General features: G+C 47.5%; 3 protein-coding genes across 3 annotated transcripts; all 3 read left to right on the forward strand.

Moving 5' to 3' along the window:
* Nucleotides 1-7,163: 7,163 nt before the first annotated feature.
* On the forward strand, nt 7,164-35,322 carry LOC144329060 (uncharacterized). The gene is made up of 3 exons (XM_077935572.1): nt 7,164-10,657; nt 29,548-29,554; nt 32,359-35,322. Exons 1-3 carry the CDS (start codon nt 8,788-8,790, stop codon nt 34,106-34,108), a joined length of 3,627 nt encoding a protein of 1,208 aa, XP_077791698.1. The 5' UTR covers nt 7,164-8,787; the 3' UTR covers nt 34,109-35,322.
* Nucleotides 35,323-35,518: 196 nt separating this feature from the next.
* On the forward strand, nt 35,519-61,239 carry LOC114604883 (uncharacterized). Its single transcript, XM_077935588.1, is given in 3 exon segments — nt 35,519-42,058; nt 59,214-60,837; nt 60,840-61,239. Coding segments are annotated over 3 exon segments (3,387 nt in total). The 5' UTR covers nt 35,519-40,555; the 3' UTR covers nt 61,100-61,239.
* Nucleotides 55,872-114,154, forward strand: LOC144324921 (uncharacterized). The gene is made up of 7 exons (XM_077935577.1): nt 55,872-56,102; nt 68,184-68,356; nt 71,463-71,605; nt 72,146-73,504; nt 97,735-98,688; nt 111,972-111,984; nt 112,154-114,154. The coding sequence occupies exons 4-7, from the start codon at nt 72,274-72,276 to the stop codon at nt 113,196-113,198; spliced, it is 3,243 nt and encodes a 1,080-aa protein (XP_077791703.1). The 5' UTR covers nt 55,872-56,102; nt 68,184-68,356; nt 71,463-71,605; nt 72,146-72,273; the 3' UTR covers nt 113,199-114,154.
* Nucleotides 114,155-122,936: the final 8,782 nt, after the last annotated feature.

Here is a 122,936-nt window from a genome sequence, read left to right on the forward strand (position 1 = left end):
GGTTCCCTCATTGCGAGAAGTGAGGCTACAGGGAACCAGACAGAGGGCCTTCTCGGTAGTGGCGCCCGCCCTGTGGAACGCCCTCCCATTAGATGTCAAAGAGATAAATAATTACCTGATATTCAGAAGACATCTTAAGGCAGCCCTGTTCAGGGAAGTTTTTAATATGTAATGCTGTACTGTTTTTAACACTGATTGGGAGCCGCCCAGAGTGGCTGGGGAAACTCAGCCAGATGGGCGGGGTATAAATAATAAATTATTATTATTATTATTATTATTAACCTTTACTAAAAAACCAGAGGCTTTTCTCTTGGGCATGGTGGGCCAAATGGTGCCAAACAAGGACAAAACATTTTTTATGAATGCCACAACAGCAGCAAGAATTCTTCTAGCAAAGTATTGGAAGACACAAGAACTACCCACGTTGGAAGAATGGCAGACAAAGGTGATCGACTATATGGGACTGGCAGAGATGACTGACAGAATTCGAGACCGGGGGAAGGAGGCGGTGGAGGAAGATTGGAGTAAATTTAAAGTTTACCTTAAGAACTGTTGTAATTTGGAGGAAAATTAAGAGATCAGGGAATAAGAGACAAAGAACTACAGCTGTTATAATATCTTAGGGAAGTTAACTTTATGAAACCTAAAATAAGTATTACGATGATAGGGTTGCTGAAAAACTTTGAACCAAGGATGCAGAAAAGGGGTGGTATGGGGAAGTCAATTTTGTGTTTGGTTATGCTTGTTTTGTTGTTTCTTCTTATTTATGGAAAATTAATAAAAAAATTTATAAAAAAAAAACGACACTATGGAACAAAGGACCATGTGCTTACCAGGAAGTATGCTCAGAAAAATACTTTTCATCTTAGAATCTCAATCCTTTTCAATCCTTCAAAAATACGCAATGCTGGGGCCAATAACCCTTTGTGGGAATGTTCAGAGAGGCAGGAGAGGATATATTGTTTAATATACTGTACTTCCTAACTTGCGCTAGCAAGTTCTATAACTTAGCAGAGTTTTGCACTCCCCTTTTAAACACACTGTGGTTAGCTTGTTGCAAGCTTGTTTAAGCTTCTCAATATAAGATTCCTGGTAATTTCCCTATTCTTAAAAAGAATAGACACAACATAATCTTGTGTAAAGTATATAAAAGAAGTTTACTCACACATTCAGTTCACAGATGGATCCCTGAAGGCAGACTTAGTTACAAAGTATATACACGTGGATCTACCTCATATGAGGGGTTGATCCCAGTGACTGCAGACTGTGGACAAACGACGGCTTCCTGGGCCTGAAAGCAAAATGAACATCACAAGCCCATAGTCACCTTTGGCTGGACTTAACTGTCCAGGGTCCTTTACCTTTTTTACCATAATAAAAGATCAGACTTAGCAGCCGCTTTGCTCCAGCATTACTCTGGTTGGTCTCTGTTAGTTTCTCCAACCGATGGGAGACTTACGGTTTCCTAGAAGGGCTCCTTGTGCCTCCCTTAAGGAGGAGCTGTTTTACGATCTTTTTCACCATCATCCCTGACCACTAGTCTTGCTAGCTAGGGGTGATGGGAGCTGTAGTCCAAAAACAGCTGGAGACCCAAGTTTGGGAAACCCTGTTCTCCCTGAAGGACAAAGGAGTGTTCACTTGCATCAGAACGTCAGATGAGCCCTGCAGGATCAGGCCCAAGGGGCCCCTGTGGAGGGACTGCAGCTTCCCCGCACGTGAAGGAGCTGTAGGGTGAAGGTGCTGTAGGAGCCATGGGGAGGCAGGCAGTATGTGGGGGGGGGGGAGTGGAGGAACCAGCGAGAAGGAGTTTCTGGAGCCTCTACAGCCCCCTCCCCGCCTGCTCCCTCAAGGTTTCCTCTCCCCTTCTCATTTCAAGGATTGGGGCATCTCAGCCCCTCGGGGTTGCTTGGCTTGGGGGGCGGGGATCTATTTTGTTTGCTGAGGGCAGGAGTCACAATCCTGTCACATTGTGTTGTGTCTGGCTTTTAGGTAAGGGGGTGAGGCTCAGGTGGGAAAGAGTTGATAAGGAAAATATCCCGGGGTGCGGATTTACTCCGCTGCCCAGCTCCTCAGGTTCCCACTCCCAGCAGGTCTCTCTGGGGTCAGCAAAAGAAGGAGCCTCCAGCCAAGTTAAAGATGCAAAACAGCAGTCAGCTGACCTGATCTTTATTTGTTGCAACAAGGTTCAAACACACCAAGAGTAGGAACCCTGAGCATGGGTTTTCACGTACTTTTAAGACCTCTCCCCATTTCCCATAATACACTACCAACAGCATCATTGATACGTCACAAATATGTCACAAAATAGGAGTCTTTGGCATTTAGAAACATGAGTCTGTCACCCATCCCTTCAATATCCCCAGTTTCCCACACATTTTAACTTCCTTCTTCCCCAAAGAATGTTGTTGTTTAATCCTTTAGTCGGATCCGACTCTTCGTGACCCCCTGGACCAGAGCACGCCAGGCCCTCCTGTCTTCCACTGCCTCCCGCAGTTTGGTCCAACTCATGCTGGTAGCTTCTAGAACACTGTCCCACCATCTCGTCCTCTGTTGTCCCCTTCTCCTTCTGCCCTCCATCTTTCCCAACATCAGGGTCTTTTCCAGGGAGTCTTCTCTTCTCATGAGGTGGCCAAAGTCTTGGAGCCTCAGCTTCAGGATCTGTCCTTCCAGTGAGCACTCAGGGCTGATTTCCTTCAGAATGGAGAGGTTTGATCTTCTTGCAGTCCATGGGTCTCTCAAGAGTCTCCTCCAGCACCATAATTCAAAATCATCAATTCTTCGGCGATCAGCCTTCTTTATGGTCCAGCTCTCACTTCCATACTTCACTATTGGGAAAACCAGAGCTTGATATACAGACCTTTGTCGGCAAGGTGATGTCTCTGCTTTTTACAATGCTGTCTAGGTTTGTCATTGCTTTTCTCTCAAGAAGCAGGCATCGTTTAATTTCATGACCATCTGCAGTGATCATGAAGCCCAAGAAAGTAAAATCTCTCACCGCCTCCATTTCTTCCCTTCCTATTTGTCAGGAGGTGATGGGGCCTGTGGCCATGATCTTCGTTTTTTTGATGTTGAGCTTCAGACCATATTTTGCTCTCTCCTCTTTCACCTTCATGAAAGGGTTCTTTAATTCCTCCTCACTTTCTGCCCTCAAGATTGTGTCATCTGCATATCTGAGGTTGTTGATATATCTTCTGGCAATCTTAATTCTGGTTTGGGATTCCTCCAGTCCAGACTTTTGCATGATGAATTCTGCATATAAGTCAAATAAGCAGGGAGACAATATACAGCCCAAAGAACCATAATAGTATTGTAGCAGGAACCCCCCCACCCCAATCATTCTGTTTGTACAAACTTCACACACACACACACACACACACACACACACACACACACACACTACATACGCCACATTTCTGTTATAAATTCATAGAAAATCAACCATACATTGGATTTGCACTGTTCCATTTTTATTTTACTCCATATGACAAGAACTGGCAAAGGGGGCTGTGGTTGACCCTGGTCAGGCATAATCCCTTCACAGTCTCAGCACATCTGCAGGAGCCCTGCCCAGATGACCCCAGACAGAAGACAATCAAGATCACAAAGAACTTGCATATGGGAGTGGATTCAGCATGGACTGAAACAAAGGACAATGATCAGATCTTCCCTCAGGGGGCAGGAAACTGCAAACTCCCCTTTGTCTCCTGGAAGTGACTCATGGGGAGGGGGGGAAAGGAGGAACCAGCCAGGTGACAAGATACTCAGGTTACCACCAACTCCTCCCTCAACCCCTCCTTTCTGTAATGTATGCATGATGTTTCTGGGGGTGGGCTTGACCTAGAGGAGGGGAATTTCAAAAGTTTTTATAAGACTTGGCACACTATTTTTCTGGGTCTTTCCTCTCACCTGCGAGTGAGGGGAGCACCCTGTCGCGACAGTCTTTCTTCAATAAAGACCAGGCCTACAGGCTGCTTATTTGCTTCAATTTGCTCTGGTTGGTGTTTTATTTTTGTCCAAGGGAGCCCTCAGATTTTTCCTGCAACAGTATTTACCCATCCCCCTAGCTGCAAGGCTTTAATGGGCTTCTCCTTTGATGGGCTTCTCCACCTTCCACCTCCCTCCTTTAATGGGCTTCTCCTTTGAAAGTATCAGGAGTCAACCCACCATCCCGATGGATTTCTGCCTGGGGCATGTGCTGCCCTTGATCGCCTCCTGCCTGCTAAGGGATTATGGAGTCAGGGGGAGCCCTGGATCCCCCAATTCCAGAGGAGTCATTAGGCGTTGGAAGCCAGGAAATCCGTCAAACCGTTGAATGTTGGCGATTATTTGAAGCTTTTTCAGTTTTCTATACAGTATTGGGTAGTCGGAGGAAACAGTTCGATTCATGGTATCCGCTTCTTGCTACAATTTTATAGGTTGCTTTTCTGAGCCTCTTTGCCGTTGTGCATGGATGGCGCCTGTCTCAATGGTCATTGTCCTGGCCTTACTTAGAGGCTGCGTTGGGGACTTGGGGTTTTTGGGGAGTCGTTTAACCGCCCCCCCCATTCCTGGTGTTAATAGCACCAATACCTAAAACGTGGAGGGATCTAAACTCATGGCGTGGGGTGGGGGAGGGAAGAAATTTGCAATGTAAACACTGTTTGTGCGGGACCCCACTTTGCAATTGGATTGCCGGGATCAGCCCCTCTCGCGCTCTCCTAATCCCCAGAAAGAGGAGGGGAGGGGGGAACCTTCCTCTCCCCCCCCTCAAACCTTCCCTCCCCTCCCGGCACATCCTCCTCTCACCCCGCCCCCACCATCCCCAATCCCTCCCCCAATACATTGCTCCTCCTCCTCCTCCAATCCGGCTTCTGCTCCGGGAATGGGGGGGAGGGGTGAGCCCCCCTCCCAACCTGCCTGCTTCTGCCGGACGTGCTGCTCTGACCCATAGCTCTAGGGGCGCGCTTTCGGAAAGGGGAGGAGGGGCGACAGGGAAACACCCCCCCCCCGGATGTTGCAGGAAAGGAAAGAAGAATCGGGAGGGAGGAGAAAGAGGTAAAGGGGTCGCGGGGGGGGGAGAGGGGAGAGAAGGACCCAGAGACCCCCGCCAGCTCCCCAAAGCGCCTTTCGTGGGCCCCGTGGCAGGGCCTGGATCCCGGCACGCGTGCTGCGAAGGGGGCTTTCCTTGGCCCCTTAGGCGCCTTGGCAGGGGCGGGCATGAGGCCCCCACCCAGGGAGTCCTTGCCGTTTCCCATACGCAGGCATCCCCGGGGCGCTGTGGGGTTCCCGGGGAGAGAGTCGGGCCTTGAAAGGGTTAACGGGCGCTACAGACCCCACCCCCGTCCCTCCCTTGCTCGTCTTGGGGGGGCCCCTCCGGGTGGAAAGATGGGGCGCGCATGGCGAGGGTTGGGCCGGGCCAAGGGGGCCTCTGGGTGCAGGGGAGACTCTGGGAGAGAGGGAGGGGGTCGAGGAAGTGGGGGGAAGGGAGGGGAGCATCCCAGCAGCATGGGGGGGGGGAGAGCTAGGAAGACCAGTCTTTGGGGAGACATCTCCATCGTGGTGCCCGCAGGGATTCTCTGGAGGGGCCACCTTGGCTTCGCCCTCCCTCCCAGGAATGGGCCACCCTTCAAGGCGACCAGAGAGGGATCCCAGGAAAGTGAGGGGTCGTGTCCCCCCACCCCTTCCTTCCTGCAAGCTCCATCCTCTTCCCACCCCATAAGTCCCTGCCCTGCCCAGAGGCAGCAGTTCTTCCAATTCCATCCATTGGTCCCCCTGGAGAGGAGAGGAAATCCCCAGAGGAAGAGGGGAGGGGGGAGGCCTTCTCAGAAGCGGCTCTTTCTTTCCACAATCCCACCCAGGAAGCAGCCAGAAACCTTTTCCTCTCTCTCAGGTTTCCATCTTTAATGTCTTTTCCGCTGAGGGTGAGGATAATGTACACCTGTCATCAGAAACAGGGGTGCAGAGTCCATGGAACGGCTCTCAGGGCTGATAGAGAAGCTGCACCTCAAAAGCATTTCTGTTCCTCTTATTCTTTGTAGGCAATGTCAGAGTGACTGACAAGCTGAGATACAATCCATCATCATCCGATGACAGTGACTGCATGAATCTTCCCAGTCAAAGGACCCATTTTCTTGATAGACAGTGCCTGGGGCTGGAGGCTCTACACACCGGGTGTGCCTCTGCAGGCCAAAGACTGCCAGTATTAGTACAGGTGAGGTGTGTGACCTTCCCAAATTTACAGAATGTGTGTGAATGAGCGTTCGTGGGTGGGATCATAGTTAATGGCAACCCTGTGATTTTCTCCACCCATATAATTTTGTAAGCTAATATTGCAGTATGAATTTCAAAATAACTTTAAAAAATCACAAGATGATGATGATAATAATAATAATAAAAAATTATTTATACCCCACCCTCCCCAGCCAAGGCCGTGCTCAGGGGGATGATAAGAATGATTGCAGAATTTATGCCCTGCCCATCTGGTTGGGTTTCCCCAGCCACTCTGGGAAGCTTACAGTACATATACAAGACAGTAAAACATCCAAAAATTAAAAGCCTCCTGATACAGCTGTCTTCTAAATGTCAGATGGTTGCCTGTTTCCTAGCCCTCTGAAGGGAGGGCATTCCATGGGGCAGGAAGCCCTCTGCCTGGTTCCCTGGAACTTCACTTCTAACTGCAAGGGAACCAGCAGAAGACCCTCGGAGGCGGACCTCCCTGTCCGGACTGAGCGATGGGGGTGAAGATGCTCCTTCAGGGCCACAGGGCCGAGGCTGAGGAGGGCTTTAGGCTGCAGATCTTGCTCCTCCATAATGATTGATGTATAGGTAGCAGAGTAGGAGAAAACACTCAGAGGCAGAAAAAAAAATCAGCTGAGAAATTTATTACTGAAGACAGATAAGCATGACAGGACCCAAAAAATAGCAAAAATGTAACTCACAGTAAAACCCTGACTTAGCAAACCAAAACAGCACTCAAGTAAGAAACAGACAAGCAGAGTAGAGTAATATCAGAATATGAAGTGGGAGCAGGCACATTTCAATACTGCAATTTATATATAATTCAAAGTCAGAGTAATCCTGGGACTAGATAACAAGCCTCCAGGTGGACGTGCCCCACCTGCCCTTCTCTTTCCTCTTCCGCACGGGCAGAATCTGCCCTCAGGACTGTGGGATTCACGGTTGTTCTCCTCCACTCCATCCACCAGGGCTTGACTTCAGGTGCAGCAGAATTCCCCACCCAGCCCATCAACGATTTGAGACCCACCAGCTTTCCTCACCTGGTTTAGCCGGCTGGTAGAAGCCTTTGCTTGAACCCCTGTTGCATGCTGACAGCTTCTGGAAGCCACAGGTGAGAGCTGAGTGCAGGGTGGGCACCAAGGGTGGAAAAATGATCCCAGGAGGTGCAGGACATGTTCCCCACCAAAGGAACTACTTATCCCCAACACCCCATGAGATCTAGATTCAGGTAGGTAGCCGTGTTGGTCTGACGCAGTTGAAATAAAACATTTAAAAATAGTCCAGTAGCACCTTAGAGACCAACTAAGATTGTTCTAGGTATAAGCTTTGGTGTGCATGCACAATTCTTCAGATACACTGACACAGATGTCACCAGACCCTTGTATATCGTGGGAGGGTGGGGTGGGGTTTTTCTCAGAAGGGTACTCCTACTACCATCTCCCACTATATGAAGAACTGTGAATGCACACAAAAGCTTATATCTAGAACCTAAGGTGCAACTGGACTATTTTTTTACTTTTTTACTTCAACTGTGTCAGACCAATATGTCTACCTACCATGAAGAACAGTTATCTCCTTGCCTTGAATATCCTGCCTTTCATATTAGGATAGTCCTCTGTCAGAAGACAAGCACAGGATCAGGCAGCACATCATCATTATAAAGAACCTTTGGGGTGGGTGTTTCCGTCTGGGATTCCCATGTGCCATCTGCTTTCCTTCTGCTTCTTCTGCTCTCTCCATGCAATGTGAGGCATGTAGATGGAGGTCCATCTCCAAGAACAGGAGCTTCCCTGAGCACCCATTCAGCTGACCCCAAGCACCAAGCCTTGTCACTAGTTCTCTGACTGACCCAGACCACAGTCCCTGGAAGAGATGTAGGCCTGGGTCTCCCAAAATAATCCATATGGACCTCCTGAGGTCAGTGGGACTGTGCAGGTGATTCATGAAGATCTAGAGGTGTAAACGGGGCAACCACTTGATTTGAAAGGCAGTCCCACAGGACAACAGTATTCCAAGATCATGCTGTGTTATTAAAGATGATTGAGGATCTTGAAAGGTTCCTGATGCATTACTACCATTTGACATCATACCATTTTCATTTCCTAAAAATTGGGAACATAGGTAGGACATGGGAGAATGTAAGAGATGTTGAAATAAGAGAAGGTGCTAATGGCGGTTGATGTGTTCTCTTTCCCTTTGTTCTCTTCCTTGAAACCCAAACAGGATTTGCTTTCTGCCCACTCTGAAAAAGGTGATGGAGAAGACAGAATTGCGGGGGACAGGGCACCTTTCGTTTCATTAGGAATAGCCATTCAAATGTGTGAAATGTGGAATATGCATCACTGAATGAGCACACATAGTTCACATCAACGAACACAAAAAGGAAAGAAGCCATTCAAAGGTATGTAGTGCGGAAAGAGCTTCTCTTTCAACTCAAAACTTAGAACACACCAGCGGACTCACACAGAGAGAAAACGTTTTAAGTGCAGGGAGTGTGGGAAGAATTTCAGTCAGAGTGGAAACCTTAAATTGCACAAAGGGACTCACACAGGGGGAAAACCATATGAATGTATGGTGTGTGGAAAGAACATTAATAATAGTGGAAGCCTTAGAAGATATCAACGGACTCACACAGGGGAGAAACCATTTAAATGCATGGAGTGTGGAAAGGAATTCAGTCAGAGTGGAGATCTTAGAAGACATCAACGGACTCACACAGGGGAGAAACCATTTAAATGTATCGCGTGTGGAAAGAGCTTCAGTCGGAGTGGAATCCTTAGAACACATCAACGGACTCACACAGGGGAGAAACCATTTAAATGCATAGAGTGTGGAAAGAGCTTCAGTCAGAGTGGAGACCTTAGAAATCATCAACGGACTCACACAGGGGAGAAACCATTTAAATGCATGGAGTGTGGAAAGGAATTCAGTCAGAGTGGAGATCTTAGAAGACATCAACGGACTCACACAGGGGAGAAACCATTTAAATGTATCGCGTGTGGAAAGAGCTTCAGTCAGAGTGCAATACTTAGGAAACATCAATGGACTCACACAGGGGAGAAACCATTTAAATGCATAGAGTGTGGAAAGAGCTTCAGTCAGAGTGGAGACCTTAGAAATCATCAACGGACTCACACAGGGGAGAAACCATTTCAATGTATGGAGTGTGGAAAGGAATTCAGTCAGAGTGGAGATCTTAGAAGACATCAACGGACTCACACAGGGGAGAAACCATTTGAATGCATGGAGTGTGGAAAGAGCTTTAGTGAAAATCGAAAGCTTAGAAATCATCAACGGACTCACACAGGGGAGAAACCATTTGAATGCATGGAGTGTGGAAAGAGCTTTAGTGAAAATGGAAGCCTTAGGAAACATCAATGGACTCACACAGGGGAGAAACCATTTCAATGTATGGAGTGTGGAAAGAGCTTTAGTAACAGAGGATGCCTTAGAACACATCAACGGACTCACACAGGGGAGAAACCATTTAAATGCATAGAGTGTGGAAAGAGCTTCAGTCGGAGTGGAGAACTTAGAAATCATCAACGGACTCACACAGGGGAGAAACCATTTCAATGTATGGAGTGTGGAAAGGAATTCAGTCAGAGTGGAGATCTTAGAAGACATCAACGGACTCACACAGGGGAGAAACCATTTGAATGCATGGAGTGTGGAAAGAGCTTTAGTGAAAATCGAAAGCTTAGAAATCATCAACGGACTCACACAGGGGAGAAACCATTTGAATGCATGGAGTGTGGAAAGAGCTTTAGTGAAAATGGAAGCCTTAGGAAACATCAATGGACTCACACAGGGGAGAAACCATTTAAATGTATCGAGTGTGGAAAGAGCTTCAGTCGGAGTGGAAACCTTAGAAATCATCAACAGACTCACACAGGGGAGAAACCATTTGAATGCATGGAGTGTGGAAAGAGCTTTAGTGATTGTGGAAGCCTTAGATCACATCAATGGACTCACACAGGGGAGAAACCATATAAATGTCTGGAGTGTGGAAAGAGTTTTAGTGAAAATGGAAGCCTTAGGAAACATCAATGGACTCACACAGGGGAGAAACCATTTAAATGCATGGAGTGTGGAAAGGAATTCAGTCAGAGTGGAGATCTTAGAAGACATCAACGGACTCACACAGGGGAGAAACCATTTAAATGCATGGAGTGTGGAAAGAGCTTTAGTGAAAATGGAAAGCTTAGGAACCATCAACGGACTCACACAGGGGAGAAACCATTTAAATGTATCGAGTGTGGAAAGAGCTTTAGTAAAAGTGGAAACCTTAGAACACATCAACGGACTCACACAGGGGAGAAACCATATAAATGTATAGAGTGCGGAAAGAGCTTCAGTGATAGTGGATGTCTTAGAAGACATCAACGGACTCACACAGGGGAGAAACCATTTCAATGTATGGAGTGTGGAAAGAGCTTTAGTAACAGAGGATGCCTTAGAACACATCAACGGACTCACACAGGGGAGAAACCAGATACCGTATTTTTCGCCCCATAAGACGCACCTAGTTCTTTTTGGGGGGGGGGAATAAAGAAAAAATATTTTTTTCCTGGCTGGCTTCCCCCGACCCCAGCCACCAGAACAGGCTGCTGCCTGCAAGCCTTGCGAACCTGGTGCGCAAGGCTTGTGGACATCTGCCCGAAGCATGGGGCGGGCTCTGCAGCGTGCCCCATGATTCGGGCTGCAGGCTGCCGCCCGCAAGCCTTGCGAACCCGGTGGGAGCTGCCGCTGGGCGCGCGAGGCTTGCGGATAGCTTCCTGAAGCCTGGAGAGCGAGAGGGGTCGGTGCACACAGATGCCTCTCGCTCTCCAGGCTTCAGCGAAAGCCTGCATTCGCCCCATAGGACGCACGCACATTTCCCCTTCATTTTTGGAGGGGCAAAATGTGTCCTATAGGGCGAAAAATACGGTAAATGTATTGAGCGTGGAAAGAGCTTTAGTAATAGTGGAAGCCTTAGAAATCATCAACGACTCACACAGGGGAGAAACGATTTAAATGTATCGAGTGTGGAAAGAGCTTTAGTGAAAATGGAAGCCTTAGAACACATCAACGGACTCACACAGGGGAGAAACCATATAAATGTATAGAGTGCGGAAAGAGCTTCAGTGATAGTGGATGTCTTAGAAGACATCAACGGACTCACACAGGGGAGAAACCATTTCAATGTATGGAGTGTGGAAAGAGCTTCAGTAACAGAGGATGCCTTAGAACACATCAACGGACTCACACAGGGGAGAAACCAGATACCGTATTTTTCGCCCCATAAGACGCACCTAGTTCTTTTTGGGGGGGGGGGAATAAAGAAAAAATATTTTTTTCCTGGCTGGCTTCCCCCGACCCCAGCCCCCAGAACAGGCTGCTGCCTGCAAGCCTTGCGAACCTGGTGCGCAAGGCTTGTGGACATCTGCCCGAAGCTTGGGGCGGGCTCTGCAGCGTGCCCCATGATTCGGGCTGCAGGCTGCCGCCCGCAAGCCTTGCGAACCCGGTGGGAGCTGCCGCTGGGCGCGCGAGGCTTGCGGATAGCTTCCTGAAGCCTGGAGAGCGAGAGGGGTCGGTGCACACAGATGCCTCTCGCTCTCCAGGCTTCAGCGAAAGCCTGCATTCGCCCCATAGGACGCACGCACATTTCCCCTTCATTTTTGGAGGGGAAAAATGTGTCCTATAGGGCGAAAAATACGGTAAATGTATTGAGTGTGGAAAGAGCCTTAGTAATAGTGGAAGCCTTAGAAATCATCAACGACTCACACAGGGGAGAAACCATTTAAATGTATTGAGTGTGGAAAGAGCTTTAGTGAAAATGGAAGCCTTAGAACACATCAACGGACTCACACACGGGAGAAACCATTTAAGGGTATGGACTGTAGAAGGAGCTTCAGTCAGAGTGGAACCCTTGATTTATGTCAACAGACTCACACAAAAGACAAACCATATAACCGTATTTTTCACTCTATAAGACTTAACAGACCACAAGACGTACCTAGTTTTTGGAGGACGAAAACAAGAAAAAAAATATTCTGCATCCCAGAAGCAAGAGGGATTGCTGCGCAGCAAAAGTAGCAATCCCTCTTGCTGTTCTGGCTTCTGGGATAGCTGCACAGCCTGCATTCGCTCCATAAGACGCACACACATTTCCCCTTACTTTTTAGGAGGGAAAAAGTGAGTCTTATAGAGCAAAAAATACGGTAAAATCAGGAAAGTACTCTTAGTGGAAGTTCAAATTCAACAGACTTATGGACAGGAAGAACTTTAAGAGTTGAAACCCTTCAGACCATCAACAAACTCAGAAGAGAAGCAGTTTAAATGAAAAGACTGCAAAAAGTGCTTTCTTTATAATGGAGTATTTAAGGAACAGGGACACGGGTGGCACTGTGGGTGAAACCACAGAGCCTAGGACTTGCCGATCAGAAGGTCGGTGGTTCGAATCCCCACAACGTGGTGAGCTCCCGTTGCTCGGTCACTGTTCTTGCCGACCTAGCAGTTTGAAATCATGTCAAATTGCAAGTAGATAAATAGGTACCGCTCCGGTGGGAAGGTAAACGGCGCTTCTATGCGCTGCTCTGGTTCGCCAGAAGCGGCTTAGTCCTGCTGGCCACATGACCCAGAAGCTGTAGCCCGGCTCCCTCGGCCAATAAAGTGAGATGAGCACCGCAACCCCAGAGTCGTCTTTGACTGGACCTAATGGTCAGGGGTCCCTTTACCTTTACCTTTATTTAAGGAACATCTAGGGACTCTCACATGGGAGAACCCATTTAGATGTATGGAGTGTGGGACGTCTTCCTCTCAGAGTCCACTCTGAGCAATGAACTCAGCAGGAAATCATTCCTACAAGCATGAGGTATATGTGAAGTTCTGGTGTTTATATATAAAAAATTCCTTCCAGTAGCACCTTAAAGACCAACTAGGTTAGTTCTTGGTATGAGCTTTCGTGTGCATGCACACTTCTTCAGATACACTTCTTCTGAAGAAGAAGTGTGCATGCACACGAAAGCTCATACCAAGAACTAACCTAGTTGGTCTTTAAGGTGCTACTGGAAGGAATTTTTTTTGTTTTGACTATGGCAGACCAACACGGCTACCTATCTGTAACTGGTGTTTATATGTAAAACTATAATAATGAAATCAGGCAACATCTCACAATGGTGAGTATAATTTTAGATGAAAGTACCTTTGGTTTTTGCACCATACTCTGTCATTCTGCCACCGCATGATCTCCCAGCACTGCTTCTTCACCAGAACTTTTTCGCTGCCTCCTGCCCTGCGCGTTCTGAAGAAAACTTGAAATACTGAAATTGAATGGGGGATTTCCCCCCCAGCCTAATTTCAAGAGGGGGAAGGAGGGGCTGCAGGTATCAGAGAAGTCTCCTGGGGGCCCCATCTTCGCTCATGAAACCCATGGGGCAACCCCAGAGCTCCTGCTCATTCTGGGGTTTGAGGAAGATAGTATTTTTCCATAGTCCCAGAATTTTTGATTCAATCATGCTTCTCAGGAGTTTTCCCACCAGAGGACCACAGTGCTGTAGTGTGTTCCCACCATTTCAGAACACCATTTCAGATAAAACCACAGCGGACTTTGCCACCAAACTCTGCCAATTTGTCCTTACCCACAACAACTTCAAATTCGGTGATGACCTGTTCCTTCAGATCAGCGGCACAGCAATGGGCACCCGCATGGCCCCACATTATTCCAACATCTTCATGGCAGATTTAGAACAATGTTTCCTAAACTCCTACCCACTCAAACCTCTCTTGTACCTGCGATACATTGATGATATTTTTATCATCTGGACACATGGTCAACAGACCCTGGACACCTTCCACCAGAAATTCAATGATTTTCACCCCACAATCAACCTAACAATGAATCAATCTATGCAAGAAATACATTTTTTGGACACTACTATAAAAATACAGGATGGGCGCATAGACACCACCTTATACCGTAAACCAACTGACCGACAAACATATCTACATGCCTCTAGCTACCATCCCAAACATACCAAACAGTCCATTGTATATAGCCAGGCACTACGTTACAGCCGTATCTGTTCCAATTCTACAGACAGAGACTCTCACCTAAGAGATCTACAGCAAACCTTTTTAGAACTAAAATACCCAGCAGATGAAGTTAGACAACAGATCAACAGAGCCAGACTGATACCCAGAGAGAACTTGCTGCAAGACAGACCCAAAAAAGAAAATAACAGAACACCTCTAGTCATCACATACAGCTCCTAAGTTAAAACAGTACAACGCATCATCAGAGATCTACAACCTCTCCTGGACAATGACAGTTCTCTTTCTCAATCTCTGGGAGGAAGACCTTTCATTGCCTACAGACAGCCACCCAATCTTAAACAACTCCTAACCCACAATAATACTACAACCAGACTTAACACGGACACTGGCACCAGAGCCTGCAATAAACCCAGATGCCAACTTTGCTGCCACATACACCCGGACAACACCATTACTGGCCCCAACAACATCACACATACCGTCTCAGGACTATTTAATTGCTCATCGTCTAACATTGTATATGCCATCAAATGCCAACAGTGTCCTTCAGCTCTCTATATTGGACAAACAGGCCAAACCTTACGCCAAAGAATAAACGGACATAAATCTGACATCAAGAATCACAAGACAGAGAAACCAGTAGGAGAACACTTCAATCTCCCAGGACATTCTATACAAGATCTCAAAGTAGCTGTTTTACTACAAAGGAATTTCAGAAATAGACTGGAAAGAGAAGCTGCTGAATTGCAATTCATTACCAAACTTAAAACCTTGGAGAGACCTGGTCTGAACAAAGACATTGGATTCTCATCTCACTATACATGACAAAGCCATTTTTCACCTTCTCGCCCCTTGCTTTTTCCTGTAAGACCTATTGCAGTCGTTTAGAGTCGTCAACAGGCTCATCACAGCTATCTGCCAATCACCCATTCCCACCACCCTTCTGAGTAATACCCTCCCCACCTTCTCACTATATAGAAGGATCTGGCAACTTCTGTTTCAGTGTATCTGAAGAAGTGTGCATGCACACGAAAGCTCATACCAAGAACTAACTTAGTTGGTCTTTAAGGTGCTACTGGAAGGAATTTTTTTTGTTTGGACTACGGAGAAGACCTTCAGAAAGGGACTGAAGGAGAATCAAGAGCCTCAGGATCTGGACCACTAAGTTTTATACCTACACCTTTGGGTTCTGATGAGCCTGAGAAAGTGATACCACCGCCAAAGGGAGAATAGAACTATCTCAACATGTCTCTGCAACTACTAAGTTGGAACATTCATGGTTTTAATTCCCCTGAGAAAAGGAAGAAGATTTTTCATTTATTAAAAAAGGAACAATTAGACTTAATTTGCCTACAGGAAACACATGTGATTAGGCTCCATAGGAAAGTTTTAATCAATAAGAGACTGGGTCAAGAATTTATTTCATCTGATAGAGTGAAGAAGAGAGGAGTTGCTATCTATGCAAAAGAAAGCCTATCACCAAAATTTCTTTTTAAAGATGAGCAAGGAAGAATTTTGGCAATTGAAATTCAAATACAAGGAGAAATTTTTTTGATTTTGGGAATTTATGCACCAAATGAGGGGAAGTCGGAATTTTACAAGAAGTTGCATGAGACAATGCTGGATTATGTGGACTATAATAACATCATTATGATGGGTGACATGAATGGGGTGGTATCTACGAATATGGATAAAGCGCAAAGTCAAAGCATAACAAAAGAGGGCAGGCTACCAAAAACTTTTTTTGAACTAACTGACAACATGGATCTGATTGACATTTGGAGAACAAAAAACCCCTTAGGAAGAGAAGGGACATTCTTCTCTGAAGCCAAAATGACACGGACAAGAACTGACCAAATATGGATAACTAGAGGATTGGCTCCCAAGACTAGAAAGGTGGAAATCTGCCCAAAAACCTGCTCCGACCATAATGCAGTCAAGATAGAAATGAGATTAAATTTAACTGGCTCCTTCAGATGGAAGATGAATGACACCTTATTAAGAGACCAAGAGATTGTCAAGAAGGCCCAAAAGAACCTGTGGGACTACTTTGAAGTAAACTTGAAAACCACAGTGGAAAAAAGAATAATCTGGGATGCAAGTAAAGCGGTGATGTGGGGGTTTCTGATACAACAGAATGCAATAAAAAAAGAGAACCCAAAATGAGAAAAAAGACAGAATTTTTGAGAAAATAAAAGAAGGAGAGAAAAAATTAAGATTGAAACCAAAGTCACAGGAGATTCTGAGAGAAATTAAATTATATCAAGTACAATATATGAAATTGATAAATCAGGAAGTCGAATGGAAAATCAAACAAATGAGACAAAAGACCTTTGAATCGGCTAATAAATGTGGAAAACTGCTAGCATGGCAGTTGAAAAAAAGACAGAAGTTGAACACGGTTACCAATCTTGAGATTGAGGGGAGAAATATCCAAATCCTGTGGAGATTAGAAAATGCTTCTAGAGATACTTCAAACAACTTTATACCCAGGGGCCGCAGAAAGAGACGGATATAGACCAATTTTTAAGAACTAATGGATTACAAAAACTATCTCAAGAAAACAAGACAATATTGAACCATAAGATAACGGAACAGGAGATTGAAGGTGCCATTCAGAACATGCAACTGGGCAAGTCTCCAGGGCCGGATGGGTTAACCTCCAAGTATTATAAGACTTTGAAAGACTATTTAATTCAACCATTAAAGGAGGTGTGCAACGAGATTATGGAGGGGAAGAAGGCACCGGAGTCGTGGAAAGAAGCTTTCATCACATTTATACCAAAATCTGAAGCTGAAAAGACACAACTCAAGAACTACCGTCCCATTTCCCTTTTAAATGTGGATTATAAAATTTTTGCACATATTTTAGCTAACAGATTAAAAAGAGTGTTAAATGAAGTGATCCATAAAGACCAGGCAGGCTTCCTCCCAGGTAGACATTTGTCTGACAATACAAGGAACATTATTGATATTTTGGAGTTATTGCAAACAAACACTAACACAAGAGCAGTTTTGATTTTTATTGATGCGGAGAAGGCCTTTGACAATATCTCTTGGAATTTTATGAAGAAAAATCTTAAGGGAATGGGAGTGGGACGGGGGTTTGAAAATGGTATAGACGCAATCTATTCAGAACAAAAAGCAAAATTGATAGTTAATAACGTGGTGTCAGAAGAGTTTAAAATTGAAAAAGGAACACGACAGGGTTGCCCTATCTCTCCATTGCTATTTATTTCGGTCCTGGAGGTGCTCTTGAACATGATTAGGAGGGACCGGTTGATTAAAGGAATCCAGGTCGGAGCTAAACGATATAAACTCAGGGCCTTTGCAGATGACCTGGTTTTGACATTACAGGAGCCAGAATCTAGTACGAAAAGAGTTTTAGAACTGATTCAAGAATTTGGTCAGGTGGCAGGATTTAAATTAAACAAGCAAAAAACGAAGGTTTTGGAGAAAAAATTGACAACAATGGAAAAAGAAAGGTTTCAGAAGGAGACAGATTTAAATGTGGTGAAGAAAGTGAAATATCTAGGGATTAATATGACGGCCAAAAATTTGAATTTATTTAAAGATAATTATGAAAAATGTTGGTCAGAGGTTAAAAAAGATTTAGAAATTTGGTCAAAATTGAAGCTTTCCTTGTTGGGTTGAATTGCTGCCATAAAGATGAATGTACTGCCAAAAATGCTGTTTTTGTTTCAAACTTTGCAGATTGTGGACAGGATGGACTGTTTCAAGGGGTGGCAGAGAGACATTTCTAAGTTTGTCTGGCAGGGCAAAAAGCCCAGAATAAAATTTAAAATATTGACTGATGCTAAAGAAAGAGGGGGGTTTGCCCTGCCAGACATCATCATCATCATCATCATCATCATCATCATCATCATCATCATAATAATATATTTGTACCCCGCCCATCTGGCTGGGTTTCCCCAGCCACTCTGGGCGGCTTCCAACAAAGATAAAAAATACACTAAAATGTCACATATTAAAAACTTCCCTGAACAGGGCTGCCTTCAGATGTCTCCTGAATGTCAGGTAGTTGTTTATCGCTTTGACATCTGATGGGAGGGCGTTCCACAGGACGGGCGCCACTACCGAGAAGTTGACATGAAGTTGTATTATGAATCAGCAGCATTCTGCTGGTTGAAAGACTGGCTACTTCTGGAGAACACTGACATTTTGGATTTGGAAGGGTTTAACAATGCGTTTGGGTGGCATGCATATCTGTGGTACGACAAGGTTAAAATTCATAGAGCATTCAAGAACCATATTGTCAGGAAAGCAGTGTTTAATGTCTGGATAAGATATAAAGATTTATTAGAAAACAAGACCCCAAGGTGGCTATCACCCATGGAAGCTAAGGCTCTGAAAAGACTCAATATGGAGGCCAAGTGGCCGAAATATTGGGAGATATTAGAACAAAATGGAGACACATTGAGATTGCAGAGTTTTGAGAAATTAAATGATAAAGTGCAAGATTGGCTACATTATTATCAACTTAGGGAGGTTTTTAATATGGATAAAAAAATAGGCTTCCAGGTGGAAAAATCGAAATTAGAAACAGAATTGTTAGAACCTAAAACTAAGGTACTTTCAAGAATGTATAACTTGCTGTTAAAATGGAACACTCAGGATGAAACGGTCAAATCAGCTATGATTAAGTGGGCGCAAGACATTGGTTATAACATTATGTTGCTGACTGAGAACAGTTATGGACCACCGGTGTGAAATTTACGGCATGTAATGCCTTAAAAGAAAATATTATGAAAATGATATATAGGTGGTACATGACACCAGTCAAGCTTGCAAAAGTATATCATTTGCCTGATAATAAATGTTGGAAATGTAGAGAAAATGAGGGAACATTCTTTCACCTTTGGTGGACGTGCCCAAAGGTCAAGGCTTTCTGGGAAATGATCTACAATGAACTGAAAAAGGTATTTAAATATACCTTTCTTAAGAAACCAGAGGCCTTCCTTTAGGGCATTGTCGGCCGATTGGTGCCAAAGAAGGACAGAACTTTTTTTATGTATGCAACAACAGCAGCAAGAATACTCATCGCAAAGTACTGGAAGACACAAGATTTACCCACTCTGGAAGAATGGCAGATGCAAGTGATAGACTACATGGAATTGGCAGAAATGACTGGCAGAATCCGAGACCTGGGAGAAGAGTTAGTGGAAGAGGACTGGAAGAAATTTAAAGACTACCTGCAAAAACATTGCAAAGTGTTTGAATGTTAAAATGATGTTCAGGCTATAAAGATAATATGGCATTAGTGACATATTTGAAAGGAATATGTAAAAAATGTTTTAAAAGAATAAGGGTGAAAAAGAATTGAATAATATTATGTCAAATTTAAACTAAATGGCACAAAGGGATTAAGTTATAAAGAACAGGTAAAAATGGACTTACAAGGAAAGGAAAATTGGAGACATAATAGGTTGGAAAGTATAAATATAGAATAAGATTTGAAAGAAGGTAAGGTACTGCTGAATATGAGTGTGTAAAAGGGAACACAGAAAAGGGAGGTGTGAGGAAGTCAGGAAAGAAGGTTATAAAAATAATAAGTAAAAAATTGGATTTTCATGTTTCTTTTTTTCTGTTTTTCTTTTATTTACTTTTTGTATGTTTTTTTGCTGTATTTTTCTGTTTCTGTTTGAATGTGATAATGTTTTCTTTTTTTCTGGTTGATTATAAAGTTAGTTTTATTATTTAAAATTTCAATAAATATCTTTAAAAAATAAATAAATCATTGGGCACGTCCACCAAAGGTGAAAGAATGGACCTTCAGTTTCTTTACATTTCCAGCATTTATTATCGGGCAAATGATAAATTTTTGCAAGCTTGACTGGGGTCATGTACCACCTATAAATCATTTTCATAATATTCTCTCTTAGGGCATTACATGCCGTAAACGTCATACCTGTGGTCCATAACTGTTCCCAGTCAGCAAACATAATATTATGTCCAACATCTTGTGCCCATTTAATCATAGCAGATTTCACCATTTCATCCTGAGTATTCCATTTCAACAGCAAGTTATACATCTTTGACAAAATCTTAGTTTTGGGTTCTAACAGTTCTGTTTCTAATTTTGATTTTTCCACCTGGAAGCCAATGTTCTTTTTTCCCCTTAAATAATATTTATTAAAGTTTCAAGTAGTACAAAAGATAAAAAGAAAAAAGAACAAAAAAGAAAATTTCCCCTTTATAATCCAAATTTTCAATAACTTTCTTCCAGAACTTCCCCTCACCTCCCCTTCTTGTATTCCATGTCCAAATATTTATCCAACAAGTTCTTATCCCTAAATTTTTAGCCTTAATTTGTTATCATATTTAATTCAGTTTACATATCAACTTTTAACTTATATACATCAATCATTTATACTTAAAATTTTTTTTTCTAAGGTCAACCCAGTTTCCCTTCCACGGATTCCCCATTTTTATACTAATAACAACAAAAAATTAAAAAAAATCAAACAGCCTTTGGATTTCCAAACGCCACCCTCCCTTCCCCGGTTTCGATCCCAGAACCATTGTCCATTGCCTTTTCAGAGCTTTCGCTTCCATCGGTGACAACCACCTTGGGGTTTTATTTTCCAATAAATCCTTGTATCTTATCCAAACATTAAACAATGCTGTCCTGACAATATGATTTTTGAATGCTTTATGTGCTTTGACCTTATCATACCATAAATATGCATGCCATCCAAATACGTTGTTAAAGCCTTCTAGATCCAAAATGTCAGTATTTTCAAGAAGTAGCCATTCTTTCAACCAGCAAAAAGCTGCTGATTCATAGTAAAGTTTAAAGTCTGGCAGGGCAAATCCACCTCTTTCCTTTGCATCAGTTAATATCTTAAATTTTATTCTGGGCTTCTTGCCCTGCCAGACAAATCTAGAGATATCTCTCTGCCACTTCTTGAAACAGTCCATCTTGTCCACAATTTGCAATGTCTGAAACAAAAACAACATTCTAGGCAATACATTCATTTTTATCACAGCAATACGACGCAACAGTGAAAGCTTCAAATTTGACCAAATTTCTAAATCTTTTTTCACTTCTGTCCAACATGTTTCATAATTATCTTTAAATAAGTTCCCATTTTTGGCTGTCATATTAATCCCCAAGTATTTCACTTTCTTAACCACAGTCAGGCCTGTCTCATTCTGAAACCTCTCTCTTTCAATCGGTGTTCAATTTTTCTCTAAAACCTTAGTTTTTAGCTTGTTCAGTTTAAATCCTGCCACTTGACCAAATTCTTGAATTAATTCTAAAACCCTTTTAGTACTAGATTCTGGCTCCTGTAACGTCAATACTAAGTCATCTGCAAATGCTCTCAGTTTGTACTGTTTGGCTCCGACCTGTATACCTTTAACCAACCGGTCCCTTCTAATCATATTCAGCAGAACCTCCAGGACCGATACGAAAAGCAGTGGGGAGATTGGGCACCCCTGTCGTGTCCCTTTTTCTATCTTAAATTCTTCCGTCACCACATTATTTACAATTAATTTAGCCTTTTGTTCAGAGTATATTGCACCTATACCATTTTCAAACCTTGGCCTACCCCCATCCCCTGTAGGTTCTTCTTCATGAAACTCCAAGAGATGTTGTCAAAAGCTTTCTCCGCATCCACAAATATCAGAACTGCTTTAGTGTTTATATTCACTTCTAGTTTTTCCAAAATATCAATTATGTTCCTCAAATTATCAGACAAGTGTCTTCCCGGGAGAAAGCCCGCTTGGTCTTTATGAATCTCTTCCATCAATACAAAGAGCTTCAGTTTCAATGCAAGCCTTAGAAGACATCATCGGACTCACACAGGGGAGAAACCATTTAAATGCATGAAGTGCGGAAAAAGCTTCAGTCAAAGGGGAAATCTTAGAAAACCTCAGCAGACACACAGGGAAGAAACCATTTAAATGTATGGAGTTTGGAAGGAGCTTCAGTCTGAGTGGAACCCTTGATTTACATCAACAAACTCCCACATGAGAGAAACCCTATAAATGTCAAGTAGACAGAGGTTCAGTCCTAGTGGAAGTCCTACATCCACAGACTCATGGACAGGAAGAACTTTAACAGTTGACACCCTACAAACCCATCAACCCTCAAAGAGGAGAAGCTGCTTAAAGGGAAAGATTGCAGAAAGTGCTTTAGTTATAATGGAGTGTTTAAGGAACATCTAAGGACTCAGAGGGGAGAACCCATTTAGATGTATGGAGTGTGGGACATGTTCCTTTCAGAGTCCACTCTTTTGTTCACAGCAATGAACTCAGCAGAAAATCCATTTTAAAAGCATGTCATGTATTTGAGGTTCTGCTGTTTATATGTAAATCTGTATAGTAATGAAATAATGAAGGTAACGTCTCACTCTAGTGAGTATAATTTTAGATGTAAGGTACCTTTTGATAGTGAGGGGGAGTTGGTGAATCTGGATTTCTGGGATGCTCATTTGCCTGGAAGCAGCTGGCAGAAAGCTTTTCTTTGTGAAGCCCCTACAGATTTCGAGTTGCTGACTTCCCTCCCAGACGACAGCGAAAGACACACCTCCATTGCCCTGTGTCCTTCCAGCCTCTTTCCTCCCTTGCTCCCTTCTGCCGGTTTGTGTGCCTGACTTAGATATCTTGTGTGGTGTATTTTTTTACTGCTGAAACTGGATTTGCTCTCAGGAGCTACGTTTTGTGCCTCACTGGGGACCCAGTGAGAACTGTATGCTTTGAAAGCTCAGTAAACTATTACTGAAGAAGTCCTGCTGCCTCTGTGTGTGTTTTGGACCTCAGTGTGGGACTTGCTCTGCACGTGGCCCCTACCCTGCTGCTACTTGGCTCATGCCCTGGAGTTGCTCTACTCAAGCATGCAAGACGGTTTTTGCACCAGACTCTGTCACCCCCCCCACCCCATGATCTCCAAGCACTGCTTCTTCACCCAAACTTCATCCCTGCCTCCTAAGCATTCTGAAGAAAACTGATAATACTGTAAGTTAATGGGTGATTTCCCCCCAAGCCTAATTGCAAGAGGGGAACGGAGGGGCTGCAGGGACCAGGGAAGTCTCCTGATGGGCCCATCTTCACTCTTGAACCCCATGGGGCAACCCCAGAGCTCCTGCTTATTCTGGGGTTTGGGGAAGGTAGTATTTTTCCATAGTCCCAGAAGTTTTTATTCAGTCATGCTGCTAGGGAGTTTTCCTACCAGAGGCCCACAGTTCATACTGCTATCATACTGATTTTACTGTTGTTTCTGCTTTTGCTGTCATGGAACAGCTGGGTGCAGGGGGGGGGAGGCACCAGTTGGGGGACCTACAAGGGAAGAAGGCTGAGATCCTGGGGACTGGTGGGGGGATGGCAGTGAGCAGAAAGAGGGAGGAAAGGGAGCAGAACGGGAGGGGAGGTGTTGCAAGCTGAGGAGGAAACAGGGTTTGGTGAGCAGGAAGAGGCTGGGGCAGAGAGCAGTTCAGACTCAGAGGAGGAGAGGAGGGGTCCAGAAGACCCAGAGGAGGCCGGCTGCTGAAGCATCCAGGGAGACTCCCCCTCCTGCTGTGACCAGCTCCCCTCTCCCCTGATCTCCCAGAGCACACAGAGAAATCCAATTCAGACCCATGAGCCTGTACATGATATTAATGGGCGTAGGGTTTTTTTGTCCCAACATGCATCACTTTAATCTCATTGACAATGAACCGTATTTTCGGCCCATTCACCCCGTTTGGAGAAGTCCCTTTGGAGCTCCTTGCAATCTCTCTCCTTGCAATCTCTCTTTATTTGCTCCGGTTGGCTGGACTCCTCCCTTTATTCCACAGGGACCCGCAGGGCCAGCCCGACGAGCTGGGGGACTGAGCAGCCTCGCACCTAGATTTTTCTATAACACCCCCCCTCCCAAAGAAAGGCTCAACATCCACGCCCATGGGGGCCTGTCGCCAGCCCAGACCCTGGAGCATCTGCATCTCTGCCCCAGCTTGAAAGTTAGGGGCTGCAGTGCTGGCGAACCTTATCTCCCCCTCCCCGTCCAGACAGAGGAATGGCCTTGTGGGGTTGGACAAGAGAGTCCCATCTGGGTGGTCTGGAGGGGGCAGTGCGGGGGCTTCGAACTGTAAAGTAGGGAGGGCCCTCCTGAGTCATCTAGTTGAACCCCCAGCATAGCAGGAATCTCAGCTAAGCATCACAGGCAGGGGGCCATCCAAGCTCCCCCCACCCCACCCAAGGAAGGCACTCTCCCCACTGGCTGGCTGTACTGCCCTCTCAATGGCCCCTCCTGGCACACTTTCCTGTGGCCAACAACTCTTCCCCAGGGAGGGCATCTGAACAAGAGACCCGCCCCCTGTAGGGTGCTGTGTTGATGTCCGCCAGGCTAAGTAAAAGCAAAGCAGCTGCGCATTGGCACTGAGGGCTCCCAGACTTCAGCCAGTGCCCTCCAGGTTTTCTGAGTGCAGGCACTGTGCTGGCTGGCACTGAGGGGAACTGCAGGCCCATCTGCCTCGGGGGCACCTGCGTGGAGATGGCGGTGCCAGGGAGAAGAGCAGCGGGTTCAGCCAGAGGCTCCTAAAGGCTCTGCCCAGTTTCTTGGCGTGGAAGATGTGACCAGCCAGCAGGGGCTGGGGCTGGCCCCTCCTGGCCCCTGTTACCCAAGGTAAAGGACCCCTGGTCAAGCCCAGCCAAAGGCGACTATGGGGACTTACTTCTGAGTAAGCGTGCATCAGATGGAACGGCAAATCCCTTTAAACCGCGTAGGGGTTACTCCTAAGTAAGCGTGCAACAGGCAGGGCTGCAGAGTGGTGCTTCCAAGAGAAGCCAGTTTGCACATCTCATGGGATTTAATGTCTTGCCAGTATAAATGCACGGGGATAAGTGCATTTATAGAGACACATTTCCACAAAACACCCAAACTCCAGCATGTAGCCGCAGGCGATACAATAGGAGCCTTTCTGCAAATGGCCTTTGCAACACAACTCACTGGGTAGTAACAAAGTAGACACATTTGCCTCTTTTCAACGTAGCCCCGTTTCCTCAATGAATCCACCCATTTCTTGATGAAATAGAACTTCTGCCAGGAAAACCTGAGCTGAAATAGTACGGAGAGCAAAAAAGCAGCCCTGTCTGACCCCCGTCAGCCCCCAGACTCCCCCAGTCACGTGGCAGGAGATTCATCCTGAGCACCCCCCCTGAGATGGGTATGACATCATGGATGATCCATTGATGATCTATCTGATCCATTGGTGATCCCCATGATCCAAGCAGACTGGTCCAAAAAGCAGATCTCTAGGCCTGAGTGAAACGGGTCTGCGATGATGGATTCTGGAGTCAAGAAATCCACCCTTTCCAGTGATCTCTCAGGCTGGCCAGGAAAAGGCAGCGAGCAGGAATCCTCAGGCATCCCGATGGACAGACCTGTCATGTTGTCAAAACACGAACTCGGAGTCTGATCTGATTTAAATGCAGAACTCATTTTGTGACTTCGCTGTTGGATTGTCGGGATCAGCCCCTCCCCCCTCTCCTGATCCCAAAAGGAAGACGGGGGGGGATTTCCTCTCCTCCCCCCCCACCCGCTCAACACTTTCCCTCCCCTCCCGGCACATCCTTCTCTCATCCCGCCCACACAATCCCAAATCACACCCCTAATACATTGCTCCTCCTCCTCCTCCTCCTCCTCCTCCTCCTCCTCCTCCTCCTCCTCCTCCTCCTCCTCCAATCCTGCTTCGCTCCGGAAATGAGGGGGGAGCCCCCCTCCCAACCTGCCTGCTTCTCCGGCAAGTGGAGCGTCCACTCCGGATTGCTGCTCTGCGGCGTATCTGGGGGGGGGGGGGGGGGAGGACGGGAAGAGGAGGATCCCCGCCCAACGTGGATGTTGCAGGAAAGAAATGAGAATCGGAGCGAGGACAAAGAGGTAAAGGGGTCGCGGGTGGGAGAGGGGGGGGTAAGAACCCAGAGACCCCCTCCAGCTCCCCCAAGCGCCTTCCGTGGGGCCTGGATCCCGGCACGCGTGCTGCGAAGGGGCGGAGATGGGGCGCCCACCCACGAGGACTCCCTGGGGCGCGGAGAAACGGGTCAGGAAAGGGTTAAGGGGTGCGGGAGATGCCTGGATAGAGACCCCCCTGTCCCTCCCTTGCTCCTGTCGGGGGGGCCGGGAATGGAGAGGTGTGGCGCGCAGGGCGAGGGGTGACCCGAGCCAAGGGGGCCTTTGGGTGCAGGGGAGACTCCGGGAGAGAGGGAGGGGGTCGAGGAATGGGGGGAGGGAGGGGAGCATCCCTGGGTCAGAGAAGGGCAGCGGGGGGGGGGGAGATAGGAAGACCAGTCTTTGGGGAGAAGTCTCCATCGTGGCGCCCGCTGGGAATAACCGGAGCGCTAGGGGCTCCGCGCAGAGAGAGGTGGGCCACGAAAGGGTTAACGGGCACGAGGGATAGAGACCCCCCTGTCCCTCCCCGGCTCGTCTTGGGGGGCCCCTCCGGCTGGAGAGATGGGGGCGCAGGACGTGGGGGGAGTGGTGCCAAGGAAGCCTCCGGATGCAGGGGAGACTCCGGGAGAGAGGGAGGGGGTCAAGGACTTGGGGGGGAGGAAGGGCAGCATTGGCAGGGGGGGAGATAGGAAGACCACTCTTGGGGGGGGTCTCCATCGTGCCTTCCTTGGGGAACCTCCGGAGGGGCCGCCTTGGCTTCTCCCTCCCGCCCAGGAATGCCCCCCCTTCAAGGCGACCAGAGAGGGATCCCTGGAAAGTGGGGGTCCTGTCCCCCCACCCCTATTTTCCTGCAATCTCCATCCTCTTCCCACCCCATAAGCCCCTGCCCTGTCCAGACACAGCGATTCTGCCCAGTCCAACCACTGGTCCCATGGAGAGGAGAGGAAATCCCGAGAAGAAGAGGGGAGGGGGGAGGCCTTCTCAGAAGTGGCTCTTGGTTTCCGAAATCCCACCCAGGAAGCAGCCAGAAACCTTTTCCTCTCTCTCAGGCTTCCATCTTTAATTGTCCTTTCTTGAGGATGAGGATAATGTACACCTGTCCTCAGAAACAGGGGTGCAGAGTCCATGGAATGGCTCTCAGGGCTGATACAGAAGTTGCACCTCAAAAGCATTTCTGTTCCTCTCATTCTTTGTAGCCAATGTCAGAGTGACTGACAAGCTGAGATACAACCCATCATCATCCGATGACAGTGACTGCATGAATCTTCCCAGTCAAAGGACCCATTTTCATGATAGACAGTGCCTGGGGCTGGAGGCTTTACACACCGGGTGTGCCTGTGCAGGCCAAAGACTGCCAGTATTAGCACAGGTGAGGTGTGTGACCTCCCCAAATTTACAGACTGTGTGTGAATGAGAGTTTGTGGGTGGGATTATAGTTTATGGCAACCCTGTGATTTTCTCCACCCATAACATTTCGTAAGCTAATATTGCAGTACGAATTCCAAAATAACTACAAAAAATCACAAGATGATAATAATAGTACACTGGTACCTCGGGTTAAGAACTGAATTCGTTCTGCAGCTCTGTTCTTAATCTGAAACTGTTCTTAACCTGAAGCACCACTTTAGCTAATGGGGCCTCCTGCTGCCCAAGACAGGTGTTGATCATCATGTGAGCTGGGCACAGGTGGGCTGAAGCGAGCTGCTGCCATTCCTGTGGAGCCTCCTTTTATTGACACAAGTATGCAAGCCAGGCAAATACATTTTTGGGCTGTGACCTTTACAGCTTCCGTCCCAAAATCGTGGGGTGGTACAAAGTTATTTTGGCACCTGTTCCACAGCGTCATTTCCCCCTTGCTCAATGTATGATGAATGGAGACAAACGTCTCATGGAAAAGGGTTACAGACAGGACACCGCAAACTGCTGAGATCGCAAAAGGTCAGGCAGAGGTGGAACGATGTACAGACAGCTGTGGCTTGTCGGGGGGGGGGGGGTTGCCCTGCACCCCAAGGTCACGCGTGCAGGCAGATTGTGGCTGCCTGCTGGTGGAAAGTGTGCTCCCTCCAGACCCCACTGTCCACTCCGCAATATCCCTACACACCAGAGCAGGATTTCTGTTCTCATCCTGAAGCAAAGTTCTTAACCCAAGGTACTATTTCTGGGTTAGCAGAGTCTGTAACCTGAAGCGCCTGTAACCCGAGGCACCACTCTAGATGTTATACTATTAGTATCTTCCCCAAGCCACTCTGGGCAGCTTACAGTACATATAGGTAAAGGTAAAGGGACCCCTGACCGGAAGGTCCAGTTGCGGGAAACTCTGGGGTTGCGGCACTCATCTCGCTTTATTGGCCGAGGGAGCCGGCGTACAGCTTCCGGGTCGTGTGGCCAGCAGAACTAAGCGCTTCTGGCGAATCAGAGCAGTGCACGGAAACGCCGTTTACCTTCCCGCCAGAGCGGTACCTATTTACAGTGGTACCTCGCAAGACGAACGCCTCGCAAGATGGAAAACCCGCTAGACGAAAGGGTTTTCCGTTTTGGAGGCGCTTCGCAAAACGAATTTCCCTATGGGCTTGCTTCGCAAGACGACAGCCCATAGGGAAATCTCCGGGACAGCAGGGAAGCGCAGCGCATCTTCCCCGCTGTCCTTGGACCTCCTCCGAAGCCTGGTGGCGGGGCGGGGACACCTCCTCCCCCCACCGCCCGCCATCGGGACGATGCCCCGATCCCGGGCGGCGGGGGGGGGGGGGACGCCTCCGCCGCCGCGTGCCATCGGGACGATGCCCCGATCCCGGGCGGCGGGGTGGGAACGCCTCCCCCCGCCGCCCGCCATCGGGACGATGCCCCGATCCCGGGCGGTGGGGGGGGGAACGCCTCCGCCGCGCGCCATCGGGACGATGCCCCGATCCCGGGCGGCGGGGCAGGAATGCCTCCCCCCGCCGCCCGCCATCGGGACGATGCCCCGATCCCGGGCGGCGGGGGGGGGGACGCCTCCGCCACCGCCCGGCATCGGAACGATGCCCCGATGCCGGGAGGCGAGGCGGGAAGCCTGGGCGCGCTGATCTCAGCGCGCGCAGGCTTCGGCATGCTGGCACCTGTCCGCAAGCAGCGGCAGCGCTGCCGCTGCTTGCGGAGAGGTCCGCGAAGCCTGGGCCGGACAGCTTTTGAAGGCAGGCGGGGGGAGCAAAGACTTTCGCCCCCCACCAGCCTTCAGAAGAGGTCCTGGACCTCTTCTGAAGGCCAGCGGGGGGCAAACGTCTTTGCTCCCCCCTGCCTGCCTTGCCGGGAGAGCGGAGAAACGCAGCGCGTTTCTCCGCTGTCCCGGAGGGCTTTTGAAGGCTGGCGGGGGCGAAAGTCTTTGTCCCCCCTGCCTGCCTTCCCAGGGGCTTTTAAATCGCCCTGGACAGCGGAGAAGTCCTCTGCTGTCCCGGGTGATTTTAAAATGCCGCCCGTCAGCATTTTAAGATCGCCCCGGACAGCGGAGACGTTCTCCGCTGTCCCGGGGGTTTTTAAAATGCTGGGGGTGGGAAGAAAAGCCCTTGTCCCCCCCCCAGCCTTCAGAAGAGGTCGGGGGACAGACTGTCCCCGGACCTGGTCTGAAGTCGGTTTCCCTAGGAACGCATTAATTGATTTTCAATGCATTCCTATGGGAAACCGTGCATCGCAAGACGAAAAACTCGCAAGACGAAGAGACTTGCGGAACGAATTAATTTCGTCTTGCGAGGCACCACTGTATCTACTTGCTCTTTGATGTGCTTTCGAACTGCTAGGTTGGCAGGAGCAGGGACCAAGCAACGGGAGCTCACCCTGTCGCAGGGATTTGAACCGCCGACCTTCTGATCAGCAAGTCCTAAGTTCTGGGGTTTAACCCACAACGCTACCCGCGTCCCTACAGTACATATACAAGACAGTAAAATATCCAAAAATTAAAAACCTCCTGATACAGCTGTCTTCTAAATGTCAGATAGTTGCCTGTTTCCTAGCCCTCTGAAGGGAGGGCATTCCATGGGGCAGGAAGCCCTCTGCCTGGTTCCCTGGAACTTCACTTCTAACAGCAAGGGAACCAGCAGAAGACCCTCGGAGGCGGACCTCCCTGTCCGGACTGAACGATTGGGGTAAAGATGCTCCGTCAGGTTCACAGGGCCGAGGCTGAGGAGGGCTTTAGGTTGCAGATCTTGCTCCTCCATAATGATTGATGTATAGATAGCAGAGTAGGAGAAAACACTCAGAGGCGGGGGGGGGGGAAATCAGCTGAGAAATTTATTACTGAAGACAGATAAGCATGACAGGACCCAAAAAATAGCAAAAATGTAACTCACAGTAAAACCCTGACTTAGCAAACCAAAACAGCACTCAAGTAAGAAACAGACAAGCAGAGTAGAGTAATATCAGAATATGAAGTGGGAGCAGGCACATTTCAATACTGCAATTTATATATAATTCAAAGTCAGAGTAATCCTGGGACTAGATAACAAGCCTCCAGGTGGACGTGCCCCACCTGCCCTTCTCTTTCCTCTTCCGCACGGGCAGAATCTGCCTTCAGGACTGTGGGATTGACGGTTGTTCTCCTCCACTCCATCCACCAGGGCTTGACTTCAGGTGCAGCAGAATTCCCCACCCAGCCCATCAACGATTTGAGACCCATCAGCTTTCCTCACCTGGTTTAGCCGGCTGGTAGAAGCCGTTGCTTGAACCCCTGTTGCATGCTGACAGCTTCTGGAAGCCACAGGTGAGAGCTGAGTGCAGGGTGGGGACCAAGGGTGGAAAAATGACCCCAGGAGGTGCAGGACATGTCCCCCACCAAAGGAACTACTTATCCCCAACACCCCATGAGATCTAGATTCAGGTAGGTAGCCGTGTTGGTCTGACGCAGTTGAAATAAAACATTTAAAAATAGTCCAGTAGCACCTTAGAGACCAACTAAGATTGTTCTAGGTATAAGCTTTGGTGTGCATGCACAATTCTTCAGATGCACCGACACAGATGTCACCAGACCCTTGTATATCGTGGGAGGGTGGGGTGGGGTTTTTCTCAGAAGGGTACTCCTACTACCATCTCCCACTATATGAAGAACTGTGAATGCACACAAAAGCTTATATCTAGAACCTAAGGTGCAACTGGACTATTTTTTTACTTTTTTACTTCAACTGTGTCAGACCAATATGTCTACCTACCATGAAGAACAGTTATCTCCTTGCCTTGAATATCCTGCCTTTCAGATTAGGATAGTCCTCTGTCAGAAGACAAGCACAGGATCAGGCAGCACATCATCATTATAAAGAACCTTTGGGGTGGGTGTTTCCGTCTGGGATTGACATGTGCCATCTGCTTTCCTTCTGCTTCTCCTGCTCTCTCCATGCAATGTGAGGCATGTAGATGGAGGTCCATCTCCAAGAGCAGGAGTGTCCCTGAACACCCATTCAGCTGACCCCAAGCACCAAGCCTTGTCACTAGTTCTCTGACTGACCCAGACCACAGTCCCTGGAAGAGATGTAGGCCTGGGTCTCCCAAAATAATCCATATGGACCTCCTGAGGTCAGTGGGACTGTGCAGGTGATTCATGAAGATCTAGAGGTGTAAACGGGGCAACCACTTGATTTGAAAGGCAGTCCCACAGGACAACAGTATTCCAAGATCATGCTGTGTTATTAAAGATGATTGAGGATCTTGAAAGGTTCCTGATGCATTACTACCATTTGACATCATACCATTTTCATTTCCTAAAAATTGGGAACATGGGTAGCACATGGGAGAATGTAAGAGATGTTGAAATAAGAGAAGGTGCTAATGGCGGTTGATGTGTTCTCTTTCCCTTTGTTCTCTTCCTTGAAACCCAAACAGGATTTGCTTTCTGTCCACTCTGAAAAGGGTGATGGAGAAGACAGAATTGCGGGGGACAGGGCACCTTTCGTTTCATTAGGAATAGCCATTAAAATGTGTGAAATGTGGAATATGCATCACTGAATGAGCACACATAGTTCACATCAACGAACACAAAAAGGAAAGAAGCCATTCAAAGGTATGTAGTGCGGAAAGAGCTTCTCTTTCAACTCAAAACTTAGAACACACCAGCGGACTCACACAGAGAGAAAACGTTTTAAGTGCAGGGAGTGTGGGAAGAATTTCAGTCAGAGTGGAAACCTTAAATTGCACAAAGGGACTCACACAGGGGGAAAACCATATGAATGTATGGTGTGTGGAAAGAACATTAATAATAGTGGAAGCCTTAGAAGATATCAACGGACTCACACAGGGGAGAAACCGTTTAAATGCATGGAGTGTGGAAAGAGCTTCAGTCAGAGTGCACAACTTAGATCACATCAATGGACTCACACAGGGGAGAAACCATATAAATGTATCGAGTGTGGAAAGAGCTTCAGTCGGAGTGGAAACCTTAGAAATCATCAACAGACTCACACAGGGGAGAAACCATTTGAATGCATGGAGTGTGGAAAGAGCTTTAGTGAAAATGGAAGCCTTAGGAACCATCAACGGACTCACACAGGGGAGAAACCATTTAAATGCATGGAGTGTGGAAAGGAATTCAGTCAGAGTGGAGATCTTAGAAGACATCAACGGACTCACACAGGGGAGAAACCATTTAAATGTATCGCGTGTGGAAAGAGCTTCAGTCGGAGTGGAATCCTTAGAACACATCAACGGACTCACACAGGGGAGAAACCATTTAAATGCATAGAGTGTGGAAAGAGCTTCAGTCAGAGTGGAGATCTTAGAAGACATCAACGGACTCACACAGGGGAGAAACCATTTGAATGCATGGAGTGTGGAAAGAGCTTTAGTGAAAATCGAAAGCTTAGAAATCATCAACGGACTCACACAGGGGAGAAACCATTTGAATGCATGGAGTGTGGAAAGAGCTTTAGTGAAAATCGAAAGCTTAGAAATCATCAATGGACTCACACAGGGGAGAAACCATTTAAATGTATCGAGTGTGGAAAGACCTTTAGTGAAAATGGAAGCCTTAGGAAACATCAATGGACTCACACAGGGGAGAAACCATTTCAATGTATGGAGTGTGGAAAGAGCTTTAGTAACAGAGGATGCCTTAGAACACATCAACGGACTCACACAGGGGAGAAACCATTTAAATGTATCGAGTGTGGAAAGAGCTTTAGTAAAAGTGGAAACCTTAGAACACATCAACGGACTCACACAGGGGAGAAACCATTTAAATGCATGGAGTGTGGAAAGAGCTTCAGTCAGAGTGGAGACCTTAGAAATCATCAACGGACTCACACAGGGGAGAAACCATTTCAATGTATGGAGTGTGGAAAGAGCTTTAGTAACAGAGGATGCCTTAGAACACATCAACGGACTCACACAGGGGAGAAACCATTTAAATGTATCGAGTGTGGAAAGAGCTTCAGTCGGAGTGGAAACCTTAGAAATCATCAACAGACTCACACAGGGGAGAAACCATTTGAATGCATGGAGTGTGGAAAGAGCTTTAGTGATCGTGGAAGCCTTAGATCACATCAATGGACTCACACAGGGGAGAAACCATATAAATGTCTGGAGTGTGGAAAGAGTTTTAGTGAAAATGGAAGCCTTAGGAAACATCAACGGACTCACACAGGGGAGAAACCATTTAAATGCATGGAGTGTGGAAAGGAATTCAGTCAGAGTGGAGATCTTAGAAGACATCAACGGAGTCACACAGGGGAGAAACCATTTAAATGCATGGAGTGTGGAAAGGAATTCAGTCAGAGTGGAGATCTTAGGAACCATCAATGGACTCACACAGGGGAGAAACCATATAAATGTATCGAGTGTGGAAAGAGCTTTAGTAAAAGTGGAAACCTTAGAACACATCAACGGACTCACACAGGGGAGAAACCATTTCAATGTATGGAGTGTGGAAAGAGCTTTAGCAACAGAGGATGCCTTAGAACACATCAACGGACTCACACAGGGGAGAAACCAGATACCGTATTTTTCGCCCCATAGGACGCACCTAGTTTTTTTGGGGGGGAGGAAATAAAGAAAAAATATTTTTTTCCTGGCTGGCTTCCCCCGACCCGAGCCCCCAGAACAGGCTGCTGCCTGCAAGCCTTGCGAACCTGGTGCGCAAGGCTTGTGGACATCTGCCCGAAGCACGGGGCGGGCTCTGCAGCGTGCCCCATGATTCGGGCTGCAGGCTGCCGCCCGCAAGCCTTGCGAACCCGGTGGGAGCTGCCGCTGGGCGCGCGAGGCTTGCGGATAGCTTCCTGAAGCCTGGAGAGCGAGAGGGGTCGGTGCACACAGATGCCTCTCGCTCTCCAGGCTTCAGCGAAAGCCTGCATTCACCCCATAGGACGCACACACATTTCCCCTTCATTTTTGGAGGGGGGAAAGTGTGTCCTATAGGGCGAAAAATACGGTAAATGTATTGAGTGTGGAAAGAGCTTTAGTAATAGTGGAAGCCTTAGAAATCATCAACGACTCACACAGGGGAGAAACCATTTAAATGTATCGAGTGTGGAAAGAGCTTTAGTGAAAATGGAAGCCTTAGAACACATCAACGGACTCACACACGGGAGAAACCATTTAAGGGTATGGACTGTAGAAGGAGCTTCAGTCAGAGTGGAACCCTTGATTTATGTCAACAGACTCACACAAAAGACAAACCATATAACCGTATTTTTCACTCTATAAGACTTAACAGACCACAAGACGTACCTAGTTTTTGGAGGACGAAAACAAGAAAAAAAATATTCTGCATCCCAGAAGCAAGAGGGATTGCTGCGCAGCAAAAGTAGCAATCCCTCTTGCTGTTCTGGCTTCTGGGATAGCTGCACAGCCTGCATTCGCTCCATAAGACGCACACACATTTCCCCTTACTTTTTAGGAGGGAAAAAGTGAGTCTTATAGAGCAAAAAATACGGTAAAATCAGGAAAGTACTCTTAGTGGAAGTTCAAATTCAACAGACTTATGGACAGGAAGAACTTTAAGAGTTGAAACCCTTCAGACCATCAACAAACTCAGAAGAGAAGCAGTTTAAATGAAAAGACTGCAAAAAGTGCTTTCTTTATAATGGAGTATTTAAGGAACAGGGACACGGGTGGCACTGTGGGTTAAACCACAGAGCCCAGGACTTGCCGATCAGAAGGTCGGTGGTTCGAATCCCCACAACGTGGTGAGCTCCCGTTGCTTGGTCACTGTTCCTGCCGACCTAGCAGTTTGAAATCAAATTCAAAGGTCCTTTGTCTCATTTGTTTGATTTTCCACTCGACTTCCTGATTTATCAATTTGGTATATTGTGCTTGATAAAGTTTAATTTCTCTCAGAATCTCCTGTGACTTTGTTTTCGATCTTAGTTTTTTCTCTCCTTCTTTTATTTATTTTTTCCAAGATCTTATCCTTTTTCTCATTTTGAACTCTTTTTCTTATTGCATTCTGTTGTATCAGAAACCCCCTCATCACCGCTTTACTTGCGTCCCAGATTACTCTTTTTTCCACCGTTGTTTTCAAATTTACTTCAAAATAATCACTCAAGTTCTTTTGGGCCTTCTTGACTATCTCTTGATCTCTTAGTAAGGTGTCATTCATCTTCCATCTGAAGGAACCAGTTGAGGTTGATTTCATTTCCATCTTTACTGCATTATGGTCGGAGCAGGTTTTTGGGCAGATTTCCACCTTTTTGATCTTGGGTGCCAGTCCTCTAGTTATCCATATTTGGTCATTTCTTGTCCATGTCATTTTGGCTTCAGAGAAGAATGTCCCCTCTCTTCCTAAGGGGTTCTTTGTTCTCCAAATGTCAATCAGATCCATATTGTCGGTTAATTCAAAGAAGGTTTTGGTAGCCTGCCCTCTTTTGTCACACTTTGACTTTGCGCTTTGTCCATATTCGTAGATACCACCCCATTCATGTCTCCCATCAAAATGATGTTATTATAGTCCATATAGTCCAACATTGTCTCCTGCAGCTTCTTGAAGAATTCCGATTTCCCCTCATTTGGTGCATAAATTCCCACAATCAAAAATTTTTCTCCTTGTATTTGAATTTCAATTGCCAAGATTCTTCCTTGCTCATCTTTGAAAAGAAATTTTGGTGATAGGCTTTCTTTTGCATAAATAACAACTCCTCTCTTCTTCACTTTAAAGTCTTTATCTTCTTCCAAAAGCCAAAATTCTGTAAATTCTTTTGTCAAATATCCAGTTAAGTCTCCTTTTTCAAGTTCTGGGACTGCCCTCAATCTCAAATTATTTTCCTTACTTCTTAATTCTATCATAGACAGGTATTCCTGATGTTCATCAATCTGTTTGCGCATAGGTTTGATTTCCTCTTGCACCGCCTCTGCTTTCTGTTTGGCCTCATCAGCTACTTTACGATTTTCTGTAGTGGCTTCCAATAGTTTCCCAATTGATTGTGCATTTAAGCTAACTTGTTGAGTCAAGTTATTAACACTAGCTGTGTTTTGGTCAATTTTAGATGATTGTTCAGTCACTTGTTTACTCAGGCCTTCTAATTTTTCAAAGATTTTTTTTTAATACCGAAGTAGAGTCCCCTCCTGTGGCCATTCCTTCCGGCCTAGCTTGCTCTGATTCTTCCTCTTGTGTTACAGAAACAATGGGAATGGATGATCTATGCAGCTGTGAGATTATATTAGGTTGTTGTGTCTTGGCTTTGGCTGATCTTGTTCTCCCAGTCCCACTCATTCCACTTCTGTCTATGCGTCAAGGTCAGTCTCACACTTTGCAATTCCCATGGGAATCCACAAGTTCACAGATGGGGAAAAAACACCCCCAGTAGTTGCAAATTTTCAAAGTTCCTCTAGAGGGAGATAGGTATATCCTAAGGGGGAAAACGGGACGCGGGTGGCGCTGTGGGTAAAAGCCTCAGCACCTAGGGCTTGCCGATCGAAAGGTTGGCGGTTCGAATCCCCGCGGCAGGGTGCGCTCCCGTTGCTTGGTCCCAGCGCCTGCCAACCTAGCAGTTCGAAAGCACCCCCGGGTGCAAGTAGATAAATAGGGACCGCTTTCTAGCGGGAAGGTAAACGGCGTTTCCGTGTGCGGCTCTGGCTCGCCAGAGCAGCGATGTCATGCTGGCCACGTGACCCAGAAGTGTCTCCGGACAGCGCTGGCCCCCGGCCTCATGAGTGAGATGGGCGCACAACCCTAGAGTCTGTCAAGACTGGCCCGTACGGGCAGGGGTACCTTTTTAAGGGGGGAAAAGTTGTTGTTCACACATTCTAGGTTGCTCCAAATCCCTTAAAATTTGATGGTAATATCAAACAGCATCAAAGTCTCAAAAGTCCTCCAGATCCTTTATCCTTAGCAGAGTTAACCTTAAAGTACTTACAATGTCTCTAAAAAGTGCCAGCTTCAATGTAGCAATTCAGTGTAACGATCCAATGTATCAGTCCAATGTAACAAATCACACAGTCCCACAGTCCCACAGCTCTAAAGATCTGGCAGCCCGACTACCGGGATTTCAGTAGTTTTGTAAATCCACAAAAGAAGAGGTAAAAAAAATTGTCCAATAATAAGAAGGTAAAGTTGATAAAATAACGGGGTAAAATTGCAGCTTTCTCCCTGCGCCTCAGTTCAATTGATGCTCAGATTAATTCCTTTTTAAGTCACAATTCCAAAGGCATTAGAAAGTTTAAATCCTTGCTTTTGATCTTTAAACAGTGCCGGGAGACGGACTTCCTGGTTGCATCTCCCGCTTGAGTGCCGAATTTTAAATAAATTTAGTCCCGAATATCAAACTTCACCTGCTCACGGGAAGTTGTTTTGTAGCCGAATAGTCCCAGGAAAAGGGTCAGCGCTCACCGACAGCAGCTTTGCGGCTTCACTCCACAGAAAGAGTGATCGACTCACAGCACCGCGCCAGCCCTTCCACGCTCCGGAGCCCCTTACGGGGTCCCTTCAACGTTTCAGGGGGCGCTCAGGGTGCCCGCCGAGTCCCACGGCCACAGGCTATCACTGCCTGTGGTTTTCCGGTCTGGGTCTCCGCTTCGCCGTAGCGGACGACCCGTTTCTGCGGAGCTCCCCCTTCACAGACAGAAGGAGACCGCCATTGCCGTTCGTGCCGCCCCCGGAAGTCGAGACCCATCAGCTTTTCTCACCTGGTTTAGCCGGCCGGTGGAAGCCGTTGCTTGAACCCCTGTTGCAGGGTGGAGACCAAGGGTGGAAAAATAGCCCCAGAAGGTGCAGGACATGTCCCCCACCAAAGGAACTACTGCTCCCCAACACCCCATGACATCTAGATGCAGGTAGGTAGCCGTGTTGGTCTGACGCAGTTGAAATAAAAAAATTAAAAATAGTCCAGTAGCACCTTAGAGACCAACTAAGATTGTTCTAGGTATAAGCTTTGGTGTGCATGCGCACTTCTTCAGATACACTGACACAGATGTCACCAGACCCTTGTATATTGTGGGAGGGTGGGCTGGGGTTTTTCTCAGAAGGTACTCCTACTTCCATCTCCTACCACCCTTCACTATATGAAGAAGTGTGCATGCACACGAAAGCTTATACCTAGAACAAACTTAGTTGGTCCCTAATGGGCTACTGGACTATTTTTAATAATAATAATAATAAATTTTATCTATATCCCGCCCTCCCCAGCCGAAGCCAGGCTCAGGGCGGCTAACAACAATCAAATAATCAAACGGTCAAATAATCACACATTCTAAAAATATTTCATTATAAAAATTAATTAAAGTCAAATTGACGGCAACCGATTAAGCAAAATTCTGCGTAGGTTGCCAGAGGAGGGAGTCAGGCTGCGCCCTGACCAAAGGCCTGGTCTGGTTTTTTACTTTTATACTTCAACTGTGTCAGACCAACACGGCTACCTATGATTAAGTACAGTTGTCAGAGCTGGCTCCAGGTCCCAGCTCACAGAGGACCAACGCTAGCCGGTAGTAATGTACAAAAGTCTTTATTGAAGTACAGTTTCCATTTTCAAGCCGCAGCGCCCCAGCTCTACGTCTTAGAGGCTAGACCGGCGAAGCTCCATCTGAGTCTCCACCCCCTGTACACCAGCTTAAGACTCTAACCTTACTCCACCTCTTACGTCTCTCCTTTCTCCTCTGGGTCCTTCTGCCCCCCGGGGTCTCCTCCTTTCTGGACTCTTCTGACGCTGACCCCCCTGACTCCTCCCCCTCCTTTCGGCGGGCTTTGGGACCTGGCTCCCTATCCGGGCTGCCAACTGCGCCACCCTCCTGTACATTTGAACTTGGCGCGCGCGCCCAGCCTCCAACCTTCCTCTTGACCGTTTCCTCGCTCTCCGATGGAGGCGTGGCCAATCCTGACTCCTCTCCTCCCGCTGGTGGTGAGCTTCCTGATCCCGATACCTGGGACTCCTCCCCCCTACTGCGCTCTGGTGGGGAAGCTGGTCCTGATTTCCAACTGCTGCTCTCTGAGTCCCCTCTGGCCCCTTCTTCCTGGGGTGTCCCCCTAGGCACCCCCCTTGCTCTGACCATGGGAGCCCCTTTCTGTGAATCTTCCGATTCGCTGGAAAGACTCAGAGACCTCGGACCGCTGTCATCGCTAACATTTCCTTCGGATTCCTCCCCCTCGCTCTCTATTTCCTCCCTTTCCTGTGCCTCTGCTCCTGAGCCCCTGACAACAGTTATCTCCTCGCCTTGAACATCCTGCTTTTCAGTGCCAGATTAGGATAGTCCTGTGTCAGAAGACAAGCACAGGATCAGGCAGCACATCATCATTATAAAGAACCATTGGGATGGAGTGTTTCCCATTTGCCATTTTCTTTCCTTCTGCTTTTCCTGCTCTCTCCATGCAATGTGAGGCATGTAGACAGAGATCCATCTCCAAGAACAGGAGCTTCCCTGAGCACCCATTCAGCTGACCCCAAGCACCAAGCCTTGGTCACTAGTTCTGACCCAGACCACAGTCCCTGGAAAAGATGTAGATCTGGGTCTCCCAAAATAGTCCATATGGACCTCCTGAGGTCAGCGGAAATGTGAAGGTGATTCATGAAGATCTAGAGGTAGAAACGGGGGCAACCACTTGATTTGAAAGGAAGTCCCACAGGACAACGGTATTCCAAGATCATGCTGTGTTATTAAAGCTGATTGAGGATTATGAAAGTTTGCTGATGCATTACTACCATTAGACATCATAGGCACCTTACCATTTTCATTTCCTAAAAATTGGGAACATGGGGAGGACATGGGAGAATATAGGAGATGTTGAAATAAGAGAAGGTGCTAATGGCAGTTGATGAGTCCTTTTTTTCTGTGTTCTCTTTCCTGAAACCCAAACAGGATTTGCTTTTTGCCCACTCTGGAAAAGGTGATGGAGAAAACAGAATTGTGGGGGACAGGGCACCTTTCGTTTCATTAGGAATAGCCATTAAAATGTGTGAAATGTGGAATATGCTTCACTGAACGAGCACACATAGTTCACATCAACGAACACAAAAAGGAAAGAACCCATTTAAAGGTATGGAGTGCGGAAAAAGCTTCTGTTTCAATGCAAAACTTAGAACACACCAGCGGACTCACACAGAGAGAAAACGTTTTAAGTGCAGGGAGTGTGGGAAGAACTTCAGTCAGAGTGGAAACCTTAAATTGCATCAACGGACTCACACAGGGGAGAAACCATTTAAATGTATCGAGTGTGGAAAGAGCTTTAGTGATAATGGAAAACTTAGAAGACATCAACGGATTCACACAGGGGAGAAACCATTTCAGTGTATGGAGTGTGAAAAGAGTTTTAGTGATAATGGAATACTTAGAAGACATCAACAGACTCACACAGGGGAGAAACCATTTAAATGCATTGATTGTGGAAAGAGCTTCAGGGATAATGCAACACTTAGAAGACATCAACGGATTCACACAGGGGAGAAACCATATAAATGCATTGATTGCGGAAAGAGCTTTAGTGATAATGGTCAACTTAGAAATCATCAATGGACTCACACAGGGGAGAAACCATTTAAATGCATTGATTGTGGAAAGAGCTTTAGTGATAATGGTCAACTTAGAAATCATCAACGGACTCACACAGGGGAGAAGCCATATAAATGTATCGAGTGTGGAAAGAGATTCAGTCAGAGTGGACACCTTAGACAACATCAACGGACTCACACAGGGGAGAAACCGTTTCAGTGTATGGAGTGTGAAAAGAGTTTTAGTGATAATGGAAAACTTAGAACACATCAACGGACTCACACAGGGGAGAAACCATTTAAATGCATGGAGTGTGGAAACAGATTCAGTCAGAGTAGACACCTTAGACAACATCAATGGACTCACACAGGGGAGAAACCGTTTCAGTGTATGGAGTGTGAAAAGAGTTTTAGTGATAATGGAAACCTTAGAACACATCAACGGACTCACACAGGGGAGAAGCCATATAACTGTATCGAGTGTGGAAAGAGCTTTAGTGATAGTGGATGCCTTAGAAGACATCAATGGACTCACACAGGGGAGAACCCATTTGAATGCATAGAGTGTGGAAAGAGCTTTAATAATAGTGGATGCCTTAGAAGACATCAATGGACTCACACAGGGGAGAAACCATTTGAATGCATAGAGTGTGGAAAGAGCTTCAGTCAGAGTGGAGACCTTAGAAATCATCAACGGACTCACACAGGGGAGAAACCATTTCAATGTATGGAGTGTGGAAAGAGCTTCGGTCAGAGTGCACACCTTAGAAATCATCAACGGACTCACACAGGGTTGAAACCCTTTAAATGCATTGAGTGTGGAAAGAGCTTTAATAATAGTGGATGCCTTAGAAGACATCAACGGACTCACACAGGGGATAAACCATTTAAATGCATAGAGTGTGGAAAGAGCTTCAGTCAGAGTGGAGACCTTAGAAATCATCAACGGACTCACACAGGGATGAAACCCTTTAAATGTATGGATTGTGGAAAGAGCTTCAGTCAGAGTGGAAGCCTTAGAAAACATCAACAGACTCACAGGGGAGAAACCATTTAAAGGTATGGAGTACAGTAAATGCTTTGCTCAGAGTGGAAATCTTAGAAAACATCAGCAGATACGTGGGGCAGAAACCATTTAAAGGTATGGACTGTAGAAGGAGCTTCAATCAGAGTGGAAGCCTTGATTTATGTCAAAAAACTCACACAATGGAGAAACCATATAAATATCAGTAAAGTAGAAAGAGGTTCACTCTTAGTGGAAGTTCAGAATCAACAGACTCATGGACAGGAAGAACTTTAAGAGTTGAAACCCTTCAAACCATCAACAAACTCAGAGAGGAGAAGCAGTTTAAATGAAAAGACTGCAAAAAGTGCTTTCTTTATAATGGAGTATTTAAGGAACAGGGACGCGGGTGGCGCTGCGGGTTAAACCACAGAGCCTAGGACTTTGCCGATCCGAAGTTCGGCGGTTTGACTCCCCGCAATGGGGTAAGCTCCCGTTGCTTGGTCCCTGCTGCTGCCAACCTAGCAGTTCAAAGCACGTCCAAGTGCAAGTAGATAAATAGGTACCGCTCTGGGGGGAAGGTAAAAGGCGTTTCCGTGCGCTGCTCTGGTTTGCCAGAAGCGGCTTAGTCATGCTTGCCACACGACCCGGAAGCTGTACGCTGGCTCCCTCGGCCAATAAAGCGAGATGAGCGCCGCAACCCCAGAGTCAGTCACGACTGGACCTAATGGTCAGGGGTCCCTTTAACTTTACCTTTATTTAAGGAACTTATTTAAGGAAGGCAGCATCTCACAATGGTGAGAATAATTTTAGATGAAAGTAACTTTAGTTTTTGCACCACACCCTGTCACACCCCCCCCCACCGCATGATCCAAGCACTGCTTCTTCACCAGAACTTCATCGCTGCCTCCTGCACGTTCTGAGGAAAACTTGAAATACTGAAATTGAATGGGGGATTCCCCCCATCCTAATTTCAAGAGGGGGAAGGAGGGGCTGCAGGTACCAGGGAAGTCTCCTGGGGGGTGCATCTTCCCTCACGAACCCCATGGGGCAACCCCAGAGCTCCTGCTCATTCTAGTGTTTGGGAAAGAGAGTATTTTTCCATAGTCCCAGAATTGTTGATTCAGTCATGTACTCAGGAGTTTTCCCACCAGAGGACCACAGTGCTGTATCTGCTGCTGTTGTCATGGACTGGCTGATGAGGGGGGGAGGCACCAGTTGGGGGACCCACAAGGGAAGAAGGCTCAGAGCCCAGGGACGGGTGGGGGGATGAACAGAAAGAGGGAGAAAGGGGAGCAGACCGGAAGGGGAGATATTGCAAGCTGAGGAGGAAACAGGGTTAGGTGAGTGAGAAGAGTCTGGGGCAGAGAGCAGTTCAGGCTCAGAGGGAGGAGAGGAGGGGGCCAGGAGACCCAGAGGAGGCCGGCTGCTGAAGCATCCAGGGAGACTCCCCCTCCTGCTGCGACCAGCACATGCCTTTGCGTCTGGCGGTTAGAACTCTTAGAATGTGGGGATCCCATTTTTCAACCAAAGCAAAAACCCGCTAGCCTTTTCCCAGGTCTTTCCTGATTTGACAGTCATTCGTCTCCTCTACGAAGCACTCTACAAAGTCCTTCTCCCTCCCTTTACTTACCATGGGGTCCCAGCAACCTTTTCTGCCTCTTACACTCTAGGGAAAAGAGCCCCTTTCCATTGGACGCCTGGCAGCCCAGTGCCAAATCCGGCTGCTCCAGAGAGAACGGAAAGGAACTGGAAACGCCCTTGCGCTCTGACGCGCACCAGTCACTTCCTCCCGGATCTTGGTGCTGCTGGTGCAGCTGCATTTAGGAGAAAAAGAGAAATTGGAAACCGAGCCCAAGTCCCTTGCTATCCAAAGTGGCCACTTGGACCAGCCTTGGGGCGTCTTCCTTGGGAAAAAGGAGAAGTTTCAGATCTCAGGTTCCCCGACAGGGAATGAGAGCTTTGATTGGGGTTCTCCCCTTGCAGTTAATTGCCTCTCTAATTGCAGAACCCCAATTCTCCCCTTCTCCCCTCCCCCTCCTCGCTACCTCTTGCCAGGAAGGCTGGGAGTGAAGACCGTCAGCAAAAGAGACAGCCAAGGATGAGAATCTGGGTTGCTGGGTGTTTCAGAGAATCCCGCCCACAATCTTCTCCATTCCTAGACTCACGTCCGCATGCGCTGCTCCTGGCCATCCCGGGGTCTTTTGCTAGGTTAATTTATGGCCGGCCTGGGGCTGAAAATAAACCACCTAAAAACTAAATTACTGACAAAAAGCCTCACAATGGAAGAAAAAAAAAAGAAAGGTCTGGAAATTAAAAATAAGGTTAAATACCTAGGGATCTGGATTTCAAATAAAAGTTTAAATGTATATGAGGATAATTATAGGAAGTATGGAAAGAATTTTTTTTAAAAATATGGAAACCTGAGCCAAACTCCATCTCTCACTCTGGGGAAGAGTCTCGGTTGTGAAAATGAATATCCTCCCCAGAATGATGTTCTTATTCCAAACAATGCCCATTTTAGGAGGAATGAATTGTTTTAAGGAGTGGAAAAGGGAAATATCTCGATTTATATGGAGTGGAAAGAAACCGAGAATTAAACACCAGTTATTAACAGATCAAAAGGAGAGAGGAGGTTTTGCATTGCCAGATTTGGAATTCTACCATGCGGCAGCAGGATTGGTTTGGATAAAAGACTGAATTACACTAAAAGATACGGACCTATTAAACTTGGAAGGCCACGAGAATCGGTCTGGATGGCACGCTTCTTTAATGTATGAAAAAGTGAAGGTCCACAGGGGATTTTTGAGCCATGTGAAATAAAATCTGGAATAAATATAAAGGACTACTTGAGCCAAAAATACCCTTGTGGACATCACCAAGAGAAGCCATATACTTATGTTAGAATATTTACAACTAGCAAAACTGACGGGAAGACTTAGAGGAGTATTGAACCAGAAAATATTTGGAGAAGGGAGAATATTTGAGGATTATAGAAGATCATAATGAGTGTTAGAAAAAATGTTGGAATGAAACTATTTGGCTTTAGTAGAAATGCTATAAGGAATTGTGTACAAATTATGTACAAATAAGTTTTAAGCTTTAGGGCTTTTTTTGGTAAGATAAGGTTAAAATAAATTAAGGTAATTTAATGACAGAATATAGTGAAAGATGGAAAGGATTTGCTGAGATAATTAATAACTAGAATAAAAAAAAGAGGTGTGAGGAGGTCGATGAAACAAGTTAAAGATTTGGGAATATTGGATTTGTTTTTAAATTTTGTGTTTGCTTTCGTTTTTGGTTTTGATGTGTTGAGTGTTTTGTTTTTTCTTTCTTTTTTCTTCTTCTCTTTTTATTGACTTGTATAGTTTAAATTTTTTTGTCTTTTTTCCTTTTCCTTTTTTTCTTTGTAATTCTAAATTCTCAATAAATATCATATTTTTTTAAAAAAGAGGATTCTAGAAGATCATATTGTACCAACCACACCATATTAGCAGAACTTTTATCCATGGAACTTTGAAGTGTCAGGCATAGCCCTATTGGCTTTCGCCCAAACGTAGCAGAGTTTTCCTGCACAGCGAAGAAGCTAGTTCCGGCGGTAATGACTAGTCAGCTAGACTCAGAAGAACTATTTACAGGATTTATTAAAAGGAAAAATAAAACCAGCAGAGTTTCTGCATACAAGTAAAAGCAAAATAAATCCTTTCTCTCTCTCTCAAAACCATACACAGCACTTCTACTCCTAACACACCTCACATCAAACTGAGCTAGCAATCCCTTTATAACAGAGTTGAGTGCTGGTCGTTAACCAATCAGAGTGAGTAGTTTCTAGGTCAAGCAGACCTGGGCTTTCTGCCAAGAGTAAATTGACACTGCCTTGAGTTAATTGTGTGAAGCCAGAATCTGCAAGTTTTCCATGAGAATCAATTAACAGAAACTGAACACCCCCTCACAGATTCTGCTGAACAATTAACATCAAATACACCTATGTAGGAGATCATTTTTCCAGCAAACCTAAACCTTCGCTTGTTCTTTACCTTTGCCAATGGTTTAGTTAATACATCTGCTACATTTTCTTCACTTGATACATAAGTACAGGTGATTACATTGTCTTGTACACAGCAACCTACATTTTGGTATTTTACAGATATGTTTAGAACGCGATTTGAAACCCTCTGTTTTACTTAAGGTTATACAAGCTTGATTATCAATGTAAACTTGTACTGGTTCTACACAATTTACATTGAAATCTGTTAACAAATGCTTGAAATAAATCACCTCGTTGCACAATTCACTCAATGCGGCATACTCTGATTCCGTTGATGACACACTTACGTCTTGCTTACGTGACCGCCAGCTGATTAAAGCTCCACCGACCATTATGACTAGTCCTGTGACAGATTTTCTATCCGGCAAATTTCCCCAGTCACTATCACAGTAGCAACTCAACATTTCATCCTCTGAAGAATTTAATTGTAACATATAGCCAATTGTCTGTTTGAGATACCTCAGAACTTGTTTTACCCCTTTCCAGGCATTTAGTGTGGGTTTTGAGACCAATCTACTTAATATGCCTACTGCATAGCTAATATCAGGTCTGGACCACTGTGCTAGATACAATAAACTTCCAATTACAGAGTGATATACATCAGGATGTTCAAATTCAGGACCCTCATCTATATGAAGTGTTTTTATGAAACCTGGATCCATAGGCACCACTGCCCCTTTGCAATCCTGCATTCTGTATGTAGTCAGTAGTTGTTTAATTTTGTTCTGCTGACTAATTAGACAGCTGCCATCTAGGGCCCAGCACACTTCAAACCCTAGATACCGTATTTTTCGCACGATTGGACGCACCGGACCATAGGACGCGCCTAGTTTTTTGGGGGGGAAATAAAGGAAAAAAAATTTCCCTTTATTTCCCCCCCAAAAGCAGGTCAGGGAAACCGAACCAGGTCGAGGAACAGCGGGATAGTGGCGCTGTGCCTCCCTGCTGTCCCCCGAGCTTGTGGGGCTGGCTGATGTCTGCCTGGTGCGAGGGGCGCTCTGCTTCAGGGCGCCCCACCCGCCAGGCGGCAGGCTGCTATCCGCAGCGTGGGGAGCCTTGCGGGGAGCTCCTGCAAGGGTCCCCACGCTGCGGATGTGTTCCCAAAGCGCCGGGAGCTCTGCTTTCAGGGCGCCCGACGCTCCGGGAAGCAGGCTGCTATCCGCAGCCTAGACACGGCTAGCGGAGCGCTAATCCCGAAGCTTGGGGCGTGTGGAGCTCAGCGCGCCCCAAGCTTCTGGGCGCCGGCAAGGTCTCCGCTAGCCCTGGGAGAGCCGCGCGACGTCGCGGGGCTCTCCCAGGGCTAGCGGAGACCTTGCCGGCACCCAGAAGCTTGGGGCATGCTGAGCTCCGCACGCCCCAAGCTTCGGGATTAATGCAGCACTCCGCTAGCGGTGGGAGAGCTGGGTCTCCCACTGCTAGCGGATAGCTTCCTGAAGCTTGGAGAGCGAGAGGGGTCGGTGCGCACCGACCCCTCTCACTCTCCAGGCTTCAGCGAAAGCCTGCATTCGCTCCATAGGACGCACACACATTTTCCCTTGCTTTTTAGGAGGGAAAAAGTGCGTCCTATGGTGCAAAAAATACGGTATGTCCTAACCGGGCCTAAGTCTTTCACTTTGAACTTACTGGACAATTGCTTGGCAAACCTTTTAGTTTGTTTATCTGTTTTGCAGGCATACAATACATCATCTACATAAATCAGACAAAACTCTTGATCATTGCCTGTACCACATACATAAACACAATTGTCAGCTGTACTCTGCTTGAAACCAAATGACACTAAGGCCTCATGGAAACATTTGTTCCAAGATCTTGCAGCCTGTTTGAGACCATATAGAGCTTTGTTTAATTTCAACACTCTATTGGAACCTGTCTCATAACCAGGCGGTTCAGCTAGATACAGGTCTTCTGATATTGATGCATGTAAATATGCAGTCTGGATATCAAAATGGTTTAACAGGAGTTTTCTCTTTGCTCCAAGCGTTAAAATCAGCCTTACACTGTCCCCCTTAGCAGTAGGGGAAAAAGTCTCGTCATAATCTTTTCCAGGCCTCTGAGAGTATCCTTGAGCCACTAAACGAGCTTTGTATTTGTACTCTCCTGTCACCAAAGGTTTAAGTTTGTACACCCACCTGCAGCCTACAATCTTTGCCCCCTCAGGCGCTGCTACTGGTGTAAAAACCTTGTGCTCATTCAGAGAGGACATCTGTTCCTCCATTGCCTGTTTCCAGCGCTCTGCCTCCTCTTTTGGTAACTTTAACACTTCCTGAAAACTCTTGGGTTCTGCAATCACACTAAAAACATTTGCAGTATCTGGAGAAAAACGCACCGGAGGCACTCCTTTGTTTTGTCTTTTAGATCTTCTGGGAGAAAATTTTTCTTCTGACCCACTTTCCTCCTCAGAACTTCGACCTCTCTTTTGTTGCTTAGCAACTGGTCTTTGGCTAACTCCACTTTCCTGAGAGCTCTTATCTGAACTTTCCTCCCCCTCAGAATCTGACTCCCTGTGTCTACCTTCAGAGTCATGAAGCTCCTGGGAAGGTTCAAACCAAACCTCAGTATTGGCATGTAGTCTCTCCCAGCCACTATGTTCACAAAAACTGGCATTCCTGGAGATCACAATGCCATTTGTCCCTTCAGCAAAACGGAAACCTTTTCCCAGCTCCTGGTAACCCACAAACACTAACTGTTTGGTCTTAGGATCTCCCTTCTTCCTCATTTGTTTCGGAATTAATACGCAGGCTTTTGATCCAAAAACAGGCAAATGGTCAATTTTGGGTTTTTTCTGAAACAATTTAAAGTACGGAGTTGTACCTACTGTTTGATGAAAGAGCCTATTTTGGAGATAACACGCGGTGAGCATGCTCTCCCCCCAATAAGACATGGTCAAATCAGCATCGTCAAGCATGGCAAACATCATATCTTGTAAAGATCTGTTTTTTCGCTCTGCAACGCCATTCTCCTCTGGGGGGAAAACGTTCGTTTTTCTATGCCCAATGCCACGCTTTTGTAACCAATCTTTAAAGGCATTTGACATAAATTCCCCACCTCTGTCCATCTGAATCCTTTTAAGTTTAATGGACAGAAATCTTTCCACAGATGGCTCCCAGCCTTTAAACTTAGTGAACACGTCACCCTTATTCTTCATGGGAAAAACCCAAGAGTAACGCATGGCGTCATCCACAATTGTTAATGAAAAACGCGATCCACCCCTGCTTACAGCAAATGGACCAATTACGTCCATGTGAACCAGCTGTAGCGGTGCCTCACTAACTCTGTCACTTCTGGGGTAAGAGACTCTGTGGGTTTTGACCTTTTTACACACATTACAATCAAGGTACTTGTTGCAACTCTTTAAATTACCCCCATCAGCCAATTCAGACTTTTTTAGTACACTTTTCCAGCAAGCATGCCCCATTTTCCTATGCAATAAGTGCACACAGTTGTCATGTATAGCTTTGTTATTCACTGCAGGCTGAGATTTACTGACTACTGCTGCAATTTGAGATCCTGCTTTAAGCCAAAACAAGCCTCCCTCTGACTTAGCAGTGCCTAAAATCTCACCAGCCTTCTTAATAATGCAACTGTCTCCTTCAAAATGCACTTTAAACCCAGCTTTTAGCAAACAATCTACAGACATCAGATTGCTCCTTAATGACGGCACACAAAGTACATTTTGCAGACTTTCACGAAGACAAGGAACAAAAACTGCACCCCCCGAAATCACTTCGGAAGTACTTCCGTCTGCTAGAGCCACCTGGCTGCGCTGTGCTGAGTTCTTGGAAACAAACAATTCATCTGAATTTACGATGTGGCGAGATGCTCCCGAATCGATCACCCAGACCGCTTGTTTCTCATCAGCAATCTTGACCTCGCCGGTCACCAGCTGAGCCGACTGTTTTTGTTTGAAGAATTTCTTTTTACGCTGCTGCTGCTGCTGCTGATCTCGTCTCTGCTCCTGCACCGGCAACTGAGACTTGACCAACTCCGGACATTGTCGTTTTAGATGCGCTGAAGACCCACATCAGAAACAACGCCTAACAGCAAACGCTGACTCCTCACCGGTACGCTGCTTTTGCGTCACCTCTGGCACGGCATGAGAACTCCTTCCAAACCGCCCGCCTGTAGAAGCCTCTGCAGCCAACGACCTTTCTTGCCTCTTCTGCCATTCTTCAATCAAACGCCCAGTAACGTAACTGACGGATAAATCACGCTCCGGTATGCCTTCTAGAGACAAAACTAAATTATCCCAGCTTTCCAGGAGAGAACTCAAAATAATAGTCACCTTCTCCTGCTGGTCTAACGCACAGTCTCTTTCCTGTAGCGCAGTAAACTTTAACTGTAAACTGTGTAGGTGTTCCTGCATTGTAACCCCAGGCTGTAACACTGCCTTGTACAATGCCTTGCGAATGAACAGCTTGGAAACCGCTGTCTCATGCACATGGAGTTCTTTAAGTGCATGCCACACACCTCTAGCTGTCTTGATTCCCCTCACATACAGCAACTGGGAATCTTCCAGCCCCAAGACAATTGTGGCCCTTGCTCTTTGGTCTTTATCGAGGTCTTCATCATCAGGCTTCGCAGGAAACTTACTCACCACTTGCCAGAGACGATCCCTCTGCAGCACTGCCTGCATGCGTTCCGACCACAGCAAGTAATTGGAGTCATTCAGACGCTCAAAAGCCATCTGAACTGGTTGTGAGGCCATCTTGAGAGCGATGTCCCTGGAACCCGGAACCAGCTACTCACGACCACTGAGAGAGAAAACAGGAACCACAGCACCCAGCACTCACACGCTGCAGCTGTTGTCCTTGTGTCCGCTGCGTCACCAGCTCACCACAGTCAGGAACCAGCCAGAGTCCATCTGCTGCACCAACAGGAACAACAACTTCTGGAACTACTGGAACCAACGCCGTTGATGCTGACACCACCGCAACTCAGGCTGGCAGCACAATGCCCATAACCTCATGGAACTTTGAAGTGTCAGGCATAGCCCTATTGGCTTTAGCCCAAACGTAGCAGATTTTTCCTGCACAGCGAAGAAGCTAGTTGAGGTGGAAATGACTAGTCAGCTAGACTCAGAATAACTATTTACAGGATTTATTAAAAGGAGAAAATAAAACCAGCAGAGTTTCTGCATACAAATAAAAGCAAAATAAATCCTCTCTTTCTCTCTCTCTCAAAACCATACACAGCACTTCTACTCCAACTCCTAGCACACCTCACATCAAACTGAGCTAGCAATCCCTAGATAACAGAGTTGAGTGCTGGCCGTTAACCAATCAGAGTAAGCAGTTTCTAGGTCAAGCTGACCTGGGCTTTCTGCCAAGAGTAAATTGACACTGCCTTGAGTTAATTGTGTGACGCCAGAATCTGCAAGTTTCCCATGAGAATCAATTAACAGAAACTGAACAATACTTGTAAACACAACAAATGCTGTTTGTGGAGTAGACCGGAACACTATTAAAGAATATAAAACTGGGGGGGGGGGGGCAACGGCAGTATAAACAGTACCATGAGAATGATTGAAAGACTCATTTTGTCAGAAGTCTTTTTTATTTAATTAGGAAGATTAAGTTTTTTTCTGCACATAAATCTGCTTTTTCTTCTTTCCTTTTTTCTTAATTGTTTTTTCTTAATTGTCTTTTTTGCAGTATGAGATTGTAAATTCTTTGTATATGTGTGTAGTTTAAATCAATAAAGATTATGTTAAAAATGAATCAATTTGTGGCCGGCCTGATGAAGCGTTGCTTTCTCTGGTTAGCCCTGCTGGAACTCCACTTCTTTCCAGACCCTGGGGTCACTAGAGGACTGGTGGCTCCTCCTGGCAAATGACCTGGTGCGCGCTGGATCACCAGTCCTTCCTTGCCCCCAGAATCCGGCCAACCGAAGGTCCCATCTGGGGTGCCATCTGTTGTAAACAAAAGCTGCCCTTCTTCCCTTATGGGGGACACAAGAGCCCTTTATAGAGTCCCTTGTAGGTTCTCCATCAGTAGGAGGAAAGAGCAGAGGCAACCAGAGAATATTGAGAAGCAAAGTAGCTAGTAAGTCTGATATCTATTGATGTGTTGCAACAGGGTGCTCCCCTCACTCGCAGGAAAGGAGGAGGACCCAGAACAAAGGTGTGCCTGCCTTTATATAGACATTTTAAATTCCCTGCCCTGGAGCTCAAGACCACCCCTCCATACATCATACATACATCACAGAAGGGGCGTAACCCAAGACCACCCCCCACAAACATCATACCTACATCACAGAAAAGGTGGTCTACAACAGAAATTTGAATGTTGTCATTTTTCCTGTCTGCCAGGTTCTCTGATAATGCCTTATCTGATTCCCTTTCCCATATCTATGTATGTGCTTGCTTGGTACATTTATGAGCATTTATTATATATATAAGACCTTAAATTATTTATTACATGATTCATCCAGTCCAGCCTTTCACATGATGAATTCTGCATTTACTTTAAATAAGCAGGGAGACAATATACCGTCCTCCTTTCCCAATTTTGTTGTTCCATATCCAGTTCAAACTGTAGCTTCTTGTCCAACATGGAGATTTCTCAGGAGACAGATGAGGTGATCAGGCTCTCCCATTTCTTTAAGAACTCACCATAGGTTGCTGTGGTCGGCACAGTCAAAGGATTTTGTATAGTCAATGAAGCAGAAGTAAATGTTTTCTAGCTTTCTCCATAATCCAGCGCATGTTTCCAATTTGGTCTCTGCTTCCCCTGTCCCTTCGAAATCCAGCTTGCACTTCTGGAAGTTCTCGGTCCACATACTTCTTAAGCCTGCCTTGTAGCATTTTAAGCATAACCTTGCTAGCGTGTGAAATGAGCGCAATTGTGTGGTAGGTGGTGTGGGATGTGAAACACAAGAGCAGTCAATTACAACATTCCTAGAGTGTACATGTTTAGACATGGGGAGGGATGTTTGTCCAGCCAGCAGGTAAACTTCCTCTTTCCCTCTGGGCTGGGACAGACTTCCTCTGCATGTGACTAGAGGTGGGTGTGGCCTCACCTGTGCAGGTAATGATAAAAGTACAGGGCAGGGGCAGCCATCTCTCTCTTGCCTCTCTTCCTTCGAAGAAGCAACATCTACTAAGCTAAAGATGCCCTCTTGGCTCCCAGCCAAGAGAGGAGACAGGGACTGTCTTATTATAAGATAGACTCCAAATGTATATTACTTCATTAAGCCTAAGTCTGCCTTCTGGGATCTGATTGGGAACAGAATGTGAGTAAACTCTTTTTATACTTTTGTAAAAGGCTGTGTCGTCTCTTCTATTTTATGAGGGAATAAGGGGAAATTACCAGAATAGTTATTATAGAGGCTTAAGCGAGCCTGAGCAAACGCTGCTGTTGCAAACTTAAAATAAAGGGGAATGCTTTACTCTGCTGATATTGGAAACTTGTTAACACAAGTTGGATAAGGATATAATCAGATAATATATACTCTCCTGCATCCCTGAACATTCCCACAGGTGGAGCATTCTTGGGCACTGCCCTTCTTTGGGATGGGGATTCATGTGTTGCAGGAACCCCCCCCCCCCAATCATTCAGTTTGTACAAACACGACACACACACACACTGATACGGAAGGGGGGGTGCCTTCCTTCACCCTTCCGTCAGTCACCAGAGGGTCCGAGGCGATGACCTCACAGGGCACCCAGCCCTACACTCACCCCTTAGCCCCCACACCGTTGCACAAGCACCACACCCTACCCAAGCCCCAAAATTAAAGTGCCTTTCCCCTTTTCCACACGGGCGAAATAAGCCCAAAGTCTTAAGCCTCTTTCTCTTAAGCCTCTCTCTCGCTCCATCTTTATCGTGGGTAGACCGTATCAAACTGTATCCCCCATTCGTTTCAATGGGTGCGTTCTACCCAATCAGAACCATGCATTCGCCTTGCAGAGCTAGCTCAGCGAGCCCCTGCATGCCTCATTTAACCTCTTGACAAGCTGCTGACGGCTCCCCGCTGGGAGAACAAGGGAACCGAAACTCGTGAACCCATAAAAGTGTCAAATCTTGCAACAATGTATCTATTTTGTTTCCGACTTCAATTATCAATATAAGAATGGACTGAAACGGACTAAAAACTTCTAAAATTCGTATAAAATCAACCGCAGCTCCGATTTCCTTGGTTTTGGTGTCGATCGACTCAGTTTCTTCAGGACTCCATGACACCTCCTCTGCCTCCATAATCCCTCAAGCGAGGAGTCACGTACTCAGGAAGACCCTAATCCAGTCAAATCACTCTGCCCAACCTTTCCTCCGGGCAATGCCAGGTGGCAGACTTGACATACTTGGACTATTGTCTTCTCATCACCGGTACTCAGGAAGCGCTTATCTGCGCATATCTCCAGCTCTGCATATTCCCCCTCCCTCCTCCATATGTTAATGTGTGTAACCCAACCTCTCCTTAAAATATTCATGATGTAATCTGTGTAATCCAACCTCTCTCTAATGTATTCATGATGTAACTATGATGTATTTTGCACTGTATTCTGGGACATGGAGGGAAGTTTCAAAAACTCATGTCGCCCCTTTCTCGGGGTTCAATCTCATCTGGAACCTGTTGCGCAATAAAATAAACTTGGATCTTCTGCCGTTTGCTCCAGTCTCCAGCTGAGCTCATTTTCTTCCGCAGGGACCCACGGACTTAGTCCGATGAGGTGGGTGGCAGAGTAGCCCCGCACCCAGATTTTACCGTAACACACTCACACAGGACATACATGACACTTCTGTTATAAATTCATACAAAATCAGCCGTACATTGGATCTGCACCGTTCAACTTTTATTTTACACCATGAGTGAAGGACTATCAAAGGGGGGAGACTTGACACAAGGCAGCCAACATGTCCGCAGTGAGCCCTACCCAGTTGGCATGCCAACCTTGATGGTCCTAGACTCACAAAGGACCTGCAAATGGAAGTGGATTCAGTACGGACTGAAACACAGGACAGTGACCAGCCCTTCCCTCTGGGGACAGGAAACAGTGAACTCCCCTTTGTCTTCAGGAATGTAAACATGGGGAGGGGGAAAGGAGGAACCGGACAGGCGAGAAGACCCTTAGGTTACCACCACAACTCCTCCTCCTCCTTCAGAGAAGTCACACTTCTCCGAGGTCTCTCAGCCCCACTCACCTCACAGAGTGTTTGTTGTGGGGGAGGAAGGGAAAGGAGAATGTTAGCTGCTTTGAGACTCCTTCGGGTAGTGATAAAGCGGGATATCAAAAACAAACTCTTCTTTTGTTGGGGGCTTCCATCTTGTTCCACCTGGGGGCAGGTGGGAGTCCTGTGGAGACAGTCTTCCATCAAGACCTACTGGCTGCTCTTCTGCTCTCCTCTTCCTGGCTGGTCTCCTTGTTTCTGGTCCAAAGGATCCCTCAGATTTTGGAATCCGCTTCTGGCTCCAATTGTATCGGCTGCTTTTCTGAGCCTCTTGGCTGTTGTGCAGGGACGGGGCCTGTGTCCACGGTCCTTGTCCTGGCCTGAGTCAGAGGCTGGGGTGGGGAGCTGGGATTTGGGGGGAGTCGTTTAGCTGCCCCCCTCCATTCCTGCTTTGAACAGCACCAAGACCTAAAACACGGAGGGATCTAAGCTCGTGGGGTGGGGGAGGGGAGGATGTTGCACTTGTGGGGGGGACCCCTCTTTGCAGCTGGATCTCCGGGATCAGCCCCTCCCCCGCTCTCCTGATCTAGAAGGAAGACGGTAGAGGGGAAACCTTCTTCTCACCCCCTCAATCCTTTCCCTCCCTTCCCGGCACCTCCTTCTCTCACCCCGCCCCCACAACCCCAGATCCCGCCCCCATAAGTCCCACCCCTCCTTCCTCCTCCTCCAATCCGGCTTCTGCTGAAGGAATGGGGGTGTGAGCCCCCCCACCTCCCTTCTTCTCCTGGAAGTGGAGCTTCCACTTCGGATTTCTTCTCTGCGCCGTAGCTCTAGGGCCGCGCGCTTTCGGAAAGGGGAGGAGGGGCGGCAGGTAAATCCCCCACCCACCCACGTGGATGTTGCAGGAAAGGAAGGGAGGATCGGGAGCGAGGACAAAGAGGTAAAGGAGTCACGGGGGGCGGGGGGAGGCTGGAGAAAAGGACCCAGAGTCCCCGCCAGCTCCCCCAAGCACCTTCCGTGGGGCCTGGATCCCTGCGTGCGTGCTGCCAAGGTTGCTTTCCTCGCAGGGGTGGACGTGGGGCGCCCACCCACGAGGACTCCCTGGCCCCCTTTCCCCCGCGCAGGCATCCCTGGGGCGCGGAGAGAAGCCAGGATCGCTCGTCTTGGGGGGGCAATAGGGACGGAGAGACGGGGGCGCCTGGCGAGGGGTGAGCCAAGGGGGCCTCTGGGTGCAGGGGAGACTCAGGGATGGGGGGGCAAGGGCGGGGGGAGGAGGGGGGAGGAGACGAGGACCCAGAGACCCCGCAAGCTCCCCCAAGCGCCTCCCGTGGGGCCTGGATCCCAGCGCGCGTGCTGCCAAGGGGGCTTTCCACGCAGGGCGGACCCCTCGCCCCGTTTCCCAGGCTCCGCGCGTCCCATGAAAGGGTTAAGGGGCGCGAGAGACGCCTTGATAGAGACCCCCCAGTCCCTCCCTTGCTCCTGTTCGGGGGGGCCCTAGGATGGAGAGATGGGGCGCGCAGGGCGACGCGCTAGAGTGCAGGGGAAACTGCGGGAGAGAGGGAGGGGGAAGGGAGGAGGAGCACTGGGGGGGAGAGATAGGAAGACCAGTTTTTTTGGGGGGCGTCTCAATCGTGGCTTCCTTGGGCAATCTTCGAAGGGGCCGCCTTGGCTTCTCCCTCCCGCCCAGGGATCCCTGAAAAGTGGGGGTCCTGCCCCCCACCCCTTCCTTCCTGCAATCTCCATCCTCTTCCCACCCTATAGGTCCCTGCCCTGTCCGGATGCAGCGCTTCTGCCCAGTCCACCCATTGGTCCCCTGGAGAGGAGAGGAAATCCCGAGAGGAAGGGGGGAGGGGAGAGGTCTTCTCAGAAGCGGCTCTTGGTTTCCGCAATCCCACCCAGGAAGCAGCCAGAAACCTTTTCCTCTCTCTCAGGCTTCCATCTTTATTGTCTTTTCCACTGAGAATGAGGATAATGTACACCTGTCATCAGAAACAGGGGTGCAGAGTCCACGGAATGGCTCTCAGGATTGATATAGAAGTTGCACCTCAAAAGCATTTCTTTTCTTTTTTAAAAAAGATATTTATTAAGATTTTCAGAATATTACAGAATAAAGAAAAAGAAAAAAGAAAAATACAAAATAAAAATGGTTAAAAACAATTCATTCTTTCCATTAATTATCTTTCATTTGCTTGTTTCCCGGACCTCCTCACACCTCCCTTTTTTGTATTCCGGTTCGTATTATTAGTTCAGCAAATCCCTCCCCTCTTTGTATATCCTAGTCTTTAATCATAAAGTATTGTAACATTAAATTTTTACCTATTAATAATCCATTTTTTCATATTCCCTTATAACATTACAGCTAAAGACCACTTAGTTTCTATCCAACATCATTCTAGCATTCATTAATTTTGCAATATTTCTGTAGATAGTCTTTAAACTTTTTCCAATCTTCTTCCATCAACTGTTCTCCCTGGTCTCGGATTCTGCAAGTCATTTCCGTAAAAAGCATTTCTGTTCCTCTTATTCTTTGTAGGCAATGTCAGAGTGACTGACAAGCTGGGATACAACCCATCATCATCCGATGACAGCGACTGCAGGAATCTTCCCAGTCAAAGGACCCATTTTCATGATAGACAGTGCCTGGGGCTGGAGGCTCTACACACCGGGTGTGCCTGTGGAGGCCAAAGACTGCCAGTATTAGCACAGGTGAGGTGTGTGACCTTCCCAAATGTACAGACTGTATGTGAATGAGATTTTGTGGGTGGGATTATAGTTTACGGCAACCCTGTGATTTTCTCCACCCATAACATTTCGTGAGCTAATATTGCAGTACAAATTCCAAATTAACTACAAAAAATCACATGATGATAATAATAATAGTACAGTGGTACCTCGGGTTAAGAACTGAATTTGTTCTGCAGGTCCGTTCTTAACCTGAAACTGTTCTTGACCTGAAGCACCACTTTAGCTAATGGGGCCTCCTCCTGCCGCCGTGCGATTTCTGTTCTCATCCTGAAGCAAAGTTCTTAACAGAAGGTACTATTTCTGGGTTAGCAGAGTCTGTAACCTGAAGCGTCTGTAACACGAAGTACCACTGTAAAAGTTATAGTATTCGTCTTTTCCCCCAGCCACTCTGGGCAGCTTAGAGTACATATAGGTAAATGTAAAGGGACCCCTGACCATTAGGTCCAGGCGTGGCCAACTCTGGGGTTACGGTGCTCATCTCACTTTATTGGCTGAGGGAACCCGCGTACAGCTTCCGGGTCATGTGGCCAGCATGACTGAGCTGCTTCTGGTGAACCAGAGCAGCGCACGGAAAGGCTGTTTACCTTCCTGACAGTACAGTACATATACAAGACAGTATAACATCAAACATTACAAACCTCCTGATACAGCTGTCTTCTAAATGTCAGATGGTTGCCTACCTCCTTGCCCTCTGAAGGGAGGGCATTCCATGGGGCAGGAGGCCCTCTGCCTGGTTCCCTGGAACTTCACTTCTAACAGCAAGGGAACCAGCAGAAGACCCTCGGAGGAGGACCTCCCTGTCCGGACTGAACGATGGGGGTGAAGATGCTCCTTCAGTTCCACAGGGCCAAGGCAGGGGCCAAAACAGCACTCAAGTAAGAAACAGACAAGCAGAGTAGAGAAATATCAGAATAGGAAGCGGGAGCAGGCACATTTCAATACTGCAATTTATATATAATTCAATGTCAGAAATCATGCTGTGTTATTAAAGATGATTGATGATTATGAAAGGTTCCTGATGCATTACTACCATTTGACAAAATACCATTTTTATTTCCTAAAAATTGGGAACATGGGGAGGACATGGGAGAATGTAGGAGATGTTGAAATAAGAGAAGGTGCTAATGGCGGTTGATGTGTCCTTTTTTCCCTGTCTTCTCTTTCCTGAAACCCAAACAGGATTTCCTTTCTGCCCACTCTGAAAAAGGTGATGGAGAAGACAGAATTGTAGGGGACAGGGCACCTTTCGTTTCATTAGGAATAGCCATTAAAATGTGTGAAATGTGTAATATGCTTCACTGAATGAGCACACATAGTTCACATCAACGAACACAAAAAGGAAAGAACCCATTTAAAGGTATGGAGTGCGGAAAGAGCTTCTCTTTCAATGCAAACACACCAGCGGACTCACATAGAGAGAAAACGTTTTACGTGCAGGGAGTGTGGGAAGAACTTCAGTCAGAGTGGAAACCTTAAATTGCACAAACAGACTCACACAGGGGAGAAACCATATAAGTGTATTGAGTGTGGAAAGAGCTTTACTTACAGTGGAAACCTTAGGGAACATCAACGGACTCACACAGGAGAGAAACCATTTACATGTATGGAGTGTGGAAAGAGCTTCAGTCGGAGTGCACACCTTAGAAATCATCAACGGACTCACACAGGGGAGAAACCATTTAAATGTATCAAGTGTGGAAAGGGCTTTAGTGATAGCGGAAGTCTTAGAAAACATCAACGGACTCACACAGGGGAGAAACCATTTCAATGTATCGAGTGTGGAAAGAGCTTTAGTGAAAATGGAAGCCTTAGAAATCATCAACGAACTCACACAGGGGAGAAACCATTTCAATGTATCGAGTGTGGAAAGAGCTTTAGTGAAAATGGAAGCCTAAGAAATCATCAACGGACTCACACAGGGGAGAAACCATTTAAATGTATTGAGTGTGGAAAGGGCTTTAGTGATAGCGGAAGTCTTAGAAAACATCAACGGACTCACACAGGGGAGAAACCATTTCAATGTATCGAGTGTGGAAAGAGCTTTAGTGAAAATGGAAGCCTTAGAAATCATCAACGAACTCACACAGGGGAGAAACCATATAAATGTATCGAGTGTGGAAAGAGCTTCAGTCAGAGTGCACACCTTAGATCACATCAACGGACTCACACAGGGAATAAACCATATAAATGTATCGAGTGTGGAAAGAGCTTTAGTGATAGCAGAAGTCTTAGAAATCATCAACGGACTCACACAGGGGAGAAACCATTTAAATGTATCGAGTGTGGAAAGAGCTTTAGTGAAAATGGAAGCCTTAGAAATCATCAACGAACTCACACAGGGGAGAAACCATTTAAATGTATCGAGTGTGGAAAGAGCTTCAGTCAGAGTGCACACCTTAGATCACATCAACGGACTCACACAGGGGAGAAACCATTTAAATGTATGGAATGTGGAAAGAGCTTTCGTGATAGCAGCAGCCTTAGTTCCCATCATCGGACTCACACAGGGGAGAAACCATATAAATGTATCGAGTGTGGAAAGAGCTTCAGTCAGAGTGCACACCTTAGATCACATCAACGGACTCACACAGGGGAGAAACCATTTCAATGTATCGAATGTGGAAAGAGCTTTAGTGAAAATGGAAGCCTTAGAAATCATCAACGAACTCACACAGGGGAGAAACCATTTAAATGTATGGAGTGTGGAAAGAGCTTTCGTGATAGCAGCAGCCTTAGTTCCCATCATCGGACTCACACAGGGGAGAAACCATATAAATGTATCGAGTGTGGGAAGAGCTTCAGTCAGAGTGCACACCTTAGATCACATCAACGGACTCACACACGGGAGAAACCATTTCAATGTATGGAGTGTGAAAAGAGCTTCAGTGAGAGTGCACACTTTAGATCACATCAACGGAGTCACACGGGGAGAAACCATTTAAATGCATGGAGTGTGGAAAGGACTTCAGTCAGAGTGGAACACTGAAAAAAAATCAACGGACTCACACACGGGAGAAACCACATAAATGTATAGAGTGTGGATAGAGTTTCCATTGTAATCCAAGCCTTAGATCACATCAACGGACTCATATAGGAGAGAAACCATTTCAATGTATGGAGTACAGTAAATACTTCACTCAGAGTGGAAATCTTAGAAAACATCAGTAGATACACAGGGGAGAAACCATTTAAAGGTATGGACTGTGGAAGGAGCTTCAGTCAGAGTGGAACCCTTGGATGCTTCCGGGTTGGCGCCATCGCCGAATGGCGGACTCCCTCCGAGCTCCGGAGGGAGCCTGCTCGGCAGGGGCTGGGTCCTACCGCGCCGGCGACGCGGGGACCCTTAAAAACCACGGCCATGGAGGCCGTGGACATGGAGACTCGGCTCGCACCGTTAGCGCCCTCCCGACTCGTGAAGGAGCCTTTTTAAAGGCTACGGATCGGGTGCCGGGGAGAAGCGTGGTGCTTTGAGTCCTCTGCTATCCCTGCCGAGCGAAGCCGCATGCCATCCGGCGGAGAGCGCTGACTTCTTCCATTGAGAATTCGGACTTTTAACAACAACCCGTAAGTAATTTGGAAACCGGGTTCAAAAGGAGAAAAAAAGGATTTTTTTTCGGATTTGATATGAGCGGGGGGGATCCAAAAAGGAAGTCAGTCCCCCTCCCTACTGTAAACATTCTAAAACAAGGATTGGGAAACCAAGGTCCAAAAAGAGCTGTATTTTTGATAAAAACTAAGAATTCCACGATGGGAAATTACAAGAACTGTGCTGGAGGAAGAATCGAGGGAGAAGGAGAACGTAACCCCCCCCCCTGGGAACCGGGGTGATTGAGGAGAGAGCCTGGCGAAAAGAGACGGAGATTTTGACAGCTGTCAAAGTAGCTGTCAAAGTCGGAAATTCAAAGAGGATTTTATTACGAGGACTTTGCTGGTTAAATTTGCTACAAATTGCTACAACTTGCTAAGATTTGGATACAGAATGGCGAAAACATGGATAACAATCGGACTTTTGGACTAGAGAAAACAAAGTTACAACAATCCCCCTAGAGGAGTCTCGGGACATTACAAAGATGGTCGTAAGTGGAAAAATACCTTCGGAATTTTACAGGACTGGTTATCTTCTGGGAAAGCTGCAAAACTGAAACAGTATTTTGTCTACAGGGTGTTCAGACTAAAGGAGACAATAGAATTTTCTATTGAAGAAAGGAAGGGACTGAACGCAAGTTTTTGTTCCTGAATAACAATGACCCCTGCAGAGCTACTAAACTTCTGAATTAGAACGTTTTAGCAGCGGAACAAGAGGAAACTGGACTACAACATGGAAAGAACAACGGGGGGGAACTTTACAGTTTTAAAGATTAAAAATAACTTTAAAAATAATTCTAAAAAAGAAAAAACCTGCAAGGAACTGGGGCAAAAATGTGATTTATGGATTAAAGAATTCCAGGCAGACAATATAGATTGGTGGACAGGGGGAAATTAAACCGGGGAAGAGGGGGGGAGAATTAGAATCCAAAGGCTTATCAACTATTTTTTGAATTGGTTTTCTTTTTTCTACTATACTTTTTATTTTTTATATTTCTATTTTGTGGGGTGTTTTTACTATTAAAAAAAAAGGGAAATTGTGGAATGAAAAGGGGGTGGGCCCTGGGGAGAGAACTTTTGTTTTTTTTATTAAGGGTATTGATGAGGATTGTATAAATTTAAATTTGAATAATGGGTTAAACAAATTAAGTTTTAAATTTGAAGTGAGAGCTTGTGGAGCCAACAATATGAAAGGGGAATATGGTAGGGGTGGGGGAGGGGGGGAGTCCCAGAAAGTGGATGTATGAAAATAAGGTTTTAAATGTACTTTTATCTTTACTTTACTTTCTGTACTTTAAAATTTTTAATAAATATTATTTTTTTAAAAAAAAAGTCAGAGTGGAACCCTTTATTTATGTCAACAAACTTACACAAAAGACAAACCGTATAAATATCAGGAAAGTAGATAGAGGTTCACTCTTAGTGGAAGTTGAAAATCAACAGACTCACGGACAGGAAGAACTCTAAGAGTTGAAACCCTTCAAACCATCAACAAACTCAGAGAGGAGAAGCAGTTTAAATGAAAAGATTGCAAGAAGTGCTTTATTTATAATGGAGTGATCAAGGAACATCTAGGGACTCTCACATGGGAGAACCCATTTAGATGTATGGAGTGTGGGACGTCTTCCTCTCAGAGTCCACTCTGAGCAATGAACTCAGCAGGAAATCATTCCTAAAAGCATGAGGTATATGTGAAGTTCTGGTGTTTATATGTAAAACATTACAATAATCAAATAATGAAGGCAGCATCTCTCAATGGTGAGTATAATTTTAGATGAAAGTACCTTTGGTTTTTGCACCAAACTCTGTCACACCCCCCCACCACATGATCTCCAAGCACTGCTTCTTCACCAGAATGTCATCGCTGCCTCCTGCCCTGCGCGTTCTGAAGAAAACTTGAAATACTGTAATTGAATGGGAGATTCCCCCCCAAGTCTAATTTCAAGAGGGGGAATGAGGGGCTGCAGGTAGCACGGAAGTCTCCTGGGGGCCCCATCTTCACTCATGAATCCCATCGGGCAACCCCAGAGCTCCTGCTCATTCTGGGGTTTGAGGAAGATAGCATTTTTCCATAGTCCCAGAAGGCTTGCTTCAATCATGCTTCTCAGGAGTTTTCCTACCAGAGGACCACAGTGCTGTGGCTGCTGTTGTTGTCAAGGACTGGCTGGTGAGGGGGGGGAGGCACAAGCTGGGGGACCCACAACGGAAGAAGGCTCAGATCCTGTTGACTGGTGATGGGATGAGGCGAAAGAGGGAGAAAAGGGAGCAGACCGGAAGGGGAGATGTTGCAAGCTGAGGAGGAAACAGGGTTAGGTGCGTGGGAAGAGTCTGGGGCAGAGAGCAGTTCAGGCTCAGAGGGAGGAGAGGAGGGGGCCAGGAGACCCAGAGGAGGCCGGCTGCTGAAGCATCCAGGGAGACTCCCCCTCCTGCTGCGACCAGCACATGCCTTTGCGTCTGGCGGTTAGAACTCTTAGAATGTGGGGATCCCATTTTTCAACCAAAGCAAAAACCCGCTAGCCTTTTCCCAGGTCTTTCCTGACCTGACAGTCGTTCATCTTCTCTACGAAGGTCTCTACAAAGTCCTTCTCCCTCCCTTTATTTACCATGGGGTCCCAGCAACCTTTTCTGCCTCTAGGGAAAAGAGTCCCTTTCCATTGGACGCCTGGCAGCCCAGTGCCAAATCCGGCTGCTCCAGAGAAAACGGAAAGGAACTTTAAACGCCCTTGCGCTCTGACGCGCACCAGTCACTTCCTCCCGGATCTTGGTGCTGCCGGTGCAGCTGCATTTAGGAGAAAAAGAGAAATTGGAAACCGAGCCCAAGTCCCTTGCTATCCAAACTGGCCACTTGGACCAGCCTTGGGGCGTCTTCCTTGGGGAAAAGGAAAAGTTTCAGATCTCAGGTTCCCCGACAGGGAATGAGAGCTTTGATTGGCGTTCTCCCCTTGTAGTTAATTGCCTCTCTAATTGCAGAACCCCAATTCTCCCGTTCTCCCCTCCCCCTCCTCGCTCCCTCTTGCCAGGAAGGCTGGGAGTGAAGACCGTCAGCAAAAGAGACAGCAAAGGATGAGAATCTGGGTTGTGGGTGTTTCAGAGAATCCTGCCCACAATCTTCTCCAGTCCTAGACTCACGTCCGCATGCGCTGCTCCTGGCCATCCCAGGGTCTTTTACTAGATTAATTTATGGCCGGCCTGGGGCTGAAAATAAACTTCCAAAAAACTAAATTACTGACAAAAAAACCTCACAATGGAAGAAAAAAAAGAACTTCAAGAAAAAACAGGCCTGGAAATTAAAAATAAGGTTAAATACCTAGGGATCTGGATTTCAAATAAAAGTTTAAATGTATATGAGGATAATTATAGTAAAGTATGGAAAGAACTTTTTAAAAATATGGAAACCTGGACCAAACTCCATCTCTCACTCTGGGGAAGAGTCTCGGTTGTGAAAATGAATATCCTCCCCAAAATGATGTTCTTATTCCAAACAATACCCATTTTAGGAGGAATGAATTGTTTTAAGGAGTGGCAAAGGGAAATATCTCGATTTATATGGAGTGGAAAGAAACTGAGAATTAAACACCAGTTATTAACAGATCAAAAGGAGAGAGGAGGTTTTGCGTTGCCAGATTTGGAATTCTACCATGCGGCGGCAGGATTGGTTTGGATAAAAGACTGGATTACACTAAAAGATACGGACCTCTTAGACTTGGAAGGCCACGAGAATCGGTCTGGATGGCACGCTTCTTTAATATACGAAAAAGTGAAGGTCCACAGGGGATTTTTGAGCCATGTGATAAGAAAATCATGATATAAAATCTGGAATAAATAAAGGACTACTTGAGCCAAAAATACCCTTGTGGACATCACCAAGAGAAGCCATATACTCATGTTAGAATACTTACAACTAGCAAAACTGATGGGAAGAGTTAGAGGAGTATTGAACCAGAAAATATTTGGAGAATGGAGAATATTTAAGGATTATAAAAGAATATATTGTACCAACCACACCATATTAGCAGAACTTGAGTGATACTTGTAAACACAACAAATGCTGTTTGTGGAGTAGACCGGAACAATATTAAAGAATATAAAACTGTGTTGGAAACACAATGGCAGTATAAACAGTACAATGAGAATGATTGGAAGACTCATTTTGTCAGAAGTCTTTTTTATTTAATTAGGAAGATTAATTTTTTTTATGCACATAAATCTCCTTTTTCTTCTTTGTTTTTCTGTATTTTCTTCTTTCCTTTTTTCTTAATTTTTTCTTAATTTTCTTTTTTGCAATATGAGATTCCAAATTCTTTGTATATGTGTGTAATTTAAATCAATAATGATTATTTCAAAAAATAAATCAATTTGTGGCCGGCCTGATCAAGCGTTGCTTCCTCTGGTTAGCCCTGCTGGAACTCCACTTCTTTCCAGACCCTGGGGTCACTAGAGGACTGGTGGCTCCTCCTGGCAAATGGCCTGGTGCGCGCTGGATCACCAGTCCTTCCTTGCCCCCAGAATCCTGCCAACCGAAGGTCCCATCTGGGGTGCCATCTGTTGTAAACAAAAGCTGCCCTTCTTCCCTTATGGGGGACACAAGAGCCCTTTATAGAGTCCCTTGTAGGTTCTCCATCAGTAGGAGGAAAGAGCAGAGGCAACCAGAGACTATTGAGAAGCAAAGCAGCTAGTAAGCCTGATCTTGATTGATCTGTTGCAACAGGGTGCTCCCCTCACACGCAGAAAAGGAGGAGGACCCAGAACAAAGGTGTGCCTGCCTTTATATAGACATTTTAAATTCCCTGTCCTGGAGCTCAAGACCACCCCTCCTTACATCATACATACATCACAGAAGGGGCGTAACCCAAGACCACCCCCCACATACATCATACCTACATCACAGAAAAGGCGGTCTACAACAGAAATTTGAATGTTGTCATTTTTCCTGTCTGCCAGGTTATCTGATAATGCCTTATCTGATTCCCTTTCCTGGTAGTCTGGCCATTCCTTTGAGATGGTGATTTCCCAATTCCTGAGACAATGGGAAGGTTCCCTCACCCCCTCCCTCCTTGCAGAGAAAACATTTGGTCAGTTTGAGAGTCTAAATGGTTTCAGGACGGTCTTCCTGTGCTGCTCCAGACATGTGGTCTACATATCTATGTATGTGCTTGCTTGCTACATTTATGAACATTTATTATATATATATATAATATATATACGCGGGACGCGGGTGGCGCTGTGGGTAAAAGCCTCAGCGCCTAGGACTTGCCGATCGAAAGGTCAGCGGTTTGAATCCGTGGTGGGGTGCTCTCCCGTCGCTCGGTCCCAGCGCCTGCCAACCTAGCAGTTCGAAAGCACCCCCAGGTGCAAGTAGATAAATAGGGACCGCTTACTGGCGGGAAGGTAAACGGCGTTTCCATGTGCTGCTCTGGTGCCGGTTCGCCAGAGCAGCTTCGTCATGCTGGCCACGTGACCCGGAAGTGTCTGCGGACAGCGCTGGCTCCCGCCCTCTAGAGTGAGATGAGCGCACAACCCTAGAGTCTGTCAAGACTGGCCCGTACGGGGAGGGGTACCTTTACCTTTACCTTTACCTTTACCCCCCCCCAACTGCCTGCTTCTCCCGGAAGTGGAGCTTCCACTCCAGATTGCTGCTCTGCCCCGTGGCTCTAGGGGGGGTGCTTTCGGAAAGGGGAGGGAGGAGGCAGGGGACCCCCCCCCCCGTGGATGTTGCAGGGAAGGAGAATCGGGAGCGAGGATAAAGAGGTAAAGGGGTCGCGGGGGGGGGGAAGGACCCAGAGACCCCTCCAGCTCCCCCAAGCGCCTTCCGTGGGGCCTGGATCCCGGCACGCGTGCTATTAAGGGGGCTTTCCTTGGCAGGGGTGGACGTGGGGCGCCCACCCACGGGGTCCCACGAGGAGTCCCCGGCCCCGTTTCCCCCTTGCAGGCATCCCTGGGGCCCTGTGCACTCCGCATGGAGAGAGGCAGACCATGAAAGGGTTAAGGGGCGCGAAAGATGCCTGGATAGAGACCCCCCTATCCCTCCTCATCTCATCTTGGGGGGCCCCTCCAGATGGAGAGATGGGTTGCGCATGGTGAGGGGTGAGCCGCGCCAAGGGGGCCTCTGGGTGCAGGGGAGACTCCGGGAGAGAGGGGGCCAAGGGTGGGGGGAGGGGGGAGGGGAGCATCCCTGGGGAAGGAAGCGCAGCAATGGCGGGGGGGAGGAGACCAGTCTTTGGGGAGATGTCTCCATCTAGGGGCTGCCTTGGCTTCTCCCTCCCGCCCAGGAATCGCCCCCCCTTCAAGGCGACCAGAGAGGGATACCTGGAAATGGGGGTCGTGTCCCCCCACCCTTCCTACCTGCAACCTCCATCCTCCTTCCACCCCATAAGCCCCTGCCCTGTCCAGACACAGCCATTCTGCCCAGTCCAACCATTGGTCCCCTGGAGAGGAGAGGAAATCCCGCGAGGAAGAGGGGAGGGGGGAGGCCTTCTCAGAAGCGGCTCTTGGTTTCCGCAATCCCACCCAGGAAGCAGCCAGAAACCTTTTCCTCTCTCTCAGGCTTCCATCTTTATTGTCTTTTCCACTGAGGATGAGGATAATGTACACCTGTCATCAGAAACAGGGGTGCAGAGTCCATGGAATGGCTCTCAGGGCTGATAGAGAAGTTGCACCTCAAAAGCATTTCTGTTCCTCTCATTCTTTCTAGGCAATGTCAGAGTGACTGACAAGCTGAGATACAATCCTTCATCATCCGATGACAGCGACTGCATGAATCTTCCCAGTCAAAGGAGCCATTTTCATGATAGACAGTGCCTGTGGCTGGAGGCTCTACACACCGGGTGTGCCTGTGCAGGCCAAAGACTGTCAGTATTAGCACAGGTGAGGTGTGTGACCTTCCTAAATTTAAAGACTGTATGTAAATGAGAAGTCGTGGGTGGGATTATATTTTATAGCAACCCTGTGATTTTCTCCACCCATAATATTTCATGAGCTGATATTGCAGTACAAATTCCAAAATAACTAGAAAAAATCACAATGTAATAAGAATGATTGTAGTATTTATATCCTGTCCATCTGGTTTGGTTTCCCCAGCCACTCTGGGCAGCTTCCAGTACAGTGGTACCTCAGATTAAGTACTTAATTCGTTCCGGAGGTCCGTACTTAACCTGAAACTGTTCTTAACCTGAAGCACCGCTTTAGCTAATGGGGCCTCCTGCTGCTGCCGCAGCGCCGGAGCCCGATTTCTATTCTCATCCTGAAGCAAAGTTCTTAACCTGAAGCACTATTTCTGGTTTAGCGGAGTCTGTAACCTGAAGTGTATGTACTGTAATCTGAGGTACCACTGTACACATAAAAGACAGTAAAACATCAAACATTAAAAACCTCCTGACACAGGGCTGCCTTCTGCTATCTTCTAAATGTCAGATAGTTGTTCATTTCCTTGACCTCTGAAGGGAGGGCGTTCCACAGGGCGGGCGCCACCACCGAGAAGGCCCTCTGCCTGGTTCCCTGTACCCTCAATTCTTGCAGGGAGGGAACCAGCAGAAGACCCTCAGAGGAGGACCTCAGTGTTCAGAGTGAAGGATGGGGGTGGAGACGCTCCTTCAGGTCTACAGGGCCAAGGCTGTTTAGGGCTTTAGGACACAGATCTTGCTCCTCCATAATGATCTCCAAGTATGACATATAGTTAGCAGAGTAGAAGAAAACACTCAGAGGCAGAAAAAAATCCATTCAGCAGAGAAATTTAGTACTGAAGGCAAAGAAGCATAAGAATCCAAAAACGTAACTTACAGTAAAACCCTAACTTAGTATATCAAAACAGCACTCATGTAAGAAAGACACAAGCAGAGTAGAGAATAGCAGAATAGGAAGTGGGACCAGGCGCCTTTCAATACTGCGATTTATAAACAATTCAATGTCAGAGTAACCTTGGGACTGGATACCAAGCCTGGCTCACTCCAGTTTAAACCAGCTTCTTCTGGTTCCCAAAACAAGGAAGGTTCAGCATACAGTGGTGCCCTGCAAGACGAAATTAATCCGTTCTGTGGGTGCAGAAGGACTTGCAGGGATTTTCGTCTTGCGGAGCTCCGCTATCAGCAGATCAGCTGATAAGCGGTAAATTGACAGATAAGCGGCTTAGCGGCTTAGCGGATAAGCGGCAATTTGCAGATAAGGAGCTTAGCACCTTTCAGAAAAGGCAAAAAAAAAGGGGAGACCACGAAAAAAATTTCGTTTTGCGAGAAAACCCCATAGAAAGAATCGTCTTGCGAAGCGGGAAAAATGTCGGAAAGCCCTTTCGTCTTGCGCGTTTTTCGTTTAGCGGGGCATTCGTCTAGCGGGGTACCACTATCTCATTAAAACTTATTCCACTACCTGCTCTCAGCAGAAAGGAAACTCCCTGATTAGCTAAAATATTGCAGCTAGAGAAAACATCAGCTTTGACTCACACAGAGTAAAACCAACAGAACCTTCTTGAACCAATAGACTAGGAATGATCTCTATACATTACATCAACAATTTTCTTTTCCTGAAAAATGCAGCCATGACACTTACAGGTCAACACCAACAGTTTGAATTGCGCATGGAAATGCACTGGGAGGGAAGATCCTTTAGGACCAGTGATATGTGGTCTAGGCAGCTGCTCCCAGTTACTAGTCCAGCTGTCACATTCTGAATTAGTTGCTGTTTGTGTTTCACCTTCAAAGGTAGCTCCATGTAGAGTGCATTGCAGTAGACCAAGCAGGAGGTAACCAGAGCATTTACCACTCTAGTGAGACAGTCTGCAGGCTGGTAGGGTCTGCCTGCCACCTGTCCCCCAGGGACAGTGCTTCTGTCTTGTCAGGATTCAACCTCAATCTGTTAGCCGCCATTTATCCACAAACCACCAAGGCCACCAACAGAGGCCATTCACTATCTTCACTGGTTCCAATTTAAAATATAGGAAGAGCTGGGTATCACCCACATACTGGTGAACACCCAGCCCAAAACCCCTGATGATCTCTCCCAGCGGCTTCATATAGATATTAAAAAGCATGGGGAGAGGACAGAGCCCCGAGGCACCCCACAAGTGAGAGCCCAGGGGTCTGAACACTCATCCCCCAACACCACTTTCTGGACATGGCCCAGGAGGAAGGAGGGGAACCACTGCATAGCAGGGTCCCCAGCACCCCTAGAGGGTACAGAAGGATACAATTGTCAAAGGTCTCCAAAGCCGCTAAGAGATCCAGCAGAACCAGGAAACAGCTTTCCCCTCAGACTCTAGCCCATCAGAGATCATCACGCAGCACAACCAGGACAGTTTCTGTTGCATGATGAGGCCTGAATCCCAACTGGAAGGATCATGGTGGCAGAAGCTTTCCTGGTCCTGCACCCCCAAAAGCTCCAGGCACGGGACTTTCATTAGCTTTGAAGGGGCCATCGGATACTTGGTGATCTTTTCTTCAAAGGACAAATATTCTGAATACTTTTTAATTGATGTATGATATAAACAGCACTTCTGTTTTACATATTCCACATTGGAGAGATTTTGATACACAGGTCTGAGTTCATCGCTCCCCCTGAAACTGCTGTGTTAGCAGTCCTGCCAGCCTGGACAGTGTGTTTGGGGGTTCAGGGCTGCCTAGACAACAAGACCCCCTTCTCAGCCTGGCTTATATGGTCCCAAGGAAAGCAGAGCAGTATGTTAGGCACCAGCTTGGCTGCAGGAGTGAGTGGAAGGAGGTGTGCAGGACACCATCCAACCATCTTAGAGAGTCCACTCTGGATTTGTGTAGGTTTTCCTCCATAGCTTTTTCTTCTCCTGAAGATAACTCACGAGGAAGCGAAGGAGTGCACCAAAGTATTACGACCAGAGTTTTCCTTCTCAAGGAGCTCCCTTCCCAGGTTGACGAGCCCCATCTGCCCTTCACTTTCCTCTGCAGCAGGGGCAGAATCTGCCTTCTTGACTGTGGGATTCACTGTTGTTCTCATCCTCTCCATCCACCAGGGCTGCCTTCACCTCAACAGAATTCCCTAATACACCAAGGATTTGAGACCCATCAGCTATCCTCACCTGGTTTAGTCAGCCAGTTGAAGCTGTACCTGGGATTGTGGCCCCTATTCCATCCTGACAGCTTCTGGAAGAAACAGGTGAGAGCTGAGTGCAGTGTGGGGACCAATGGTGGATAAATTACCTCGTAAGGTGCATGACATTTCCCCCACCAATGGTACTACCGCTCCCCTAACACCCCATGACATTGTATGATTATGATCTTTAAGACAGAACAGGAATAAATTCATGTCCCCAGAAATAACACAACTTCAGGCCATTAGTGAATCAATACTACATTTTCAAGATACTACACATTCCACTAAGTACAGTTTATCATTTTGCCTTGAATATCCTGCTTTTCAGTGTCATTTTAGGATAGTCCTGCGTCAAAAGACGGGCACGAGATCAGACAGCACATCGTTATCTAAAAAATCAAGCTGCTTTATGAACATTGGTTGAGAATTAGGAAAGGTTGCTGATGCATTACTATCATTTGACATAACTGCATATTCATTTCCTGAAAGTTGGGAACATGGGTAGGAGGTGAGGGAATGTAGGAGACATTGAAATAGGAGAAGGTGCTAATGGAACTTGATTTGTTCTCTTTCCCTTTGTTCTCTTCCTTGAAACCAAAATAGGATTCCCTTTCTTCCCACTCTGAAGAAGGAGATGAAGAAGACAGTTAAAACTCCAGGGGATGGGTCACCTCAGCTCCCCATTAGGAATAGAAATTAAAATGTGTGAAATGCGGACTATGCATCATTGAATGAGCACACATAGTTCACATCAACGACCTCCAACAGGGGAAAAACCATTTAATGGTATGGAGTGTGGGAAACGTTTCACTGATATTGGAAAACTTAGAACACATCAACGGACTCACACAGGGGAGAAACCATTTAAATGCCTGGAGTGTGAGAAGAGTTTTAGTATTAGTGGAAGCCTTAGAAGACATCAACGGACTCATACAGGGGAGAAACCATATAAATGTATAGAGTGCGGAAAGAGCTTTAGTGATAATGGAAGCCTTAGAAGACATCAACGGACTCACACAGGGGAGAAACCATTTAAATGCCTGGAGTGCGGAAAGTGCTTCAGTCAGAATGGAGACCTTAAATTACACCAGCGGATTCACACAGGGGAGAAACCATTTAAATGTATAGAGTGCGGAATGAGCTTCAGTCAGAATGGAGACCTTAAATTACACCAGCGGATTCACACAGGGGAGAAACCATATAAATGTATAGAGTGCGGAATGAGCTTTAGTGATAATGGAAGCCTTAGAAGACATCAAGGGACTCACACAGGGGAGAAACCATTTAAATGCCTGGAGTGCGGAAAGAGCTTCAGTCGGAATGGAGACCTTAGAACACATCAACGGACTCATACAGGGGAGAAACCATATAAATGTATAGAGTGTGGAAAGAGCTTCAGTCAGAATGGAGCCCTTAAATTACACCAGCGGATTCACACAAGGGAGAAACCATATAAATGTATAGAATGCGGAAAGAGCTTCAGTCAGAATGGACACCTTAGAAGTCATCAACGGACTCATACAGGGGAGAAACCATATAAATGTATAGAGTGCGGAATGAGCTTTAGTGATAATGGAAGCCTTAGAAGACATCAACGGACTCACACAGGGGAGAAACCATTTAAATGCCTGGAGTGTGGAAAGAGCTTCAGTCAGAATGGAGACCTTAAATTACACCAGCGGATTCACACAGGGGAGAAACCATATAAATGTATAGAGTGCGGAATGAGCTTTAGTGATAATGGAAGCCTTAGAAGACATCAACGGACTCACACAGGGGAGAAACCATTTAAATGCCTGGAGTGCGGAAAGAGCTTCAGTCATAATGAACACCTTAAATTACACCAGCGGATTCACACAGGGGAGAAACCATTTAAATGCCTGGAGTGCGGAAAGAGCTTTAGTCATAATGGAAACCTTAGAACACATCAACGGACTCACACAGGGGAGAAACCATTTAAATGTATAGAGTGCGGAAAGGGCTTTAGTGATAATGGACACCTTAGAAGACATCAACGGACTCACACAGGAGAGAAACCATTTAAATGCCTGGAGTGCGGAAAGTGCTTCAGTCAGAATGGAGACCTTAAATTACACCAGCGGATTCACACAGAGGAGAAACCATATAAATGTATGGAGTGTGGAAAGAGCTTCAGTCGGAGTGGACACCTTAGAAAACATTGGCAGACACATGACGGAGAAACTGTTTAAATGTATGACGTGTGGTAGGAGCTGCAGTCAGAGTGGAACCCTTGATTTATGTCAAGAAACTCACAAAAAAGACAAACCTTATAAATATCAGGAAAGTTGATAGAGGTTCAGTCCTAGTGGAAGTTCCAAATCAACAGACTCACGGACAGGAAGAGCTTTAGGAGTTGAAACCCTACAAACCATCAACAAACTCAAAGAGGAGAAGCAGCTTAAATGAAAAGATTGCAAAAAGTGCTTTTTTTACAATGGAGTGTTTAAGGAACATCCAGGGACTCTCACATGGAAGAACCCATTTTGATGTCTGGAGTGTGGGACATCTTCCTCTCGGAGTCCACTCTTTTCTTCACAGAAATGAACTCAGCAGGAAATCAGTCATTAACACATGTTGTGTATCTGAAGTTCTGGAATTTATGTGTAAAACTGTATAGTAATGAAATATTGAAGGCAATGTCAAACAATGTGATTATAATCTAAGATGTAAAGTACCTTTTGATAGAGAAGGGGTGAGGGTTTATCTGGATTTCTGGTGGTCAGTGAGGATTAGGGCTGGGCGATATATTTTTCCATATTGGTTTCTAGACCACATCGTGATAACCTTCCAAAAACAATTGATATGGCAACAACCCACAGATCACAGAGTCTGGGATGCTCATTTGCCTGGAAGCAGCCGGCAGAAAGCTTTGCTTCGTGAAGCCCCAGCAGATGCCGAGTTGCTGACTTCCCTCCAAAACCACAGGAAGGGAAACACACCTCCATTGCCCTGTGTCCTTCCAGCCTTTTTCCTCCCTTGCTCCCTTCTGCCGGTTTGTGTGCCTGACTTAGATATCCTGTGTGGTGTATTTCTTTACGGCTGAAACTGGATTTGCTCTCAGAAGCAAAGTTTTGTGTATCACTGGGCGCCCAGGGAGAACTGTATGCTTTGAGAACTCAGTAAACTATTACTGAAGAACTCCTACTGCCTCTGTGTGTGTTTTTGACCTCAGTGTGGGAATTGCTCTACATGTGGCCCCTACCCTGCCGATACTTGGCTCATGCCCTGGAGTTGCTGTACTCAAGCATGCAAGACGGGTGCATCTGTGTGTGACTTGCTTTTGCACCAAACTCTCTCACCACCACCACCACATGATCTCCGAATACTGCTTCTTCACTAGAACTTCTCCCTGCCTCCTACGTGTTCTGAAGAAAACTTAAATTACTGTAATTTAATGGGAGATTTCCCCCATGCCTTATTGCAAGAGGGGGAAGGATGGGTTGCAGGTACGAGGGAAGTTTCCTGGGGGGCCCATCTTCACTCATGAACCCCATGGGGCAACCCCAGAGCTCCTGCTTATTCTGGGGTTTGGGGAAGATAGTATTTTTCCACAGTCCCAGAAGTTATCATTCTTCCTGCCAGAGGACCAGTGTGCATATTATTATCATACTTATTTTACTGTTGTTGTTGCTGCTGCTGCTGTTGCTGTCATGGACTGGCTGGGTGAAAGGGGGGGAGGCACCAGCTGGCGGACCCCCAAGGGAAGAAGGCTCGGAGTCCGGGTGTTGTATGCCCCCAAAGGCTATCAAATCTCCTAGGTCTGACCAATAAAAGGTTAATTTGGTGTTGGGCGGGGGAATCCAGGTGCGAGGCTGCTCAGCCACCCAGCTCATCGGGCAGGGCCCGTGGGTCCCTGCGGAATAAAGGAAGGAGTCCAGCCACTAACCAAAGCAAATAGCTGCGGAAATCATTATATGGTCTCAAGCAGAGTGCCAGGTGTTGGAACACAAAACTCACTGGGACATTGCTTTTTCTAGGTTTTCACCAGGGCAAAGCTGATCCATGTGTGTTTGTCAAGGAGGAGGGGCAAAACAAACTGTATTGTTTATGTGTTGTTGTTGATGATCTTCTGATGTTTTGGAAGAATCAGGCTTTGTACCAAAGCACCCTAGCTCAGCTGAAAGAGCACTTTGACATGAAGGATCTTGGTGAGGTATCCAACTATCTTTCTCTGCAGGTGGAGAGGGACCAAGCAGGTAATTTTCTGGTACACCAAACACAGAAAATTGCTGATGTATTAACCAGGTTGAATTTGGTTGATGCAAACCCAGCAGACACACCAATGGTGACAGGTTACCAGGTAGATAGTACTGCTGAAGCGTTTTCTGACACTACGCTGTACAGATGCATTCTAGGCAAGTTGAATTTTATGGCTAGATGCTCAAGACCTGACATAGCTGTAAGCACTAACCTGCTTAGCAGACATGCCAACAATCCTACTGTTCAGGATTGGAAAGCTCTGAAGCACATAGCCCGCTATTTGAAAGGGACTTTGCACTACAGGCTGAGGATCACCAGTCAGAAGACTGGAGGTCTTGAAATCTTTGCGGATGCTAGTTTTGGAAGTGACACCATGGATGGTACAAGCACTTCTGGAGTAGTGCTCTGATGGTGTTTCCTGCTTGGCAGGGGGTTGGACTCGATGGCCCTTGTGGTCTCTTCCAACTCTATGATTCTATGATTTTATGATTCTACAGGTGTCCTACATGGCAGGAAATGAAATTCCTGCTGTTGTCTAAGGTTGTTAACAGAGAACAACTTAAGGTTTACGTACAGAGGTTGCAATTGGGTTGAACCACAGGTACTAAAGGTTACACGGAAAGGGGGAGGATGTTAGGATATTTCCGTTCCACCTTAAAAGGGAGCAGGCTTTGTGAGTCACAGAGTCTGCGTATTTCCTGTTCACAGGATGTTTCTGTTTTGATAGAGCTGTTCTCTCTCTCTCTATGCCTGAACACGCAAGCAGGCAGTCATGTTTTTTCCTTTGTTCCCGGTTCCCCAGATTACGAGACTATTGCTCTCAACCACTACACCACACTGGCTCTCTATATCGTAGACATATTTGTCTATGCTAGTCTTATACCTGAGTCTTGCCCTGCCATGTCTGCTTATGCTAATCTTGTACCAAGGACTTGTCTGGACATGTTTGCCAAGGTTAACCCCTCCCCTTTTGTGACATGTCAGTGATGTAGCAATGATGCTGTACGAACTGTATTCTGGGATGTGGTGGGAAAGTTTTAAAAGTCTTTGTCACCCCATCCTCGGGGTTCAAATTTGCTCTTTGAACCTATTGCTCAATAAACTTTGGTCTACAGCTGTTTGCTCCGGTTGGCTGGACTCCTTCCTTTATTCCGCAGGGACCCACGGGCTCTGCCCGACCAGCTGGGGGACTGAGCAGCCTCACACCTAGATTTTCCCCTAACAGTTAGGTCCAGGTCCCTGTTCGCAGGGAGTTCTCAGTCGTTTGGGGTTCATCGCTCCACCGTATTTGCGTTCGAATTTGCCAAAATTGTTCACCATGCCTTGTAAAGGAGCCCATTCCTCCTGTGAGTGTGGAGAACCCCCCCATTATGAGCTCCTGTTTAAGTTGTTACACAAGGGGGACTCCCTGCCCTTCCAACATGTTGCAGGAGCCTTCAAGGAAAACACAAAGTGAGAAATCTCCTGTTTCCTCACAGCCTCAGCCCCCCTTGGCCAAGATAGAGACAATAAAATACAAGGACATACACAGAGCTGGGAGTCTGCTGTTGCATGGGGGTGGGGTTCCCACACTCACTCTCTCACACACAGAGACACAGACTCACACACACAGCTGGCCCTCCAGCCCCAGCTCCCTTGGCTGAGCTGGAAACACAAGTCTCAATGCAAAGCACACAAAAAGAGATAGAGACAATAAAATACATAGACATACCCAGAGATGGGAGCCCGTTGTTGCCTGTGGGGGGTGGGGTGGGGGTGGTTTCTGTTACAAGAATTTTAAGGTCTTAGATATATAATAAATGTTCATAAATGTACCAAGCAAACACGTACATAAATATATAAACCACATGTCCGAAGCAGCACAGGAAGACAGTCCTGAAATCCTTTTGACTCCCCCGCTGACCAAATGTTTCTCTGCAAGGAAGGAGGAGGTGAAAAAACCTATCTGAGGATGTACAAATTCCAACGCGCTTTAGTTCTGGGCTGCTTCACTCGCTGCATGAATTTTACCTGGGTGTCGGGGCTGTTTACGCAAAAGCCAAAGCCCCATTTTTTCGCGTAACACAGGAGTCACAGAGTCCAAGCCGCTGCTCAATGTGCACCAGTACCTAAAACACGGACGGATCTATCTCGTGGTGTGGGGTGGATTTTGCAATGTAAACATTTTGGGGTGGGAGACCCCACTTTGCAAGTGGGTTGCCGGGATCAGCCCCTCTCCCGCTCTCCTGATCCCCAAAAGGAAGAAGGGAGGGGAAAAACCTTCCTCTCCTTCCCCCACTCAATTCCTCCCCTCCTGGCACATCCTTCTCTCACCCCGCCCCCATACATTGCACCTCCTCCTCCTCGCCATCCGACTTCTGTTCTGGGAATGGGGAGGGGGGAAGAGCCCCCTCCCAAACTACCTGCTTATCCCACAAGTGGAGCTTCTGCGCCGGATTGCTGCTCTGTGCCGTAGCTCTAGGGGCGCATGCTCTCAGAAAGGGGAGGAGGGGCAGCAAGGGACCCCCCCCCCAAAAAAACCATTGATGTTGCAGGAAAGGAAAGGAGAATCACGAGCGAGGACAAAGAGGTAAAGGGGTCTCAGGGGGAGGTGAGAGAAGGATCCAGAGACCCCCTCCAGCTCCCAAAAGCGCCTGTCATGGATCTGGATCCCTGCACGCATGCTGCGAAGGGGGTTTTCCTTGGACCCTTAGGAAGCCCACCCAGGGGGTCCCAATGAAGCCCCCTCACCCCATTTCCCCGCGCAGGCATCCCTGGGACTGTTAACGGAAAAATCTGAGGACTCCCTTGGACAAAAACAAAGACACCAACCAGGATAACTTGGAGCAAAACAGCAGCCTGTAGGCTTGGCCTTTATTGAACTGTTGCAACAGGGTGCTCCCTCACTTGCAGAAGAGAGGAAAGACCCAGAAAGATGGTGTGCAAGGCCTTATAAAAACTTTTGAAATTGCCATCCTGTAGATCAAGACCACCCCCAGAAATATTATACATACATCACAGAAAGGAGGGGTTGAGGGAGGGGTGGTGGTGGTAACCTGAGTGTCCTGTCTCCTGGCTGGTTCCCCCTTTCCCCCTCCCCATGAGTACTTTCCTGGTGACAGAGGGGAGTTTGCAGTTTCCTGCCCCCAGAGGGAAGATCTGATCATTATCCTTTGTTTCAGTCTGTGTTGAATCTACTCCCATATGCAAGTTCTTTGTGATCTTGATGGTCTTCTGTCTAGGACCATCAGGGTTGGCATAGCAACTGGGCAGGGCTCCTGTGGATGTGCTGGTATGCTCAAGGGATTATGGCTGGCTGTCGGAGCCAGCCTTTACAAATGGTGCTTTTAAAGCATAAAATAAAGACACAGAGGCCAGCAATATTTCCATGGACGGAGGGCAGCTCAATATCAGACTTCTCCTCTTCCTCCAGTCCTTTTATTACTCTTTGTTCCTCTCCAGCCGCATGGCTGCATTCCAATGTCTCACGTTACCTACATCCGGTCATGGCTTTAACCCACCCACAAACGATATAGGGTTACACTGCCCAGAGGGGGGGAACCTAACTCCTTATAAGGTCAATGCATTCCAATACATTGTAAAGCTCAGAGTGCTGGTCAGCCAAGATCAGGGGGCACCCTGCAATATTACAAGCCTTTACCGTGGCTATCTGACTCCCACATGCCCTCTTTCTTTATTTAATTAATCAGTATCAATACGGTTATATTGAGAGCGATAGACGACTCATGTGAGACCGGAAGCGGGCCGCGGACTGGAGAACCATGCAGTACATATAGAAATTATAGAAAGAATACATTGTATACAGAAACACAAAATAACGCAAATAACTACTATAATGATCACTAAAATCAATAAATGTCGAAGCCAACTTCTATCCGGAAGCCAAGAATATAAGAATTCTGATTCCAAGCTGCATGGTAGCTTCTTTTCTAGTTTATTAGCCATGCACTGGTGTCACTTCTATAGCACTGAGATTGGTCACTGTATGTTCCTGTAAGAGAACAAGAGCTATTAAAAGTGAAATTCAATGTATATTGACAGTTTGGATATATGCCCCATGATTCTTTCCCCTCCTTAATTTGAAAATAAATGGGTGCAGGCTCATGGAGGGTCAAGTGTACTGGGGGCCAAAAAGATTGCTTAGGGGATATAATATTAGTAAATTGAAAAGATCCATTGACAGGCACATCATGAAGCATTATGTCTGAATGACTGGCAAAAGGGTGGCATTTAGAAGCATGCAATAAACTGGTAAACATAATCATATCTTGAACAAAAATATTCCTCCATATCTTATGATAATTTTCTACCCTAAAAGTCTTATTCAACAATGCTGTTCTTATAGTTCGAAAGTGGCTGAGCCAAGGATGCTGCCATCCAGAGTAGGATTCAGGCGACAGCTGCTTGCCAGCCGATAAGGTGAAATATGGTGGCTTCAACTGGACTGGGTCGTCTGCTTCTCTTCCTTGTATAACGGTGCAGCAAAGGATGGCAAGGCAAATGGTTAGGAAGGCGCATCCGCGGTTAAAGAGGCTCGCCATGGCCGCATGCATCAAGCTGGAACCCACAAAGGCTTGTCCTCGACGTCCACTGCCGCTTACCCTCATCCCCACGTGATTAGCGGGACAGGTCCATGCCACGCAGGATCAGGCAAGCGTCGGTACACCACCAAGGGGCAGGGGAGTGCCTCCTCCTTCCTAAAATGCAATTAAGCGGGGGTATGGGTCCTAAGATGTGGATATAAAAAATGGTTAGGTACAAAAAGAACTTGGTGAGCAGCCGAAGGGATATCTGCTGTTGGTACGCTTTGGCCGCCAAGCTGTTTAAGCAATAGTGTTTTGAACGTCAGGTGTGCTCTTTTCACTTGACCTGTGGAGTTAAAGGGTATGCCATGAGTTAATTTCACATTCCACAACATACAAAATTCTGAAAATGTTTTAGAGATATAAGCTGGACCATTATCAGTTTGATACGCGCAGGTTTACCATGACTGAGAAACAGCGGATAGTGTGCTGAATGACATGCCGAGCTGTTTCCCCCCTCATGGGCGTAGCCCATATGAATCCAGAGTGGGTGTCCACCGTGAGGTGAACCTTGGAGAGTGGAGCCAACACAGGTGTGTCTGCGACATCCATCTGCCAACACGCCAATGCAGACGTGCCCCTAGGATTGACAGCATCAAAAGGAATGGCCAGCTGAGATTTACAACAAGAAGCACATAGGGAAACTATATCCCTTGCTTGGGCCAAGGGAATAGAAAAATGCTTTGCCAATGCTTTCACAGGAAGGTGAAAGGTGTTATGACATAGTATAGTATCAGAAAAGAGTGAAAAGGCAGAAATGTTCTTCAAGGCTGCATCTGCTCTTGCATTGCCCTCTGCTAAATACCCTGGGTGCGATGTGTGGGAGCGAAGATGTGCAACATAATAAGGGAACTCTCTATGCTGAAGTAAGGCCTGCAGGGTAAGAAACAAGGAAAACAAGTCAGAATCCAAGGAAGGAGTTATATAAGATATTGGTAAAATAGCAAAAAGGCAATATACATACTGAGTATCCACAATAAGATTGAAAGGTTGAGTAGGAAAGGATTGAAAGGCAAGAATCACAGCCGCTAGCTCTGCTCGCTGAGCAGAAGACTGTGGAGGGTTAAATAACTTTTCCATTTTTCTCCCTCCTCCCACGTCACTACTCCCCTACTTCTTGTTCCATCCGTGAAAAGGGTCAGTGCAGAGGGGAGAGGTGGGAGAGACAAGGGGGTAGCCAAAACATAGGTGACCTGTGTCAGAAATGTCAAACGGTCATCCTTTGATAACAATGTCTGATGTGGATTCAATTATGGAATAAATGTTTTTTGGTGGGGTGTGCGGTAAATGTAGCCATTCTATAATGCAGATAGTCTTCTTCTTGTTCCGCCTGAGCATATAAATTCCTGTTGGCAACAATGGTGTAGCAAACACTGCCAGATGCAGTTTGTGTGCAGCACCTCTAGGTGGCGCATGCGGAAAGGTTTCAATGCTTCACCCACAAAATGTTGACAAAGTGTAGGGGAGTTCTGCATGCCTTGAGCAGGACAATCCACTGACATCGCTGGGTGGGCTGCGAATTGTGATATACTGCAAAGTAAAAGCAAACTGTTCCCTGTCTGCTGGAGCCAGTGGGATGAAGATGGTTCAATGTGGCCGAAAGTCAATTGTTCAGAAATAAGCTGTTCAGAAATAGCTGGTGCCGCTTGCTGTGGATTTTTAGAGGCCACTGTTCTACCCACACTGAGGTATCGGTGATCCTGGTTTGCCACGCTGGAAACGTTGTATCGGTGGCTACAGGCTGGTTTTCATTGAGCGCTGCTGCCAGCAAATGAGCCTTGTGGGTGGCTGTATCTGTTGTTGTTTAGTCGTTTAGTCGTGTCCGACTCTTCGTGACCCCATGGACCAGAGCACGCCAGGCACTCCTGTCTTCCACCGCCTCCCGCAGTTTGGTCAGGCTCATGTTTGTAGCTTCGAGAACAAGTTGTCTTTGTCCATGGAGTTTTCTTGGCAGGGATACTGGAGTGGCTTGCCAGGTCCTGCTCCAGGTGGATCACATTTGGTCAAAACTCTCCACTATGACCTGTCCATCTTGGGTGGCCCTGCACGGCATAGCTCATAGCTTCTCTGAGTTATTCAAGCCCCTTCGCCACGGCAAGGCAGTGATCCATGAAGGAGATCTACAGACTGACAAATGCGAAGCATGGCTGCTGTGTCTGTGGCAGAATTGTGTGTTATCGGTTGTAACGCAACCTTACAATCCTCTTTGGCATTTTCAAAGGCCAATTGTTTGATAATTATTTGTTTGGCTTCAGGATTTTCAATTTGATGACTCACTGCTGTAAGCAGCCTGTCCATAAAGAAAGAATATGATTCTCTTGCCTCTTGCCTGATTGAACCCCACCTTGATTGAATACTGGTGGGTTCTGGGATTTTTCTCATTGCTTGTTGAGCAGCAAGAGCAGTATCCCTCAATAAGATCTGCAGCAGTGTGGCTTGTACTGAAGCCTGAGCGAAAGGATCACGCCCTATCATGGCATCTATGACGTCTGCGAGGGTAATATTTGGATTATTTCCCCTGATTAGTTGTAACAAGGCTGGAGCACCAGCAGGGGGCACAATAACAGGGAATGCCATAGTATCCTGAATTAAGGAACAGGCAAGGACTGCACGTTGAAAAGGGGTAGCTGGGTCTGCCTCTGAAAGATTAGGATTATTGCCAGCCAGACCACGGTATTTTTGCAGGATTGGGTCCTCTGGTGAGGAACTGTAGTCTGGAGGTTTGGGGTCTGGAGCTGCTGGCAGGGCAAGGATTGGAACAGACTCTAACACAGCAGACTCTAACACAGCAGGCTGGATTAAAGAAGCTGAAGGTTGTGTTGGCAATGCAGCCAGGGAGATATTTTTTGGTGCTAAAGAACCCATAGCATATCGAACCTTGCACCATGCATTTAAAATCCGAGCACTGATGCTGGGGAGCTCATGAAAATGTTCACCAATCTTGTCCCAAAGTTTCAATTCACATGTTCCATTCAAAGGGAACCAGGGATAATGTTCATCAATACACAGAATGAGCTGTATCAAATCACCCTCCGGAACTTCCAATTTGTTGGAGGAGAGGAGAATTTTTAAGTCTTTTAAAAATTTCTGTTGGGGAGTAGTCAAAGAGCTGCCCATTTTTCAAAAATCAATATAATAGAATAGAAGGGATCGGACTCACCAGGGATCCTAAGATGCTTCAGCGCTGTGCAACCCTTGCCGGGCGTGGTAAGCCGATGATATCCACTGCTTGGATAGAAAAACCTCTCACGGTTTCTTTTAAAATCCTCTTAGTCTGCCTCAGACTGTTTGCTTTAATTTTGCCTCTTTTCTTTAAGTTGCCTCACACTTTTAAGATTGCCTCACACAGGGCACCACTTGTCGGAGCCAGCCTTTACAAATGGTGCTTTTTAAGCATAAAATAAAGACACAGAGGCCAGCAATATTTCCATGGACGGAGGGCAGCTCAATATCAGACTTCTCCTCTTCCTCCAGTCCTTTTATTACTCTTTGTTCCTCTCCAGCCGCATGGCTGCATTCCAATGTCTCACGTTACCTACATCCGGTCATGGCTTTAACCCACCCACAAACGATATAGGGTTACACTGCCCAGAGGGGGGGAACCTAACTCCTTATAAGGTCAATGCATTCCAATACATTGTAAAGCTCAGAGTGCTGGTCAGCCAAGGTCAGGGGGCACCCTGCAATATTACAAGCCTTTACCATGGCTATCTGACTCCCACAGCTGGCCTGTATCAAACCTTCCCCATTTTATAGTCCTTCCTTCATGGAGTAAAATAAAAGTGGAACAGTGCAAATCTGGTGTATGGTTGATTTTCTATGAATTTATAACAGAAGCGCAGCGTATGTAGTGTGTGAGTGTGAGTGTGTGTGAAGTTTGTACAAACTGAATGATGGGGGGGGGGGGGTTTTCCTGCTACAGTTCCCCCGTTCGGAAATAAGATTGCAAAGGTGGCTACTTTGCAATCCTTTTCTCTGCACAATTTAAGGTGGTAAATATTAACCTGCTATTCTCCGTCCCAGATGCGTGTGTCCATGTGAACCTGACAGGGACTTGGATGTCACGCTTCTTAAGGATATTTGCATAGAAATATAACAGTGTAACAGTGCACATAGTTAGACATAGGATATCACGTAAAATTAATATTTTGTAGCTCAGTTACTTGTGGTATTCTAGCACCTTGGAAGAAATTTTTTCTCAATAGTGGTCTATGCTTTACATTGAGCAGGAAGGTCCACCACTAACTGAAAAATGCAGTTTGCTACAGGACTCTGTGGGTTCCGCACGGAGAGAGGTGGGCATTAAAGGGTTAAAGGGTGTGAGGGACACCTGGATAGACCCCTCTGTGCCTCCTCTGCTCGTCTTGGGGGTGGGGCCCTCCGGATGGAGAGATGGGGGGCCACAGGGCGAGGGGTGAGCCGCGCCAAGGGGGCCTTGGGTTCAGGGGAGACTCTGGGACAGAGGGAGGGAGTCGAGGAAGTAGGGAGGGGGAGCATCCCTGGGGCAGGGAAGGGCAGCAATGGGGGGTGGGGGGAGAGAGCTAGGTAGACCAGCCTTTGGGGACATGTCTCCTTCCTGGCGCCCGCGGGGATTCTCTGGAGGGGCCGCCTTGGCTTCTGCCTCCCACCCAGGAATCGACCACCCCTTCAAGGCGCCCAGAGGGATCCCTGGAAAGTGGGGGGTCCCATCCCCCCACCCCTTCCTTCCTGGAGCCTCTATCCTCTTTACACCCCATAAGCCCCTGCCCTGTCCAGACTGTTGCAGGAATCTATGTATAGGTTGGGGGTGGTTGCCCCTCCAGCAGATATCATGCACATGCAGCCCACTACCCAAATCAGCACCATCACTTTTGTGATTTGTCCCCACAAAACACTTCATCACAGTTTCTTCCTATCTATTCAAAGGACCTCTGCTGCACAAAACCAAATGTATGAATTCACTGATAAATGTCTCTATGTACTGGCTCACTGGGGTAACTTCAGAAATTCCTATAGACATGTGAGCTCAGCTCCTCAGCAGCCCCTCTGCCTGAGTGATAATCCCTGGCATCCTGATACCGGAGTGCCAGACAGGTATCCATTCCACAAAGAACCAACCCAGATGAAGACAAAAGGGTGGGATTAGCTTGGCTGGGAAACAGGGAATGTCCATCCTCCCTTTCCCACAGGTGGATGGGGTTTGTGGCACCAAGATAGGGCTCACCTGGGTGGGTGCCTCCCACCTGCTTGGGCTGCCTTTGACCCGCCCTTGGTCAGGAAGGACAATGGATGGCCAGCCGAGGGTGGGGCAAAGGCCAAAGAAAGGAGGCCGACCCCTTGGTCCAAGCCTCTTTTGGTTTTCTTCCTTGCAGGATCAGGATCCTCAGGAGCGTGTCCTGGTGGCAGAATTAAGGTAAGTTCTGGCCTGATTGGAAGGGAAATGGCTCCTCCGCCAGGCTAGGCCATAATTTTGTGGCTTTTCTTTCTGTGGAAAGGACTTCAGTCAGAGTGGAACACTTAAAAAACATCAACAGACTCACACAGGGGAGAAACCACATAAATGTATAGAGTGTGGAAAGAGTTTCCGTTATAATACAAGCCTTAGTTCACATCAACGGACTCACACAGGGGAGAAACTGTTTAAATGTGTGGCCTGTGGAAGGAGCTTCAGTCAGACTGGAACCCTTGATTTATGTCAACAAACTCACACAAAAACACAAACCTTATAAATATCAGGAAAGTAGATAGAGGTTCAGTCCTAGTGCAAGATCTACATCAACAGACTCATAGACAGGAAGAACTTTAGGAGTTGAAACCATACAAACAATCAACAAACTCAAAGAGGAGAAGCAGTTTAAATGAAAAGATTGCAAAAGTGCATGTTGTGTATGTGAAGTCCTGGTAATTATGTGTAAATAATCTAAGATGTAAAGTACCTTTCGATAGAGAAGGGGTTTGGGTTTATCTGGATTGCTGGTGGTCAGTGAGGATTAGGGCTGGGCGATATATTGTCCAAACTGGTTTCTAGACCACATCGTGATAACCTTCCAAAAACAATTGATATGGCAACACATCACAGTGTGTGTTTCTGGGATGCTCATTTGCCTGGAAGCAGCCGGCAGAAAGCTTTTCTTCGTGAAGTCCCTGCAGATACCGAGTTGCTGACTTCCCTCCCAGACGACAGGAAGCGAAAGACACACCTCCATTGCCCTGTGTCCTTCCAGCCTCTCTCCTCCCTTGCTCCCTTCTGCCGGTTTGTGTGCCTGACTTAGATATCCTGTGTGCTGTATTTTTTTACTGCTGAATCTGGATTTGCTCTCAGGAGCCATGTTTTGTGCCTCATCCAGTGAGAACTGTATGCTTTGAAAGTTCAGTAAACTATTACTGAAGAACTCCTACTGCGTCTGTGTGTTTTTTTGAGCTCAGCATGCAAATTGCTCTACATGTGGCCCCTACCCTGCCAATACTTGTCTCATGCCCTGGAGATGCTGTACTTAAGCATGCAATATGGGTGGATATGTGTGTGAGACTGGTTTTTACAGCAAACTCTCTCACCCCCACCAGTGTGATCTCCAAGTGCTGCTTCTTCACTAGAACTTCTCCCCCCTCTTACGCGTTCTGAAGAAAACTTAAAATACTGTAATTTAATGGGAGATTTCCCACCCCAAGCCTTATTGCAAGAGGGGGAAGGAGGGGCTGCAAGAACCAGGGAAGCCTACTGGGGGGCCCATCTTCCCTCACAAACCCCATGGGGCCACCCCAGAGCTCCTGCTTATTCTGGGGTTTGGGGAAGATATTACTTTTCCATAGCACGAGTGCTACAGTCCCAGAAGGTATTATTCTTCCTGCCAGAGGACCAGTGTGCATATTATTATCATACTGAATTTACTGTTGCTGCTGCTGCTGCTGTTGCTGTCATGCACTAGCTGGGTGTTAAGGGGGGGAGGCACCAGCTGGGGAACCCCCAAGGGAAGAAGGCTCGGGTCCCGGGTCTTGTATGCCCCCATAGGCTATCAAAACACCTAGGTCTGGCCAAACTACAAACTACAAGAAAGAAGATTCCACCTAAACATTAGGAAGAACTTCCTGACAGTAAGAGCTGTTCGACAGTGGAATTTGCTGCCAAGGAGTGTGGTGGAGTCTCCTTCTTTGGAGGTCTTTAAGCAGAGGCTTGACATCCATATGTCAGGAGTGCTCTGATGGTGTTTCCTGCTTGGCAGGGGGTTGGACTCTATGTCCCTTGTGGTCTCTTCCAACTCTATGATTCTATGATTCTATGATTCTAATTAAAGGCTGATATGGGAGCCTTTGCGGGCCAAGTCGGTTCTTTCATTTTCTCCTCTCCTCTGGAAAAGTGCTCTTTCTTTTGGGGTTTGATTATTTCTGCCTCCTTCAGTGACCACTGCATCCTCAGCGAGGTACAGTACTGCCCATTGAATGTCTGTAGCCATGTAGGGCTCTCTCTCAGGACCGCTACCCAGGAGTCTGCGTATGCAAACTGCTCCGATCATCCAGGGTGTTTTGTCATGCTTCAAAACATGGTTTTGTCATGGTTGGTTAGGTCCAGGTCCTACAAGCCGGGCTGGGGGGGGGCTGTCCACAGGGTGTTCTCAGTCGTTTGGGGTTCATCACTCCACCATATTTGCGTTTGAGATTGTCAAACTCCTGCGAGTGTGACCCGCCCCCCATTATGCCCTCCTGCTTAAGCTGTTACACAAGGGGGACTCCCTGCCCTTCCGACATGTTGCAGACAAAATAAAAGATGTGGGAAAGCCTTTTGAAAAGAGACTGGTGGCCAGCAAGGCCCACAGTGAGAAAGCCTATAGGGGAAAAAAGACTCATAACCCCCTCAGCTGCACAGCCCACCAGTCCTGGGCAGAGAACTCGCAGTTGTGCCAAGGGGGGTGGGAGCCTGATCTCTGCAGCCCCAGCCCTCAGCCGGACAGGAGCCTTCAAGCAAAACACAAAGGGAGAAATCTTCCCCCTCTTTCCTCACAGCCTCAGCCCCTCTTGGCTGAGATAGAGACAATACGTAGACATTCACAGAGCTGGGAGCCTGCTGCTGCCTGCTTGAGGCACCCACAGCTGGCCAAGACACACAGCCACAGCCCACGGCTCCCTCGGTTCAGGCACCCACAGCTGGGTGGGCTCAACGAAAGCCTCAATTTATCTGAGTCACAGCACCAAATGTTGTGCAGTGGCTCCTTGGTTTGCAACCACTTTGAATTACAACTGTTTTGGATTACAACCACGTCAAACGCCGAAGTCCATGTCCCTTTTTTTGGATTACAACCCATTTTTTTGGGGGGGGGCATTGGCAAAAGCACGCTTTGGGTTACAACCTGTTTTAGTTTACAACCGGACCTCCGGAATGGATTACAGTGGTAACTCGGGTTACATACGCTTCAAGTTACAGACTCTGCTAACCCAGAAATAGTACCTTGGCTTAAGAACTTTGCTTCAGGATGAGAACAGAAATTGTGCTCCAGTGGCATGGCGGCAGCAGGAGGCCGAATTAGCTAAAGTGGTGCTTCAGGTTAAGAACAGTTTCAGGTTAAGAACGGACCTCTGGAATGAATTAAGTACTTAACCCGAGGTACCACTGTATACCCCCAAAGGCTATAAAAACTCCTAGGTCTGGCCAATAAACTCAGGAGCCAGGACGAGATAAGAGTCCGACGATTTTATTACAGGCCGTCAGTATTGGGAATGGGAAAGGACCTTTCAACTTTTTAAAGAAACTTATGGGATGAGAGACTACTCAACAGCCCAGCTCGCCAGGGTACAAGTCCCCCATGGGTCCATGCGGTCAGTAAATGAAGGAAATTCCAGCCAAGCAATTTGGAGCAAAGAGCAGTCAGTAGACTTATATCCTTTACTATTGTGCAACTGGTTCAAACAGCAGTGAGGGAACTCTGACCCTGGGGCGACATTGACTTTTAAAACTTTCCCACCATATCCCAGGATACAGTTCGCACAGCAGCATCAATACATCATTGCTACATCACTGAAACGTCAGAAAGGGGAGGGTTACACAAGATTAGCATAGGCAGATATGTCAGGGCAACACCCAAGTATAAGATTAGCACAGGCAAACATGTCTCAAGTACCCACCACCCAAAAGGACAACAGAATTTCCTTTGCATGTCTGCAGCCTGAGACAAGTCTGGTGATGAGATTTGGCTTCCCTTGGCTAACAGTGAGCCCAGCAATTGTCACCTCTGGGCATTTCCTGGGGTAGGAGGTGTGTCTACACATCTTCACCCTTGGGGAGGTGGTGTTGGTTTCTGTGTGTTGCCACTGTGCAGTGCTCTTGGAGTCACAGGACTCTGTTTTGCATTCCAGGGACATTCCAGACTGTTGGAAGTCTCACGGAAGACAGGAGACGGATGTGATGTTACTGTTTCCTGTTCCTTTGTTTTTCAGTTGCTCTCTGCTTTCACAGAGAGAGCATGTATATCTCTTTTCTGTCTGCGTAGTTAGAAATAAAACTCTTTAGCGATGTAGCTAATAAACTTCTCGTCCTTCCCTGCGTGCTGGATACTCTGCTGAATGGGGAGTGTGCTTGGAGCCTCATCAAAGGCTCGGGTCATTAATCATCATCGGAGGAGCTCGGTCGAACGCAAGTCCGACAGGTGGCAGGAAAAAAGAGTCCTTTTTCCAAGGGCAAAATAGCTTTGGAATGGAGGAAACTGGCAAAGGAGTTGATTTTATATGATTTTTTAAAGCTAGGTATCTTCCCTGAGCTGTCAAGCCAAAAGGATACATTCAGGCATAATATTTGTAACATTTAACAACTTTAAGGATGTGCCCCACCCCGCCTTGTAATCTCTGTTACAAATACTTTCCTGAGATTTTTTCTTTTGGGGTGTGTGTCACAGTTCAGCTTCATTCAGAAGAAAACATTGCTAAAGGAGGGGAAATATAAAATGCACATTGAAAACAGCATAATCAGCAAGAGAATAAAATATTATCATAATCCTAGAACACAGACTATATCTTGCTTTTCACCACTTCTGGGTCTTAAAGCAGCTTCCGGGTTCCTCTCGCCTCAGAATTTAACTCCCTGTGTCCTCTTATATGTCACTCCCCTCCTTCTATAGCACAAAATTGTCACATTTAAGAAATGTAGCAAATGGTATATGCAGAAAATAAAGATAAACTAACAGTCTCATTCTTAAATGCCATGCAGCCATAATAATAATAATAATAATAATAATAATAATAATAATAATAATAATAATAAATTTATACCCCGCCCATCTGGCTGAGTCTCCCCAGCCACTCTGGGCGGCTCCCAATCGAGTGTTAAAAACAGTGCAGCATTAAATATTAAAAACCTCCCTAAACAGGGTTGCCTTCAGATGTCTTTTAAAGATAGGATAGCTGCTTATTTCCTTCACATCTGAAGGGAGGGCGTTCCACAGGGCGGGCGCCATCACCGAGAAGGCCCTCTGTCTGGTTCACTGTAAGCTTACTTCTCGCAATGAGGGAACTGCCTGGACCTCAGTGTCCGGGTTGGATGATGGGGGTGGAGACGCTCCTTCAGGTATACAGGACCGAGGCCGTTTAGGGCTTTAAAGGTAAGCACCAACACTATGAACTGTGCTCAGAAACGTACTGGGAGGCAATGCAGATCTCTCCAGACCGGTGTTATGTGGTCCCGGCAGCCACTCCCAGTCACCAGTCTAGCTGCAACATTCTTGATTAATTGCAGTTTCCGGGTCACCTTCAAAGGTAGCCCCACGTAGAGCGCATTGCAGTAGTCCAAGCGGGAGATAACTAGAGCATGCACCACTCTGGCCAGACAGTCCGCGGTCAGGGAGGGTCTCAGCCTGTGTACCAGATGGAGCTGGTAGACAGCCACCCTGGACACAGAATTAACCTGCACTTTCATGGACAGCTGTGAGTCCAGAATGACTCCCAGGCTGCGCACCTGGTCCTTCAGGGGCACAGTTACCCCATGCAGGACCAGGGAGTTCTCCACACCTGCCCACCCTCTGTCCCCCAAAAACAGTACTTCTGTCTTGTCAGGATTCAACCTCAATCTGTTAGCAGCCATCCATCCTCCAACCGCCTCCAGACACTCACACAGGACCTTCACCGCCTCCACTGGTTCTGATTTAAAAGAGAGGTAGAACTGGGTATCATCTGCATACTGATGAATACCCAGCCCAAACCCTGATGATCTCTCCCAGCAGCTTCATATAGATATTAAAAAGCATGGGAGAGAGGACGGAGCCCTGAGGCACCCCACAAGTGAGAGCCCAGGGGTCTGAACACTCATCCCCCACCACCACTTTCTGAACACGGCCCAGGAGGAAGGAGCGGAACCACTGTATGACAGTGCCCCCAGCTCCCAGCCCCTCTAGACGGTCCAGAAGGATGTGATGGTCGATGGTGTCAAAGGCCGCTGAGAGATCCAGCAGAACTAGGAAACAGCTCTCACCTTTGTCCCTAGCCCGCCGGAGATCATCAACCAGTGCGACCAAGGCAGTTTCAGTCCCATGATGAGGCCTGAATCCCGACTGGAAGGGATCCAAATGGTCCGCTTCTTCCAGGCGTGCCTGGAGTTGTTCGGCAACCGCTCGCTCAATCACCTTGCCCAAGAATGGAAGATTTGAGACTGGGCGATAGTTGGCCATCGTGGCTGCATCTAAAGATGGTTTTTTAAGAAGCGGTTTAATAACCGCCTCTTTCAGCGGGTCTGGGAAGGCTCCCTCACAGAGGGAAACATTCACCACCCGGCAGAGGCTACTTTCTGAGGGTGTAGAAATTGCAACGCGCTTTAGTTCTGGGCTGCTTCACTCCTCGCATGGGGGGGGGGGGGCTCTGCCTGCAATCAGATCAACAGCTGCCTTGCTTTCTTCCGGGCCTCATCGTGTTACCTCTGACGGAGACATAAAGGGATGAATTTTACCTGGGTGTGGGGGGGGGGGGGCGTGTGTGCAAAAGCCCAAGCCCCATTTTCTCCGTAACACAGGAGTCACAGCGCCCAACCCGCTGCTCAATGTGCACCAATACCAAAAACATGGAATGGATCTAAGATCATGGCGTGTGGGGCGGGGGGAGGGAAGGATTTTCAATATAAAGATTGTAGGGGGGGGGGCCGCACTTTGCAGCTCGATTGCCGGGATCAGCCCCTCCCCCGCTCTCCTCATCCCCAGAAGGAAGAAGGGAGGGGGGAAACCTTCTACTCCTTCGCCCCCCTCAATTCCTCCCCTCCCGGTACATCCTCCTCTCACCCCGCCCCACAACCCCAAATCCCTCCACTGTGCGCTGAACCTCTTCCTCCTCCTCCAATCCGGCGTCTGTTTCCGGAATGAGGGGGGAAAGCCCCCGTCCTAAACTGCCTGCATTTCCCGCAAGTGGAGCTTCTGCGCCGGATTGCTGCTCTGCGGCGTAGCTCTAGGGCGGCGCGCTTTGGAAAGGGGATGCGGATGCGAAGAGGAGGGTCCCCGCCCCCCGTGGATGTTGCAGGAAAAGAAAGGAGAATCGGGAGCGAGGAGAAAGAGGTAAAGGGGTCCGGGGGGGGGGAGAGGGGAGAAAAGGACCCAGAGACCCCCGCCAGCTCCCCAGAGCGCCTTTCGTGGGCCGCATGGGAAGGGCCTGGATCCCTGCACGTGTGCTGCGAAGGGGGCTTTCCTTGGCCCCTTGGGCGCCTTGGCAGGGGCGGACATGGGACGCCTACGCAGGGGGTCCCCACGAGCGCCCCTTGCCCCGTTTCCCCCGCACAGGCATCCCTGGGGCCCTGTGGGTTTCGCACGGACAAAGGCGGGCCATGAAAGGGTTAACGGGCATGAGGGACGCCTGGATAGAGACCCCCCTGTCCCTAAATTGTGCGTCTTGCAGTGGCCCCCCAGGATGGAAAGATGGGGGATGAGGGCTGAGCCGCGCCAAGGGGGGCCTCTGGGACAGAGGGAGGGAGTCGAGGAAGTGGGGAGGGGGAGCATCCCTGGGGCAGGGAAGGGCAGCATTGGGGGGGGGGAGATAGGAAACCAGTCTTTGGGGAGACTTCTCCATGGTGGCACCGGCGGGGATTCTCTGGAGGGGCCGCCTTGGCTTCTCCCTCCCACCCAAGAATCGGCCATCCCTTCAAGGCGACCAGAGAGGGATCCCTGGAAAGTGGGGGGTCGTATCCCCCCACCCCTCCTTCCTGCAAGCTCCATCCTCTTGCCACCCCATAAGTCCATGCCCTGTCCAGGAAGAGAGGAGGGGAGAGGCCTTCTCAGAAGCAGCTCTTCGTTTCCGCAGTCCCACCCAGGAAGCAGCCAGAAACCTTTTCCTCTTTGTGGTAAACCTTCGCCCCCAGCCGCTCGCCCCTCCCTCACCTGTCTTTGCTCCCCGGCCAGACCAGGTTTCTTGAGCAGGGCCGGCAGGCGTGTTTACATTTACAGAAACAGAACAAAATAGACCCGGTAGGGCTGCCACCACTCCCTTTGTTCCGGGGAACCCAGAACCACAACCCAGGGAGAAGGCTGTGACCCGTTATCACTGGCTATCCCCACTCCACAAGCTGTATCCACAAACTTGCAGACAGAAATTACACGGTAGAGCGTAACCAAGCGTAAGGCTAGGAATTAGCTATTCCCCTGGTAAGGCACATAAACCAAACAGTTTCTTCTTTAAAAATTTATTTTAAAAGAACAACAAAAAACATGCTAAAACAGCAGGCACTTCTTTGGCAGTTACAAGCAAGAAAAATAAGAACATTCTAAAATCTAACTGGCTTACGTACTCACAACTAAGAGAGAGATAGAATGGTTAAAGTCCTTCCAAAATTCCGCATTCAGAGTCCTTTCCGATTCTCCATCACAAAGGATGAAAGGACAGCTACTAGTTGGAACATCAATTGCAGAGCGCGCCTTCTCAGCCATTCCCAAGATCTTTTATCCCCAATTTGCAAGTAGCGTCGGAACCCCAAAACCAATCATAACTCCTGATTATTTTTTTAATTCTCCAATGACCGGCTTGCGGGTCAATCAATCTAACTTCTGGCAGCTGGACTCATTAAGAAGCCAGAACCTAAATCAAAGGGGTTCCTCCCTTCCTTAGCGTTTATGCAGATACACATTCTCAGGCAATTAAGGCAGATAACATCACTGAGAGAATGCACATAACTTCGAACCCAGGTGTCAAGGCTTTCATTAAATCAAGAGTTTCCTTTCCCATAGTTCTTGTGGCTAGTTGGTTACCCATAAGGCCTCACTTTTGTTACTTGACCAAGGAATAGCTTCTAAACAAACACTAACTTTACTACACTCTCTCTCAGGCTTCCATCTTTAAGTTTCTCTTCCACTGCATGGTTCCAGTACAAATAAAAGACAGTAAAACATCAGACATTAAAAACCTCCCGATAGAGGGTTGCCTTCAGCTGTCTTCTAAATGTCAGAATGTTGCCCATTTCCTCGCCCTCTGCCTGGTTCCCTGTAACTTCACTTCTCGCAGGGGGGGATCAGCAGAAGACCTTCGAAGGAGGACCTCCCTGTCCAGACTGAGCGATGTTGGTGGAGATGCTCCTTCAGGTCTACAGGGCTGAGGCTGTTGAGGGCTTTAGGTTGCAGATCTTGCTGCTCCATAACAATCTCATTCAGCAAATAAATTTATTACTGAAGGCAAAGAAGCATAACAGGATCCAAAAAATAGTAAAAATTTAACTTACGTAAAACCCTAACTTAGCATACCAAAACAGCACTCAAGTAAGAATCACACAAGCGGAGTAGAGAAATAGGAGACTAGGAAGTGGGACCAGGCGCCTTTCAGCCTTGTAATTTATATTCCATTAAATGTCAGAGTAACCTTGGCAAGCCTGGCTCACTCCAGTTTAAACCAGCTTCATCTGGTTCCCCCAAAAAAGAAAGGTTCTTCATAACCTCATCGCAACTTATCCCACCACCAGCTCTCAGCACAAAGGAAACTGCCGAGTTTCAGGAAGCCTGCATTAGATCAATACTTTTCAATGCCTGGAAAATTCAACCATGACAATTTAAAGATCAGCACTAACAATTTGAATTGTGCTTGAAAATGTGCTGGGAGCCAGGAAAGATCCTTTAGGAGCAGTGATATGTGGTCTCGGTGGCTGCTCCCATTCAGTTGCAGTTTTGGGTCACCTCCTAAGGTAGCCCCATGTAGACCACATAGCAGTAGTCCAAGCTGGAAACAACCAGAGCATGCAGCACTCTGGCAAGACAGTGTGCGGGGAAGGATGGTCTCAGCCTGCGTTCCAGATGGAGCTGCTAGACAGCTGCCCTGGACACAGAATTGAGCTGCGCCTCCATGGTCAGCTGTGAGTCCAAAATTACCCCTAGGCTGTGCACCTGGTCCTTTAGGGCCACAGTTACCCCATTCAGAACCAGGGGGTCCCCCACACCTGCCCACCCCTTGTTCCCCAGGGACAGTATTCTGTCTTGTCAGGATTCAAGCTCAATCTGTTAGCCGCCACCCATCCTCAAACCACCTCCAGGCACCAACACAGGGCATTCACCACCTTCACTGGTTCCGATTTAAATGAGAAGAAGAGCTGGGTATCACCCACGTACTGGTGAACACCCAGCCTAAAACCCCTGATGATCTCTCCCAGCGGCTTCATATAGATATTAAAAAGCATGGGGAGAGGACGGAGCCCCGAGGCACCCCACAAGTGAGAGCCCAGGGGTCTGAACACCCATGCCCCAACATCAATTTCTGGACATGGCCCAGGAGGAAGGAGGGGAACCACTGCATAACTATTTCCCCGGCTCTCCTCGAGGGTCCAGAAGGACACCATGGCCAAAGGTCTCCAAAGCCACTGAGAGATCTAGCAGAACCAGGAAACAGCTTTCCCCTCAGACTCTAGCCCATCAGAGATCATCAAGCAGCACAACCAGGACAGTTTCTGTTGCATGATGAGGCCTGAATCCCAACTGGAAGGATCATGGTGGCAGAAGCTTTCCTGGTCCTGCACCCCCAAAAGCTCCAGGCACGGGACTTTCATTAGCTTTGAAGGGGCCATCGGATACTTGGTGGTCTTTTCTTCAAAAGAAAAATATTATGAATACTTTTTAATTGATGTATGATATAAACAGCACTTCTGTTTTACATATTCCACATTGGAGAGATTCTGATACACAGATCTGAGTTCATCGCTCCCCTTAAACTGATGTGTTAGCAGCACTACAAGCCTGGGCAGTGTGTTTGGGGGTCCTGGGCTGCCTAGACAACAAGACCCCCTTCTCAGCCTGGCTTATATGGTCCCAAGGAAAGCAGAGCAGTACGTTAGGCACCAGCTTGGCTGCAGGAGTGGCTGGAAGGAGGTGTGCAGGACACCATCCAACCATCTTAGAGAGTCCACTCTGGATTTGTGTAGGTTTTCCTCCATAGCCTTTTCTTCTTCTGAAGATAACTCACGAGGCAGCAAAGTATTTCGACCAGAGTTTTCTTTCTCGATGGGCTTCCTTCCCTGGTTGACGAGCCCCATCTGCCCTTCACTTTCCTCTGCAGCAGGGGCAGAATCTGCCTTCTTGACTGTGGGATTCACTGTTGTTCTCATCCTCTCCATCCACCAGGGCCTGCCTTCACCTGCAGCAGAATTCCCTAATAAACCAAGGATTTGAGACCCATCAGCTATCCTCACCTGGTTTAGACGGCCGATTGAAGCCGTTCCTGGGACTGTGGCCTCTGTTGCATGCTGACAGCTTCTGGAAGCCACAGGTGAGAGCTGAGTGCAGGGTGGGGACCAATGGTGGATAAATTACCCCATAAGGTGCATGACATTTTCCCACCAAAGGAACTACCACTCCCCTAACACCCCATGACATCGTATGATTATGATATTTAAGACAGAACAAGAACAAATTCATGTCCCCAGAAATAACACAACCTCAGTACATTAGTGAATCAATACTACATTTTCAAGGTACTACATATTCCACTAAGTACAGTTTATCATTTGGCCTTGAATATCCTGCTTTTCTGTGTCATTTTAGGATAGTCCTGCGTCAGAAGATGGTCACGAGATCAGACAGGACATCATTCTTTAAAAAATCAAGCTGCTTTATGAACATTGGTTGAGGATTTTGAAAGTTGCTCATGAATTATTATCATTTGATAACATTGCAACTTCACTTCCTAAAAAATTGGAACATGCGTAGGAGGTGAGGGAATGTAGGAGACATTGAAATAGGAGAAGGTGCTAATGGAACTTGATTTGTTCTCTTTCCCTTAGTTCTCTTCCTTGAAACCAAAACAGGATTCCCTTTCCTCCCACTCTGAAGAAGGAGATGGAGAAGGCAGTCAGAACTCCAGGGGATGGGTCACCTCAGCTCCCCATTAGGAATAGAAATTAAAATGTGTGAAATGTGGACTATGTTCATTGAATGAGCACACATAGTTCACATCAACGACCTCCAACAGGGGAGAAACCAGTTAATGGTATGGAGTGTGGGAAACGTTTCACTGATATTGGAAACCTTAGAACACATCAACGGACTCACACAGGGGAGAAACCATTTAAATGCCTGGAGTGCGGAAAGAGCTTTAGTGATAATGGAAGCCTTAGAAGACATCAACGGACTCACACAGGGGAGAAACCATATAAATGTCTGGAGTGCGGAAAGAGCTTTAGTCATATTGGAAGCCTTAGAACACATCAACGGACTCATACAGGGGAGAAACCATATAAATGTATAGAGTGCGGAAAGAGCTATACTGATAATGGACTCCTTAGAAGTCATCAACGGACTCACACAGGGGAGAAACCATTTAAATGTATGGAGTGTGGAAAGAGCTTCAGTTACAAGGCAAGCCTTAGATCACATCAACGGACTCACACAGGGGAGAAACCATTTAAATGTATGGAGTGCGGAAAGTGCTTCAGTCAGAATGGAGACCTTAGAAGACATCAACAAACTCACACAGGGGAGAAACCATTTAAATGTATGGAGTGTGGAAAGAGCTTTAGTGAGAATGGAACACTTAGAAGACATCAACAAACTCACACAGGAGAGAAACCATTTAAATGTATGGAGTGTGGAAAGAGCTTCAGTTACAAGGCAAGCCTTAGATTACATCAACGGACTCACACAGGGGAGAAACCATTTAAATGTATGGAGTGCGGAAAGAGCTTTAGTGACAATGGAAAACTTAGAAAACATCAACAGACTCACACAGGGGAGAAACCATTTAAATGTATGGAGTGCGGAAAGAGCTTTAGTGACAATGGAAAACTTAGAAAACATCAACAGACTCACACAGGAGAGAAACCATTTAAATGTATGGAGTGTGGAAAGAGCTTCAGTTACAAGGCAAGCCTTAGATCACATCAACGGACTCACACAGGGGAGAAACCATTTAAATGTATGGAGTGTGGAAAGAGCTTCAGTCACAGTGGACAGCTCAATATACATCAACCGATTCATACAGGGGAGAAACCATTTAAATGTTTGGAGTGCGGAAAGAGCTTTAGTGAGAATGGAACACTTAGAAGACATCAACGGACTCACACAGGGGAGAAAACATTTAAATGCCTGGAGTGTGGAAAGAGCTTCAAGCAGAGTGGGCACCTTAAAAAACATCAGCAGACACACAGCGGAGAAACCATTTAAATGTATGCACTGTGGAAGCAGCCTCAGTCAGAATGGAACCCTTGCTTTATGTCAACAAACTCACACAAAACACAAACCTTATAAATATGAGGAAAGCAGATAGAGGTTCAGTCCTAGTGGAAGTTCTAAATCAACAGACCCACGGACAGGAAGAACTTTAGTACTTGAAACCTGTCAGATGCTTAATGCTGTCCAGCTGGCATAGATAAGACTCCGGGCTCCCAGCCAGTTCCAAACTATTTGATTTATTTGACAAAGTTCAAAAGTACATCTCCAGCGTTTCAATTTGCGTCCCTCCCCTTTGTTGCACAGTTGCCGCGTCTACTCTTTCTTTTTCCTTTTCCATACCCAGCATGCAAGTCTGCGGAAACCCCTCCCCTGACTTCCTCTGTGTACAGAATGACTTGTTCCAGGCTCATCCTCCTCCCTCTCTACGTCAGACCCACTGTCAGACGACAGGCTGCTAATGATCTCTTTAGGCTCTCTATAATTGCTGGTTTCTGTTCTTTCATCTTTTCCCGTTTGCCTCTTCCTGACATCCACCCCCTCCTCAAAGGCCCCCTCCCGCTCAGGAGACCTGACTACATCCCCTTCTCTTTCCTCAGAGGTGGTAGGGGAGAACCCCGCAAAACTATCCTCTTCCTCATCTGTCTCTTCGAACACACTCTTCCAACCCCCAGGTCCTGGTGTTCCCCAGTCTATGCCTTCGTCTTCTTTCTCCTCGTCATCCAATGCTGGGAAACCTTCGAATTCCTCTTTGTCATCTGTAGTTTCGAACACCTGTTGTAAGGACCTCACCTTGCCTTTGGGTTTCTCCGGGAAAAAATTGTGGAACTCCTCTACCAGTTACGTGTTAGACATACTATCTTCTGGGACCCAGGAATTCTCCGATGCCGGGGCCCCTTCCCAAGCCACCAAATATTCCAAATTCCCCCCTCTCCAACGAGAGTCCAGTATTTCCGTGACCTTGTTACACTGCTCCCTTTCCTCCATTTCGGGTGGTGGGCCTTCCCCTCCCCCACTTCCCTGCCTCCTTCCCCCCTCCCTGTAGGTGAACAGCAGTGACCTATGGAACACCGGGTGGATTCTCATGCTCTCTGGCAACCTGAGCTTAAATGCCACCAGATTTATTTCTTGGATCACCTCATAGGGCCCCACCTTCCTGTGCTTGAGTTTCTTGCAGCCCCCTTTCCAAGGCAATCCTTGCGTGGACAACCACACCTTGTCCCCAACCCTGATAACCTCCCCTGATCGCCGATGTTTGTCGGCTTCCTTCTTGTATAACTCCTTAGCCCTTTCCAAATTCAACTGCAGCTGTCTGTGGATAGCTTCCATCTCCTCCACAAACTGTTCGGCCACTGGAACACTCCACGACTCCTCCCCCCTCCCAGGGAAGGCCCTTGGATGACACCCATGATTGGCAAAGAACGGTGTCATCCCTGTGGATACATTCTCCGCGTTGTTGTAAGCAAACTCTGCCAGGGCTAGTTTGTCCACCCAATCGTTCTGCTTCTGACTTACATAACACCGCAAATACTTTTGTAAAACAGCATTCGCCCTCTCCGCTTGCCCATTGGTCTCGGGGTGCCTTGCCGTTGTAAAGTTCACTTCCACCTGGAGCAGCCCTATGAGCTTGCGCCAAAATCGTGAGGTAAATTGAGCCCCCCGGTCCGAGACCACCCTTGCAGGTACCTCATGCAACCTAAACACGTGCTCTATGAACAGCCTAGCTGTCTCTTCCACCGTTACGGCGTGCGAACAGGGCACGAAATGGCACATTTTGGTCAAGAGATCAACCACCACCATGACCGCTGTCTTACCCTTACATCTGGGCAAATCAGTGATAAAATCCACGCCTACCACCTCCCATGGCTTCCCTGGTGTGGGCAATGGTTCCAGCAACCCAGCTGGTGCCACCCTTTCCCCTTTGGCCCTCTGACATGTGTCACATCCTCGCACATATTCCTTTACATCCTCTCTCACCCTTGGCCACCAAAATTCCTGTGTGACCAGTAGCATGGTCTTATGCTGTCCAAAATGCCCTGCCGTGCAACTGTCGTGGAGTTGCTTGAGGATTCTGCCCCGAAGGTTTTCTCCTGGAACATACAAGGCCCCTTTGTGGTACAGTAGCCCCCCTTTCACCTCGAAACCCCCCTCGGCACCCCCTCTTTCTCTTAACTCCACCATTTTTTGTCTGGCAAAGACATCGTCTCTGAGCACTTGCATCAGTTCGTCGTCCTTGACTAATGTCCCCCCGCACAACCATTTGCTCTCCGGGAACATCAGTCTTGCCACAGGAGGCCCCTTCCCCCATCATATACTCGGGTTTCCGGGAGAGCGCATCCGCCCATGCATTATGCTCTCCCGGCACGTATTGGATCTTGAAGTTGAAGTTGGCAAAGAACTCTGCCCATCTTACCTGTCTATGGCACAACACCCGTGGTGTACGCCAATACTCCAAGTTTTTGTGGTCAGTGCACACCAAAATTTGGTGCTTTGCCCCAACCAGGAAGTGCCTCCATTGTTTGAACGCAGCCACGATTGAAAGCAATCCCTTATCATAGATGGTGTAGTTATGCTCTGGTTTGTTCGGTTTCCGTGAAAAGAAGGCACACGGATGCCATTCCCCTTTTCGATCTGGCTGCAGCAGCACCGCCCCAATCGCTCGATCCGATGCATCTGTCTCCACCCATAGTGGTTGAGCAGGGTCGACGTGGATCAGTTGCTCCTCTGAAGCGAAAGCCCTCTTTAGTTTCTCAAACCCCTCTTGGGCCGCTGCGTCCACTGAAACTTCTTCTTAACACTGAGACAGTCCGTTATTGGCGCCGTCAATTTTGCGAAATCCTTTATGAATTTCCTGTAGAAATTGCTAAAACCCAGGAAACGCTGAACATCTTTCCTTGTTTTGGGACTCTCCCATTCCACCACCACTTTCACTTTCTCTGGATCCATGGCCAACCCCTAGTCCGACAGCCGGTACCCCGGGAATTTGACTTCCTTTGTGTGGAACTGACATTTCTCCAGCTTGACCCACAAGCGGTGCTCCTTGAGTTTGCTCAGGACCTGCCGTACATCCTTCACGTGCTGTTGTTTGTCTTCCAAGTACACAAGCAAATGGTCCAATGAGCAAACAGTTTTTGTAGAGCAAAGGTCCTAGCACGTGGTGCATGAAGGCTTGGAAACAGTGACTTCCGCACTGCAAGCCGAAGGGCATAACTAAATACTCAAACGCCCTCATTGCCTTCTCGTACTCAGATAAGGTTGTAAGTCCCCCGGAGATCAGTTTGGTGAAAATCTTCCCGTTCCGCACCTGTGCCAAAACGCCGTCGATTCTTGGCATTGGGAATGCCACCGGTTCCATCTGGCTGTTCAAAATTCGAAAGTCCACCACCAGGCATCGCTCTTTCGTCAATCTCTTGTCGACAAAGAACACGGGACTCCCCCCTGCCACCTTGGACTCCCTGATGAAACCCCTTCTTAGGTTTTTCTCAATAAACTCCTTTAGGTCCTTGAGCTCTCCCTCTGACATGGAATAGGTTTTCCCCACTGGCAACGTGGCCCTGGGACCAGGTTGATCTGACAGTCATATGGCCGATGGGGTGGCAATGCATCCGCCTCTTTCTCGCTGAACACCTCCTGTAGATCCCTGTAACACGATGGAATCTCGCTCGCCCCTGCTCTGCATGCTGCTGCCCTCCTGCCCTCGCTTTGATGATCTATCCCTTGGGCTAGGCAGTTCTCCATGCAGTGCGTCGAGCCAAACATCAGGGACCGTTGGTGCCAGGAAACCACCGGATCGTGCAACGCCAACCAGCTCATGCCCAATATGATAGGCGGCCCCGCCAGTGTGGCCACGTGAAAGGTGATGACCTCAGAGTGGGTGGCCACATGCATTCGCATTGGGGGTGTTCGATGTGTCACTTCACCCCCCAGCAGTTCTTTCCCATCAATTGTTGTCACTTGCAGCGGAAAATCCAAAGGCCTCAAGTTCAGTTGGTGTCGCGTCGCAAATTCCTTGCTAAAAAAGGAGGCTGAGGCACCATAATCAACTAGCGCTAACTCCTCCACCATCTGTCTATTTGGGAGTTCTAGCACTACGTTCAACATTATGCTTGCTTTTGGGTGCTCAAGTCGGGGACTTTCTGTGTTGCTCCCACCTGGCTGCTGCCCCGGTTCACCACCAGCCAGGCATCTTCGTTTCCTGAATGCTGGGGCTCCTCTGCCTCTGCCTGCTGGGTGGCCCCCACCATTCCCTGCCAGTTAAGATGCTCTGGACATACTCTGGCAAAGTGCCCAGTCTTCTGACACGCAAAACATCTTTTTGCTGCTTGCCAGTCTTTTTTCTCCTTCCCGCCAGACCGTTGGGCTTTCAGACTCTCCTGCGCCCTGGCTGTGCCTATCTCCATAGGCTCCTGCTCTTGTTGACGTTCTGAGGCAGCTGCAGGCATATCAAAAATGCGGTCACCATGGAAACACCGCTCTCTGCCTTGCTTCCTTTCCCGCCATCTGGCTTCATTTCTGAGGGCTTCATTCCCAGAGGCTTTTAATGGCCTGATTCAGCTTCTAGCCCCTCCCCCCAGGTGTCTAATGATGTGAGCAACTTTCGCTTCATCGTTCTGAAACTTATCTCCTTCAAGTTCTAGAAAATATCTAATCCCTGTTTTGAAATCCAAGTAACTTTCCGGGTCTCCCTGGAACCGTTCAACCCACACACACTTGCCCCCATCTGCCGATAGCCCACCTTGGGTTCCTCTCTGAGCAGTCCGAGCTTCTTCCAAATGGCTCTGCAGGTCTGCAGATTTTTGTTCCAGAGCGACATTTCGCTTTTTCAGTTCCAACAGCTCCTTCTCCATGTTGAGCCTATTTCCTTATTCCACCAGCTTTCCAGCAGAAAAAAGGGAGACGCGGCAAGCTGTCAGAGGCTTAATGCTGTCCAGCTGGCATAGATAAGACTCCGGGCTCCCAGCCAGTTCCAAACTATTTGATTTATTTGACAAAGTTCAAAAGTACATCTCCAGCGTTTCAATTTGCGTCCCTCCCCTTTGTTGCACAGTTGCCGCGTCTACTCTTTCTTTTTCCTTTTCCATACCCAGCATGCAAGTCTGCGGAAACCCCTCCCCTGACTTCCTCTGTGTACAGAATGACTTGTTCCAGGCTCATCCTCCTCCCTCTCTACGTCAGACCCACTGTCAGACGACAGGCTGCTAATGATCTCTTTAGGCTCTCTATAATTGCTGGTTTCTGTTCTTTCATCTTTTCCCGTTTGCCTCTTCCTGACAAAAACCCTTCAAACCATCAACAACCTCAAAGAGGAGAAGCAGTTTAAATGAAAAGATTGCAAAAAGTGCTTTATTTATAAAGGAGTGTTTATCTGGATTACTGGTGGTCAGTGAGGATTAGGGCCGTGCGATATATTGTTCCAAACTGGTTTCTAGACCACATCGTGATAACCTTCCAAAAGCAATGGATATGGCAACACGCCACAGATCACACTATGTGTTTCTGGGATGCTCATTTGCCTGGAAGCAGCCGGCAGAAAGCTTTTATTCATGAAGCCCCTGCAGATGCCGAGTTGCTGACTTCCCTCCCAGGTGACAGGAAGCAAAAGACACACATCCTTTGCCCTGTGTCCTTCCAGCCTCTTTCCTCCCTTGCTCCCTTTTGCCGGTTTGTGTGCCTGACTTAGATATCCTGCATGCTGTATTTTTTTTACTGCTGAAACTGGATTTGCTCTAAGGAGCCAAGTTTTGTGCCTCACCCAGTGAGAACTGTATGCTTTGAAAGCTCAGTAAAGTATTAATGAAGAAGTCCTGCTGCCTCTGTGTGTGGTTTTTGACCTCAGTGTGGGACTTGCTCTACACGTGGCCCCTACTCTCCTCCTGCCCTGGAGTTGCTTTACTCAAGCATGCAAGACGGGTGCATCTGTGTGCACTCAAAAGCAAATAAAGTAGGACTCGCCTTTCTATGAGAGTACAGTGGTACCTTGGGTTACAGACGCTTCAGGTTACAGACACTTCAGGTTACAGACTCTACTAACCCAGATATAGTACTTCGGGTTAAGAACTTTGCTTCAGGATGAGAACAGAAATCGCACGGCGGCAGCAGGAGGCCCCATTAGCTAAAGTGGTGTCTAGGTTAAGAACAGTTTCAGGTTAAGAACGGACTCCGGAAGGAATTAAGTTCTTAACCTGAGGTACCACTGTAATGTGTTTTCAACTGTTTTTATTGGTTTTTTAAATTTTGTAATCTGCTCTAGGAGATTCGGATTACAGACAGGGAACTAACAGTAATGATGATGATGTTACATTGCTTAACGCTCCCCCTCCCCAGTCATGAATACTTGAGGGCACTCCTGGGTCCATCATGGTCGCTTGAGGCCCATGTCCAGCTCAGGCTACTTCCCCACCCCACAGACCTTTCGGGACAGAGAGGACATGGCGCTGGTCCTCTCTGCACCAGATGGGATGGTTGCAACGCTCTCTGTGTGGAACTGCCTTGAAGGCAACTCAGGAACTGGCCCAAAATGCAGCAGCCAGATGATTGGCTGGGCTGCCTCTCTTTATGAATGGCATTTCTCTCCCACCTCTTTGCCCAAGGAGATCAAGGTGGCATCCAGGGGTCTGCCCCTCCCCACTGAGTCCCCCCACAACAAACACATTGGATTCCTGTTTTAAAACAGTTGCACTGGTTGTTTCCTTTCCAGCAGGACCTCTCCTGCTCTCAATGCCTTGGCTTGTGAGACCTCCAGTGGTGCTTTCATGGAACTATGGAGGTGGATGGCACCCCAAGGATCATCTAGCTCAACCCCAGGCAATCTCAGAGGGCACGCTTGCATCTGGGGAACTAAGCACTGGAGGAGAAAATGGGCCCTGCAGGATCAGGCCACAGGGCTGCCCCCTTATAGGGTAGACAGAGCAGAGGAGCCACCCTTCTCCCTCTCCTCCTCCTCCACATATTGGTCTCCTCCTCTTTTAAAGCCACCTTGATTGGTGGCCTCCCTGGCTCTTGTGGGAGGCAGTTCCACAGGTTTTACTCTGCCCTGCAAGAGGAAGCGCTTTCTCTTCTCTGCTCTGCTTCCTTCCTTCCCTCTTCCTTCCTTCCTTGCACAGGTGAGGTTTTAGGTACAAGGGTATATTTCATGTCTGAATGTTTCTGTCCGCGGACAACCTCTGTTATACAAGGGGACTGATCCATACATGTGAATAGGGTTTCTCTGCATGCATTTCCCCGCTCCAGGACCCGAGACCCCTCCCCAAGGGGTCAGCAGCGCATTCATGCAAAGGAAGAGCAGAGCTGCCACCCTCCTGCGACCCTCCGCGCCCTGACTTGCCCCCCTCTCGCCATGCAGCGCTGGGACCCCTGCTCTCCCCATGGGCCCTATCCTGGGAGAGAGGAGACTCACCGGATCCCAGCAGGCGCCCCCCCCCCCCCCAGGCAGCCTCTGCAGAGCCGAACCAACGGGACCCCCACACGCCCGACTATTTGCAGGAAAGGGAGGGGTTGGGCTTTCGCTCTGGAGGACCCTGCCCCCCCCCCCGTCTTACTTTCCTGTCTAGGAATCTAGCTCGTTTCCGTTTAACCCTTGGCAAGCCGAGCGCACCCAACTCACGCCTCTCCCTCTCCCGAGAGCCGGAGCATCGCGCACCAATGGCATCCCGAGAAGGCGGAGGAGGAGAGGTTTATGGATTACTTCCGGCAAGGGATACATTCAGTTTTGGCCCCCTAACAGCTGGCCCCTGAACACGGGTCCCAAGAAATCCTCACTGGCTCCCGGTCCATTTCCGAGCACCATTCAAACTGCTGGCGCTGACCTTGAAAGCCCCAAATGGTCTCAGCCCAGTAGAAGGGAAGGAGCGTCTCCACGTCCATCGCTCAGCCCGGACACTGAGGTCCAGCTCCGAGGGCCTTCCTGTAGCAAGGATTTTAAAGGTACCAGTCACCCACTCAAATTGTGTCCCAGAATTGACAGACGCAGCAGTGGAGAAAAAGAAAGTGATATTTATTGCTGAGCAATAATTGACCCGGTGGAATCCTTTCCAGAGACTGGGCCGCCCAGCTCTAGCGCCCTGAGGCTTTATATCTGAGTACATACATCATCGATCATGACATAATCGAATACAATCGCACACGGCAGCAAAAATAAAACCAATGAGCGCATTCAAGTCTTGCCCGCTGATCATGTAAAGAGTTCCCTCCCAACTTCTGCTTTCTTCAGTCTGAACATTAGTCCGACCTTTCCCCGAATAAAAAGGAGAAAGGAACTGTATTCGGCCCTTACGCTCTCCTACGCAATGTTACCGGAAAAATCCGAGGGCTCTCTTGGACAAAACAAAGACACCAACCAGGATAACTTGGAGCAAAACAGCAGCCTGTAGGCTTGGCCTTTATTGAACTGTTGCAACAGGGTATTCCCTTCACTTGCAGGAGAGAGGAAAAGACCCAGAACAATGGGCTGCAAGACCTTATAAAAACTTTTGAAATTCCCCTCCTCTAGGTCAAGCCCACCCCCAGAAACATCATGCATACATTACATAAAGGAGGGGTTGACATCATGCATACATTACAGAAAGGAGGGGTTGAGGGAGGAGTTGTGGTGGTAACCTGAGTGTCCAGTCACCTGGCTTTCCCCCTGCCCATGAGTCACTACCAGGAGACAAAGGGGAGTTTGCAGTTTCCTGCCCCCAGAGGGAAGATCTGATTATTGTCCTTTGTTTCAGTCCGTGCTGAATCCACTCCCATATGCAAGTTCTTTGTCATTATGATTGTCTTCTGTCTGGGATTATCAGGGCTGACATAGCAACTGGGCAGGGCTCCTGTGGATGTGCTGGGATGGTGAAGGGATTATGGCTGACCAGAAACCAAGCCACCCCCCTTTGATATTCCTTGTCACATGGAGTAAAAAAATGGAACAGTGCAAATCCGATGTATGGTTGATTTTCTATGAATTTATAACAGAAATGTGGCGTATGTAGTGTGTGAGTGTGAGTGTGTGTGATGTTTGTGCGAACAGAATGATTGGGGTGGGGGGGTTCCTGCTACAGCAACATCTGCCAAACAGGGACATTTTGCGGTTAGCATCTTCCTGTTTTTAGCTGCTCAGGACCCTGTCTGGACAGGAGGAAAATGCCAGCACAGCAGATTTATTGCTTCCCCCCTTATGTTCGCGAGACATTGAGAAGAACAAGGGGAGAGAACTGGGACAGAGTTCATTTTGGATTTTTCAAATCTAAGCATTTTGCCCTAAGCTTTGCAGAAGCCTTCATGATTCAAACATGGATTAAAAAGCATTATAAGGATATATGGTTATATATGGCTAACTGATTATATGGAAAGCATTAGGGTATAATTCCTCCAGGTGGTCCTGCTTCATTCAGCAGGTCCCTCATTGCGAGAAGTGAGGTTACAGGGGGCCTTCTGGGTTGTCCTGACTGCCCTGTGGAACACCCTCCCACCAGATGTCAGGGAGATAAACCATTCTACGGCCTCCATTGATGCCTGAAAGCAGCTCCGTATCGGGAAGCTTTTAATGTTTTATGTTGGGTTATCTTTTCTTTTATTCTTTTGGAAGCCGCCCAGAGTGGCTGGAGAAATCCAGTCTGATGGGTGGGGTACAAAAAACATGTTGTTGTTCTTGTTGTTGGACACCCAGCTTTTGACAGCTAGCTAGGCAGGGATTAAGGGCTGCTTCGTTCTGTGCTTTTGGACTGTGCTTTTGGACTCCTAGGTGGGCTTATGGTTCTGGTGCTTGTGGATTTCATGGGATTTAATGTCTTGCCATTATAAATGCACGGGGATAAGCGCATTTACACAGACACATTTCCACAAAACACCCAAACTCCGGCATGTAGCCGCAGGAGTGTGGTGGAGTCTCCTTCTTTGGAGGTCTTTAAGCAGAGGCTTGACAACCGTATGTCAGGAGTGCTCTGATGGTGTTTTCTGCTTGGCAGGGGGTTGGACTCGATGGCCCTTGGGGTCTCTTCCAACTCTATGATTCTATGATTCTATGATTCTATGATACAACAGGAGCCTTTCTGCAAATGGCCTTTGCAACACAACTCACTGGGTGGTAACAAAGTATACACATTTGCCTCTTTGCAACGTAGCCCCGTTTCCTCAATGAATCCACCCATTTCAGTAAAACCTGAGCTGAAATAGTAAGGAGAGCAAAACAGCAGCCCTGTCTGACCCCCGTCAGCCTCCTGACCTCCCCAGACACGTGGCAGGAGATTTTTCCTGAGCCCCCGCCCCCTCCGTGAGACGGGTATGACATGATGGATGATCCATATAATCCGTTGATGATCCACATGATCCCACCACCACTGATCCCACCACCAGCTCTCAGCAGAAAGGAAACTGCCGAGTTTCAGGAAGCCTGCATTAGATCAATACTTTTCTTTGCCTGGAAAATGCAGCCATGCCACTTAAAGGTCAGCACCAACAGTTTGACATGTGCTTGAAAATCTGCAGGGAACCAAGTAAGATCCTTTAGGAGCAGTGATATGTGGTCTTGGCAGCTGCTCCCATTCAGTTGCAGTTTTGGGTCACCTTCAAAGGTAGTCCCATCTAGGCCACATAGCAGTAGTCCAAGCCGGAAATAACCAGAGCGTGCACCACTCTGGCGAGACAGTGTGCGGGGAAGGAGGGTCTCAGCCTGCGTTCCAGATAGAGCTGCTAGACAGCTGCCCTGGACACAGAATTGAGCTGCGCCTCCATGGTCAGCTGTGAGTCCAAAATGACCCCTAGGCTGCACACCTGGTTATTTAGGGGCACAATTACCCCATCAGGACCAGCCCCCACCCACACACCTGCCCACCTCCTGTTCCCCAGAGACAGTACTTCTGTCTTGTCAGGATTCAAGCTCAATCTGTTAGCTGCCACCCATCCTCAAACCACCTCCAGGCACCAACACAGGGCATTCACCACCTTCACTGGCTCCGATTTAAACGAGAAGAAGAGCTGGGTATCACCCACATACTGGTGATCACCCAGCCCCAAAACCCTGATGATCTCTCCCAGCAGCTTCATATAGATATTAAAAAGCATGGGGGAGAGGACGGAGCCCTGAGGAACCCCACAAGTGAGAGCCCAGGGGTCAGAACAGTCATCCCCCAACACCACTTTCTGGACATGGCCCAGGAGGAAGGAGGGGAACCACTGCATAGCATGGTCCCCAGCTCCCCTAGAGGGTTCAGTAGGACACCATGGCCAAAGGTCTCCAAAGCCACTGAGAGATCTAGCAGAACCAGGAAACAGCTTTCCCTTCAGACTCTAGCGCATTGGAGATCATCAACCAGAGCAACAAGGGCAGTTTCTGTCACATGATGAGGCCTGAATCCCAGTTGGAAGGATCATGGTGGCAGAAGCTTTCCTGGTCCTGCACCCCTAAAAGCTCCAGGCACAAGTCTTTCATTAGCTTTGAAGGGGCCATCCGATACTTGGTGGTCTTTTCTTCAAAAGACAAATATTTTGAATACTTTTACAGTGACATATGATGTAAATAGCACATCCACATTGGAGAGATTTTGATACACACGTCTGAGCTCATCTCTCCGCCTGAAACTGCTGTGTTAGCAGCACTGCCTGGGCAGTGTGTTTGGGGGTCCTGGGCTGCCTAGACAACAAGACCCCTTTCTCAGCCTGGCTAATATGGTCCCAAGGAAAGCAGAGCAGTATGTTTGGCACCAGCTTCGCTGCTGGAGTGGCTGGAAGGAGGTGTGCAGGACACCATGCAACTATCTTAGAGACTCCACTCTGGATTTGTATAGCCTTTTCTTTTCCTGAAGATAACTCACCAGGCAGTGAAGGTTTAGTTTTCCTTCTCGAGGACCTCCCTTCCCAGATTGACGAGCCCCATCTGCCCTTCACTTTCCTTAGCAGGATGGGCAGAATCTGCCTTCTGGACTGTGGGATTCACGGTTGTTCTCCTCCTCTCCATCCACCAGGGCTTGACTTCAGGTGAAGCAGAATTCCCCAGCCCCCCAAGGATTTGAGACCCATCAGCTTTCCTCACCGGTTGAAGCCGTTGCTTGAACCCCTGTTGCATGCTGACAGCTTCTGGAAGCCACAGGTGAGAGCTGAGTGCAGGGTGGGGACCAAGGGTGGAAAAATGACCCCAGGAGGTGCAGGACATGTCCCCCACCAAAGGAACTACTGCTCCCCAACACCCCATGACATCATATAATTATGATATTTGAGACAGAACCGGAATAAATTCGTCTCTAGAAAAAACACAAATTCAGGCAATAAGTAAATTAATACTACTTATTCAAGGTACTACATATTCCACTAAGTACAGTTTTTCTATTTGCCTTGAATATCCGCTTTTCAGTGTCATTTTAGGATAGTCCTGCGTCAGAAGATGGGCATGAGATCAGACAGCACATCATTCTTTTAAAAATCATGCTGCTTTATTAACATTGATTGAGGATTATGAAAGTTGCTCATGAATTACTATCATTTGTTAACATTAAAACTTCATTTCCAAAAAATTGGGAACATGGGGAGGAGGTGAGGGAATGTAGGAGACGTTGATATAGGAGAAGGTGCTAATGGAGCTTGATTTATTTTCTTTCCCTTAGTTCTCTTCCTTGAAACCCAAACAGGATTTCCTTTCCTCTCAATCTGAAGAAGGAGATGGAGAAGACAGTCAGAACTCCAGGGAATGGGGCACCTTTAGTTTCATTAGGAATAGAAATTAAAATGTGTGACATGCAGAATTTGCTTCATTGAATGAGCACACATAGTTCACATCAACAACCTCCAACAGGGGAGAAACCATTTAAAGGTATGGAGTGTGGGAAAAGATTCACCGATAGTCGAAAAGTTAGAACACATCAGCGGAGTCACATGGGCAAGAATGGATTCCAATGCAGGGAGTGTGGGAAGAACTTTAGTCAGAGTGGACTCCTCAATATACACCAGCGGACTCACACAGGGGAGAAACCATATAAATGTATGGAATGTGGAAAGAGCTTCAGTCGGAGTGATGCACTTAGCACTCATCAACGGACTCACACAGGGGAGAAACCACATAAATGTATGGAGTGTGGAAAGAGCTTCAGTCAGAGTGGACACTTAAGTTTACATCAGCAGACGCACACAGGGGAGAAACCATTTAAATGTTTGGAATGTGGAAAGAGCTTTAGTGATAATGGGTACCTTAAATTACACCAGCGGATTCACCCAGGGGAGGAACCATATAAATGTATGGAGTGCGGAAAGAGCTTCAGTTTCAATGCAGCCTTTAGAACACATCAAAGGACTCACACAGGGGAGAAACCATATAAATGTATGGAGTGTGGAAAGAGCTTCAGTCAGAGTGGACTCCTCAATATACATCATCGGACACACACAGGAGAGAAACCATTTAAATGTATGGAGTGTGGAAAGAGCTTTAGTGAAAATGGAAGCCTTAGAATACATCAACGGACTCACACAGGGGAGAAACCATTTAAATGTATGGAGTGCGGAAAGAGCTTTAGTGAAAATGGAAGCCTTAGAAAACATCAACGGACTCACACAGGGGAGAAACCACATAAATGTATGGAGTGTGGAAAGAGCTTCAGTCAGAGTGGACACTTAAGTTTACATCAGCAGACTCACACAGGGGAGAAACCATTTAAATGTATGGAGTGTGGAAAGAGCTTCAGTCAGAATGGACACTTAAGTTTACATCAACGGACACACACAGGGGAGAAAGCATTTGAATGCATGGAGTGCGGGAAAGTCTTCAGTCGGAGTGGAAACCTCAAAATACATCAACGGACTCACACAGGGGTGAAACCATATAAATGTATTGAGTGTGGAAAGAGCTTCACTCATAATGGAAGCCTTAGAACACATCAATGGACTCACACAGGAGAGAAACCCTTTAAATGTTTAGAGTGTGGAAAGAGCTTCAGTCAGAATGGAGACCTTAAATTACACGAGAGGATTCACACAGGGAACAAACCATATGAATGTATGGAGTGTGGAAAGAGCTTCCGTTTCAATGGAAACCTTAGAACACATCAACAGACTCACACAGGGGAGAAACCATATAAATGTATGAAGTGTGGAAAGAGCTTCAGTCAGAGTGGACACCTCTATATACACCAACGGACTCACACAGGAGAGAAACCATTTAAATGTATGGAGTGTGGAAAGAGCTTTAGTGATAATGGACAACTTAGAACACATCAACGGATTCACACAGGGGAGAAATCATTTAAATGCATGGAGTGCGGAAAGAGCTTCAGTCAGAATGGAAATCTTAGAAACCATCAGCAGACACACAGGGCAGAAACTGTTTAAATGTATGGACTGTGGAAGGAGCTTCAGTCAGAGTGGAACCCTTGATTTATGTCAACAAACTCACACAAAACACAAACCTTATAAATATCAGGAAAGTTGATAGAGGCTCAGTCCTAGTGGAAGTTCTAAATCAACAGACTCACGGACAGGAAGAACTTTAAGAGTTGAAACCCTACAAACCATCAACAAACTCAGAGGAGAAGCCGTTTAAATGAAAAGATTGCAAAACGTGCTTTATTTACAAAGGAGTGTTTAAGGAACATCCAGGGACTCTCACATGGAAGAACCCATTTAGATGTTTGGAGTGTGGGACGTCTTCCTCTCAGAGTCCACTCTTTTCTTCACAGCAATGAACTCAGCAGGACATCACTCATTAACACATGTTGTGTTTGTGAAGTTCTGGTATTTATGCGTAAAAGTCTATAGTAATGAAATATTGAAGGCATTGTCAAACAACGTGATTATGATCTAATATTTAAAGTACCTTTCGACAGAGAAAGAGTGAGGGTTTATCTGGATTGCTGGTGGTCAGTGAGGATTAAGGCTGGGCGATATATTGTCCAAACTGTTTTCTAGACCACATCGTGATAACCTTCCAAAAACAATTGATATGGCAACACACCACAGATCACAGTGTGTGTTTCTGGGATGCCCATTTGCCTGGAAGCAGCCAGCAGAAAGCTTTGCTTTGTGAAGCCCCTGCAGATGCCGAGTTGCTGACTTCCCTCCCAGAAGACAGGAAGTGAAAGACACACATCCATTGCCCTGTGTCCTTCCAGCCTCTTTCCTCCCTTGCTCCCTTCTGCCGGTTTGTGTGCCTGACTTAGGTATCTTGTGTGGTGTATTTTTTTACTGCTGAAACTGGATTTGCTCTCAGAAGCAAAGTTTTGTACCTTTCTGGGAACCCAGTGAGAACTGTATGCTTTGAAAGCTCAGTAAAGTATTATGGAAGAAGTCCTGCTGCCTCTGTGTGTGTTTTTGACCTCAGTGTGGGACTTGCTCTGCACGTGGCCCCTACTCTGCTGCTACTTGGCTCATGCCCTGGAGTTGCTCTACTCAAGCATTCAAGAAGGGGTTGTATGTGAGTGTCAGACTGGTTTATGCACCAAACCCTCTCACCCACACCACTGCATGATTTCCGAACACTGCCTCCTACGTGTTCTGAAGAAAACTTAAAATATTGTAATTTAATGGGAGATTTTCCCCAAGCCTTATTGCAAGAGGGGGAAGGAGCGGCTGCAGGTACCAGGGAAGTCTCCTGGGGGGCCCATCTTCCCTCACAAACCCCTAATAAGCTCCTGCTTATTCTGGGGTTTGGGGAAGATAGTATTTTTCCATAGTCCCAGAAGTTATCATTCTTCCTGCCAGAGGACCAGTGTGCATATTATTATTGTACTGATTTTACTGTTGTTGCTGCCGCTGCTGTTGCTGTCATGGACTGGCTGGGTGAAGGGGGGGAGGCACCAGCTGGGGAACCCCCAAGGGAAGAAGGCTCAGTGTCCAGGTCTTGTATGCCCCCAAAGGCTATCAAAACTCCTAGGTCTGGCCAATTAAAGGCTGATATGGGAGCCGTTGGGGGGCCAGATCAGTTATTTCTTTTTCGCCTCTCCTCTGGAAGAGTGCTCTTTCTTCTGGGGTTTGATTACTTTTGCCTCCTTCAGTGCTCACTGCATCCTCAGCGAGGTGCAATGCTGTCCTTTCAACTTATGTAGGGCTCTCTCTCAGGACTGCTACCCCGGAGTCTTCTCCGTATGCAAACTGCTCCGAACCCCCATGGTGTTTTGTCACGCTTCAAAAGACCTGGTTGGTTTGCTCCAGGTCCCACGAGCCGGGGGGGGTGGGGGCAGCAGGGAGTTCTTAGTCATTTGAGGTTCATTGCTCCACCATATTTGTGCTTGAATTTGCCAAAATTATTCACCATGCCTTGTAATGGAGTCCATTCCTCCTGTGAGTGTGACACCCCCCATTATGCCCTCCTGCTTAAGTTGTTACACAAGGGGGACTCCCTGCCTTCTGACATGCTGCAGATAAAATAAAAGGTGGGGGGAAAGCCTTTTGAAAAGACTGGTGGCCAGCAAGGCCCACAGTGAGAAAGCCTATAGAAAGAAAAGAATCATAAATAAATGCCCCCCTCGGCTGCACAGCCCGTCAGTCCTGGGCAGAGAACTCGCAGTTGTGCCAAGGGGGGAGAGAGCCTGATCTCTTCAGCCCCAGCCCTCAGCCGGACAGGAGCCTTCAAGAAAAACACAGTGTGAGAAAACTCCCCCCCCCCACCCTCTTGGCCGAGCTTGAGACAATACATGGACATTCACAGAGCTGGGAGCCTGCTGTTGCCTGGTTGAGGCACCCACAGCTGGCAGTCCACTGCTGCCGGGGAGGGGGGGTCCACAAACACACACACACACACACACAGAGAGAGAGAGAGAGAGAGAGAGAGAGAGAGAGAGAGCTGGCCCCCCAGCCCAGCTCCCCTGGCTGAGCTGGAGACAAAAGCGTCAATGCAAAACACACAAAAAGAAAGCTCTCCCCCCCCAAATGTGCAATTTAACTGTGAGCAAAACATACAGAGCAGCCCCCCTTGACTGAGACACACAGAGAGCTGGGGGGGCACTGCTCCCTCAGTTGAGGCACCCACAGCTGGGTGGGTTCAAAGAAAGCCTCAATTTATCTGAGTCACAGCACCAAATGTATATATACACTGGTACCTCGGGTTACATACGCTTCAAGTTACAGACTCCGCTAACCCAGAAATAGTACCTAAGGTTAATAACTTTGCTTCAGCATGAGAACAGAAATTGTGCTCTGCCGGCGCGGCGGCAGCAGGAGGCTCCATTAGCTAAAGTGGTGCTTCAGGTTAAGAACAGTTTCAGGTTAAGAACGGACTTCCAGAACGAATTAATTTCTTAACCCGAGGTACCACTGTACCTCCAAAGGCTATAAAAACTCCTATTAAAGGTAAAGGCACCCCTGACCATTTGGTCCAGTCGTGGCCGACTCTGGGGTTGCGGCGCTCATCTCGCTTTACTGGCTGAGGGAGCCGGCGTGCAGCTGGTCATGTGGCCAGCATGACAAAGCCGCTTCTGGCAAACCAGAGCAGAGCACGGGAACGCCGTTTACCTTCCCGCTGGAGTGGTACCTATTTATCTACTTGCACCTTGACGTGCTTTCAAACTGCTAGGTTGGCAGGAGCAGGGACCGAGCAACGGGAGCCCACCCCGTCATAGGGATTCGAACGCCCGACCTTCTGATCAGGAAGTCCTAGGCTCTATGGTTTAACCCACAACACTACCCGCGTCCCTACAGTACATATACAAGACAGTAAAACATCCAACATTAAAAACCTCCTGAAACTGCTGTCTTCTAAATGTCAGATGGTTGCCTACCTCCTTGCCCTCTGAAGGGAGGGCATTCCATGGGGCAGGAGGCCCTCTGCCTGGTTCCCTGGAACTTCACTTCTATCAGCAAGGGAACCAGCAGAAGACCCTCGGAGGCGGACCTCCCTGTCCGGACGGAGCGATGGGGGTGAAGATGCTCCTTCAGGTCCACAGGGCCGAGGCTGAGGAGGGCTTTAGGTTGCAGATCTTGCTCCTCCATAATGATCGATGTAAAGATAGCAGAGTAGGAGAAAACACAGAGGCAGCAAAAAAACAATTCAGCTGAGAAATTTATTACCGAAGACAGATAAGCATGACAGGACCCAAAAAATAGCAAAAATGTAACTCACAGTAAAACCCTGACTTAGCAAACCAAAACAGCACTCAAGTAAGAAACAGACAAGCAGAGTAGAGTAATATCAGAATATGAAGTGGGAGAAGGCGCATTTCAATACTGTAATTTATATATACCGTACTTTTCGCACCATAACACTCAGTTTTCCCCCCTTAAAAAGTAAAGGGAAATGTGTGTGCGTGTTATGGAGCGAATGCAGGCAGGAGGAGCCGCTCTTGCTGGCTGTTCGGCAGCCTCTTTTCCTCCGCTTGGCTCCCTGAGAAGCCGGCAACAGCTGAGCAACAGCTGAGTGTCGGGAGACAGCCTCTCTCCCTCCTGTCTGCCTGCTCTATGGCTTTTTAGCGAGGTGGGAGAAGGGAGCCAGCTTGGAAGCCGGCAAGAGCTGCCTGCAGTGTGTAAAAGCCAAGGTGGGAGAAGGGAGACAGCCTCTCTCCCTCCTGTCTGCCTGCTCTATGGCTTTTTAGCGAGGTGGGAGAAGGGAGCCAGCTTGGAAGCCGGCAAGAGCTGCCTGCAGCCTGTAAAAGCCAAGGTGGGAGAAGGGAGACAGCCTCTCTCCCTCCTGTCTGCCTGCTCTATGGCTTTTTGGGGAGGTGGGAGAAGGGAGGCAGCTTGGAAGCGGGCAAGAGCTGCCTGCAGCTGTAAAAGCCAAGGTGGGAGAAGGGAGACAGCCTCTTTTTCTCAGTGTCTGCCTGCTCTATGGCTCTCCCTTACACACATGTAAGTGGCTCTTACTCTGCTTTCTTTACAATGAGCTGGAAGGAGGGACAAAGAGGGCATCCCCTTCCGTCCCTCCCCCAGCACCTCACCGGTAAATTCAAACAAAGCAGCTTACAAGGCTCGTGTCCCTGCATCTCCTCCTCTTTTTGCTTCAGTTCGAGGCAAGGCAGCTGCACAAATGTGAGTTCCCCCTCTCTCTTCCTTCCCTCCCTCCCTCCCTCCCTCTTCCAGCTTCAAAAAATATTGGGGAGACAGCCAGGTAAGCCCCACTCACATACCACAATGGGGGATGGGGGATGACTCCCTCAAATATTTAATGGGGGGGTGAAGGCACCTAGGCCCATAGGAGTTAGCTGCTTTGCCTAGGACAAATGTGAGCTCTCCATCTCTCTTCCCTCCCTCCCTCCCTCCCTCCCTCCCTCCCTCTTCCAATTTCAATAAAATATTGGGGGGTGGGCAGGTACAGGTAAGCCCCATCTCACAGACTGCAATGATCTCAAGACAAAGTGCATGCACACTGGTACCTTATATGAATGGCAATGCCCATCAGCATGGGGGGAGGATGACTCCCTCAAATATTTAATGGGGGGTGAAGGCACCTAGGCCTATAGGAGTTGGCTGCTTTGCCTAGGACAAGTGCGAGCTCCCCCCCTCTTCCTTCATCACTGTATTGGAGATACCATACATTACTGACAGTTCCTTCATTCACGTGGTTACAAAGCACGGATCCACATGGATCCTCAGGATTTTTGCATTGGGCTACCCCAAACTCAAGGGACGCGGGTGGCGCTGTGGGTAAAAGCCTCAGTGTCTAGGGCTTGCCGATCGAAAGGTCGGCGGTTCGAATCCCCGTGGCGGGGTGCGCTCCCGTCGTTCGGTCCCAGCGCCTGCCAACCTAGCAGTTCGAAAGCACCCCCGGGTGCAAGTAGATAAATAGGGACCGCTTACTGGCGGGAAGGTAAACGGCGTTCCGTGTGCTGCGCTGGCTCGCCAGATGCAGCTTTGTCACGCTGGCCACGTGACCCGGAAGTGTCTCCGGACAGCGCTGGCCCCCGGCCTCTTGAGTGAGATGGGCGCACAACCCTAGAGTCTGTCAAGACTGGCCCGTACGGGCAGGGGTACCTTTACCTTTACCTTTACCCCAAACTCATCGTTAGATCACATGTCTGTGGCCACAGCATGAACCACAAAAATCATACATCCACTGTTTTGTTTAGAATATTTTTTTTCTTGTTTTCCTCCTCTAAAAACTATGTGCGTGTTATGGTTAGGAGCGTGTTATAGAGCGAAAAATACGGTAATTCAATGTCAGAGTAATCCTGGGACTAGATAACAAGCCTCCAGGTGGACGTGCCCCACCTGCCCTTCACGTTCCTCTTCCACACGGGCAGAATCTGCCTTCTGGACTGTGGGATTCACGGTTGTTCTCCTCCTCTCCATCCATGAGGGCTTGACTTCAGGTGCAGCAGAATTCCCCAGCCCCCCAAGGATTTGAGACCCATCAGCTTTCCTCACCTGGTTTAGCCGGCTGGTAGAAGCCTTTGCTTGAACCCCTGTTGCATGCTGACAGCTTCTGGAAGCCACAGGTGAGAGCTGAGTGCAGGGTGGGCACCAAGGGTGGAAAAATGATCCCAGGAGGTGCAGGACATGTTCCCCACCAAAGGAACTACTGCTCCCCAACACCCCATGACATCTAGATTCAGGTAGGTAGCCGTGTTGGTCTGACGCAGTTGAAATAAAAAATAAAAAAATAGTCCAGTAGCACCTATGATTGTTCTAGGTATAAGCTTTCGTGTGCATGCACACTTCTTCAGATACACTGAGACAGATGTCACCAGACCCTTGTATATCGTGGGAGGGTGGGGTGGGGTTTTTCTCAGAAGGGTACTCCTACTACCATCTCCCACTATATGAAGAACTGTGAATGCACACGAAAACTTATACCTAGAACAAACTTAGTTGGTCCCTAAGGTGCTGCTGCTGCTGCTGTTGTTGTTTATTCGTTTAGCCGTGTGTGGGCAGCAGCAGGGCAGCAGCTGAAGAAGGAGCAAAAGAGTTTTTTTGTGTGTGCGTTTCTTTGTGGCTGATTAGCTGCTCTCCCTGTGCAGAGGTCAAAGGGGGCAGGGTTTCTGTTGAGGCAGGGGATCAGCTGTGGGAGGAGCTTATCAGAGCTTGCAGGGCAGCGGCGCGCGCCTAGTGGTGCGCGCAGTTTGATCAATCTTTTAGATTTAGGGGAGCTTGTCTCAAACCTTTGTTGGGGGAGACCTAGGGTTTTTTCTTCACACTTTTTATGATGGAGGACCGCTGTAGCCACCCCCAAGGACACATTCTCAGGATGGAGGGGGAGGGAACAGCTGCAGTCGCCTGCGGTTCCTGCGCAATGTTTGCCATCTTGCCAAAGGTTGCAGGCAGCTTTACCTGCAGCAATTGCATGTTGATTGCCCTCTTAAAAGACAAAGTCCAGCAACTGGAGGAACGTGTAGCTACGCTCCAAAGAATTAGAGAGCTGGAGCTCTTCTTGGAAGCAACAGAGCACACCATCTCCACCAAGGAGGAGACAGGGGACACCCCTGAGAAGGAGGCTAGTTCTCCAACACAGGAGCCAGATATATGGAGAAACGTGACTCAAAGAAGTAGGAGGCCCAGGGTTCGCTCTGATTGTTTAGAAATGCACAATCGCTTTGAGGTCCTCTCCCCTAGCATGGAAGACGAAGAGCAGACTCCATTTGAGGATCTCTCCCTCATTACAGTCGATCAGGTATATGAAGACGAGCAGCAAAGTCAGTCCTCAGGGAATGTGCAGGCGATCTTGGAACGGACAGCTCACGGAAGAACCCCGACCAAACCTAAGAGGAGGCGTGTAGTGGTGATAGGGGATTCCCTACTGAGGGGAACAGAAGCAGTGATCTGTGGGCCTGACAAGGAGATACTACAAGAATACTAACTAAGGAGATAGTACAAGAATACTTGGCTAGTTTAGATGTATTCAAGTCTCCAGGGCCAGATGAACTGCATCCAAGAGTATTAAAAGAACTGGCAGATGTGATCTCAGAACCACTGGCAGTCATCTTTGAGAAATCCTGGAGAACAGGCGAAATCCCGGCAGACTGGAGGAGGGCAAATGTTGTCCCTATTTTCAAAAAGGGGGAAAGAAAGGACCCAAATAATTACCGCCCAGTCAATAGTCCAATAGTCAGCATGGATTTCTGAAAAATAAGTCATGTCAGACTAACCTGATCTCGTTTTTTGGCAGAATTACAAGCCTGGTAGATGAAGGGAATGCAGTGGATGTAGCCTACCTTGATTTCAGCAAGGCATTTGGCAAGGTGCCCCATGATATTCTTGTAAAGAAGCTTTTAAAATGCGGTCTTGACTATGCTACCACTCAGTGGATTTGTAACTGGCTGACTGACCGAACCCAAAGGGTGCTCATCAATGGTCCCTCTTCATCCTGGAGAAGAGTGACTAGTGGGGTGCCACAGGGTTCTCTCTTGGGCCCAGTCTTATTCAACATCTTTATCAACGACTTGGATGATGGACTCAAGGGCATCCTGATCAAATTTGCAGATGACACCAAACTGGGAGGGGTGGCTAACACCCCAGAGGACAGGATCACACTTCAAAACGACCTTGACAGATTGGAGAACTGGGCCAAAACAAACAAGATGAATTTTAACAGGGAGAAATGTAAAGTATTGCACTTGGGCAAAAAAAATGAGAGGCACAAATACCAGATGGGTGACACCTGGCTTGAGAGCAGTACATGTGAAAAGGATCTAGGAGTCTTGGTTGACCACAAACTTGACATGAGCCAACAGTGTGACGCGGCAGCTAAAAAAGCCAATGCAATGCTGGGCTGCATCAATAGGAGTAGAGCATCTAGATCAAGGGAAGTAATAGTGCCACTGTATTCTGCTCTGGTCAGACCTCACCTGGAGTACTGTGTCCAGTTCTGGGCGCCACAGTTCAAGAAGGACACTGACAAACTGGAACATGTCCAGAGGAGGGCAACCAAAATGGTCAAAGGCTGGAAACGATGCCTTATGAGGAACGGCTAAGGGAGCTGGGCATGTTTAGCCTGGAGAAGAGGAGGTTAAGGGGTGATATGATAGCCATGTTCAAATATATAAAAGGATGTCACATAGAGGAGGGAGAAAGGTTGTTTTCTGCTGCTCCAGAGAAGCGGACACGGAGCAATGGATCCAAACTACAAGAAAGAAGATTCCACCTAAACATTAGGAAGAACTTCCTGACAGTAAGAGCTGTTGGACAGTGGAATTTGCTGCCAAGGAGTGTGGTGGAGTCTCCTTCTTTGGAGGTCTTTAAGCAGAGGCTTGACAACCATATGTCAGGAGTGCTCTGATGGTGTTTCCTGCTTGGCAGGGGGTTGGACTCGATGGCCCTTGTGGTCTCTTCCAACTCTATGATTCTAAGATTCTATGAACTGTGTCGGACCAATATGGCTACCTACCATTAACTACAGTTACCTCCTTGCCTTGAATATCCTGCTTTTCAGTACCAGATTAGGATAGTCCTCTGTCAGAAGACAAGCAGAGGATCAGGCAGCACACCATAATTATAAAGAACCATTGGGGTGGGTGTTTCCGCCTGGGATTCCCATGTGCCAGCTGCTTTCTTTCCGCTTTTCCTGCTCTCTCCATACAATGTGAGGCATGTAGACAGAGGTCCATCTCCAAGAACAGGCGGTTCCCTGAGCACCCATTCAGCTGACCCCTAGTACCAAGCCTTGTCACTAGTTCTTTGACTGACCCAGACCACAGTCCCTGGAAGAGATGTAGGCCTGAGCCTTCCAAAATGGTCCATATGGACCTCCTGAGGTCAGTGGGACTGTGCAGGTGATTCATGAAGATCTAGAGGTGTAAACGGGGGCAACCACTTGATTTGAAAGGCAGTCCCACAGGACAACAGTATTCCAAGATCATGCTGTGTTATTAAACATGATTGAGGATTATATATATATATATATATATATATATATATATATATATTTATACAACGAAAAAAACCCACAAAAAAACACAAATACCAAATTACACACAAATTACAAAAATAACCATAGACACATAGTTTTCTTGGCAAACAATAAAACATCTATTGGTCTTAACACTAAAGACCCAACTTCCCGTCTATTCCATATTTCAAATTCATATTACTTATTGCCAATACACATTTTTCATAATTAAACTTATTCTCAATAAATCTAATTTCTTCTATCTACCTAGCAACTATTACTGAAGTTCCTCGAATGCTGCAACAGAATTTAAACTACTA

The sequence above is a fragment of the Podarcis muralis genome, chromosome 10 (assembly GCF_964188315.1).
Source record: "Podarcis muralis chromosome 10, rPodMur119.hap1.1, whole genome shotgun sequence".
Classification (NCBI taxonomy): Eukaryota; Metazoa; Chordata; class Lepidosauria; order Squamata; family Lacertidae; genus Podarcis; species Podarcis muralis.

Coding starts and splice junctions, on each gene's coding strand:
- LOC144324921 (XM_077935577.1), top strand. CDS start 72,274: ATGAGCACACATAGTTCACATCAACGACCTCCAACAGGGGAAAAACCA. Junction 73,505..97,734: donor AGGGGAGAAACCATTTAAAT/GTATAGAGTGCG, acceptor AACCAGTTAATG/GTATGGAGTGTGGGAAACGT.
- LOC144329060 (XM_077935572.1), top strand. CDS start 8,788: ATGGTGTGTGGAAAGAACATTAATAATAGTGGAAGCCTTAGAAGATAT.